Genomic DNA, 121,896 nt, shown 5'->3' on the forward strand with positions numbered 1-121,896 from the left:
CAAATTCCTTGTGTCAATGTAGGAGAATTTTTTTTAATACAATCGAAATGAGCAATTTAACCAAAAACATGAATACGACAAGGTTGGACTACCGTGGTGGCGGTGCACTGGCAAAATGACGTCCCGTTCACCTACTAAAACATCTGACCTAAGCTTCCACCCTTGGCTTGACAACCTCAGAGATAACTATCTTGTGCCGCCGTAGCGAATGGCTTCACAATCTGGGAAATTCAGGGGTGAAAATGAAAAAAGGACGACGTTGCGTGGGTGGGGGTGGGCAGCGGACAACGTACGACGGCGTACAGACTCTAAATTAAAGTATGGTAAGACCATGAATAGATATGCATATGTCAAGCGAGGAACGACTTACAGTTACCAAGCGCCCATCAGACTGCAAACTTCCCGATCACCCCAATGCTTCTGGGAGGTAGCATCGTCATAGATTCCGATGTTTTCAGGCAACACGTCATCCATTGACTTATTAACATACACTTTCACTTCTTATAGGAGCAAGCAAGTGCAGATAGTGGAATGTACAATACGCCAGTATGCGTAGCACAAAAAAAAAAGACAAGCCCAACATTTGGCTTAATTAATTAGAGTGATATATAGAAAATGATGTCATATACAAATTCTAGATATCTCACCGTCATTCTCCATCTAATTGGTACACAATTTTTTTTTTTTGCAAAGCCAGAAGAAGCTAATTCTCTCAGTTGAAGCTACTGCAATCACAATACAAGAAAACTGCAAGTCTTGATCCAGAGAAAAAAAAAATCATATCCACTGGAATCTGGTCCAGAAGAAAAAAAAAAGAAAACGACATCTTCAGTTCTTGATCAAGAGAAAAATTGCATTTCAGTCAATCAGAGATTTGCACGCCCGACATCCAAGAAGAAAATAGATAGGGTAGAATATAGGATGCATAGTTCATCCTATACATGAACTGGATGTATCGTTCAAATCCAGATCTTGAACATGGTAAGAACAAAAGGAAAATCAAAATGCTATTTATTTGTAGAAAGAGAAGAATAGTTTGTAGCTCTTTTTTACTGGAAGTATGACGCAGGCATTTTTTGTAACAAAGCACAAAGCTGTCTGGTTTATTCTTGGTGGTAACATGTAAAAATCAAAAAGCTATTTATAGCCACCAACACTCTACTCTGGCCCATCTTTTTTGAGTCTACACATCTCAACACAAAAACCACAAGGATGGCTTGTAGTGCCCTAAAAAAATAACAGAAAAAAAGTCTTGCACTGCTTTAACTGAACCGAGAATGAATTGAACCATAATGCTCCGAAATAACGCACATTTATCTTAATTTTAGTTTCAACAATTCAATTTGCCAAACCCACCTTCTGAGGGATGCCACAAACTCCCGCCTTGTCATATGCTTCATCTCCTCCGGCTCCTTCTCAGAGTTATCTACCTGAAAAATATAAATAAACATATATGGACTTTAAGTACAACTTCAGTAAGCTACAATATGTGGTTATCATTCACCAGTGACCAATGGCAATAAGATATTGTTAAGTTAAAAATGTTTCTTTTAGAAACAATGGACAACCTAGATCTGGAAGAGTATATACATGCTTACTGGAAAATTTGTCTTCGTGATCGGGCCTCAGTACTTGAGAGCAGCCAAATCATAAGCACCTATACATGCATATCATATCAATGTTAATTACAAGATGAAAACAATAATTAGAGAACAATGACTCCCGTCTAAATAAACAAAGAATTTTCATTAATTATTTGGGTCGGAATATTGCTTACCTAGATGAACTGCATAGAGTAAATCAACACCAACCAACCGATCCGGAAATACAATAAGCAAGTAAGCAACATTGAGGTGAAAAGATCAATATATAGCAAACGGACGGGGCTTGTCTGCTCCTCTGTGTCTTACAGGATAAAGACATAGACAAATGCTTGGCTATAGCAGGATAGAAGATGAGGGATGACACGATTACTACCTTCTAATGAGATTTCTGGAAAGCTGAAGGTTGGATCTCAAACATGTTTGTGCACGAAACCTCATAATACTCAATTCCCTGAACTTAACGCTGCTTCATAATTGCTAATACAGGGCATGGTGCTGGAATCTGCAATTTAACGCTTAAAGGTAATTAGAACGTTCAGTTCAGCAATACCATGAGCATGCAAGGCTACTACCTCAATAATGTTTTTTCTACTACTGTTGTTCCTAGTATGTCCTTTGGTTATGCTGGTGACCTATGTGGTAGTAGATTCTGTTTAAATTGCTGCAAAAACCGTCCGTGTAAACACTATATATGGTTTCGATAAGAAAACTGGATGAAACCCTTTGATAAAAAAAGGTTATTTCAGGACGGAGGGAGCATAAAAAAAGATCTTTATAACAATAATAATAATAATAATAATAATAATAATAATTATTATTATTATTATTTACTTTTAAATTTGGATAGTTTTCGCAACAATTATATCTATTTGCACAAATATCTCGAGGGTTTTCAATCGCTAATACTCCTACATAAAGCCCGATAAGAAAATTCGCAATAAAAGAATCGGTACTCTCTCCGATACATAATAAGTGTCTCATATTTATTACTCCCTCCGTCCCATATCAAGTGAAACTTTTGATTACATGTATCTAGACGCCTTTTAATCATAGATACATTCATATTTGTGCAAATTTGAGTCACTTGATATGGAACGGAGGAAGTACAAAGTTAGCACAAAGTTATACTAAACACATACACTTATTATGGATCGGAGAGAGTAGTTAGTAGTTTTTCTTATAGTTAGTAAAGAACAGTTAGATATTTATAACAAGAAAGAAAAAACGGAGATTCTAAGTGGGGCACGTGCCCCGTTGGTCTTCCAGTACGGCGCGTGTCCTGTCGTCTGATCTTTTTTCTTCCCCGCTCTCTGTCGATGCTCTTGGGATCGCCTCTGCCTCTCTCTCTCCGATCTTCTTTCCTCCCGATGGTATTCCATCTCTCTCTCTCCCTCTGCGCTTCTCCTCCCCAAATCCCGACCACCGCGGCGGTCCAAAATCACGGCAACAGAGCAGACTGCGGCAGCAACGCGGAGTAGGGCACAGTGGGGGATAGGGAACAGGGCCAGAGGAGGCTGCGGCGGCAGTGCATGCGCGGCGGCGTCGAAGGGCGCGGCGGCGTCGAAGGGCGCGGGGCCGTAGCAGGGTGTGGCGGCGAAGAAGGGCGCGGGGCCGGAGCAGGGTGCGGCGGAGGCGAAGGGCGCGGGGCCGAAGCAGGGCGCAGCAGCGGTGAAGGGCGCGGGGGCGGTGCATGGCGCAGCGGCGCGGCCGGAGCAGGCCGCGGCGGCGGAAGGCACATGTGCATGCGCCGGCATGACTGGAAACGGGTACTGCCACCATACTTGCAGCACGTCGAGTCCGTCGTCAACGACATGGACCTCCCCTGCTGGACTTCCTGTGGAAAACGGACACCATCCTAGTGCACGCAAGGTGTTTGACATTTTGTCGCACCCATAAGAGCTTGCATATCATTGTAGGTTGAGATCTCTAGTTGGTTTTCGTAGTCTTCAGATTATGAGGCCTTTCAGATTATTTTATACATATAGATGTATACCATTGTTGCATGTTTATGAGTTTTGTGAGGTCATAATGTACTTGATCAGTTTGCCATCGTGGCAAAAGGTCATGACCGTCATGATTGTAGGAACTCCTGTAGTAGAAAATTCTTTTTTGTACTTCCAATTCATATCCGTGAATGTGTTTCTCGTGTTGAAAAAGTTATCTTCAAAAGTTATGTGTCGAAACAATTGCAAAAGAAGTTACCCCTAGTGATCGGATTATTTGATCTTAATTGACATGTTGTATACCGTTGCTCACTTGCCGTATTTTTTTAGCCTAATGTCCATTTTATTTTATCCTAATGTCATGTAATACTATCTAGTTGCCATGATGTTTGGTCCTAGTTGCCATGATGTCGTATCATAGTTGCCATGATGTTGTGTACTAACAACCATGCATGTCGTGTACAACCTACTTGTCGGGTTGTCTGGTCCTAGCTGTCATGTTTTTTGATCATAATTGTCATGTCGTGCACTACTAAATATCATGTTGTGTATTGCCTAGTTTTCATGTTGTCGATCCTAATCTTGCATAGCTTATTTGACCATATTTGTCACGTGTTTTGTCATTACTCAATTGCCACATTTTTACCCTAAGTGACCAATTTATTTGATCCTAGTTGTCATGTTGTCTGGTCATAATTGCCATGATGTTGGGTCATATTTGCCATGTCATGCACTATTAACTTGTGTATTGCCTAGCTGTCATATTGTAGATCCTAGTTGCCATATTGTCTGGGCATAATTGCCATAATGTTGGGTTACAATTGCCATGGTTTTTTAGCCTACCCAACTTTGACCCTATTTGTCATGTGTTTTACCGTTGCTCAAATTGCCAAAATTTGTACCCTAAGTGACCAGCTTATTTTATACCAGTTGCTATGTTGTCTGATCTTAATTTACATGATGCTGAATCATACTTGCCATGCCGTGCACTAGTAACTTGTTTTGTACTACATTGTTGCGATGTTATCTAGTCATAATTGCCATGATGTTGGATCATAGTTATCATGCCAACTTGTCTTGTACTACCTAGTTGCCATGTTCTCTGGTCATAATTGCCATGTTGTTTGGTCATAACTACCATGATGTGGATCATAATTGTCATGGCTTTTTACATTTAGTGACCAGATTATTTGATCATATTTGTAATGTGTTTTACCATTGCTATATTGCCACATTTTTTACTCTTAGTGACCAGCTTATTTGATCCTAGTTGACATGTGTTTTATCATTGCTCAACACATCTGTTATCCTAAGTGACCAGCTTACCTAATCCTATTTTGACATGCGTTTACCATTGCTCAATTGTCACATTTTTACTATTTGTGGCCACCTTATTTGACCATAATTGTGTAGATCATCTTTAAGGGAGTGGTTTTTAACGAAGAAAGTGTGAGAAATGAATGTGATCCGATGCCTTTTTAGAGATGAGATGTGGACTGGTAGTAATGTACTCCCTCCTTCCAACAAAGGATGTCTCAACTTTGACTAAATTTGAATGCATCTATATACTAAGTCATGTTTAGATACATCCAAAATTTGACAAACTTGAGACATCTTTTGTTGGACGGAGAGAGTAATGGATTTTTTTTCGCATCAGTGTAAATTTATGTCGAATATAAGTTTTTTTAGGGGGTGTTGAATATAAGTTGGACAGCTGGGTCCTAGGATGTTTTTCTAACGGGCTTACATGATATGCACACTGTGAGAATCGAACGATCGTAGGAAGAATCGACCGAGCTGCGTACTGCTGCCTGCTGGGCTGTTCGCCTGTGCGTATTGCTGGGCTTTTGCGCTACTGTCAGGTGCGAGCCGGGCTGCTGGGCACCTGCGCGTGCGAGAAATCCAGGCGCCCCTGCGCGTGCGAATAAAGCCGGCCACCTCGCGAGGGCGCCGTACGCATGCATACGTGGGGCACGCGGCTGTGTAGCACTGTCCAAGAAAAAAAACTAGTTTAGTAATCAGTAATCATTTTTGAATGTGAAAATAAATCTTCGTCTATTTTACTTTCTTCGAAATTTCTAATTGTTTGAATTGTGTAGTCTCCCATTATGGATATTGGTAACCGGCTTAAAGCAATTTGATAATAATTTATTCATCACGATCATAAGTAGATAGTTCATATTCTTTCGTCATTGATAAACAACTTGTCGGACATTACTCAACACAATTACCACAAAATATATAAACTTTGAAATCAACACTATAATTAAGCAATTATTTCCTTTTAACAACCTTTTCACATCTCCAATCCACAATGGAGAGATCTATCAAACATACATGAACACAAACTTCACAAGCAAAACCAATTAAGCAATTGTGCCTCGAAAAGTCTTTCCCACGACAACCTCCTCTCGATGAAGCAACGCACTGACCATCACCGGCCATGGGTAAATCATGAAGTTATGCAAAAAGAACGATTGATATGTATTGCTAATTGATTTATTAATCCTCATAAATGTCGTTGAATTGCAAAAAGTATTTGAAGATCTGGATGTGCTTAATGTGGCTTATACTCCCTCCGTTCCTTTAAGATTGGCTCTTAGGTTTTTTAGTCTATTTCAGTTTAAGTGGCATTGAGAGTTTTTTAGTCAAACTGCCCCTCCGCACATGCAGCAACAGTTATTATTCCTGGAAACCAAAGCAACGGCCTCTTATCTCTCTTTCCAAGTGCCTCCTTCCTCTTCCTCTGCGGCTGGACCAGCTGAAAGCTACTTGGAGGAAGAGCCGGAGATAGGAGGCCAGGCGCGCTCGCGGTCGCGCGGGCGGGAAGTCCAGCTTCCGTACGTAATCTGCATGCAGCATGTCCCAAGCGACACCACTGGTGCATGCACTGTACTAATTAATTGCAGCAAGGATCAAAACAATCCGGATTAGTTTCCTTGGTATGCGTTTTGATAGCTAAGATGCCAATCTTAAAGGAACGGAAGGAGTATATCAAAAGAAAACTTTGGGCTAGGGACGTGATCCGCGGAGCTGGGCAGCGGCGGCGAGCAAACTTTAGGGTTAGGCGGAGAAGAAAGTGGGACGCTTAGATGGAGAGAGAGAGAGAGGTCGCTTTTGGTGACATTCGAGTGTAAATTCAGAACAAGAGGCAACTTGACACAACACGCAAGTGATACTAGCCGTCGGTAACATGATCGGACGGACGGCGTGCAATCCAGAATCGCCGTGAGGCTTCAATTTTGTTCGGCCATAGAGATTGACGTCTTGTTGCTCTTGGACCTGACAAATTCTTCCGATCATTTCTTCAAAATAAAAATGACTAGATATACAAAAAAACAAAAATAAATGGTACAGTAAATTCCTTTCGAAAATAGATATTCAAGGATAGATAGAATTGGAAATTCGTATTCGGTGGGCTCGATTCACTGTTCGGATGTCGCTGACCTGCTGAAGTTAACCGCTAGAATTAGCACCGAATTCCGAATCGTTTTCCCGCATACTTGCCCGCCCGCCACGCCACGCGATTCCGACCCCATCCCGCACACCAGTAGCGGTTGGGGAATTTTCCGGAGGGGCGAGCGCGCAAGGGGGGGGCCTAGCGGTAGACGGCGAGCGGCGGTCGACAGCCGCAGGCGGCGCGTAGAGGTCGACGGCGGCAGGGCGGCGCGCGGAGGACGGCGGCCGCTGGCTGGCGTCGCAGGTAAGAGCTACCTCCCGCTCGCCCTTCTCCAGACCCTCCGGCCGTTCTCCAGCCACCTTGCCCTCCCCCCATCCCCACCTCCCCCGCGTCTCCTCCCTCTCCGGTGCTGGTCGAGCTGGACCAAGCACCGCCTGCACCCATGGCGTGTGCTCCCAGTAGCCCCTTTCCCTTCCAAACCTCATGGAACATATACTAATTGGAGCAGAAACCCTAGATTTACTGCAAGTTCTTTCATCCACGAACTTTAGAGCTAATCTCTGTTTTTGTAACTAGCTCGTTCTTCAAGCTGTCCAGTACAAAACCGCTGCCGCTGAATGTTTTCCAATTTGATTCCATCCAGCTATATAATTAGCTCTGCATACCTTAAAAAAAAAAGGAGCTCTGCATAGGTTCTCATGTGTGACTGTACATACCTGCTACACATTGTTAACCCTATTTATTCATTTTCAGTTATCTGAAAGATGCCCCACTCTGGGTGTGATCCATTCGATGGTGGTTTATGCTGTTCATTTTGTGAAAACAAACATTATAGCAAGAGAGTAGATTTCTGTTTTTGCTCTCTTAGTGCCCGTTTGATTGATTCTGATGTCTGCCCATCGACCATGTAGCTTCTGCCAGTGGGCTAGAACATTGTATATACGATTATGGAAAATGGAATGGGAATGAATGGAGTAAAATATTGTAATATGAAATATTGAGCAGGGTCAATTGATTGAGGTTTTATAGTAGTGTTTTAGTATTTATTTGAGGACTACGTGCATTGCATAAATCAGTGCATCACCCTTTTTCTTTAAGAAACTTTGGATAAACCTTACTGTACCATTTTCTGTATATCTAGTTTGTTTCAATCTAGTCAAGTCACTGATATTGATGCTCTTTTTCACAAACTTCCTTCCTTTTTAATCATGTTATTGATGTTAAATCTGTAATGTTGATTGGCTTAATATATAGTTTCTGCCTCCTTTTCATGCTCCATTTTATTTGGATATGCATAATGTGGTTCTGTGAGGCTTTAGGTTTGTTTCTTTTGCCGAGTTTGGTTTCATAAGATCCTGATTTTCTTGTTGAAGGAATGTCCTCAGTCAGCACTTCTCAGCCCCCAGCGCCGTCAGAGGCAGAATCTACAACAGCTAATGGTATTGCAACACCTCATGATCCAGGTGATAATAAGCATATTGATTTGTCTCTCTACAGTGAATACCTTATTTGTATTTTGTAGCCTTTCTCATGTGCCAATTTGATCTTCATGAATTTGTAGGGTCTGATTCTGCTGGACCGGCAAGAAGTAGACTTTCATTGCAGTTGGATCAGCGGTCTTTACATTTTTCTGTTAATGCTTGGGTAAATGTCGTAAATGGACATGCATTTTTTGTCAGCAGTTACTGTATCACATGGAACTTTGTATAGTTGAAACCAATCCTTTCTGAAGATTAGTCTTGTCTCAGTTGGTGCATGACTTTGGAGTGCAAGATCCATCTCAATTTGCTACTGCCGCAGATAACTATGTTTAGGCTTAGTTGAATGGAGTGTCAAACAACAGCTAAACTGTGGAAGTGATATCAGTCAGACCAACTGCTAGTCCAAGGATATTTTAATTTAGCCTACCCTGCAAGCTGGCATTCATCAGAATACCTTCATCTGAACCCCTCTTTTGCCTAATGGAGTTTACCTTCAAAATTCCTCATAAGTAAATGGATGGGCAGGATTCATTGATCATATTATTATTATTACAACAGTAAGCAATCAGTGAGGCAGTTTTTTCCTCTGTTGATAACTGCAAATAGTTTAGCTAGTAAATAGTTGCATTATCTTTTTCATACGCATTTTTTTTTTGCCAACAGGTTCTTATTGTTGCGTTGATTGGCATCCTTCCATTGGCAACCCGACAACTGCAATACAAGGGATATCATTTGTCACTTCTTGGCACAACCTGTACCACAGGATATTCTTTATTTGCTCTTTATGGGGTGAGTCGGTAACATGAAACTGAGAACTGTAATTGCTATTTTATCCTTCCCATTTTGGACATCTTGCAGAAATTAATTACCATTTCCCTTACCTGTCAGCTACCCAGAGCAGGAAACACGCAGGCTGTTCAGGTCAGGCGTCACCATGTAACTTCATCGAAGGATTTTATACCATTCATGTACTGCCTTATGTTTGTTACGTCTAAACTACACTTTAAGCGTAAGCAAATGAAATATTTATCTGCATTTATTTATCTTCTGCATCAAATTTTCATATCACTGCCCATATATCTTGGTTTCTTTATGCATGATGAGATGCTCTTTTCTGCAGTTGTTTTGGTACCGGTAATATGTTGGGCACTCGGACATGTGGCAAGATTTCTACGATGCCATTTCAGTAATTCTTCTCTGTACAGGTAAATAAAATTGTCAGATTTGTAGCAACAAAATGTATTGCGCCTATGCATATACAATTCATGCTGTTCATATAAGTTGTTGTCTTGGCTTCTTTTGTTTTTACTTCATCTATCTGGGCTTGCACCCCTGTAAATCTATCATAATGGTGCTCTCCATAGTCTTTTCATGCCATGACGAACAATACAGTTGAGATAACCCTATTCCATGCATTATAAAACACAAAACAAAAATGATTGTGAGATTTTTCGGTCCAGTCTCCCTCATAAACTGGATCAGTTATTTTTTTTGCTTAATGAACAGCCATAGCTCTGGTGGGTTACCTGAAAATGGAAACAGAAATGAGTTATTGAGTTATTCGTATGGAATTTGCATGGTAACACGCTGATAAAAACACAGATGAATCATTTCCGTGAACTGAATGATGCTAGCAGCTTGCAATACTTCTTTTGTTGAACATGGTGGTAAATGGATTATTAACAATTGTGTTGTTAATTTTTAGGGCATACCTGGAGCCACTTTGCACATGGGTTGAGACAAACACAAATGCAGTCAACTTTCTGTGTGCTAATGCAGAGATTTTGTTGGGCTTTCTTTTGATCTTATCTCTGTTCTCGTCAGTAGACCCTGGCCTTGTCGATTTCTCATTTCCCCTCGTCCACCTAACTTCAAATTCTTACTGTTCTTTAACTTGTGCAGGAAAAAACGTAATGCTATGCAAACATTCATGTACTGGCAGGTTAGTTTCTAGTAAACATTGATTTTCTTCTCCGAGTGATCTACCTCTTGTTTACTATTAACTGAAATGTAAACTTTCTCATGTATTATACTGTGTGGTGTAAAACTATCATCACAATAATAGGAGTGGCCCATCCTCTTCATGGCTGACCCTGATTGACATATAAGTTTTGACCATAACAAGTGCTCACTGAATTTGACAACAAATTAGAAATGTATGACATAACACTTAGTTTTTGTAGTGCATTCCTATAGACCTGCATAACACCAATATTGGTAATACCGTATACATGGTAGCTTGGTATGGTACTGCCATACTGACCTGGACCGCAAGAGGGGCAGTGGCACCATGGCGGCAGATGTGCCTCAGGGACAGGGAGGACCCAAGGAAGGAGATTGCGGATTAGATTTGTTTATTTCTCGTTGGTTATTCCTTATGGCCAAGTCCTTCTATATAGGAGTCCCGCAAAAAATATATTAAATAGGAAGCGGCTGATTACACGAATTCCCAACAACAGGAAACTATTCGATCAATGGGGCCATTCCATTTTTCTTTACGAAATGCAGGAAATCCTGTCCATTTGAGGTTCTTGAAAAAGAGAAGGAAACTATTCGGTCAATTGTTAATTGAGAGGAAATAACTAAAATAGGATAAGGTATTTCCCTAGCTCTACTTGGTGCCTAAGGCATGTCTCTTTTCCCATGCTCCTGGAGCCATGGCTTGGTGCAGCCCATGTAGGGTACATGTATGACAAATATAATCCAGTGTTGGTGTGATGCGCACACCAATTTATGGATTGATGGCTTTCAGTAATCTCAAGAGACCACCAAAGCAAATGCTCCAGTAGCTGAACCAAGCCACCAACTAACTAAACACTACCGTATTACATTTTCATTTGGAAAAGTATCTAGGCAATGATTTCAGACTCTTTTTTTTCAAAAAGGAGGGAATACCCCCGGCCTCTGCATCCAGTCATTTTTATTTCATACTATAGACACTATTACTGGTATGTATTAATAGAGTATAATGTCTAAGCATATTCTGATCTCACTCTGGTTATCTGGCATTGCAGTTGCTGAAGCTCATGTATCACTCTCCTTTCACTGCTGGTTATCACAGAGCTATCTGGCTTAAAATGGGCCGAACAGTTAACCCCTACATCCACAGTTACACCCCTTTTCTTCATGACCTGATAAACTCTGGCATGAGATGGTGGTTCAGGTAGGATGGTTATGGCTCTGGTACCATCATTTAAAAGAACATAAATATTTTTGGTGATGTTTTACAGTTAACCCAATGATACTCTTTTTTTAGCAAGGGGAGCTTTTGTGAGTGACCTGTTATAACTCTTTTGTGTGACATAGAGCTGATGATAATTTTTAGTTAGTGATCAGTAACTCCTGGAACTTTGCCCGTGATTGGAGAACTTAGTCAAGATCTTCAGACTGACCTGTTTGCCATGAAGTGGAAATTGGCAAGCGATTGTCTATTGTGTAACAGAATTCTGTGTTCATCTCTTGTGGAACGGAAAGTTTCATCTACACTATGCAAATCCCTTTTAGTTTTTACGAGAGTACAACATACAACACTCCGCCTTCCATTATAAGAAATACTCTGTCCGTTCATAAATATAAGTTATAGTTTTGTCCCAAGTCAAACATCTTCAAGTTTGACCAAACTTGTAGAAAAAATTACTAAGATCCTCAATATCAAATGAGTATACCATGAATATATATATATATATATATATATATATATATATATATATATATATATATATAATGGCAGATGGAAAATGCATTTTGGCCCGTACGTTCCTTTGCCTGTACTATCACATCGTCCATAATGCTTTGAGATTTGAAAAAAAGTGCTCAAGGGAGGCACCAGTAGCATAGACGAGTCAACTTGTTGTAGGTGCAGCGCATGTGCGTCAGTCCATCTGTCCCATCTTGCCCCCCACGGCCCCACCCCGCCCCACCCCACCCCTCCCATCTCTCTTTCTCTCCTGCTCTCTCTCCCCCTGGTGCCTCTATCTTCTCTCTCCATCTCTTCGATGGCAGCTCTCTCCTGTCCCCATCTCTCTACTGGCCGCATCCCGACGAGGTCCAGCTCGGGGGTGAGCTCGCAAACCTGCTCCGCGTGCACAAGTCGAAGAGGAGGTGTGTGGTGTTCCGCGGCGTGGGTCAACTGAACGGAGGGAAGGTCGTGGGCATGGGAGCAGGTGGCCGGAGGCGACGTTCTGCGATGTGGAGACAAGCCACTAGCTCGGCGAGGTCAAGGGACAGGGGAGCAGGTGGCCACGCGCCGTCGTGTCTGCCTCGTACCGCCTCTCGTCGGAGCACGTGTTCCCCGCAGCATACAACGATGGCGGGGCCGTCGTGCAGTGGAGGGCCTCCGGTGCGCGCGGGAGACAACCTCGCGCCTCAAGCAACGCCGGCGGGAGCTTCTTCTCGTGTGCAGTGAGCGTGCGGGAGTTGGGCTCGACGTCCGCGGCGATCATTTTGTCGAACAGGATGCATGCAAGTCCGTGTCGAAGGCGTCGCCGCTGCATGTGTCGGGACGGTGCTTCATCAAAGCCCAACCTGCACCTGTCCGCTCTTTCTGTGGGTGTGACGGGATGGAACGGCGAGCACCAGTGGCTAATCGTCAACAAAACTTCATTCTCTTGATTCCATGCGGAGCGTATTCGGCTTGGCGTTTGTTATCTTTCTCTCAATTGATTTCTAGATTTCCTCAACAATTGATTGTGTGCAGTGAGCGTGCGGGAGTTGGGCTCGGCGGGCACGGCGGTCATTTCGTCGAACAAGATGCGTGCAAGTCCTGGTCCTCAACGGGTCCGGAATCTGCGCATCATGGTTCATGGACGTGGCCGACGAGAACATGCATGCCCCGCCTCGCATCCTCCCCCTCCGTCGCTATCGACTGGGTGAAGCTCAACATCTAGTGCTACCTCGGCATTGCCTTCGATAGTGTACAAGGGGTAGGGGAAGCACGGACGCGATGCGTGGAGGACGCGTTCGTGGCAGCGCTCAAGATCGACGCCAGCAACAACACCTTAAGAGACCACCTCCTGCTGCGCGTCGGCGGCTCGCCATCTCAATTCTCAAGCGACAGCGACATGGAGAGCGCGCATCGAGGTCCTTGTCAACACAGTGATGCTGGAGGCACCGTCCGACCGTCGCAGGCTTCCTCTAGGCCGGCGCGAGCCGCCACCGCCGCCTCCTCCCTAAAAACATAAAACCGGTAACCGCATCTACCGGAGCTCCTTCCGCAGACAAGAAGGATGAGCTCCTTGGCGCAGATTGAGGTCATGGAACTCCTCACGTCCAGGTCGGTGCAGATCCAAGCCATGGCCGGACCTCGTCTCGTCCAACTCCTCGACGACGACAACGAGCAGCACGTGGACACCGACGGGCTGCTGTTGCACAGACGATGTGCGCCACCCGCTCACCCCGCGTCCTCTTCTCCATCCGCATCGGCGAGCTCGTCCACGGTGGTGCTCCAAGATGGGACATGGGAGAGAGGTGCGGGAAAGAGACATAGGTGAGAGAGAAAGGAAGAGAGAGAAAGAGAGACGTGCGCCTTGCAGTGGTGTCAGTACAGTAGGGATGCCATGAGCTCATCTGTGTTTCCGAATCTTGAAGCATTATGGACGGCCTGATAGTACAGGCCAAGGAACGTACAGGCCAAAAATCCACTCTCAATGGCAGATTTAATAAAACTATTTTGAAGTTCTAAATGTTGGTAGATTTTTCTATAAGTTTGGTCAAACATGAAGAAGTTTGACTTAGTAGAAAATTAGAACATCTGATATTCAGAAACGGAGGCAGTAAAGTCGCGTTGAATAATTAGGTATTTTCGATGAATATTTAATTCAGAAAATAATAGTATAAATAATGTACTCCCTCAGTCCAACAAAAAATATCTTAAGTTTGTCAAAATTTGGATGTATATAGACAAGACTTAGTGTATAAATGTATTCAAATTTAGTCAAGTTCAGACATCCTTTGTTGGACGGAGGAATATCATATTATATCATGCAAACTTGACAAACTAAATAGCAATGCACAACGATAAAATTCGTCTATTCCACATCATGAATAATATGACTATTGATCATAATCAACAACAAAGAGTAGATTACCTACGGTACAGTGCTCTCCTCCTGAGTTGGTTGTTCCTTGTTGATGAGCTTGTTGAAGTTGGTGACGAGACCAGCAGCGTCGATGTTGATGCCAACTGCAGCAGCTGCCTTGGCAACCTCCTAAACAGCTGCCAGTGCCTGTGCTTGCACTCCCCAAAAACGTTATCGACCGTCTCTCGGGCAGGATCTCAAAGGTTGGGTTCCGGAGGCCTGCACTCCTGGTGAGCTGAGCATGCAATCGATGGTATGGAGTATCAGAGGGCGGCGAACAATGAGCTTGGATCATATGCGCGACGGCTAGGGTTTGTGACGTTTTTGTTCGGAGGCTGAGGTCGTCTTATTATATAGGCACACAAGTGGACGTCGGTTTTGTTTAGGAAACCAAAACCGACTCCGCAATTATCGGGATTGATTTGTTACGCGTTCGCAACAGATTCCGACTGCCAGAGATAAGCAATGACTTGAACCGACCGACTCAAACTCGATCCACGAAACGCTCGCGCCGTCGTGAGGGCGAGCGAAGGAGGAGCGCGCGTGGGGATGTTCCCTTACTCACCTTGCTACTAGGTGGGATACCAACATTCCTTATATATTGGTCTCAACCCCCCCCCCCCCTCCCTCTAAAGTAGCAAGGTGGAACTATGCCACTTCTTCATCCCACTACATGAATGGGTTTTTGAGAATTTTCAGGAATTTAATTTAGTTTGGGCCTTGGGCCTTGGACTTTGTCGTAAATTCCAACAACTAGCAGGTTTGGCTTTGGGAGAAATTGGTGTGGGCTATCAAGTGCGTGAGAGATAACGAACAAAGCGAGACTAATGCCGGAAAGAATGGTTCGAATAGTCAAGACCGCTAAGGGCACGTATTATAAAACAATGCATTCTTAGATTTCTACGTTACTTTATGAAATATATATTTATTGATGGCAATAAATATATTTTATGAAATAGGCTACTCGTTCGAACCATAAAAATTGTCGCCCACTTAGTATAAATTTTGTAATAAGTTATAAGTTAATGCAAAATGGGTGATACTTCTTATGGCTCGGAGGAAGTACCTCTTATATTTGGTAAATAACGGTCCTCTAAAAGTTTGGAGTGATTACAATCTAATATAACAAAGAAATGTGTTGCTAAGGGATAACAATGCGTATAATGGAGAAAACATGTTATCTTGAACTCTTAAAGATTATTTTTTGACGCAAAAGAAAGATGTCTCTCATGTTTATGTTTCAAGTGACTTTTTAATTCAAAACAGGTGCCCTGGCACTTGGAAACATTCGGGTTTTTTTTGAGAAACACAGTATAAATGCAGACGTCACAACACGCGCGTACACTCACCCCTATGAACACACACATGCACACACTATCCTTATAAGCACTTTCAAAAGACTGAACCCGGCAGATCTTGAGAGATTGACGAAGTCACCGCTGGCGCCTCGCTGTTGACAGATACGTCACCTAACACTGAAAAAATAGGACCGGTTAAATCCTGAATTAATGCATGAAAATTTGACACCCATGTAAGTCTAGCGAACCTGCATGTTCCACCAGCATAAACCGTCCGCCTGTCAGACGGACACCGCGCTTGACCGGAATGGTTCGTTGACAAGTAGTGTCCGTGACTTGGTAGTGGAGCCAGACGACGGCCGACATATTCCTTTTCAATTTTCATGCTAGGACTTTGGTTGGATTAAAAATGCTCGGTCCTGACGTGGACCCTGTTTATTTTTGGACCGGCCAAACTTTTTTCTGTCATTTCGTCAAAACAAAAAATATTATCAGTCGTTAGGTGGAAATAACAAGTTGTTCGGCCGGCTAGCCAGGTGAGTCAAAATAGCTACATTTGTGGCAAAAGGAAAAGGAAACTACACTTTCTGTTCGTTAGGTGTTTAGATATGCACTGGTTGTTGCTCATGATTGTCGCTGATCATGAACAAGAAGAACATATGTGCACTTAACGCGTTTAATACCTCGGTCTCAAGCACACGTGTCCCTCTGATCAGTCTAATGCTAGCACTACAAGTTTCCTGAGATGATTCCTCGCAAAAAGAAAACCCGTAATGCATGATTGTCTCGCCTACTCACTACTCGGTTCCCGCTGAAGACTTCCATCGGGTACGCCACAGGCTTGCCTGGCTCAAGAGAACCACTCGGAAGGAAAGTTAAGGAAACATCCGCGCACAAAACGACGCACTGTTACTTCGATCTGTCGCTGAACTCTTTTTTTCTCTGTCGCTGAACCCTTAATCAGAAACCAGACGACGACTAACAACTTTGCGAGGAAGTACGTAACAACAGGAAAGCACCCAAAGTCCCAAACTACATCACGATTGCATCAACAATGGGGGGACATGCCAATATGGCATCGTCACCGGCGGCCGTGCTCGGCGTCCGATTCCTCATCAAGCCGCAGCACCTCGAACAGCCTTTCGAGGTTCTCGTGCGCCGATCCCCCAGGCGCCGTGGCCGCCTCTGCCCGCGCCTTCCACTTGGCCGCGTTGCGCTTCATCTCCTCGCCCTTCTTGCTTCCTTCCCCCATGAGCTCCTCGACGTGCGCCGCGACCTGCTCCCTTCTCAGCTGCTCGTCCAGCCGCAGCCCGATGCCCCACTCCTCCTCCCCGCACACGTACCGGCTGTTGATGTACTGGTCCGCGAACCCGGGCGCGCACACCATCGGCACCCCGGCCCAGATGCTCTCCGTGGTTGAGTTCCACCCGCTGTGCGTCAGGAATCCCCCCACGGCGGGGTGCCGCAGCACCTGCTCCTGCGCGCACCACTCGACGATGAGCCGCCGGTTTTCGGTTTCTTCGAGGAAATCGGACGGCAGGGCTTCCATGCCGCGGTCGCCGGCCACGAGCCCCGGGCGCACGACCCAGAGGAACGGGCGTTGGGTGCCCGCGAGCCCCCACGCGAACTCCGCTAGCTGGGAGAGCGACAGCACGGCCAGGCTCCCGAAGCTGACGTAGAGGACGGACCCGGCCTGGCGCGCGTCCAGCCACGCCATGCAGGACGCGTCCTCCTCCCAGAGGCTGAGCCCGGCCGAGGGGCCGGGGTTGACGCGGAGGTGCATGGCGGCGGCCAGGGGCCCGATGGTGTAGACGCGCGGGAACTCGTCCCGGAGGGCGTCGAGGACGTCCGGCTCGAGCTCGTCGAACGTGTTGAGGATGAGGCCCTGCGCCTTGGCGCAGCTGTTGGCTTCTTCCTCCTCCACGCGCAGGGCGAAGCTTGTCGGGTCGACCGTCCGGACGAAGCTGGAGATGTCGCCCAGCCGCACCGGCGGCATCCCCGTGATCCAGTCGATCGGCGTGTCCAGGTACCCGTTCGTCAGGTAGCTCTCGTCTGCACATCCCAAGAAACACACAGAAACTCAACATTTCAATCTTGATATACGACTTGTGACGTGCAAAAGAACTTGACGGACCTTTGAGGGGCGTGTAGCCGCGCTGGCGGAGCTGGCGGAGGCGGAGCGTGCAGAGGAAGCCGCAGGCGCTGGTGCCCCAGAGCACGAAGGAGGGGACGGCGAGCTCCTCGGCGACGCCCAGCGCGAAGCTGACGAGGCCGCTGAGCACGACGCAGGTGACGCGCGGCACGAGCCGGCGCGCCAGGGCCACGAGCGGCGCGCGGCAGCTCCTGCGGAGCGACAGGTAGAGCCGGACCGTCTTGTCGGGCGCGCGCCGGTCGGCGTTCTCCAGCCCGTCGGGCACGGACTCGAACCGGAACCCTTCGCGCCCGCGGAGCGCCGACCGCCGGAGCAGGCGCTCGTGGTTGTGCTCCGTGTTGACGAAGGTCACGCGCACCCCGCGGGAGTGCAGCAGCTCGCCCAGCTTCAGCGTCGGGTTGATGTGGCCCGAGCACGGGAACGGGAACAGCATCGCGTGCGGCGCCGCCGCCCTCTTGATCTCCTCCATGGCTTACTAGTTGGCTAGCTCGATCCTAAGCTCTACTACTAGCTTTGGTAGCTCCTGCTCACTACTCGATCGCTTCCCGGTGATCGACACCTGCAGCGACGTACAAAGGCAGCATTCAAATAGGCAGGCCAGGCCAGAGAAGAGAGGGCGCGTACGTCGCGGCTATCGAAGTGGATATGTGTGTGATGTTACCTTAGATTTGGTCACGCCTGATATATTCACGGTCTACTTGACAAGATCGTGTGCTCCGGAACCAAATCTCCCCGGCGACTGCTTGGAAGATCTTCGCGCCCGCCCGCCCGCGCCACACGTGACCAAATAAAGCTGGTAAGTCGGGCCGGGCCGCCGGACAAGCTTCTGCTCCCCCTCTCCTCCATATTTTTAATCTAGCTTTTACATTCATCTGGAGTACAAGACTACTACTACAGTAGTTGATCGTATCCTTTGGAGGCCTGCACAAGTGATCGCCTGACTGCCGGCTTTGGCGTGGCATGGCTGGCCGCGGAATTAAGAAACGTTTTCCTTCCCCCGTTTCTTCCCGTCCTAAAGATTCACCGGATCCATGTAGCCTCTGCAATCGAGGCGCGCGTCAGCGGCGACTTATTTTCAGCTGTTGTTTACTACTCCACGGCAGACGGAGCCAGCAGGTTTGCATGCAGGAAACGATGACTGCGAGACCATAGTTTTTCCATTTCATATGACTCGACTGAAGCATTTGTCTATTCGAGGATCGTCAGGAATGGACGGGTCGACAGGACCGCGGGGAAAGGGCCATGCCGGCCTTTCCTTTTATATACGCAAGCTACTGTATGTGCTTCGGATGGCGATCACGGCAATTGGGAAGCGCTACTTTATCCCGTGCAAATCTTCGCAGGATCGAATCTGTTGTTCGCTTGTGGGATGCAGGGGCATTCTTGTTCCCATCCCTTGGAGTATTATATATTTTGATGTGTACGCAATCATGTAAAAAGTAGCAGCTCAGTAGCAGTATATATCCATGCCATGTCGAAGATCGAAAGTTGTGTTCCCAGTTGGCCGTGGCATAATTTTGTTGAACGCTAGGATATGTCATCGATGCCTTTTTCTCTTTCTGCCGGAATCGAGTCCTAGTTTGGAATAAACAAAAGTAGGTGTCTGTTTAATTCAAACGAATCTGCAGTTTTCCTATGTTTATTTTTTTTTGTAGGATTTGAACCCCTAAGGATCCAAAATTGCGGGCTAGGAATTCTTGTGGCAGGGGGTATCCCAGAAAAGGAAATACTCCTGATATGCAAACCAAAGTTAAAAGGGGAGCTGGGAGTTATGAATATGAAACTATTCAATATTAACTTGATGTGTAAAAAGCTTGAAACAGAACCTGGAGGGGGGGGGGGGGGGGGCTTATCTTTAATGTGACCAGTAAACCATCTATTCTTTTTGCTGTAAAGACCTGCTTTGAGTTAGGGAGTTGTTTTTGCAATGCAGGGTGATTGTCATTGGGGCATCTGTGGCTATCTTGGCATCTAGGATATGGTTGGATGAGCCATCACAGGATGAACTTAGGTGTCTAGGAGATAAACTAATGGGGGTAGGGTTGAATGACCAACATGACATGTCTAGAAATGGTCCAAAAGTGCAAGTTCACTGTTAAATCCATGTACTCCCTCCGTCCAATAAAAGATGTCTCAAATTTGTCCAAATTTGAATGTATCTACACATGATTTAGTGTATAGATGCATTCAAATTTAGTCAAAGTTGAGACATTCTTTGTTGGATGGAAGAATATGATATGCTCACTAGTGCTGGCCCCAATAGATCCTTTAATCATCTCTGGAAAGCTAGGGTTCCTTTGAAAATTAGGATCTGGTTGTAGTTGATTTGGCATAATGCGATAGCTACCAAACACAACATGAAATGCAGTAATTGGAAAGGTGATACCACCCGCAGGTTCTGTCATGTATTTGAAACAATCCACCGGTCACTGGCAAAGCTATGTAGGGGCCAAACTGGACAATGGCTCGCCCAGGTTTTTTTGCCAAAAATAAATAAATTTAGGTACTACGCATCATGGCCCAGCCCACCAGAACGCCCAGGCCTAATGCCTCCCACAGCCCACACCTGGTTCTTTCTTGACGCGCTACAGGAGACAGAGAGAGACTGCGGGACTGAAGCTGTGAAGCCATGGAGATTTGTAGTATAAACTCCTTTGTTGGAGGGAGGGATTGAACAGCAGACATATATTTGTTGGGCTATTTGTAAACTCCGCAATATGTGCATGCTTTGAACATAAGCTGATTCGATCTCCAGCTGAAATTGTTTGTTATGCATGTGCCTTCTTGAAATATTGGGCAGGGCTCCAGCGAGGCGAGGATGGGGAGATGTTGCGATCAGGTGTTGTGCTCTTGCAGGAGGAAGCACTGGCACGTTATCCAGAGCAAGCCAAGAGGGATGTGGTGCGAATCCAAGACAAGACAAGTTCTGGGGATGTCGACAACAGATATGCACGCAAGCTGACACAATTTTTGGAGAACTAAGTGTGGCTTGACTTCACTGTTTCCCGCCTTTTTCACTCTTTTCTGAACTTGCGTGCGTTCTTGTTAGCCTGTGACGACAAGTTTGTGTTGAACTACGTGGGGGGTGGACATTGTCATTCCGTTATCTTGATAATGGAATTTGATCATATGATCGTTTGAAAAAAAATTGCGGGCTATGATTTCAAGATAATTTTTACAAGATTCAAATCTTACGAATTTTTTCTGTGTGTAGCATTTGCTTCACATGAATTGAGAGATTTCTAAGAATTGTGTCCAAATTGATCTAATTTCAAAGGATTCGAAAATTAGGTGAGACGTCATGCAAAATTCCATCCCAATCCTCTACTATTCATATTTTATGATTTCAAAATATTGTAAACCAAATAAACCCTGCACTACATTTTCATAGGAAATTTAACAGTCTCCTATGTGATACTTTGACCATCGGTTATTAAAAATATAGTACTACCTCCGATCCAAAATAAGTGTCGCAGTTTTGAACTAAGCTTAGTTCAAAACTATTTCAACCTGCGACATTTATTTTAGATGGGAGGGAGTATAATACTGCCTGAAACAAAACGAATTAGGCAACGTATGCAGTGAAAACCTTCATTCGGTGCAAACTTTCGTCTTAGGCCATCGGATCTACGATGTGTGGTCCACTTGCGAGGTGGGAATCAAAGATAAGACATCATAAGATAAGTGTAGGGGGTTATGTGGAAAACATGTTTAAGTGGGTGTTATGATTCCCAACTTTGATCTGCACCGCACATTTAAGATTCGATAGTCCACGTGGAAAGTTTGCAAGTTTGCACCAAATGAATATTTAAACTGGATACATCACAACTAATTATGCCTATTATGGAAATATATTTTAAGACATCTTAATTTAGAAGTACAAATTTTGATGTTTCTAGTGATTTTAATTTTTGGTCCGTAATGATATTCGATCATAAATAAAAGTTTAACCAACACAGATCCTAAGGCTCAGTTTATAGTTGTTGTGCTAAACTTATTTTACAATTTAACCATGAAAAATAGCTAACAAAGCGGGGGGAAATAGTTAGCCAAATGATAAAATAGACAAAATCTGGTAGAAATGCAATATATTCATAATCCACCACTATCAAACATAACAGAAAATAATAGGTATAGTCTTAAAAAAAGATCAAGTATTTGAAGGGGAAGAGCGTAATACTTATAGTTATAAAATATAATAAATTGTTATAGCATTTTTAAGACAAATTTGTGCATATGAGTTCATCACATCCAATGAAACACTTTAAAGTTTATCGGTGGTCAATTCTAGAAGCTTGACAAAAGTTGTATACAATACATCATGTTTTTGAAGGCTGGAGAGAGTAACTAAGAATTTCCCAATAGCATATCTGAAACTGGACAAAGTCAGTGGCATGCGAATGTAATTTTCCATGTTTTTTTTTTGCCAACTGGACCATTCATCTTAGGGCGTGTATAATGAGGTGACGACAACTTTTTCTTAACGATGCTATGTAGGATGATTGTCGAAGTGAAAGATAGAGGGGCGAACAAAGACATGAACCTTCTTTTAGCTACAAGATTATTTCTTCAGTAACATGACAAGTCAAATTTTTCATTGTACTAGATTTCACATTTTCTTAATAATTATTTAATTGATTTTATTTGTCTAAACGTTGACTATAAGATATGATACAGAAAGATGCCATATTGTACAACATGTTCAGCTGCCTTTTTTTAAGTGACGTGGAACACATAAGAGCATGCATCAGCCATTGATGTGGAGCATTTACAAAATATATAATACGATTATTATTGTCAGGAGGATATAAATTATGCTACTCCCCCTTTGCCATAATAAGTGTCATATTCAAGACACTTATTGTGCAACTTTGTACTAAAATCAAAACACTTATTTGAATTGGAGGGAGTAACCATTAGCGAAAGTTACGCTACAACTAGTGGTCGGTACATTATTTCGTCAGATGGTACTACCTAATATGTAGGTCACATCAATTTTGAAACATAGAAATCAAAGTTAAATTAGTACACTTGCATAAAGGTACCAAGTTATGCAAATGATGTGTACACAATATGACATACCACACTCGTGCCTAGTTATTTACTCTGCCGTCGTGCACTGAAGTCCAAAGTCGTCACATGTTCAAGGACTTAATCAGTGTTTTTAGTTTTGAAAGGAGGTCTTAATTAGTGTTTGCTCTTTTTTTTTTGTTACACGAGGCTCTCAAAAATTTCTACCAATTAGTAATTACTCTCTATTCCAAAACAGATGATATCTTAGGTATTGGCACGATCTTCAACAAACAACTTTGACTATTGTCGGTCAAAAGAACATCTCTGACCAATATTGTTTGGACGTATATGTTTGTACAGTGATGAAAAATATATGATTGAAGTATTATTCATTGCAAATATAATGATATTATTATTTTCACATTATACCATCCAAATAAGTTTTCTCATATCTGTAACCAAAGTGAGAGAAGTTCGACTCCATAGACTAGGAATTCATGTATTTGGAGCCGACGTACTGGAGTATATGCTTGTTGTTCTTAAAGGTATTTCACGGAGGCAAAATATATTTATGTAACTAAAAATCGTGATGATTTGTCTCGCTCGGGTACATACTGTTTGACGTAAACTGTTTTCGTATTCACTCCGTCCAGCAAAAAATGTCTCAAGTTTGTCAAAATTTGAATGTATTTGTACATGACTTAATGTATAGATGCATTCAAATTTAGTCAAAGTCGAGACAATACCGTAAATCTTCGAATATCTTCACTGAAATTTTCGCTGGATCATGTAAAAATAGCACCTTGCTCAGGCTTCCAAAATGCGTTAGCTTCGCCGGCCATTCCCGGGAAAGTTTTAATTTCTGAAGCCTTTTGTCCCCTGAAGCTGCGCTAACTCCTTTGGTTGAATCCCCGCAAAAAAAGAAAAAGAAAAAAAACTCCTTTGGTTGAAACCGTGACTTTTGTCAAATTCAATGGAATCGATGGAGCAGGGGAAACTCCTTTTGTTTAAAGCTATGTGTGCATCTCACATTCCCACGGGCCACGGCCGGCCGGCCGGCCGAACCGGCCGAACAATACCTTTCCCGCCTAACCACTGGCAAACTTAACGCTCGTCCGAATTCGAGGAACAAGCGCCCGCCCGCCTAGGCGCCTAGTGGAGTGCGACCATTTTCGCCACCGTCACGTCGTTGCCACAAAGATTTATAAAAGGCTAAAGCAGCTCGCTCAGGTCAAACTCAAAAGAAGTTTAGCTCGATTCGAAAGGTCACCACCATGCTTGCGGCCGGTAATATTCTCGATTTTGCAATAAATAAATGAATATATATCGTTGTTTGGCTCTTAGAGACCTTATCTAGCCAGTTTTTTAAAAGGTAACCTAGACCTGTTTTTGCAATTGGCTCGATAGCTCTAGGCTTCGGCATCAAGTCTCCATTATACTCCCTCCATTTTACAAAGGTTGGCGTATTTTGTTTTGTTAAGACAAAACTTTGACCAATGAAAACTCTATTTATATGTGTTTTTTCATGCATGAAATTTATATCGCTGGATTCGTCTTTAAAAGTTCTTACTAATGATCATGATTTCATATCATATAACTTACGTACTCTCTCCGTCCAACAAAGAATGTCTTAACTTTGACCAAATTTGAATGCATCTATACACTAAGTCATGTCTAGATACAGCCAAATTTTGACAAACTTAATACATCTTTTGTTGGACGGAGGGAGTATTAATAAAGTAATTCTTGGTCAAAAGCTTGTCTTAACGAAACGAAATACGCCAACCTTTGTGAAATGGAGGGAGTATACCTTAGGCGGCGCTCCGATTACAACATATAATGCCAATGGTAAGGAATGCAAAATATAGGAGTAGTTTCTAAAAAAAGGAGTAGATAAAAATCATAGAAATAAGATAGGAAACCAGATGGAAAATAGAGGATTGCAAACAGAGGAATCAAAATTAGGACTGTCTGACCGTTTAAATTTCTTATTTTTGCTTTGAAACAGGCAAAAAGGAAATTTACTCTACTTTTCCTACGATCAATTCTTATGAACCAAATGCATGAATAGTATATTAGTATTGTCAAAGGAAAAAAAAATCTGATATTTTCCCTCCATTTTCCGTGAAATGAGCAACTCTAACAAATCTTGTATACCAGAGAACTGAACTACGTGAATTCGGTTGAGCTGTACTACGCGAGTTCGCTTGAAGAACTCTGAAGTTCAGTACCGTTTGCGTCGGGTAGAACAGATACTGAAAACCTAAACTGCAAATTTAAAAATTTAACAGAGAACGTTTCGCGCGTCAAATCTCTTAACAAAACACACGAGTTCATACAAAGAAACTTCATAAGTTAATGCCGTGGCCTACTCGTTGACGCAATATACTTGCATCAAACTCTCCCGGTCCCACTTCGCCTTCTTATCCTTGTCCTCCTCTAACATGCGGATGGCGGTGGAGAAGTCGACAGCGTACTCGGCGCCGCGGCGTTCGTCCTCTTCCTCCGCGGTCTTGATGGATTCGGCGAGCGCCTTGTTGTAGATAGCGTCCTCGTCCTCCTCGACGGCCAACGGAGTGGGCGAGATGCCATGGAGGCAGCGGCAGAACTAGAGAGGGAGCTCTCCGCCACGTCCTTCCGGCACCGGAAGATGGATCGGGAGCTCGCCGCCTGGCGGATTTAGGCTGCGACTTTCGCTTGCCGGGCTAGGTTTGTGGTACATGGCGGTGGAGGGCTTCGGATTGTGGTCGCTGGAGAAGGAGAGCACTACGGAGGGGAGAAAAAGGGGTTTCTGTGCGGAGAGGGGCCGGCGGCGCGGTTCCGATTTGGTACCGTACAGTCCCCTCTCAGCCATAGATATATGTTGTTCGGAGGCCCGGTACCCCGAACTCATTTTTTTTGGTATCTGTGATGGACGGAAATTTGACCCAAATCCGAAAAATGAGTTCGGTTCGCTGGTATACATGCTAGAGATGCTCGCCTTTAGTATAGTGCAGTATAGTGCGGCAGGATCGTAACTGATCCTAATTAGTACCTCCGATCCATATTAATTGTCTTAAATGTGTCAAATATGAATATATCTACGTTAAAAAACGTCTAGATACATGTAAGGATAATTAATATGGATTGAAGGTAGTACTTTATGCTAGAAATTTCTGCTAGAGATGCCATATTGAGCTATATTCACCGACCAGATCACTCGATAAATTCATAACTCAAGGGCATGGACGGCTCATTGCCTGGATGGGGGTCATGGACCCCTAAAAATGCAAAACAAAGTAAAAAATTTACTCCGTAGGAGTTACACTTAACCCAGGTGCACTGGAAGGTTAGCGGCAGCCATATGATAAGGAGTACTCCGTAGCATATTCCGAACAGCTTTAGCGTATGTGCTCTTCTAATATTCGAAACAGAGGTTTCAGAACAAGCAAAACACTTTTTCGTTTCTTAAACAAAGCTGTCCCGTATCTTTAACTATGATCTGCCTTCGGAGTTCGGACGGAAGACACTATTTCTTGAGTGTCTATTGCTCAACCGGTTTATCTATCTATACCAACACATTAAATTGTAATTGGTGGTGATAGTACAGGCGCCCTCGCCGTACGTCACTTCATCAAATTACAGATATGCCACTGCGCACGATCAAAAATCAGACCTTGACCGACATCGATCCTGCAAGCCTCTTGACACCCTTTCCCGACTTGCCCCAACCACCCCCCCCCCCCCAACTGCCACATCTCCCTCCCTCTTCCTCCGCCCCACCACCTCCTCATCGTCTTCGCCGCTGCCTCATCTCCCACATTGGCCACCAGACTGAGCTCTCGCCATATCGCCCCTCGCCGGCCTGTTCTGGCGCCACCTCCTCCCGCTGACCGGTGCCTCTCCTCCGGCACACCGCACTCATGCCACTCGCCGCCTGCTGTCGTCCATTCTCTGTTTCCTTCAACGAGCTCGTTTAGTTCTGTTCTTTTCTCTAGATCGGAGCTAATTGCACATTTCACTCATCTTTGGCAGGGTTATTGCGGAGAACACCTACTCGATGACTTTTTTTGCGAAACACCTACTCGACGTCTAATCCGTTGCGCAAAGGTCCTAATCCACGTTTGGCCTCGTTAACTAGCTTTCTGACCGGTGGGGCCCATTAGTCAGAGACAAGCATTTGCTCACCATGCAGCACGTCCATTGCTTTTGTAGCGCCGCCGCTCGCACCTGCTGTTGCTCGCCTGCGGGTCGAGGAAGTGGCTTCGAGGGTCGCGGAGTCAAGCGGAGGAGGTCGCAGGCGCAGAGGTGGGCCATGGGGCGCCGGTCGGCGGCGGTGCCATCCCGACCCGCTGTTACACCTTGGGCTTCGAGGCGGCCGTGGGTGAGGCGGCGGCGGCGGTCAGAATCAGTGGGGCGCACGGCGATGCAGCACTCCGGTGATGGGAGGGGTGGCGGGGACGGTGCCTGCGAGCTCCATGGCAGCGGCCGGAATCGGGGCAGGCTGCCTTTGACTTGGGGGTGGGGACCGACGCAACTGCAGCTTGGCCAGAGGGAACGCCGAATCACCGGCGGGGACAACCAGGGGGCCGGCGGAGTCCTCCGGTGCGGTGGGCATGTGGACGACGGCCTCCATCACGGTGGCGGCGGCCGGAATTTCGGCGGCGGGCGGCGGGAGCAGTGGGTTGACCAAAGAAAAATGGTGAAAGTACCATCATGTCTCTGACGATTGGGTCCCAGTGGTCAGAAAGCTAGTAAACGAGGCCAAACGAGGATTAAGACCTTTGCGCAACGGATTAGACGTCGAGTGGGTGTTTCCCACAAAAAAGTCATCGAGTAGGTGTTCTCCGCAACAACCCTTCCAAAGATGAGTGGAATGTGCTATTTCCTCCTCTAGATCGGAAAAAAGCAGTCCCACCTACGCACACGCGATGCGCCTCCTCCACCCTCCTGGATCAGATCGCATCCATCTCCAAACCAACCTCCCCTCCACGATTCAAAAACGCATCCATCACCATTCACCAAACCAACCTCTTCAATCTAGCTCCTCGATACCAAAATGGTAAAGGGCTAGAGGGGTCTTGCTGGGCATTAATGGCAGCGGTTTTCAAAGGAAAATCAAGAGGATGATAAACGAAAAATTTATGGGTGGAATCGGTTCGTCAATCAGTGGGGATTAGTTTCCCACTTTATTTCAAAGAGAAACGACCGATTTGGTGGGATTCAAACATGTGGTGCCATGTTTGCAGCTGTGTCAGAGTGCCTTCTCTGTTCGTGGTCGTACGCCAAGAGGAAGACGAAGAGAAGCCTCGCGTTGGGTTGCGCTGCCCTCGGCCAGGAGATGGGCCATGCATGGAGTGTCAGAGTGTCGCACCAGTGGCACCGGGGGTACCACCGTTGCGCGACGCGTGGGTCGCACCACTGGGTTCCCGGGAGGACCTCATCCCGGGCAGCAGCTAATAGGCTGCCCGGCAAGCCGCCGGCCCGGAAGGGCTAGCCTGGCTTCGGGGAATATTCCCGCCTGGCCGCCTCCTGGGAAGTCACTTGCCGGGAGGAGGGGTTCCCGGGCGCAGGCTCCCGTCGTGAGGGCGGGGCCGAGCAAGCAGAGCATAGTAAGGAGTACTTAGCCAAAGGGAGAGAGTACCCGGGAACTCAGCCGGCAACCTGTAAACACTTGGTTTTGCGATAATACAAGCTCAGACAAGCAGGACATAGAGTTTTACACCTCCGGGTGGCCCGAACCTGGGTAAAAACATGCGTACATGTGTTCCTAACTTGCATGCATTCTGGGTGCACCTCTTTGCAGGTCACGTACGCCATCGGCCACGCCGGCGATCGCCGGAGCGATCCCTGACGCCCCCGCCGAACCTAAAAGGGGGTGTGCCAGCACGCCCCCGGTGTCGGAGCCCCGTGCAACGACATCTGGCGCGCCAGGTAGGGGGTGCGAGAGGAGAGCTCGCCGGTGACCGCCGGTGGTAGTGTCTGCATCGACGTCGGCCTCGTCTTCTCCACCGACAGAGCTGGCCACCATGCCCCCCAAGCGGGCTGGTGACCTTCGGATCGACCCGCGTGAGGCGGTCGCACGACGCGCGACCCGCGTCCCTGAGTCCTCACGAGTGCAGCAGTCACGGCTGCCTCTCCCGCCTCCTCGGCCGTCAGCCGACAACCGGGTGAGGGGGCCGGCGGCCCCCAGCGCTGGGGCCAGAATAATTAAATGACACTTTTGCAGAAAAGCCCCTGTAATTTCAAATGATCATATCTTTTAATCTGTTTGGCCAAATTTAATGATCCACACCTTTTTGGAATCCTTAAGAAATGTAGAATCTTTTGGCACTGACCATTTTCAAATTTGAATTTTTGAATCACATTCAAATTACAGAATAGATTTTAATATCATTTAAATCATAACTAATTATTTAGAAGTCCTTTTTAAATGAAACCAGTGCCCAAAAATTTGTTTTATTATCCTCTGTCCATTGGGACAGAGAAATAAATATTTTTAATTAATTTGTTTGGCTGATGCCAATGAAACCTCATTTTAGGGTTTAAACCCCAACCTTTGCTATTTGTTTAAAACTCAAATTAGATGTGCCTGATTATCAATGCTTTGGACTAGTAGATCACCCAAATAAAATCAAGCCACTCATGACACATGTTTTGCATCGCATCATAGCATACATTCTTTTGTCATGTTTGAATTGTGTGTTTATGTGTCGGAGCCCCATGCAACGACACAGTGATATGGAGTGGGCAGTTACCAGAGGATAGTCTCATGGCTGATAAACACATTGTACTCGTTCTAGACATATGTGTTCATGAAACGTCAAACTTTAAAATCGGTATCTTAATACATTTCTCATTTTTCCGTAGAAACACACGGGTCTTTTGCTAGTAAGTTTTTATTTCTCTGTGGTCAATTATAGTCATCGGATCTTATCTTCTTACAGGAACCTTAATATTGAATCACCCAATTATTAAAATCGACTTAAAAATAATTAATTTGTACTCGTCTTAAAAATATCAGAACCATTTCTTTCTACATATTGGTCCCACCTGTCAGGTGACACGTCGGGCAAACCTGACCCCGACCCAATAGCCCGTTAAACCTGCGTAACTCATCATTTCGGTGATAGACAATATGTATATATAGGCAAAAGAATCAATACGACTGACCACCACAGTGTACGACAAGGGTTGGACGGCGTAAATGTTATCAAAATCTTGAAATTTGTCCCACAACACCATCACAATAGTATAAGATGATCCAACGGTACGATCGGAAAAACATGATTGGATGTGTCGGAGGCAAAAAAAAACAAGGAATTTCAATTCGTTAGTGGACATATATTGCTCTGAGCTATTGTTTTTTTTTAGCGCGGCCACTTACGGTCATATTTTTTTCAATGGCACCGGTTGATCCTCAGATACTATTGTGATGGTGATGTGGTATAAATTTCAAGATTTTTGGAAACTATTCCACCGTCCAACCCTTATCCTACACTGGGGTGGTCAGTTGTACTAAAACCACCATAATTAGCGTAAGTATGTGCGTCTACAATATAATTACTGTTGTTGTAGTAAAATAAAACCCTTATATGGGCCGGGCCATAAATCCTATGAGGCGACGACTAAGTCAACTTTTCTCAGCACGAGTCAACGCGCCAACGTGGCGTGGTCAATCCTACGTGGCAAGAGAAGACAAGTTAATAAGTCAAACCTCTCATGCCATGCTCAAAGGGAGAATTGAGCTTGAGTAGGGGCAAGAAAGGTGTGACGAGGGGACCCTTAGTCCATGGTGGACCATGGACCAAGCCCCACTTTTCCCACTTGGTGCACACAAAATCTATAGACCAAGAAGCTACTTTTACCATTTTGTCCCACTTTTCTCTCTCCCTTAAGGGTAGCCATGGTCTTTTGTCATGGACCCCTAGGCTATAAATACCTCCCCATGGGGGCATGTACCATTCACTCTCAACTTGAATAAAATCAAGGGGAGAGGGCTAGAGAGCCTCTTTGAGAGGAGTTCTAGTTTAGAGATCTCGGGAAGCCTCGTTCGGCCCGAGCCCGAAGGAGAGGGAATCGGGTTAGAGTCCTAAGGGTATCTCGGCCTCGCTACTTGGGAAGCCTCGTTCGGCCCAAGTACGAGGCGGCCCCTTTCGACTTCTCGCTAAGTGATTCGGGGAGCCTCGATCGAACCGAAACACCTTGGCTAACGATTTCCTCGAAGCCTCTCCTAACATATGACTAACCTATCCAAAAAATATCAACGTGTCAACTTGTCCAAGTGTACGGCGACCTTCGCTATAAGGCTGACGTACACGACCTACTTTTAGGCACTTGTGCCATCAAGTTTTGGCACCCCTTACTCTAATTGTTGTCGAGAACAACAACAGTGGCGCCGAACGTGGGGAACCCTCGCCGCAATTGAAGATTTAATGGCCCCGACGAAGCCTACTTCATCGGGTCCCCAACTTGCCGCGAAGTCTACACGGTTGCAAACAAAGAAAGCAAGTGCCTCGGGGGCTCCCGAGGAAGAAGGAATCCTCACCAATCCGAACGTCGCTGCAAGTATGGCCGCTACGACGGAAGTGGTGGTCGCCTCTTCGCTCCTGGCCGTCCCAGAAGGAACCGCGGTGCTCGAAACCGTCGTAGGCGGTGTCGGGGGGATGACCCCGGGTAGGGTCATGACGACACAACTCTAGCCGAGATAACGGAGGCAAAGCCAGCATAGTAACTTATGCCGGCATCATAAAGTTAAACTAACGATAAGCCGGCATAGTTTTCTTATCTTGTAAGTTTGCAGGATAAGGACGAACCCCTCGACCTCGGCGGTGCCGAGATCCTTCAACGGTCTTATCCTGACCACGCGGTGCAAAGTAAAGCAGCCACATCATCGTCTCAGAAAAGCAGTCAATGCCTGCGTACCGGTGCCAGGTGACCACGCTAAAGAGGCACCGAAAGGGAATCTACGACGGAAGCCGGCAGAGGATAGCTGTACCCGTTGCAGGCTGGCAGGAAAAAGTAAATTTGTCTTGTCGCCTGCGATATTGCCTGGAGGGAACCGAGCCGCGTGCCCGGCGGGGCCAAAGGAAGGTGACGTTGGACTCGGCCCGCATGTCAGTGTGACATTCCTGGCCCATAAATAGAGCACTACACCTCCCTAGAGAGGAGATTGAGCACTTAGACATTTTAGGGTTTCCCCTTCTCCTTCTTCTTCGTCAAGAATACAGCTCAAGGAGCACCATTGTAGAGCTTTCCTATCTCGGCTAATACAACAAAGCAGAAGTAGGAGTCTTACCTCGGCAAGAGGGCTTCGATTCTGGGTAAATCTGTGTGCTCTTGTGTGAACCGTGCGTGTTCTTCTTCACGTCCTCCCTCCTTCGGATCCTCCTTCGTCCATCGGCCCCAAGTTAAACCATCATATGGCATCTGCCGTGACACCACCACGACAATTGGCGCCCACCGTGGGGCCAGCAGCGGCGCTGGCTGGAGTTTTCATCCGGACCGGAAGCTTCCTCGTCACCGGAGAACGCGTGGTCTCCGGTTTGGTCCAGAGATTCGGTTCTCTGGCTTCATCGACAACAACGCGGGCTACTTCAACAACGCTCCGCTTCCCTGTGCAGGCCGCTTCATCAACTTCGGCATGCACGAGGTCTATGTTGCTACTGACAGCCCTTACAGGTACCCAGAGCAAGTGGTGATGGCTAAAGACCCTCCTGCCCTCCGCACGGCTCGCGGCCGGCATGTCGACTGCCCGCTGACCGTGTAGAGGTCATGGTGACGGCTCATGGCGCTGACGCTAGAAGGGACGCTGCGGGAAGTGGCGCAGTCCCAACCAAATCTGGCAGAACGGCGAAGCTGCCCCTGGAGAAGCCGGAGAATATCGCTGCTCAAGCAGGCACGTCGGCCCTGCCGCCGAAGCCGACCCAGCTCCAGGCTTCCATCGAGCGGTTAACTATGGCGGTAGCATCAAACGCTAACCCAGCCCAGCTGCAGGCGGAGTTAGAGTTGGAAAGACAGAAGCTGCTAAAGGAGGCAGTCGACGTCGGCAGCGCTCGACAACAGCTCGAAATCTCGCTTCGTGAGTATAACAGAGCTCATGGTCTTAGTTCTACTTCGTTTACTAACCCTAGCAGAGTCAGGGAGGTGCGCAACCGTGGCAAGAACTTGAATGCCGAGATGGCAAGAGATGGCAGGGGTGTGCCAGCTGTGTCGGCAAGTTTTGCCTCGGCACTTAAGCTGAAGTACAATACCCCAACCAAAAATCTCAGGGCTGCCGAGGCTGCGGCTGAAGAGTTGCCGAATCTTACGGGAGAGGCACTTCGGCAGCAGCAGCTGGGCGTAAAAGAGCTGCTACAAACAGCAAATGAGCAGAATGAGGCATACATGAGAGTGCACGGTAAACCCGATGCATCGCAGGTCATTCATTCGGCCGCAGACGCTGGTGGCCGAGTTAACAAACAAGCGTCCTCACCTGGTGGCAAACGGGACAAAAGCGTTAACTCTGGCCGGGATAAGCAGTTGGAACGCTATGGCCCGGCGCTGGCCGATAAACAAATAGTCAGAAGGGTTGGTGACAGCTAAAGTGGTCTGCGTCCCGGCGGCAACCGCTGAGATCAGCAGGAGCGTTACTCATATGATCGTGGGCACCGACCTCAGGATCCGGCACCCAAGACTGCTGCGGGACAGCACGGTGTCGGGCGCAACCCCATGTATCGAGGTGAAGATCGCCGTTATGACCGTTACGATGACGGATACTCGCCATGTCTGACGAGGGTTATATCAGGCGAGAGCGCGACAATCTCGATCCGCTCGGAGGCCGAATTGGGAACATGCAGGTTTCGCCCCTGGATGCTCAACACCGGCTTGATAGAATTTATCTATCCGAACTTCTGGAGGAGCAAGGCCCTCTGGGACCGCGTTGTTTCTCGTATCGGATCATGAGGGAAAGACCAACCCCGGGTTTCCAGCTGCCCAGGGGCACAAGAACGTATGACGACATCACTAAGCCGGAAGATTGGCTGGAAGACTATGTCATGGCAGTAAGCGTGGCAGGTGCAATCGCAGATGGGCAGTGCATTACGTACCCCAGATGCTTGTAGGACTGGCAAGGATATGGCTAAACAACTTGCCGGAGAGCAGCATCAACTGCTGGATTGATTTTGAGGAAGCCTTTGTCAGCAACTTTACCAGCACTTACAAGAGGCCGAACCGCCCTCAACAGTTGTCCATGTGTAAGCAAAGAGACAACGAAATCGACCGGGATTACCTGACAAGATGGAACAATCTCCGCAACTCCTGTGAGGGGATAGTGGAATCGCAAGCCATAGCGTGGTTCGCCCAAGGATGTCGGCACGACAGCATGCTATGGCAGAGACTGCAAAGAGAGATCCCGACCACTCTATCTGAAATGATCAGGATCGCCGACACGTATGCACTTGGCGATCCGACTCAGCCATCGCTGATGCCGGCGGAACCACTAAGGGAGCAGCCGACATACAATCCTGCAGGGATTTTCTGGAGGAATGATCATCAAGATCACCGCAACAAAAGAAGGGATGACAGGAAAGATTACCGATACGGGCCAGCCCATGTCGCTGCAGTTCAGGCCTACATGATGCCGGTTCCAACCAGCGTCAAAAAACAGGAAATCAGCAATGGGTCAACAAGGGGGAGCAAAAGAACCCCTGGCAGGATAAGCCGAAGTATACTTTTGAGGTGATGTTGGATCAGCCGTGTCGTTTTCACATGACTAACCCCAACAAGCCGGCAAACCACACAACGCGGCAATGCAGCTGGATGCAACGAGCCGAGAACGGCGAGGCAAGCCCTCGACACTCACCGACGTAGTGGCAAGGATCGGCGAGCTGCCTACGGTTGCCGCCCCCGCAGGGGATACGGAACTTGGCATGCCTCGTTCGATGGGCTTCGCGCTACCTTCCGTAAAACCGGTAGTGACCCTGCCCTCGGAACCTACAAGAGGAAATAATGTGGCGTCAGGAGGATCCGCGCTAGAAAACCAAGGAGTCCTGGCCTACGACCCCTCCAACCCGGGACTGCCTTCGCTGGCGCTCGCCGCGACCACCAATGGAGCTCCTTGGTATCATCCTTATTGGGGGCTTCCGCTGCAAGGCGCTCTCCAAGTCACGCATGCTCAGCACCAACCTCGCTTTATGAGCGCCCCGCAAGCGCCCCTTGCTCCCCCCGTTGGGGTCGAGCAAGGTGGCAACAAGCTACCGCCTCAAGCTGCGCCTCGTGGGGAACGAGACCCCAACGTGCATGGGAACGAGCAAGTGGCGGAGTCCGGAGCTCGTGCCGGCGGCGAAAGGAATTCCCGTCGACGCACCGACCCCCCAAGGAAACGCCGAGATCATTCTCCCAGCGACCCTTCTAGCGACGAAAGCGACTCCAACGGAGGAGGACCTCATCGCCGAAGGAACCGTAAAGACCGACTGACTTGTAACCCACTCACGTGGGAAATCCAAGACGCACCTTTTCCGCCAAGGTTCAAGCCGCCTACAATACGGCCGTACGACGAGGAGTCAAATCCCCTTCAATTCTATCTGCTCGCGCTCACCGGGATGGCGCAAACTTGGTTTTATAACCTGACGGAAGAACTCCGTGCACTCGTGGGAGCGCCTCCAAGAGGTCTTCATCGCCAACTTTCAAGGAAACTTCAAAGAACCCGTGCAGGCTCACGAGCTATACGCCGTGAAACAAAAGCCGGGGGAATCCCTCCGAAGCTTCTTCCATCGCTTCACGAAGGTACGAAACCAAATCACCAACCCACCGTCGACCACCGTGATCAAAGCATGCATGCAAGGCCTTCTCCAAGAGAAGTGAACCGGGCCCTGAGTCGCAATCCCCCAAGGACGACCGAGGAGCTTTATCAAATCTTGCAAGAATACGCCCAGGGTGAAGACGGGGACATTGCCAAAAAGGACGCGCGGCGCACCGCTCCCGAAGGAACTCCCTTGTCCGACAAACCCCCTGCGCCTGCTTCATCTTCCAAGAAGAAGAGGAGGTGGGGAAAAAAGGCCCCCAACGACCAAGCCCGAAAAATCTTCGCCGTCGAAGGACAAGTATCGTCCCAAAAGACTTGGCAACCCAAGAAGCCACCTCGTCCCGCCGAGGGAAGAACTGGAAGATGCCTCATCCATAACTCGGCAAGCCACAGCACCAAAGAGTGAAACACTCTCATCGCCGCTCGCGAAGAGTTCCAGGCACGAATGCAGACCCGGCGCAAGGATGAGAAAACAGCCGAGGCTCCACGCCCCGAAAACGTCCTCGTTGCTGACCTAGTACCTAAGGAGGATAACCTCCCGTTTCAGGAACCCGGGCATCACGTCGGAGTGATACTTGGCGGCTCCGCCACAGGCTGGGGATCGAAGCGGCAACGCATGGAGTATGCTCGTGAAGTCAACGTCCTGGGAACCTTCACCCGACACCACCACCAAAGTAGGCGAGCGTCCCGGTCGCCTTCACCGAAGAAGACGCCAAGGGGATACGCTTCCCACACGACGACGCCCTCTTCGTGGCAGCGATCGTCGCCAATTGTGAGCCCAAGAAGATTCTTGTGGATGGCGGAAGCTCCACCAACATCCTATATCTGAGCACGTTGAAGAAGCTGATGGAACCACAAGGGGATACAAGAACGGCTCGTTGTAGCCATCCCTTTATCCTCTCACCGGCTTCGTGCCAGGGAAGTCCATTCGGCCGCTTGGACAAATTGAGTTCCTCACGACCTTCAGAGACGCCACGAATCATCGAACCGAGCTCGTGCGCTTTGACGTGGTGGATATGGAGGCCTCCTTCAACACCATCCTCGGGAGGACGACGCTAAACCGTCTCTGCGTCGCCATCCACCACAACTTATTGTGTATGAAGATCCCAGGCCCAAAAGGCATGATAGCGGTCCGCGGCGAGCAATCTTCCTATCGGAAGATACTCTACCGCCATGAGACCAAGTGCACCGAAAAGGAAGAATCATCCAAGAGTATCAACATGCTTTCGAATGCAGGAGCATCCGAAACCGATCACCCAGAGCGCTACATCCCTAAGGCCCTCCCCGAAGGAGAACTCAAGGAGGTACGCGTCTCCCAAGAAGACACCACGTGCACTGTGAAGATCGGAGCCGACCTCCCGAGTAAACTCGAGGAAGAACTCGTCAACCTACTTCGAAAGAATTCCGATCTCTTCGCTTGGTCACCTTCCGACATGGGAGGAGTCCCGCGTGACTTCATGGAGCATCGCCTCGCCGTGAGGCCCGAAAAAGCTCCCGTAAAGCAAAAGCTTCGGAAACTCTCCACCGAGCGAAGCGAGGTCATCAAGCAAGAAATCGCCAAACTCTCCGACGCCGGGCTAATCCGAGAAGTTTGACACCCTGAATGATTAGCCAATCCACTTTTGATGAAGAAAGCCAACGGCAAGTGGCAAATGTGTGTCGACTTTACCGACCTGAACAAGGCGTGCCCCAAGGACGACTACCCGCTCCCTCGGATCGACCAACTACTCGACTCCACGGCGGGATGCGAAAGGTTGAGTTTCTTGGACGCCTATTCAGGATATCCCCAAGTCCACATGGCCAAGGAAGACGAGGAAAAAACCAGCTTCATCACTCACATCGGCACCTTCTTCTATCGCAGAATGCCCTTTGGTTTGAGGAACGCCGGCACAACTTTCCAACGCCTTGTCAGCCTCATCCCCAAGGACCAATTGGGGAGGAACGCCGAAGTATACGTTGATGACGCCGTCATCAAAAGTAAAATTGCGAAGACCCATCCCAAGGACCTGCAAGAAACCTTCGACAATATCCGCAAGTACGGCGTGAAGCTCAATCCAGAGAAGTGCGTATTTGGAGTTCGAGGAGGAAAACTCTTAGGCTTCCTTTGTCTCCCAACGGGGGATCGAGGCCAACCTGGAAAAAATCCGGGCCATCCTAGAGATGGAACCTCATCGCTCCGTCAAAGATGTGCAATGTCTAGCGGCAACAATGGCGGCCCTAGGACGATTCGTCGCCTGGTCAACCGAAAAGGGTCTTCCTTTCTTCAAAGCCTTGAGGAGCCTCGACAACTTTGAGTGGACCGACGAAGCTCAAAGGGCCTTCGAAGAGCTCAAGACCTATTTGTTGACCCCTCACTTCTCACGAGCCCAAAGTAGGGAGAGCCTTTGCTCCTGTACCTTGCCGCGACCCCGGTCGCCGTAAGTGCAGCACTCGTGAAGGAAGAAGATGGGTCACAACGCCCGGTATACTACGTGAGCGAAGCTTTGGGAGGAGCAAAGGGTCGATACACCCAGATCGAGAAAATCGCATACGCCCTCCTCATGGCCTCTCGAAAGCTCCGTCATTACTTCATGGGCCACACCATCATGGTGCCAACTACCTTCCCACTCAAAGAAGTCTTCGGCAACAAGGAGGCCACCGGAAGATTCGCCAAATGGGCAACGGAATTGGCTCATTTCTCGTTGGAACTCACGGCGAGAACGGCCGTAAAATCCCAAGTCCTGTCTGACTTCGTGGCCGAGTGGCATGCTTCACTAGTCCCGCCTAAAGAAATCACATCCAAGACCGAGCTCCCCGAACCACATTGGATAATGAGGTTCGAGGGCTCTAAGCACCTCGACGGTGCAGGGACTGGAGTTATACTCATCAGCCCCGAAGGAAAGATCTTGGAGTACGCCGCCCATCTTGACTTCAGTGCCACCAACAATATGGCAGAATATGAGGCGCTACTTCTCGAACTTCAATTAGCCAAGGCCATGGGAGTCCGACACCTTCTCATCCAAGGAGACTCCCAACAGGTGATAAACCAAATGGACAAGTCATATCAATGCCTTAATGAAAGGATAAAGAAATACATCGAAGAAGTTCGCAAGATCGACCGGTATTTCCTGGGCATGGAGGCGCGACGCATTCCACGAGAAGAAAATCACCTGGCCAACTGGTTACCCGAACGGCCGGTTCTAAGGAACCACTGCCACCCGGTGCATTCTTCGAAGTAATTCGCGCCCCATCCATAAAGGAAGAATCCGACGCCCTTGACGAGGCTTCAAATACCAGCATGGTCATCGACACTCCACCCTCTTGGATGAAACCAATTATCCGCGCCTTGAAAGACAAGGTGGACGAAGAAGTGGAAGGCCCAAGCGCCAAAACCCTGCTAGCAAAAGCCAAGATGTACGTCCTCCTCGACGGCATTCTATACAAGAAAGGAGCGGGTGCATTGCTTAAATGCATAACTCTTGACCGAGGAGCCCAGCTCCTCCTGGAAATCCATTCAGGAATATGCGGCCACCATCTTGCGCCAAGAGCCACCGCGGCAAAAGCTTTACATCAGAGATTCTATTGGCCCAGCATGGTGCAAGACGCAATCACCATATTGTGGAAATGCGAAGCTTGTCAGAAAATGGCTAAGTCAATCCATGCGCTCGTGACTTCCCTAAAGAATATCCCAATAACAGGCCATTTGCACGCTGGGGAATGGACCTTCTCGGGCCTTTCCCCGCATGCAACGGGGGTTGCAAGACCTCGTGGTGACGATTAATTACTTCTCCAAATGGATAGAAGCAGCGCCGCTTGGCAAAATCACGTCACAGGCCGTCCAGAATTTTTTCTGGGAAAACATCATATCCCGATACGGCGTCCCACGAGAGCTAACCGTGGACAACGGCAAACAGTTCGACTATGCAGAATTCATCAAATTATGTGAATGCCTTGAGATCAAACTGCACTTCGCATCCGTAGCCTACCCCAAGAGCGACGGCGCATGCGAAAGGGCAAATGGACTAATCCTCCAAGGCCTCCACCGAAGGATAGAGCACACGGTTAGCAAAGCAAGAGGAGCGTGGGGAGATGAGTTCGCTAGCGTGGTTCGAGGCATACACACCTCCGTAAGCCGTTCCACAAGCCGAACACCATTCTCTTTGGTGTATGGCGCCGAAGCAGTTCTTCCCGCCGAGGTTGAGTTCCGCTCACCTCGGGTCGAAAGGCTCCAGGAAGCCACTCCACTTGCCTTCATAAAAAATGAAGAGCATCACAAGACGGCAATCGATCTTGTGAAAGAAGCTCGTGACAAAGCCCTCATGAGGCACACCATTTATGAGCAAAGTGCCGCACGCTTCTACAACACAAGGGTGCGGGAACGAGCCTTCTCCCAAGGAGATCTCATGCTAAAAAAGAACGTCGACCCAAAACTCCTACGCAAACTCGACCCTAAATGGGAAGGACCGTACCGCATCGCCGCAGTATTGAGAAATGGTGCATACCACCTCGAGAATATGAAGGGGCAAAACCTTGTCCATGCCTGGAACGGAGACAAACTCCGGCGCTTCTACGCCTAAGGAGGAACTTCAAGGGCGATCCTTGCCGCTCCCAAAAAGGAGACTATCAGCGCCCAACCGGCCTTTTTTTCCCTACGAAACTTCGAGAGATCGTAAGCGCTAACGAGGCCACGTCTACATAAGGCTTGTAAGTGCCCATCGGGACCTACCTTAAGACAAGAAAGTAAGGATCAATAAAAGCAAGTCCTTGAGGAAAAATTAAGAGTGACACGAGACACTCACACGACTCATCGTCGAAAAAGAGCCGCTGTCCCCGTGCCGCTCACCGAGGAACGCGAAAAGGCCTCCGTTGGCCCGAGCATCCTCTAAAAATGTCCATGGACATAGGTCACCACTAAGCGACTCGTTCCTTGGTGGATCCTAGCGTGCCTCGAGGCCATCCACCAAGTAGAACTAAGTCCCTCGAGGGCCGGAAGCTCCTTAAAACGCATTTAAGGGGAACCACAAATAAGCAAGTTATGCATGAGTTTACTTACCTCGGAGAACCATGCTACCCGTATGCGAGACGTCGCGCACGGGTTTGCATGATAGTAACCGGGTTAAGGCTCCATAATAATCACGGGAAAGCATAGCTTCCTGAAGTCTGAAGAGGGAAAATTCCGCATGAAATTTCCCGAACGACAGGTCGAAATGTCCAAATCATTACCGGCATATCGATAGCGACCCTCACAAGGGTACTAGGATCCATGGCTTGTAACCATGGCCTAAGGCACCGAAGCCAAGTCGTATCCCAACGGCGACATCATTGATGACACAAAAGTGTAATCATAGCAAACAATTTTGCGAGCTGTATAAACTGGGGAAATATAGGGCTTCACAAGAAGGAAATATAGTACTCCGAGAAACACATGTTGAGCCAAGTTAACATTTCCGATAATGTCGACTATATGGTGAAACATGAGAAATACATGCTGAGCTAAGTTAACATTTCCAATAATGTTGACTACAAAGTAAAGCATGAAACACAACAAAAAAGCTTCTTACAACCTCTACGACCAAAAGCCTAAACATGCTAGCCATGAGGCTAAGTCAAGTGGAGATATGCAACATCGCATAAGTAAGCAGCTGAGGTACATCACCACCTCCGAGGGCGACGAGGCTCACACCTCACCATCACCCTCCTGAACTGCGGGCTCTAGGCAACGCACGAAGCGTCGAGCCCGAGCGCGAAGAGGAGCACCCTGGTCAGCCAGAACCTTCTTCGCCCCGTGAGACATCTCACCCTCAAGCCCTCTCATCCCGGCACCGCCATCCAGGACTGCCGCAACCACCAACAAAACAAGGTCGAGCACCCGTACTCAGGAGGCACTTCTTCACAGTAGGCTCGATGAGCTCCACCTGGGAAGAAAGCACCCTGCTCGCCTCATCCACCGTGCGACACGGAGGAAGGTCCGGCTGGGAAACGCTCCTCAAGCAAATCATCGTCTCCCGAATCTCGGTGGCCTGAGCAAGTAAAAGTGAAACCACCTCAAGACGATGATCTGGAGGAGGGCGAGCACGAGGAGCGAGCATCGGGCCGTCACTCGCTGTAGCCAACTCCACCTTGAGGGAAGCAGCCTCCGCTCGAGCATGCTCCCTATCAAGGTTGGCCACCACCAAGTTCTCCTCAACTCGACGAGTCTTCGCAACCTCGTCCGCCTGACGCTCCTCAGCGAGCCGAGCCCTGGTCTCCATGGCCGCAAGCTCCGCCAAAACGCGGGAAAGCTCGGCCTCCACGGCCTCGCGCCGCACCCTCTCCTAAGCCAACTCGCTCAAGGCAAGGTAGACTTGGACATCTCCACGTCCAAAGCGGCGGAAAGCGCCACCACCTCAGTCTTCAGGGTAGGAAGGGCACCCACGGCCTCGACCAAACCCCTCACCTACAAAGAAGACGGAGTTAGCTCAAAAGCAAAACCGAAGGACCAAGGGAGACATATCGCGGATGCTCACCAGCTCCACTGTCACGAGAGGGTCTCTCACCCCACCCTCGGTCGTCGGAAGCTCTCCGTCCCTCGCCTGAGTCGGGGGCTCGCCCTCGGGAACCTCGGGAGCCGCGGCCCTCGCACCTGAAAACAAACCAAGAAAACCATGTCAGAATCTTCAAAGAAGAGCGACACAGCCAAAGAGAAAAGCACTCACCCGAGGTAAGAGCATCCTCCTCGGGACGCTCGCGAACAACGGAGAACACCGGGACGCCCGCACCACTAGCTCCAGCCGACAACTCCACCACCGAGTCGCTCCGCAGCCGAAGCCCCATCTCGTGAGTGAAAGCCTCAACCTCGTGGCTAGAAGGAGGAAGCACGTGCTCAAGTCCAATCTTTCCTTTCATGTGCAGGTCCAAGGTCACCCTCAAAGGGGACCTCGACTCACCCACGACGGGATCCGCCGTATCCACTGGGGCGTAGTCGTAAGAAGGAGAAGGAGTCGGGGGAGCCTTCCTCTTGCATCCACTCGACGGACGACGTATCTTGGGGACCGGCGCAACAGGCACCGCCAGGCCCAACATCGCCGTCCCCATCTTCACCCTCCCGCAAGTGTCCCACAACTTGGACCCTACCGCCAGCATCGACGGTGTCGCCAAGCGGGCGTAGTGATCGCCCCCTCGAAGGAGGCGCCCAAACTTCAGATCCTGTCGCATTGGCACCATCTTCCCGAAGCACTTGGCGATGATGTTGTGACATCCTCCGCCGCTGATCTTGGTCTCATAGCCACGGTGCTTCGGCTCGCCGTACGGACCTATCAGCTGCGAGGCTCACAGCGCCGCCCTCTCCTCGGAAAATGTCGCTGAAAAGAGACAAGCCAAAGTAAGTACCATCGCAAGGGAAAAGCAACCAAGGCCCGAAAGGAAAAAGGGAGCGGCACTCACGCGTGGTGACGGACTGCGGAGGGCGGAAAAACCGAGGAATCCCAAGCTCAGACCTCGGGCGGCTCCTCATCAAGAAGCGCCCCGCCATCACCATCTTCTCCATGAGGTCGCGAAAGCTCCTCTCGGCGGACACCTCCTTGATCTTGGTCACCTTCCAAAGGTCGGTCGACCGAAGCTCGCCTGGGTGAGGCACCTCCTTGAGGCCTCCAGCCCCCGAGTGTCGAGGAAGATCACCTGTGTGTCGAAAATGCGTCTTCGAAGCCCGAAGGAAAAACCACTAGGACTACCACTTGTCAAACAACTTCACCGTGCTCCTCCCCGGCATGAGCAGAAAGTCGTATCCAAAGCCGGAACGAAGCCACAGGTTCACCGAACCAAAGGCGCTCAGGGTAAAGCCGTCAGGAGTGAGCGACTCCCTCACCTCCATGGTGAAGTAGAACAGCAACAACTTCATTGAAGGCTCCTCGTGAAGCGCCATCTCGCACAGGCAGCGGAACACGTTCAACTTCACGACCGCCGAAGGGTAAAGCTGGGCCAGCTCAATGCCATACGTCTCAAAGAACTCTAGCAGGAAGGGGTGGACGGGAACACACAAGCCGGCATGGAACCAAGCCGTAAACACCACGATGCACCCTGAACGCCACTTGTGGTCGAGCTTGAACTCCTCCCCATCAGGCAAGATACCATCCCCCTTGGGGAAGTATCCCGCCTCCTCCAGCTGAACAAGGTCCTCGGGACTCGCCGAAGACGGGAGAAGGAAGTCATGAGCACAACCGCCCTCCATCGGAACCGTCGGGACCACCGGAGGATCCCCACGCGGACGAAAGGCGACCTTCTTCTTCCTCGACGGCTGGCTCCCCGCTCGCTCCACCGCGGACCCCTTGGAAGGCCCCATCTCGGTTGTGAGCTCGGCATCGGGTCCCGCCATCTCGCCTAAAAGAACAAAAATTTGACAATGGTTAGAAGGAATATGGGAAAATCTCAAAGAGACTAGCAAGCAAAACAGAAAAAAAAATGGCAGCCAAGCTCCCTGGGCCGCTCAATCCGCGCGGGTGCAGGAAAGAAGCCAAGCCTCACGGGCCGACGCCCTCGGCCTGCCTGCGCGCGCAAGAAAGAGGTAGGGGAGCCCCAGCGCCACCGGCCTCCGGCCCGCTCGATCTTACTGTCAAAAAAAAGAAGGACCGAGCCGGCTGCGGCCCACGCTCGTAGGGTGCCCTGCCGCGCGCACCGAGCAACTGTGCCGCGCACGTCCGGCCGCCGTGCCCCGCGCGTCCGCGCCGCAGACACCCCTGCCGTGCACACTGAGCCGCTGTGCCGCGCGCGTCCAGCCGCGGTGCCGCGCGCGCCATGCTGCTGTGTCGCCCAGCCAGGCATGCCAAGCCACATTGCCGCGTGTACACCGTGAACTCCCACTACGCGCACTCATGCCGCTCTACGCCAGGCAAGCCTCGCGCCGCGCTCACGTCCTCACCGCCATGCCGCTAGTACGCCCCGGAGGTGATCGACGGAATGCCCGAAGGACCTACAAAGCTCAAACTCACTGTAACCAACATGGTGTTGCCCCTCTCACCTTCACACGAGCAGGTATGGCTCGGCCGACGATGAGGGTCTCCCGGGAAGACTTGAATGCAACGCCTACACCTCGCACCAAGCGGCCTCGCACGCACGCCTCGTCCCCACGAAGCTTTGACGACGACGAGCTTCCGCGGTGGCTCCTTAGCTGCCAAAACCACCTCCGTCGCGTTCAAGAGATGGCTAATGCCCCGGCAAGGTGCCCTAGAACACCCAAGTCCTGAAGAAATTTCGGGCGCTGCCGAACGAGGCTTCGATGCCAGAAAGATCAAACAAGACCGGTGTGGAGCTCCCCCATGAACCCATGGTTCCATTTTATAGGCCTCAAGGGCACCCTTGGCGTCCGCGCCGGCCAACCCGAGGTCGACACCTCACCGTCCTTGGTCACAGTGCAACAAGACAAGGGAGGGGGAAGAATGGGCAAGGGGAGCATCAACTTTCCCCAAAAGGGGGCTGGCCTAGCCAAAGGAGGGCGCCTCCCCCACGGGCCGACGTCCCGGCCGCGTCGGCGTCACCTCCGGTGACGACCGGGCGCCTGCTAAAGGCGAAAGGGAGGCAACGGTCCCTCCCTCCTGTACCAAGGAGGAAGACGACCTCCCATCCGTCCGATATAGGGATGAGGAGCCCTCCCGGCCGTCCATCTTCATAACACAGGGCGAACCGGTACCAGGCTCGGCTGGGCCACGGCCCAAAAAAGGCCCAAAATCAGCCCAAGTTAAAAAAAGAAGAAAAAGGGAAGAGGAATACTGCTCACCCAAAGGCGCCGGCCCAAGCGCTGGCCCAGTTCGCGCCAGCGCGTGTGCGGCCGGCTGGGTTCGGGAAAATTGCAAAGAACCCCAGAAACTTGGGAAAATTGCAGTCAAGTCCTCGGAAATTTTAGGGAGACCCTCGGGGTCCCTGATTTGGCAAAATAGTCCTTTGGGACACCGGTTTTCTCGCAGAGAGGCTCCTAGGGTCCCGATTTTTGCTAAAATACCCCTCGAAATCTGATTTCTGCAAAGAAGATCGCCGAAGGCATAGAATTTCCCCGGAACATCTCAAAGGCTCCTCTTTTGCAGGAAAGCCACCAAAGTACCTCAGCCTCTCACCAAGGAAGAACTCAGGAGTCTCTCACGATGGTTGACCCGAAGGCATTCACAATGCCTCCCGCTCAAGGGGGCTATTGTTGTAGTACAATAAACCCTTATATGCGCCGGGCCGTAAATCCTACGAGACGACGACTAAGTTAACTTTTCTCAGCACGAGTTAAGGCGCCAACGTGACGTGGTTAATCCTACATGACAAGGAAAGACAAGTCAACAAGTCAAGCCTCTCATGCCATGGTCAAAATGAGAATTGAGCTTGAGTAGGGGTAAGAAAGGTGTGAGGAGGGGACCCTTAGTCCATGGTGCACCATGAACCAAGTCCCACTTTTCTCACTTGGTGCACACAAAAGTTATGAACCAAGAAATTACTTTTACCATTTTCTCCCACTTTTCTCTCTCCTTCAAGGGTAGCCATGGTTTTTTGTCATGGACCGCTAGGCTATAAATACCTCCCCATGGAGGCATGTACCATTCACTCTCAACTTGAATAAAATCAAGGGAAGAGGGCTAGACAGCCTCTTTGAGAGGAGCTCTAGTTTCTAGATCTCGGGAAGCCTCGTTCGGCCCGAGCCCGAAGGAGAGGGAATCGGGTTAGAGTTCTAAGGGTATCTCGGCCTCGCTAATTGGGAAGCCTCGTTCGGCCCAAGTACGAGGCGGCCCCTTTCGACTTCTCGCTAAGTGATTCGGGGAACCTCGATCGACCCGAAACACATTGGCTAACGATTTCCTCGAAGCCTCTCCTAACATAGGACTAGGTCGTACCCGCAGGGTTGACCGAACCTATCCAAAAAATATCGACGCGTCAACTTGTCCAAGTGTACGGCAACCCTCGCTATAAGGCCGGCGTACACGCCGTACTTTTACGCACTTGTGCCATCGAGTTTTGACACCATTTACTTTAATTGTTGTCGAGAACAACAAGTTTTGACACCATTTACTCTAATTGTTGTCGAGAACAAGTGTCTTCCCAAAAGCTAAAGCACCATGTTTGTGCCTGCAATGAGCGGATGATTTGTGTAATTAAAACTGACTCTAGATATTAGTTAGCACTTGCGACGGTGCAACGTGGTAAAAAAAAAGTAGATTTTTAGCTGAATTTTACCCGACTCTAGAATTTGACACTTCACAAAAAAAATTGGTTCTTTTTTATTATTAGTTACTCAGAAACACAATTAAGAGCCAAATTTACGTTGACCAAACAACAATTTGGGAATGACCTAATAACAATTTGTGGATGACCTAATAACAATGATAGCATTTGCAAGGACCAGATGGGAGATAGCCACTGCGTGTATCTAAACATTTTTGAATATAGATTATAGATACATTTATATTTGAACAAATTTTAGTAAACTTAATATGAAACGGAGGGAGCAGTATTTATTGAAGATCAGGAAGTATACTAAAACGGGAACACGACGTGAAGCAAGAAGGCTACCAGCGGCTTGAATCAATCAGTACAACGTATACGCATAATATACGTACAAACATATTGCGAGCTAAAAAAAATTCCGAACTCTGTATTTATCGGTTGTTTTATAGTATTAGCATGAGGCAAGTTTCACGAAACGAAACCAAAAGCATACTGAAGTAACGTGTATTTGTACATTTATAAGGGTACATAAAATCCTTTCCGAGCCTTCGAACACAAGGCTAGACCAAACTTTTCCCCGACGTACAGGTGCGCTCTACACCAGCACGGAGCACCCAGACTTGGCCGGGTCGTAAACGGCGGGGAGCAGGTACTTCCGGCCATTAACGCCGACCGCGTTGTAGCTGCCTCCGGTGGTCTCGTCGAGCATCACCTTCCCTGCGTACCCGGGGTACGCGCCGGTCCCGAACACCCCCGCGCACGCCGTGCAGGCCTCGAGCGCCGCGTCCTTGTCGCCCTGGTAGAACCCGTCGCCGAACGGGTTGGTCACGGCGCCGGCCACAACGCTGGCGAGCGTCGCCACGATGCCGTCCGCGCCGACGTCCCCGTTGGGCGGCTCCAGCGGCGTGTTGTCATCCGTGACCGGCCCGTACGCCGGTCTCGCGAACGGCCACGCGCACTGCCCCGGGCACGCGCGCTCGGCGTCGCCCACCCACGCGTAGGCGTATGACGATGCCGATGCCGATGCCGGCCCGGCGCCGTGGAGGCCGCAGCGCGCTCTGCAGAAGCCCTCGACTGCCACGTCCCGGTCCGTGAGCACGAGCACCAGGGCGCCGGCGCCGGCTTCCTTGGCGCGCGCTCCGGCCGCCGCCGCGGCGAGCTGGGAGATCTGGGCCAGAGTCAGCGACTTGCCAAGGGAGTACCGCTCGTCGGTGGCCTGGTTGGCCAGAAGGACGCGCGTCGCCGTGGTATTGGGCTTGGACAGGTAGGATGCGTCGATGGTGCGCCACCATTGCGCGGCTGAGGGTGCGGCGGCGTTAGGGGTGGACGACGGCGGCGGCGTCAGGGAGAGGATGAAGTCGACGACGATGGCTCTCTGCGCCGGCTTGAATCGGCCGTACCAGACAATGGACACGTGGATATCGCCTCGGAGGACGGAGCCTCCGTGGTACGAGAGCTCGTCGCCGACTGGAGTGATCTGCAGCAGCGGCTCGGGCAGGCGTCGTGCGCCAAGAGAGAGCCGTGTCAAGCTCAGCAGGACTACTAGCGTTGCCGTTAGGATCGCCTGCGCGCCCGTCATGTTACAAGAAGCCATTTTTACTGAACTGGCTAGAGTACACAAAGCAGGCAAGCAGCGGGCGGTCTCAAGACTCAAGATCCAGAGGCTCAGAGGTCACGAGTGCTGTGACTGAATTGTGAGCAGCTGTGTTGCCACTCGTGCGGTATTTATATGCAGTTGTTGAAACGAGGCTGCATAACGTGCATCGTGAAACTCCGTGCATGTGCCCGGGACAGCTCGATCGGTCAAATTTTGATCGAGCTCTTGATCCACTGTTTGCCCCGCCACGCATGTTCAGTTGCCTGCACCGTGACTCCATTCCCATGAGTGGAGCTGTGGAGTGTTTGTTCAGTGAAGTCAACGAGGATGGTCGGCCGCCCAGGGTTCGCCATCCGAAGCACACGCACACGCACACGCACACGCAGGATCGTATGGGAAATACACCTCCAGTCAACTGAAGAATGAGACGGTACGTGCACGTTGTCAACTTGAAACGTAAGTTGACAGTGTAAGTAAAGCTCGATCCGGATCGAGCAGCTGGTGTACGTACACGAAAGACGAAACTCGCAATTCGCGGCTTGTAATCCTCTGGATCGAATTAATCCACGGAGGGCCGCGCGAAAGAAATCCGGCGTCAGCCCGAGGAGGGTCGCGGCCGGGACAGCGTCTCCCTCCCCCTCCCGAAACAGCGTTCGTCGACCAGGATATCGCGCGGTTCAGCGGCCAGCGCAGAGCCGTGGCATGTATGCATCATGCACGCGGGGCATGACGGGAAGCAAAGGGCGCCGGCAGGCCGGGCGGTGCCACTGCATGCTCCCCCGGCGCGGAGCATGCAAGCGGGAGCGGCAAACCTGCCGACTGCCGTGTCCGTGCACCGCCTGGCACAATAGAAAAAACGCGGTGCACGTGCAAGCGCCAGCTTGTTCGAGGATGCGCTGCCTGTGGCCGTTTTATTTTTTTGCGGGTACTCAACAAGGACGATTTGCCTTGGCCCGCCCCTCAGTACCTCCTACGATGGGACTCAGAAATGGAGAAGTGGTAACGGTGCTGTTTTTCGTTTTCTTTTTCATTCTCTTTACAGAAAGGATGCGTTGCCGTACGATCATCATATACTCCGTCCACACGATCCTAAATTTTTGACTCAAATTTGTCCAAATATGAATATATCTATTTTTAAAAAACGTCTACGTACATGTAATTCTCGACAACAATTTAGAATCGGAGAGAGTACTATATATGATACGGAGTACGAGTAGAATAGAAAGCGTACAAGCAAGGTCATTTTTCTTTTCGGTTTTCCTATATCAAAGGTGTCCGATTTTTAGTTAGAGATAAGTTGATCTGTTGGATATGATTTGTGTTTTAAGATTCAAAATGGATGATAAAAAAGGATAAAATAAAGATCTAGATATTAATCCAACCGTTCTGATTCGTCAATTTAGATTTAAACCTTTTGCTTAAAAACTGACAACTTTTCTTTTTTCTTTTTACCTTCTTGAGTGCCGGCTATTTGCAGCCATGGACTCATGGTCTATGCTTCCGTCGGATGAAGACAAGGAGAGCATGCTGCAATTGTTAGAATAGAGCTTAGGGATGGTGTTTGTACGAGAGCTGGCAGAAACGCATGAACTGAGGCTAAAATTTCAACAAGCACGGTTCGGACGAGCTAAGAGCATCTCCAACAGTATGCCCATATTTTGAATACCCAAATTCATTATGGGTTCATGGTTAAGGAAAAGGTATCTAAATTGGCTCCGACTTTTCCAGCAAACCCAGATCATAACGGTCCCATCTGTCATTGAGCTAAGCTTCCTCTTCCCCAAATCAGTCCCAAATCGATCCCACATCAAGCACAAAATTGACCCCCAATCGTGGAGCAACGGCGAGGAGGAGCTAGGCGGAGGAGGCAGTGGCGGTGCATCGTGACGAGGAGGAGGCCGTGGCGGCGCGTCATAGCGAGGAAGCAGTGACGCCGCGGGCAGAGCTCGGACCGGAGCCGCTGCACCTCGCCGGGCTGATCGAGGGGCGTCCTGGGGGACGTGCAAGTAGGAAGATGGCGGCAGGGAGGTGAGTGGCAGCGAGGTAAAGTGGCCGGAGGCGCAACAGGTGAGGAGGGGCGCGCGGGGCGCCGGCCGCCTGGGGTGCGAGCCCTAGCCGCCGCTGCAGGGCCCTACGCGGGGAGGGGAGGGGAGCACGGAGGGGCGGGGAGGAGCAAGAGGCAGTGCGGGAGGCCTCAGGAAGGCGGACAGAGGCCGCGACGGGGCCAGCAACGTCGCGCGAGACGGCCGCGGCCGCGGCCGGCGTCTTGCTCGAGCTCGGCGGCATCCGGCGGGGTTTGGGGAGCGCGCGCGAGGGCGGTGAGGAGTGCGCGGGTGGTCGGGAGGTGGTGGCGGCGGTCCAGGCGCAGTGGGGAGGGGGCCGGCGACCTGCAGCTCGCCGGAGGCGAGGGATTTCCGGCGGCGGGCGACGGGAGCAGAAGGGACAGGAGAGAAAAACGTGAAAAATCATGGTAGTTGGTTCCCGCCGGTGGATTTGTGGATTTGGGTCTTTTGGATACTCTGGTCTAGAATACCCATATTTGAGTATTGGGGGGTAAAACATGGATAGCTATTAAAAAAAATTGGGTATTTAACAAATATGGATATACTGCTGGAACTGTTTTTGATCAAAATATCCATATTGACAGTTTTTGGATATTTTTCCCAAATATGAGTCCGGAACATGCATACGGCCACACCCACCGCCTGCGAGATGCGAGTACGAGCCCGGCGCTGATCCGCCCGTGATCGGGTGGTCCTCAGGATCAGCGAGCCAGCCTCAAGTCCTGAACCGGTACGTGGCAACTTGCTACAATCGTGAAGCGACCTACTCCATAGTAGGAAGTACGAACAGTCGGACACCCGCCGACCCACACCCGCTGACAGAATTCGGCGGAGAGATGCTGGCTCAGAACCCCAGATCAGATGAGACGATATACGAAGGTCGCCGCCCTTCGGCCCGCGTCCGGCTGGTTTTTGCCGTGCAGGCCAACTACACGTGACCCATGCTAGCACCTAGCTGCCGTCGACGGTCGATCGGCACTGCCCGGGTCCCGTCGTGCTCATACATACGTACTAGACGTCGCCGCTAGCCAAGCAGCGTTACGGGCACAGCACCTGTTGTTAATCAATAGACCCTTCAACACCCTTCCATGTCCTTGGTCTGGACGCACTTTTTTTTTCTTGCGCACACTTGGTCTGCTGGACGCACTGCACACCGCTGCTGGACGTGAACCGTGCTTGATTAATGATTATACTCTTCCTGTAACGCACTGCTTGCCGGAAATCCGGAACAGTAATCAAGAAACTGAAATGGAACGGAAGGAGGGGAACACCCGGGTCCAGACGATCAAACGATCTCTTCCCCTGCGCGAACTTGAATAGTGGTCGCTTTCGGCTCGATGGCCACGTACTCATGATGGAATCTCGGGATGCTTGCCTGCGTGCATGCACAGGCTGGTGTAGCGCCATCTCAATGGCGACGTGTGTGTCCCTTCAACCGGCTGGGGCGTGCACCATCTTTGTTGTTGTTTTCAGCTGCAAACGAAGGGAGGAGAGGCTCCTGCTCCCTCGCCACCGGTGCCTGGCGCCGACACGTCCGCCTGTGTGGTGATGTAGTATTTTGGCCAAGTTGCTTGCTTTGTCGACAATCTGTCCATCCCTGCAGGTTGTGTGGCTAGGCAGGTGGGCCACTCATGATTCTTGCTAGCACTTGTGGCCTTGTGGGGCTCGTTCTACTACCAATCATCACAATGGCTAGCTATATTGAACTAGTGGTACTGTTATTCTGTAGCACTAGCTGCAGCAACAAAAGCTGAATTGAGTATTGCTTCAGTTTAGTCGCTAAGGTAAATTAAGGTCCTGAATATCTAAAGTGTCGTATCAATCCCAATCCTATCATCCACGCTCCGATTCTTTACATGAAACAGTGACACCAATAGTTCCCTTGAACCGAGTCAGAGCAGGGGGTCACCCATCCAGATAATATAAATGGAAAATTCAGCAACGTACGGGCCATTCTGCCCATTCATCAATGGAAAATGGCAACTGTTCAGCACTGCATCCCCCAAAGAGATTATGTCACGTTTAATTCCATCTCATTCTCACGGGGAGGACGGATAGGGGCATCGATCCAGCGGCTGGTCCATCACGATAGGACGAGCGGATCGCGATTGCCCATGAGTACATCCATCCTTGCACGTACCGCACGAATGCATGCATGTATGAGCGACATATCCGTCAATTTCCGGCAACAACTTTTTCCTTTCTCCAGTCCAAAGTTCCAACGGACCTCTCGATTCCAGGAGATGGAAAGCCAGTTTCTGCGCTCGTGGGAGGCCACCGTCTCTCATCTCCGAAGATATCATCATCATCATGAGGACACCCCCTCCAACTATATGTGGCCCGGCCTACTTGGTTGACTTTCACTTATGCGCATGCTGTAGTTAAAAGATTGGCAGGCTCTACCAGCATCTTCGGCAGTAGCCACTGAAACAGGTCTCTAAACTGCATTTAGGGACTCTCTAAATTTTAGGGTCTAAAAAAAAGCAAGTGTCTTCATCAATGGCCCCTGTTCCACAGCCCCTAAATTTTTTTTATGACATGTGGGATCTTTTCGTCAGTGACTAGTCATTTTTTCCCTTTCTATTTCTTCCCCTTCTTCCTCCCAATATCATGGACTGGGCAAGCCGGGCATCGCAGAGGGTGGGGGGGCAGCTCGCCGATCTCCACGATGCACTGGGCGCGCTGGGCAGCGGGCCATGGCCGCGGCCGCCACAGAAGGGGCAAGCCTTCGTGCCTGCTTCAACGCCGCCATGGATTCGCGTGAATGGGCTTCCAGCGGAGGGGCGACGCGGAGCGGCTCTGCGGCGCGAAGGGCCAGAGCAGCGCCATAGAGGGGCGGCTCGACGGCGCGGAGGGGCGGCCCGGTGGCGGTGACGTAGAGGAGGGGTCGCGGACGAGCAAGCAGGCGGCGGGATGTGGCGCGGCCGCGGCTTGGCGGCGGGGGAGCAGTGGGGCGTGCGAGGCGGCAGAGGTAGAAGGAGCAGCGTGCAGGCTGACGTGGAGATGGAGGGCTCGAGGGGTGTTTTTAGTAGACTCCCTGCTTTAGAAACTCAAATAGGGTTATTGCTGAAAAACGTTTTTTTGGCTCGGGTCCCTAGAAATGGGATAGGGATCTTGTTTAAGATGTCTATCGAAGATGTTTTAATCCTAATCCACTGCCTCATGCTCATGCTCGCTTAGCTGCACTGATTGGCATCCTACGTGTCCTAATTCAAAGTAACAGTACAGTACTATCTTTGTTAATTTTGGAGAGGCTTTGATAGTGTGTGACATGTGTAAGAACTAAGAAAGGATAAAACTTATTCTTCACTCCTCAGTTAGCATAAATTGGTTTGTGGGACATATTTCATATTTGTGTTGGATGCCACAACCCACAAGGTCATCTATGTTTAATTGATACTTCCTCCGATCCATAATAAGTGTTGATGATTTAGTGCAACTTTGTACTAGAGTTGTACTAAGTCAACGACGCTTATTTTGGATCAGATGGAATATGATTTTTCAAACCTCCATTGTGTATCTAAGCTTTGCATTTATGTCCAATTATACTCGTCTCCAAGTCACCATGTACGTAACGTAAAGTTAAAAGTTGCACTAATTTTATCAAAGTTGAACACCCTGTTTATATTCGTAGGTGACTGAAGTGTTATACTTGCTCTGTCCAACAAAAAATGTCTCAACTTTGACTAAATTTAAATGCATCTATACATTAAGTAATGTCTAGATACATCCAAATTTTAACAAACTTGAAACATTTTTGTTGGACGGAAGGAGTATAATGTCGTCCTTTTTCCTACGACTGTAGGCTTTTTGGGAAATTGGTCGCACTAGATTCAGTGTGATGTTAAAGATCCAGCTAAACTTTTCCGTGAACTAGTTCAGTGAGTGATTTGATATGAATTTTTGAAGTGTCCCACAACCGAGAGATAGCAAAAATGATCGGGTGAACTCAGAAGGCCTGCAAATGTACTTAAAAATGGAGTATAACAGTGTATCGGTGATTCACTGCAAAACAGAGTGTAAATGCCTGATTGGTAGGAGTCATATTGCATATTGCTTGATGGACCAAAGGACTAGTAATGGATAACTGCTATGCTATTGTTGACCGTAATGTTCAAAGTCAACTTTGTTAGCCACTACTAGATGGGATCGAACCAATAATTAAAATTGCCTCTATATCTCACTCATAAACATTAAAAATTAAAAAATTACGAAATACACATTGTGGGAACAATAGACACTACATAAAATTGCTCACAATTGATTTAATTAAGAACGACATAAGTATAAAATGAACTAATTTTAGTAAATAAACATTGCAACTGGTAAGCAAAATTAGAGAGTAATTAGGAGACAACGAGTACATTTAAGAATCTATAGGTAATAGGTATATGAGGATTAAAGAAGAGTACCATTTGTATACGCATTGATATAAAGTGTAATTTTACTATACAAGTCAAAATCTAATCGACAATTAATCTGATTATATGCAAGTTTATGTAACAATTTTTTCCCGTTTTTCAACGTAGGTGACACAATCAAATACTACTACCGCCTTAAATTCTAGCTGTGTATCTGTATAACACCTTCTTTCAACAAAGGAAACGGTTGTTTGGGGAAAACAAGGGAACAGCGTGTACAATAAGATGATTGAAGCACATTATTCTCATTTCGCACCGGGTTCCCCTATATAAACAGCTCTGCACTTGCGTATGCTCCTCACACACACAGACACACACAAAACGCACCATACGAAACATGCGCACCCAAAACCTCGTTCCAAAATCTAAACCCCATCTCCTTCCCCAAATGGCCAAGGAAAGCCTCCTCCTCCTGCTAGTACTAATGGCGCTGGCCACAAACATGGCAGTGGCATCAGTGACGACCAGGAAGCTCATGTTCCTAGTCCAGCCCCAGCCGAACCTCCTGACATACCACAACGGCGCCGTGCTGAGCGGGGACATCCCCGTCTCCATCCTCTGGTACGGCCGCTTCACGGCGGCGCAGAAGGCCATCGTCTCCGACTTCCTCCTCTCCCTCTCCGCCTCGCCCGGCGCATCATCATCATCATCGACCCCCGCGACGCCTTCCGTCTCCCAGTGGTGGAGCAGCATCCACCAGCTGTACCTCTCCAAGGCGGCGGCAGCGGCGTCCGTCGGCAAGAACAAGAACAACGGAGAGCACGCGTCCAAGATCAGCGCGCGGGTGGTCCTGTCCGGCCAGGTGAGCGACGAGGCGTGCTCGCAGGGGAAGAGCCTGAAGCTGTCCCAGCTCCCGGGGCTCGCGGCCATGGCGCGGCCGGCCAAGGGCGGCATCGCGCTGGTGCTCACGGCGCAGGACGTGGCCGTGGAGGGGTTCTGCGCGAGCCGGTGCGCGCGGCACGGGGCGCTCTCGGACGCCGGCACGGGCACGGCCACGGCCACGGCGTACGCGTGGGTGGGCAACGCGGCGACGCAGTGCCCCGGGCAGTGCGCGTGGCCGTTCCACCAGCCGGCGTACGGGCCGCAGGGGCCCCCTCTGGCGCCGCCGAACGGCGACGTGGGCATGGACGGGCTGGTGATCAACCTGGCCAGCATGGTGGCCGGGGCCGTGACCAACCCGTTCGGCGACGGGTTCTACCAGGGCGAGAAAGGCGCCGCGCTCGAGGCGTGCACGGCGTGCGCGGGGGTGTACGGCAAGGGCGCGTACCCCGGGTACGCCGGCCGGCTGCTGGTGGACGCGGCCACGGGCGCTAGCTACAACGCCAACGGCGCGCACGGGAGGAAGCACCTGCTCCCCGCGCTGTTCGACCCTGCCACGTCCGCTTGCGCCACGCTGGTGTAGAACTACTAGTGATAAAGTGAGTCCGTCTCTCGTCACTCTCTGTACTGCACATCTATTCTAGCCCTGTGTCGCTGAACCAAGAGTGTACCGTGTATCCGTGTACATGCTGCTGCTAGCATATAGGAGTACTGGTATGTCTGTATGTGTAAATAGTTGTGTATGATGAACTCGAGTTGTGTTCGGAGGATCTTCGCGTGCTAAATAAAAAGGAATTGTAAATTAAACTCGTGCTCTGCACGGAGTAATTGGCCGCAAGGTAACTTCGAACTTGCGCAAGAAGCTTATCATCATGGATCCCCATTGATTGGGAGTATCGATGGGGGAGCGTCCGACGTGTCAGTATTCCATGGTGCCGTACTGGGCAGCAGGGGGCGCGTTTGTGGCGGTGCCGACACGTAACTCCGTAAGGTGCCACTGGATGGTTACGTGGCACCGCACGCGTTTGTGAGTTAAAGTGGCTCGTGCCTATCCATTTCTTTGATTTTCCTGTGTGCTTTTTAGGCGGCTATCAAGGCTTAGCCAGAAAGCACTTACATTTGAGACGGGTGCGTTTGCTTTTACAACCAAAACTAACCTTACAATTTTTTGGCATGAGATTTGGCTGTCGTTTGGATGTGCTCCAAAAATTTGGCTCGCCAAGCCGATCTGGGGCGCGCCCGTGCTTTTCCACGTGAAGCGTCGGCGACTTGAGGGCGAGAAAACGCTTCGCCAAATAATTGGAAACTTCCATGCCCCCTATTTGTTTCGATCTGGTGGGGCCCAGCCTGTTTTATCGTGGGGTAAATAACGAAGAATACGGTTTCCGTTTTCATGTATATCTTCTCTTGGTTTCCTTCAGGACCTGGACCAGCTGAAATGACTGTGCATTGCAGCGAAACAACAAAATGATACATTCAAAACATGCATCGAAACCTTTCTTTGCTTTTCTTTAACGATCTCTCAATATTCCTTTAAAAAAAGATTTCTTGGGAAGACTGTGTCTCTATACTCTAGTCTCTCAAAATAGAACAATACACTTTATTCTGAAAATTATGTAACATCACCCGATCAAAGAAGTTTTGACACGGAATCACTTAATTTTTTTAGTTCTCTCCAACATCTCACTTCAGCCGTTAAAACAAAAGAGTTAGAAACGGCAACAAATTTATGTTTTGGCAGCTTGATGTTCGTTTATGAGTATAGACATTTGATTATTTTGTTGAGTATGCATATTCTGATGTTTCTTGTTTTCTGAAGGAGCTTATCAATATTAGATTAAATCAATCCTAATTAATAAACTGGCAGTGCACGTCTAATTTTTTTCCAATTATTTGATCGAGTTGTTCGGCGGATCTGGCTTGTGGTCAGTTCAGATGACTTGACATCGTTGGCCTCTCGGCTATCTGACTGCTCGTAGTCCTGTCTCTACGTGGCGGCTGGAGTCCGTCTTATATGGCCGGCAAGTATTAAATGTGGCAACTCGCCCGCGGATATCCGACCCAAGTGGGTAGGATATGGGTCAACGTTTACGCCCATGGGTATACCCGATGGCTCGCGCGATTAGTCATGGGTAGGTTATGGGTATAGGTTTATACCCATGGATACCCGATGGCTCGCCCAGTTAATATTTTAATTAAATAAGTATTATTTTTATTATATAATATGTGGACTCTTTGATGCAATAAGAATTAACGGATGAAACCTGCTGTAAAAAATAAATAAAGACCAAGTGCAAAATTGGCCCAGTAGCCCTGACTCGATGACTCATCAACTTGTCATGTTTGGCCATCTCTCTTGCTCAGTCTGGCTCACAGAAGAACGGCATTGAGGCGCCTTCTCCTATCTCCCATTCTACACTCGGCTATCATCTCTCGTTCTCTCTACTATGTCCTAGGCGCCGCCACCATTCTCTCTCGCAGTTTGTCTCATCAGGTTTTTCTAACAATTCGCCATCTCCTCGTGTAATTTAGCCCTAGGAGGAGACGACCATGGCTGGGAAACGGAAGATGGGACCAGCCGTGTGGCCGCGCCTGGGACACAGAGGGGACGACCGTGGATTCGATTCCTTGCCCGATGGGTTCCTGATCAGGTCTCATCTTCTGACTCCCTAGTGTTCCGGTGGAGCGATCTTTTTCTCGTCAGATTCGGAGCTGTTGCCCGACTCTCTTAACGATCCCGTTGACGATAGATTCCCTCGCGGAGTTCTAGTCCAATTCGGTGCAGGTAACGGGCCAGCCGGCTTAGTAGGCCTAATATATATGCAATCTTGGGGGCCCACATTTTTTTGAAAAGTTTGACCGACGACGGCGAAAGGAACGGTCCGTATTTTTTAGATAGGTATAGATAAACACACCGATCGCTGTACTCGGCAGATGTAAAGTATCTCCACGTTATCTCCTTTCAAGTGAACCGATGCTTTGCTCTAGGAAAAAACGAATCGGGGCATCAAAGAGAAAGTTCAGCAACTTCTAGATCTACCTCGAGAATATAGAAATAGTTCATGCTAAAGTTTTCCAATGATAATTGTACGTAGCATTATTCTTAAATGTTTGAGTTCAGTTTACTGCAAATCAAAATGTAAGAACAGAAAGCTTGCCAAAAAAACAATTGGTCATGTAATGGTTGCAATCCAAACAACATCCATTTACCAAATATTTGGTCATGTCCTTATTTTGGTCATGCCAAAAGTTGCCAAAAATTTGGTGGGGCTGATTGGGGCTCAAACCAAACACCCTCTATATCGCCATCTGTCCATCACGCCGACAGGAAACACACAGACGAGTCATGGGGACATTTGGTTTCCAGCCAACGTGCGACTTACCAATTTTTTGGCATGCCCGTGACTTTTGGCAGGCATTTGGATCGAAGCCAAAGATTTGGCGAGCCCAACCACGTCCAGGTGTGCCCGTTGCTTCTTCGCCAATCCCTGGGCGAGCGGACGGCGCGGTTTTCGGGGCTGTTTGGTTTGAGCCCACAAATGCTATACCAAAAATTTGGTTGAGGTTTTGCTTGCCCATGGGTTGGCCAACATTGGCTAGAAAAATGAACTAGAGTTGGCAATTGAGTGTTGGCTTGCCAAATAATTGGCCTTCATCCAAACAAGAATCAAATTTTGGTCAATGACCAAAAAATTGGTAGTGCAATGTTTGGCCACCATCCAAACAGACCCTATACTCCTTGTACTCCTGCTAGGAGATGAGAAAGAATCAGGAGAAGACGGAGAAACAAGTCGAAGAGAAGCCCGGAGAACGGAGATGGAGGAGAGATGGATTGATCTGTTGCAGACTTGTGCATCTCAGACAGTTCCGTGCCTGTGTGTGTGTATTTTTTTCGCGAAAGGATCTTGCCAAGTTGGCAAGTTGCCATGGAGGGCGAGTTCCTCTGGGCGGAGCAAGGCGAAAACTATTTTTGGATAGGATCAAAATGTCCTCGTAACTTAGCCATGGAACCAAGCAGGCTCCAACAAAATCAAATTTATTAAACTGTAGAGAAGGGTTGGACGACGGTCAAGCACGTCGGGCATTGAGTTGGATTCGAGTCTCTCTTACTCCTGGATGGTATCCAATTCAGTCGAAGAGTGGTCGCTCGGTCTCTCTTCGGACTAACGATTCCAACGAAAAGCTATTACTTCGATTATCATGCTTGCTTCTTGAGAGATTTGGAAAGAGCGCAACGCTCGTCTCTTCCGTAAGGTTGCTGCCTTGTCTTCGACCATCTTTGATCGCTTGGGCAACTTCTAGGGCCACCTTGGGTAAATTTTGCCGGAAGATAGGCTTTTTGTTTCTTTTGGTTGCCAAGTTTTTTGGGGCATCCGTTGCTTTGGACCTATTTGTTCTCACTCTTTCTCTACTAGTGAAATGAGCTAAATCTTTTGCCTACGTTTTAAATTCTTTTTATTAAACGGACTTCATGTTGTATGTCATAGAATTTTGAGTTAGTCCATGATGGGCGTTACTTTACACAAGAACTGAATGTGTTTTGTTGTTTTGCTCTATAAAAACATTTGCAATAGTTTACTCACATTTTTGAATACCCAAACAAAATATGAAAAAAAAGAACACTTAGGTAATTAAGAATTACAAAACTTTTATATCTTACGCAAAACAGGGTAATTTTTTTTTCACTCCCTCCGTTTCATATTAATTGTCACCGTTTTGGTCAGATTTGGTCTAGACACTCATGTATCTAGACACATTATCTAACTAGATAATGCCCCGCGCGTTGCTGTGGAATTATGTAGCGACAATAAAAAGGAAATACATTGTAAAATGCTAAATATAATTCCTGGAAATATAATTTTATTTATTGAAAACCGTGATTTGAAATTTGCTATTTGTTGTCATTTGGAAGGATGGCCGTGACATGTCTTTTTCCATTTTTGATGTATTGAATTGTGAAGAAATGCAGTTCAGATGGAAGAATACCTGTGATGTCTGCATATGAAGCTCCGTCTTGTACACCTAAAAATTTTCCCCACCCCGTCCCGTGTCGCTCCCGCGAGCGGCCGCGGGGCGAAACCCTAGCCGCCGCCGCTCGGGCCCCTCTTCACCTCCATCTCGCCGCCGCTGCCGTCGGCCTCCTCTGCCGCGGTGGCGGCGGGCCCCACTCCCCGAAGGGCAGTGGGGGTTCTCTGCGGCGGAGGCGCCCTCGGGCGGACGGGAGCGCGGAGGTCGGGGCGGCGCCCCCGGGTGGCTTGATGGTGGCGTCCCCGGCGGCACGGGCTCCGGAAGGAGGAGGCGACGGCGGGATTGGGCGCTGGCGTGCGTGCTGGCCAGGCGCGGCGGCAGAAGCGGGGATCCGGTGGTGGCCAGAGCTCCGGCCGCGGGGATTCGGCGGTGACCGGCGCGGTGGTCGCGCCGCTTCTGTTGCTGGCCGTCGGTGGCGAGATCGTTGCTGGCGGCCAGCCTGGTCGGCCTTGATGGCGGACGCCGGGGGTTTCCGGGGAGGCGTCTTTGGCTGCTGATCTGGTGCAGTCGGGGCGTCTGCCTGCCCCGTGCGACGTGAGGCGTCGGCGTGCGGGCCTTTGGCCGGCGTGGTTGTCGTGGTGGATGCCGGGACGGCGGTTCCGAGAAGTGGCCATGGTTTTCCGAGCAGTGGATCTAGTGTGCTGGGCGCGGATTTTGCTTTGGCAAGCGATGGCGGAGTAGGAAGTCGAGGTGGCGGCCTCGGAAGGGGGTGAAGGCAGTCTGCTGCGCGGGGCATAGTTGGGTTCAAGACGCCGGGGCGGCAGCCCCAGGCAGCGACGGTCCTCGGTTTGTCTGAAGCGTTGGAAACGCCGGGCTCTTGAGGCGCGCCTCACCTCCTCCTGTGTCAGGGCGGCCCATATCTGCTCTTCCCATAGCGGTTTCGGTTTCTCACCCCGTCGGCGGGCGGCGGTGCGTGCGGTGTGGTGGTGCGGTGCTCTGTCGATGCTTCTTTCATGCTCCTTGAAGCCTGTCGAGGTCCTATCGCCCCTCCTTGGTGGGTCATGCCGGATCTGGGTTGCTTAGTGGAGAGCGTTGTGATTTTTGATGTGGCGGGGTTCTTCTTCAGTTGCTCCGTTGGCGGGTTGGCGTGTAGGTGGTGCGTTTGTCTTTCGATTTAGTCTTTCCGTTGATTGTTAGGGGCTTCGTTCCCTTTGTATCTGGTTTTTTTCCGGTTTTCCCTAATTAACTGGGCGATTCTATTTCTTTTATAATGAAATGCAGGAACTCCCTGCCCCTTTGAGGTGTCCTAAAAAAAACCTCCGTCTTGGCTCACTTCTTTCAAAGTTACATGCACCGGTTGTTTCAAAGTACTGAGTTTTTGGATCGTCTCATTGTACATCTTGAGAGCCTCACTTTGTGGATGAATAGAAGGTGGGGGTATATACTCTAGATTGCTTGTTTGCATACTGGAAAAAAATTATATATGATCAAGAGAGCAGTTGTAAGGAAGTGAAATAGAATTGTATGCTGGAATGAATACCTTGGTTTCGCTCCATGTTTTACAGACTGCTTTTTTTGGGGATGCACATTTGCATTAACTAGTAGACGAAGCCAAATCGCTCGCCACCAAAGACATTACACCAGCATGGGTACCTTCAACATGCATGAAAGCACCTGGAGGTAAGGACCTGCCAATCGAGGCCAGGCCATGGGCCACAGAGTTACAAGTCCTACTACAGGAAATAACTTTGACAGAGATAAAATGCCTAGAAAAGAGTAGCTTAGTTTCTTCAATGATCATAGCTGCAACCGACAAGTTGGGAGTAGTAGAGAGCAGAGCTTCTTTCAGCGTTCTAGAATCAGTTTCCAGAATCGCACGATGGATCCCTTTGGAGATAGCCAACTCAATTCCCCGGATTGCAGCCACAGCTTCTGCGTGGAATGGGTTCAGCAAACTAGGCAAATTACCAGCCCCGGTCGCCACTACAGTGCCATCGCTCTCCCGCAAAATCGCACCCCACCCACTGCTACCGAGATCCTCCAGGAAAGATCCATCACCATCATCCGGTCTTTGCCAAGTACTTGTTTGCTTAAAGCCCCTCTCATGCTGTTTGGAAGTGACTTGCAGGAACAGGTTACTTTGTTGTTTAATGATGTGAGCAAGATCACCAGCCAGCCTCGGAGGATCTCCATCTCGGACTTTGTTTCTTTCTAGCCACCAATTCCACATGGTATTTGCCACCAGGGCCTGCAGCTTCTCTTCTAGCCCCAGAATAACATCAAAAACTTCAGCGGCAGAGTATTTGTTGGCAAGTCTCTGCCTCAGTTCCTCCAGTCCCACTCCTTGCCATATTTTCTTCACATTCTTGCACTTGAACAGCAGGTGCCCAATGTCCTCATCTTGATTCTTGCAAAAAAGGCAATTGGTCTCCACATCCATCCCCCTTCGTCGAAGATTTCTCCTGACCGCTAAAGTGTTATGAGCGAGTCGCCGGAGAAAGTGCTTGATCTTGTTCGGCACTGGAATTTTCCATAGTTTGAGCCAATTAATTTCTCCCCCCCTGCGCACTTGAAGGGCCATCCCTGCCCCTGTTATTTCTAATCTCCTCGGAGACCACATGGGCATGATATGCAGATTTCACCGAAAATAGTCCTTTCTCATCCAGGTGCCAAGCTATGGAGTCACTAAACGCCGGATGCACCGGGATCTTCAGAATCATCTCAGCATCCTCCACCCAAAAACTTTGCTTGATTAGGTCGTGATTCCATACACCACTAAAAGGGTCCAGTTGGTCAGATACCAGCTGCAGCTCGCTGCTACTTCGCAGAGTCATAGGTTTCTTGGTAGAACTACAAGGAAGCCACGGATCTTCCCAGATCTTAATAGAATTCCCATCTCCTACATGCCAAATAATCCCCAATTTAAGAGTATCAACACCTTTCAAGATGCTCCTCCACGTATAAGAAATACCCGGTGAAGGCTTGGCCTCCAATAGGCATGTGTTAGGGAAGTATCGAGCCTTAAGAATTCTGGAGCATAGGGGTCCCGGATTTTGCAGCAGCCTCCACCCCTGTCTAGCGAGCATGCCCATGTTGAAAGAGTAAATGTCTCTGAATCCGAGCCCTCCTGCTTTCTTTCTTCTGATTAATTTCCTCCAACTCATCCAGTGCATTGAGTTATCTTTATCCTGGTGATTCCACCAATAGCGGCCAATCATGGTGGAAATTTGCTCGCAAATGCCCTTGGTGATATCAAAGCAACTCATCGTATAGGTCGGGATGTATTTTTTACTTTGGTATGAAGGAATGCAGTCCCATTGTTGTTGATATATAGATGGTTTCCATACTATTTAAAAAATAAGAATGGTACATTACCACACCTTTTCGATGGACGGTACTAAAAGTTTTATTACAGGAGTTCTTGAGCATTGAAGTGGTTAACATACAGACCTTAAGATAACTTCAAGTAAATCACAAAACTGGGAAGACGTTACTAAAAATATTATTACAGGAGTTGTTGAGCATTGAATTGTCACTAGCTTATTTGGCCGGGTCTTCTGCCTGAAGTGGTAATTACCATACAGATCTTAAGATAACTTGAAGTAAATGGCAAAAAATGTTGAGGTTCTATTCACTCGTATAGATCCATATACATGCATTGGACCAACATGCAACAATACTAATAGGAGGTCTGATGGATCACAATTAAAGGTGGTCAATTGAAAGATCGGTATGGTCGCCTAGAGGGGGGGTGTTGAATAGGAGACTAACAAATTTTAACTTTTTTTTTCTTGAAAGATACAAACACTTAATCTTAGGGCTTTCTAGATTCTCTAAAGTAAATGCAACCCTAGAATGAAATGCAATAGCCGAAGCAACAATAGATAGCAATAATGTAAAGGGGAAATGATACCACACGTGGAGACGAAGATTTCACCGGAGTTCCACCTATTGGGATCGGTGTACGTCTCCGTTTGGAGGAGTGCTCTACCACAAAGGTAGAGACGCCACAAAGGCTCACTCTATTCTCCAACTCACCACACCACAAAGGTCTGATGAGCTCTCACAACACCACAAACCCTTCCTTGAGGGCGAACGCCGAACCTTTACAAACTTGACCGGGGCAAACTCTACAACTCAATTGGAGGCTCCCAATCCAAGCCCCGGGCTCCTCACACCCCAAGGGAGAGTTTGAGGTGACCGCTTCCATCTAGAGTTCCCAACAACCCAAGAGAAACGAAATCCACAAAGAAAACAAGAGGAATCAACATTTTGACTTGGTGAAACCCTAGAACAAGATCTTCTCCTCCAATCCTCAAAGAATCAAGAGTTATGAGTGGCTAGGAAGGGAGATCTTGAAGATTTAAGCTTGAGGTGTTCTTGAGGTGAGTGGGGCTGTGCTTGGCTGCTTGCTCGGTCACCTAGCTCGTTGGGGACGAAGGGGTATATAAGTGGGTTCCCAAAAATTGCCGTAGGCCGGAACTTCCGGCCGAATATTCACCGGAAGTTCCGCAAATTCCCCGGGACTAACAGAGAGCACCCGGAGGTTCGAGCGGAAGTTCACCCGGAACTTCCGCCACCTGGAAACCTGTGATGCCAGAAACACCCTCAGAAAAAAGTTTTCTTCTCACACCTTTTTGGGTAGGCTTTTTAGTGGGTGCAAATTGGTGTAGATGTGTACGTGAAATTTATTCACCCGTTACCTTCCCTTGTGGATCCCCTCTTAATAGTACGGATGTCCTACGACTCAAATCAACCGAAAAAGCCGCTAAACACCACTACGCTTATTTCCTTTTTGAGGATCCACAATTCATCTTGTGTCCTTTATAAAACCTGAAATGCTTACACAAGATTAGATAACAAAACTCGTTGTCATCACCACCAAAACTATTTACGAGAGAAATGCCCTTTCATCAATGCAGTGACCAGTAATTTTCACTCGAGCAACATTATAACTAATTTTCAGTAGAAGGCTGTGCAGCTGTGACTTCTGATGTTGCTTCCCTGCATGGTCGATTATGCCCCGCATGTTTTGAAGGAAAAAAAATTCAATAAGGAAAAACTATTATGTACTGCAGTTACATACTTGCAGTGCCAACAAATTAGAAATGGAGAATTCAATTTTTCCTATATTTGGTTTGAGATATGAGAACATGGATGTACTCATGCTTATGCCTTTTGACATCCTGAAGTCGCTCTGTTCCATCTGTAAGCTGCACCTCATTTTCACTGCACCATGTAAACAATTGGTTAATTTATCAAGCAAACTGTCACAGACTATGACTAAATATGATGTGATGTGGTTCTATGATTGATGTAGTAAACAAAAAAGAATGGGTTGCGATATAAGTACCTGCAGTAAGAAAGTATCATGACTGACGTGCTTCGGAAGTTTGCAACTTCAGATATATCCAAGTCAACATATATTTTAGTTGCAGATGTTGAACATGCCGTTAGATTACCTAAAAATTCCGATGTAGTAACCCCAGCGAAAATCCCAACTACGATGCCTTCTTGTGATTTTGTAAGCACCGCTTCTTCATCAAATGTTTCACAGAAAAAATATTTGTTAACACCAGTGTCCAGGTCCAATAGAAATTGAAGGCATATCCAGTTTGGAGTTCACGCTCTAATGGATGAGCTTCATGTTGTTCGATAATTTGGAGACCGCATTTTGATATACGAGCATGTCAGGAGGAGATAAAAATAAGTAAAGCAACAGTCTTACAGACAGAATATTAGATGTATGAATGCATAGAACACATTCTGGCAAGTACAAAATTGTCAATTGTACTACTACTACTACTTCGGGCTGGAGTAGCAGCCGTGGAATACCATGCTTGAAATATGAGACCTATGGGATCAACAGTAGTAAGAGAAACATACTCTAGGTTTCGGATTCTGACTATCCTCAGCTTACGTGATGATGTCTGGCTTGCATAATCAAATGGTCCCACATGGTTAATGACACCTATCACATCTGGAGAAAGAAATATAGATACAAAATTATTTGATGTGTTAAGAGTACTCATGTGGTAATATTATAGTGGCCAGCTAAAAAAGGAAGAGTACTCATGTGGTAATATTATAGTGGCCAGCTAAAAAAGGAAAGAGAGGCAAGTGTTACCTTGTAGAGGTTTGCCGTTGACGCACTGAACGTTCTTATGTAGATGTTCTTGCTCTATTCCTAAGCTGTGCACGCCGGCGCCGAGAATTGGAAGAATCAGACCGATTTGTTTCAGGGGTGACAATAGGCTGTGACTGACGGCAGGGCCGAGCGCGTCCGCGTCTGCATGTGACTGGATCCCTCGAAGCATTCTCAGCAAATCATACACACGCAAAAGCAAACAATTTTCTTTTTGTTTGTAGATTACCTTCAAAAGGACGCAACTACAGGTGAACACGTTGAAGAACATAATCGACAGGAGCTAATAATGCATATGCTCATCCAATATAATCAGATGGTACAACAGTAACCGTAGCAAAAGTAACAACAAAATTAGAGGTGAGAGCCATGTGTACCGATGCAAGCAGGTTGTGATGGACGGTGTGCGGCATGTACTGATGACAGCCTCCTCCTCACAGCTAGCAACACCGAGAAATGAAGCAAACCCTGGGTCAGCAAAACATCAAACAGGTTGTAGGGATATGTCAATATCAGAGATTGAGAAACATGAGCTTGAGAAGCAAGAACCTGGGTTTTTTTTATTAGAAAAAAGGGAAACCAAAGAGCAGGAGAGGTCGCCTACTTGGGCGAAGGCCGGTGCCAGAGAGTGCGACTCGAGAAGGTGGCATGGAGAGGGATTTAAGCGGCAAAGAAGGTGAGCAATCAGGTTGATTAATGGCTGGATAAGTGGGACGGTTTTTGAAGAATTAGTGGCTGCATTTGTGCTCGGTAAAAATTGGTCGCGGCGGCAGCAAGGAACAGACGCTCGGGAGGGCAGGCAGCGAGTTGATTGCAGGCAGGGAGCTCGCGGGGGGGTGGGGCAGGAGACGGGGGGACCCAACCAGGAATGGGGGCGCGGCTGGGAGGGCAGCGGCACGAGTCCATCGCAGGGGAAGGCGCAGGGGCAGGGGAGGGCAGCAGCGGGAGCCCATCGCAGGGGAAGGCGCAGGAGCAGGGGAGCGGCGCATGGGAGGCGAAGCAGTAGCGGGAATCGGGATTTCGATTCTTCCCGCAGGTGGGTGTTGTGCGTGGCATGGGCCTGGGCCTGAACCGGATGCGGTTGGCTGGGCCACGAGAACTGGAGCCTATGAGCATGAGCGGAAACGTGGCAACTTGCTGAATGATCTCGCTCAAAAAAAAAACTTGCTGAATGATGACGTGGATAGGCTACATGTCAAGCTTGCTAAATTAACTACACTTAGTGGGTTTCAACTTTATAAAGTTTGTAGATATGTAGGTTTGACAAGTACTCCTTCCAATCCTAAATTCCTTGTCATGGTTTTAGTACAAATAGTCATCTGTCTCCTTCATCAAACTCAGCCTACTCTGCTAGCTGGCCGCTGCTGGTCTCCTCTCTGTTGCCACCTTCTCTAGAAGCTTTGGGACATACAAATTTTTACTTTGAACCAAAGAGTCCACATAGAAAAATAAAATCTATGGATTAAAATCTATACCAATATATTAAATTGGAGTTGGTGGTGACGATACGTCCGTCGCCGTACGTCCTCCACTCTTGTCCATCGGTACGCCAAACTCTTCGTGATTCGATCTAACTCCTCTCCTCGCCAAAACTCTTCCCTATCCCTATCCCGATCCAACTCCTCACCTCCTCCTCAGCACAGGCCTCCCTCCTTGCACCCGATCCGCCTCCTCGCCGATCTCTCTTCCTCGCACACCCGCCCCTGTCGGATCGCCCGCGCTCCTCCACGCAAGTAACGCGTCACCATTCTCCCGCCAGGAATGCACCCACCGTCGTCAAGGGCCCCGTCTCCTTCACGCCGCAAATCTCGGCCAAGAACCTCATGTGCGGGCTCCCTGCTGCTCGTGCTCGACGAAGTCGCACGAGCCACACGCAGCTAGCCTGCCGACATGCTAATAGATTGTTTTGTTGGATGGACGGATTTCACCTCCATTGCTTACCGCATTCTAATCCATCTACTGTTGGGGGGAAACAAATCTCTAGCCATCGTGGACACAATCAACATCTCACCGGGGAGATTAGATCTCCAAGGTGAGCTCTAAAAACACGACTTCATCTTTCTACACCTTATGTTGCTCACTGCTTATGATGCCCCATAAGCCCATCGTGTGTAAGGCGCTTCATAAAATTCTCAAGGCTGCTTGTGAGGCCAGGAGTAGCACACTATTGGCTGCCTCTTTATGTATAATACAATTCTCTTCCCTAAAAAAAAATACAATTCTCTCTCAAAAGGATTTTTGATATGTTATGTTTGCCTTGTTTAGCAAACTTAAACTATGGTAGAACTGCATTCTTTTTTGCAGCTTTATTAGGTGAACGGGTGCAATGTGTATGTTCATGTTCCTTAAGAAGGTGATTGGCATGTACGACTGTTAATTTGATGTAACATTACAGTTTGATTTTACATATATGGATTAACTACCTGAAATATGGCAACCAGCCTGAAGCAAGCTCTATATTCCTCCACTTTGATGATTCAATCAGTCATCTGTACATTGTCTCAATATTAGGTTTGGGGTAGAAGAATAAAAGCATGTTATACTAATCTGTCATACTTCTGAGTATGGATGAGTTCACCGAATCTTGTTAACTAATTGGTGTTGTTGTTTTTCTATGATTTGATTTTCTTTCCGCAGCAACGCACCGCGTTCTTGCTAGTCCTAATAAAATTCTACGAAAATCCTTCTTCGATCCAAAGGAGGCTCTTATCTGCCAACACTTTGTCAGACCGTACTGTCGTGTCGAGGTGTGGATTCCAGCAAACAAAACAAGTCGCGTCCAAATCAATGGCAGCGGCGCATTCGCTCTGTGAAGCAATATTTCGAATGTTCAGATCTATAGTTTCCCTTTTTGGATTATTTCCACTACATACATGATCCAATCCTAAAGCGTACATACCTGGGAACGGCTCAAATCAAAAACCGCGAAGCGAAAACTGACGCATGCACGCGCGGGTCATGGGTTCATTCAACTCCTTTGACGCACCGAAGCCACTCCGAGACACCTCCATCACGTCGTCGTCTTTATGTCCCATACGCTCCCGGCTGCTATTTAAGCAACCTTGAGGCACAACGGATCGAACACAAACTCGCAAGCACACGTCACATCGTCACTCGCAGTTCAACCAGAGCTCGTTGATCTGGCCATGGACGAGCGCAAGAGGTCGTCATCGCCATTGCTCTTCCTCGTCCTCCTCTTCGCCGTGCTTCACCTGCCAGGGGCGCCGCGGTGCGCCACGGCGGCGTCCAACCCGCGCATGCTGTTCCTGGTGAAGCCGGACCCGATCGTCCTCCGCGACCACGGCGGCGAGCTGCTCACGGGGAACGTCACCGTCAACATCCTCTACTACGGCCGCTTCGCCCCCGCGCAGCGTGCCATCGTCGCCGACTTCGTCCGGTCGCTCTCGGCCGCCGACGTCCCCCACCCGCGCGTCGCCAATGTCGCCCCGTCCGTCGCGTCCTGGTGGCGCGCCACCTCGCTGTACCGCGGCGGCGGCGCGCGCATCCGGCTCGGCCGGCAGCAGCAGCTTATGACCCTCGACGAAAAGCAACGATCCCTTTCGCCGGAGAATTTCACGGCGATGGCGAGGCGCGCGGGGCACCACCGGGGCGGGGCCATCACGGCCGTGCTCACCGCGGCCAACGTCCGCGTGTCCTCCTTCTGCGCGTCGCGGTGCGGCGTCCACGACCACGCCAAGGCAGGCGCGCACGGGAAGACCCGGTTCGCGTTCCTGTGGGCCGGCAACCCGGCCCAGCAGTGCCCGGGCCAGTGCGCGTGGCCGTTCCACCGGGCGCCCGCCCAGACCGCCGGGGCGCCACCGCTCGTGCCGCCCAACGGCGACGTCGGCGTGGACGGGCTGGTCATCAGCCTCGCTGCGCTGCTCGCCGGAACGGTGACCAACCCGTACGGCGACGGGTACTACCAGGGAGAGCGTGAGGCGCCGCTGGAGGCGGCCACGGCGTGCGCCGGCATCTTCGGGAGCGGCGCGTATCCCGGCTACCCCGGAAAGCTGCTCAAGGACCGGGCCACCGGCGCGAGCTACAACGCCGTCGGGCTGGGCGGGAGGAAGTACCTGCTCCCGGCGCTGTGGGACCCGACGACGTCGCAGTGCAGGACGCTAGGGTAGAATAGATGCTGTACGCTTGCGCGTGAGACGAAGCGGGCATGCAGGATGGATGGTCTCTACAGTCTACAGTAGCTAGTACCAGCACTCTGGCTGCATGAGAGGACGAAAAGTAAATGCCTCATTTGTTTTCTGCTCCTTAATTCTTATTGTTCACTTGTCGCGTGTACTTGCTGTACGAGTTTGTTCTCGCAGCAGCAGTTGTTGTATCGTAGAGTATGCCAGTTTTAATGAATTTGCATCCATGTTCTTTTTCTGTGTGTGAAATACTGGATGCTTTCGCTTCTAATCGGGTCTGAACACGAGAAGCTGCATGCTTAAGAAACAATGGAACAACATTGAGCATGCTGACTGTGATCTTTGCCCCGCAACCGAAACTGTCGATCATATTCTCCTGAGATGCCGAGCAGCTCATCATCTTTGAACAGAATTGGGCTTTAATTGACCAAGCGACCATTAAAAAAAAATTTGACCAAGCGATCAGTGCAGCATCTGCTAATTTGGACGACATTTTGGGAAACACAACGGCTCTATACATTTTATTATTCCCTCTATTCCTAAATTCTTGTCTTAAAGTTTTCAAAATCTGGATATATCTATTTTTATAAAGCGTCTAGATACATAGATACATGTAATATTTCGACAAGAATTTAGAAATGAACGTAGTACTATTTTATTTTACTTTTTTTTAACCGTAAGGAAGAAATGTTTCTTTACCAGTCCAGTTCAATGGAAGCATCGGAAAAGCCTTCAGCCGAAGAGTGAAGCATATTCCAATCTTTCAATCTGGCCCAAATGCTCGTGCACGGCCCAACACGTGCAACCATTTCCGCGTTTCGCTGCTTTCGCAACACCTCTTCTCCAGCGACAGTGCGACACTTGCAGCAGTGCTTCCCCAAAGTCCCCACCTCCTCTCACCGACCCAAGCGAAGCAGAGCTCCCCGTCCGCGATCCCCCGCCGCCGCAGCGCCGAAGGCAGCTATGTCCAACCCCGAATCGAGCCCCCAAGCCGCCGCATCCACCTCGCCTACCTCCCACGCCGGTCACACCCACACCCCGCTCTGCCGTTCCTGCGGCGCCCCCGCCGCGGCGCCCACTCCCGTGCCCTGGTCCGCCGACTCCTCGCCGCCCGCGTACCGCCCCATCCGCATGCCGGCCATCAACGCGCCCACCAACACGGCAGCCATCGTCCTCTCCCCTGTGCCGCAGCCCCTCCCGGTGCCGCCCGCCTCACCGCCGTTCGCCTTCCAGGCCCCCGCCAAGCGCATCGCGTCCCCCGATGACATCGCCCGCTTCCACGCCTCCCTCCACGGCCGCCACTTCCTCGGATTCGTCGCCGCGCTCTCGGCCTCCGTCCATGGCCGCAAGCTTTCCGACCCGCTCCCCTGCCCTCCCTCCCCCGCCGTCTCCGCGCTCCTCGACCTCATCTCCGCGCTCTCCGCCCTTGTCGCGTCCACCCCGCCGTCGCCGCACAACTCCCGCTACGGCAACCCCGCGTTTCGCCTCTGGCACGAGAAGCTCTCGGACTCCGTCAATGAGCTGATCGCTCCGATTACAGCCACCGCCGCGTCCTCCTCGGACCTCGCTGGCGCCGAGGTCGAGCTCGCGCCGTACCTTCTCGACTCCTTCGGAAACGGCTCCCGCATCGACTACGGCACGGGGCACGAGACCAACTTCGCCGCCTTCCTCTATTGCCTGGCACGGCTCGGTCTCATCAACGAGCCTGATTACCCCGCCGTGGTGCTACGCGTGTTTGCTGCCTACCTCGACCTCATGCGCACGCTGCAGGACACCTACCTGCTGGAACCTGCAGGCTCCCACGGTGTGTGGGGGCTCGATGATTACCATTTCCTGCCCTTTGTGTTCGGGGCTGCACAGCTGATCGATCATAAGTACATGAAGCCCAAATCGATCCACAACCCAGATATCTTGGAGAACTTCTCAAAGGAGTACATGTACCTGGCGTGCGTCATGTACGTAAAAAAGGTGAAGAAGGGGCCCTTTGCGGAGCACTCGCCAATGTTAGATGATATCAGTGGCGTGCCGAACTGGAAGAAGGTGAACAGTGGGCTGCTCAAGATGTACAAGGCTGAAGTGCTTGAGAAGGTGCCGATCATGCAGCATTTCCTCTTTGGTTCGCTCATCAAATGGTATGTATCACAACCTTTCTTTAATTTATGGTGTAATTCTATCATGGAAAAGGACAAGAGAGAAGTTAGGGCTTTAGTTTTCTTTCCCAAGTAGGCTTGAAATTAACATAATGATTTTGAGGGGGGAACTAGTTTTAATAAGGAACCTGTAGCCTTAGAAGCAAGACAATTTTGGGCTGAGGTACAACTACAACATGACATCATGAGCCAACTATTCCTACAAAATATCAACTGTAATGAGTCCAAAATGTTTGCGTCCTTATGCATGTTTTGAGTGATGTGGTATAAGTAGGAGCGAAGTACAACTGACAGTGTTAAAAAAAACTAGCTAAATGAACTGAGTTGCTACGGGATTAAAGAAGTGTTGCATGAGTTCCTTAAATGCGCTTGGTGCCCTCATATTCCCAAAATTTGTGCTAAATTAATAGTGATGTTAAAATATACATTAATCCAATCAAAAGATCATGGTATCCATATCTGCAACATAGAATGGGTGGCAACTATGGTGATTTTCTAGCAATCTGGGGAATAGTCTGAGTGGAGTGAACGGATGGCCACCAACCCATATCTTTCTTTATAGGAGTAAAGATAATGAAAAAGAAATACAAACTCAACAATTTGCAAGGCATTGTTTGAGTATGAGTTTAGGTTGATTATTTTTGTTCTGCACATGTGATGTAATGTGTAGGTTATGTTAGAAGAAAGAGCATGTTGAGATATTTCCAAATTGTTTTATTTTGTTAAAGTTGGAACAAAGTTCTGTTGATCCAATGCCGTTTTGATTTTTGATCTGTATCCGAAGGCGTGTTTGAGGAATTACTCTAAATCAGTGATCATGCAAACGTATGAAATTTCATTCTCAGACTATCCATGAAACAGAATGGATGCCATTGTTTTTCTTGCTAAACTTTCTTTGAATGCATTGACTGTTGGAAGTAGAGTGTCCTTTAAGTTGATGTAAGTATGTTTAAGCAGCCATACTTGTTACTTTTGTTATGCTAATAGTTGACAAAAAAGGTAGTTTTGATTTCCCCTTGTCTTGAGAAAATTTCTCTTGGCATTTGGATGCTTAATGCATCGTTCTAGACTATTTCTGTTGGGAAGAACAGTATGATTTTACCTGGGGTTATAAAAACGTGCTATGAAGATGCCTTCAAGTCGTTAGTATGTCCTCAAGAAACTATGCTTGGTTGGTAGCCCATTTGCCAATGCCAAAACTTGCCAATAGTTGGCAAAAAGTAGGCAACCTGAGAGGATACGCCAATGAATTGGCCAAAATACAATCACCAGCCAAAGATTTGGCCTTACATAAGAATTGGTTTGGGCAATTGGGGATGTAAACCAAGCATGCCTAAGCCATTGCAATATAAAACTAAGCCTCACTGCAAGTATCTTTCAGAGCATGGAAGGAAGAGGAGACCAGCTAGCTATCGATCCACAGATGAGTCTATAAAACTAAGCCTCACTGCAAGTATCTTTCAGAGCATGGAAGGAAGAGGAGACCAGCTAGCTATCGATCCACAGATGAGTCTCAATTAGTGCGACAAACTAATAAATTATTTTATTCCGTGCATACCTGGCATCAAATTTCTGTATGCGATGGTTTTTACTTGTTTAGAGTTCATGTGCTCAAAATTGTTCCTCCGCGTGTAGGCTTACTGAAATACTTCTCTCTATCAGTCTTTCAGTTGATGGTATAGTTGAGCTGTGTCTGTAATTTTCTCCACATCCATTGATTTTGTATGCAATACAAGGTTTCCTGATTTTCTTTGGAAGATGAATTGTGAAATCCTAAGTTGCACAGTATGGATATACAGGAAAATAGCATTATCCAGAAACAGCCATAAGGGGATGCACGAGTATATCAATATTTTGGAAAAAAAATGCAGCATCTAACAAAGACAAAATGATACTCCCTCCGTCCCAAAATAAGTGGCGTGAAATTGTTTAGATTCTTATACAAATCCACGTCACTTATTTTGGGACGGAGGGAGTACTTTTTTAGATGAGAGTACTGCGTTGTTGCTTCCTTTTCATTGATCAATAAGTCCTCTCAGTGGTTGGTTACCGGTGCGGGTCATGCCACTGTCTCCAGATGCCATCCCTCCTGACGTCCCTAGCATCCCAGCAAAACAGCAACAGAAAGCAACAACAACAGCAGCAAGCCAGCAACTCAGCAAGATCAAGAGGGGAGGGGACTCAGGGGAGATGAGGACATGATGTCACCTTGTTTGCGGTGTGGGCGCCTGATGACTTCGAAGAAGATGGATGGCATGCCACCGGACATGGAGGATATGGTAGTCGATGCAATGTGGTCACGGTTGCCGGGCCCCCCTTCGTATCGTGCAGGGCGTCGGGATTGGGCGCCAGAGCGAGCGATGCGTGCCTGCCTCATGCCTCTTTAAGTCTAGGTTTCCTGATGTTGGGCCTTACATGGGCTTTAAATACATGGGTTATTGGAAACGTACTGAGAAGTATCCCAGCTGTATCCTATTTTACTTATTTATGTTAAAATAAAAGGGGATATTCGGTGATACGGTACACACGCATCCCCATATCCCATGCATTATGCATTGTGATACTGTCGAACCTGGAGTGTCTGTGCTTCTAAGGTTAAAGGTAGCGCTTATGAACCGCCTCAGTTAGATAGTCGGATGACAGGGTTACACCGATACAACACTAAGATTGTGTATTATGTTTTGCTATGTGGTTTGCAACATATTTTATGTGAACACAGCGAAAAGTGACACTTGGAACAAAACTGCTTAGCTTTACACCTTGTTGGTAAATCGACACCCTGGACAGTCACAAGTTCACAAGTCACTATACTGGAGCCACAGAAGATAGTTCATGTTGTATGTAATATTGAGCATCAGTAAGTATAATGCTAGAACTTTTTTTGTGCCAATTAAATGTCTCAAAATTTTCTTCTGAACCATAATTGCAATGAATCCTTCATTTGAGATGGGTTCACGTTACTTGGGTGTGGTAGAGAGTTCTTGTGCTGTTTTTATAATACAGTAGAAATCTCTTAAATGTTGCAAGTACAAAACTTCTGTGGGCACATCTAGGTAAGGGCCATCCTTTTACCTCCACAGCAAGTTTTTGTTGCCTCCTACTTGATCAGTGGAGTTGTGCTTGTACCCTTCATACTGCATCATATTTTATTTTATTTTGTCACCGCATCATAAATTAATGTGTCGGCAAACATTTTGGATCATGTGATGTAATGTGACATCTGGTCTGTGTTCCGTTTTTCTTCAGGGAGGATTAAACTTCAAAATCTCTGCTTTGCGGCAAATCTCCAGCTACAGCGACCCTCGCCGTGCAAGTAACCAAGTACTCCCTAGGTGATGCAAAGACTGATGTATAGCGATGCTGCTCCGTGTCAGTAGAAGACAGATCTATAGATATTCACTTTCCACCTACAGGGAAATGGGCTCCTGGTTAGGAGATGTATGATTTCTACAGTGTTCCAGTGTAGTGTTTCATCAGACTGCTATGTTGCTTGAATTCTGGGACCTGTCGCTGTCCACCTTCCGTTTCTTGAGGATTCCCTTGAGGACAAGCTAGGAGTACTAATAAATACATGACTGCAGTGAAACAATTTCCTGTTGCATTTTTGGTGACTGCTTATGCCAAAGGTAACCGAGCTACCTGTAAAGCTGTGCTTACCTAATGCTTTTAGTCAGTTTGACTGTGGAAGCACACTGGTCAATCTAAATCCTAACCACCAGCAGTTCGTAATTGTTTGTCTCATCCGGAAGTCTGGTGGCAGATGCAATGGGTTGATTCCTTTCGCATGTGGCTTACTGTAGATAATTGCGGTGACATCAAGCGGCAGGGTTGTGCCGTTGTGCCTGCTCGGGAGGTGGAGGCGGTGAGCTCCATCACAGCCGCCGCCGCAGGGATCCGCCGGCAGCGAGGGGAACCGAGCCGCTGCGTCGTAGTTTAATATTTTTTTTTGTCTGTCTATTCAATTTTCATCTATCTGTTCGAATTATGTCTGAATATACAAATGCAGTTTGAATTCTGACTACCCAGTTCGAATTCGGTTTGTCGACCTGTCCGAATTCTAGCGCCAACTGTTATTTTTAATTTACAGATCGGTGTCGTAAATTTTGCTTTAGCGCAACTCTAGCGTGGCGACGCATTTCGGCCCGCGCGGTCCGTTCAAGTCGAAACGGACAAAACGCGCGCCTGGCGGAGCGAAGCATTTCCGCCCCGGTCCGCTTTTTCAGTCTGTGGGGACACATTTCGGCCGCAAATATGTGCCGGGCGTTTCCACGGACGAGAAACAGAGCGCCGCGCGGTCCGGTTGGTCTGCGCAGTCTTTTATTAAAAGGGGATCCCGTCGTCCCCATTTCCCCGTCCCCATTCACTCGCCCCCACTCACCACTGCCCAAACCCCCAAACCCTAGAGCTTCCATGGCCCCCAAGCACTACTGGCCGCCGGCGAGGAACAACCACGAGGTTGGCTCCTCGTCGGGAGCTCGCTCGATGCTGGCATCAACTCGGGCGCCCTTCCACATTACCCCGGCCAGGGCACGGGACGGGATGGACGTCCCCGTGTCCTGGCTAGACGTGCATTTGCCGGCACGGCTGGCACCTCAACTCGGCTAGGGTTCCGATGCCGCCAGTGCCGGCCTCCGACAGGGCGCGCCACGACGATATCCGGCGTCGTCGGGCCGCACTGCCCGCCAACGTGCGCCGCCCCCCTGCCTTTGCCCCCGGACTCTCCGAACTAGGACCTCTGGTTCCAAACGGAGCACGACGACCGATGGCAGAATTACTTCTTTGTGGTGGCGGAGGCGGGTCCGCCAGCGGAGGAGGAGGAGAACGAGGCTCCGGCGTTGCTGGAGCCAAAGGAGGAGGAGGCGGACGACGAGAAGGCGCAGTACCTCACCACCTTTGAGGCCTCAAAGGAGGAGGCGTTGCTCGAGCCACTCACCGCCGACGAGGAAGCCGAGCAACCACGAGCGACGGAGGAGGCCTCAATGCTCGACGAACTCCGGATGTAGCCAGACCTCGGCGCCGCCCTCTACGTCTCGGTGCGCGAGGCCGGCGTAGATGCGCCGGTGCCACTAGTGACGGCACCCTTGGTGGAGGTCAAGGAGGAGCCGGGGGAGCCATGGTCGGGCAGGACCGGATTACCTCCTCGTCGGTCGAGTGCTGGAGCCCGCCATGTCCGAAGATCATTTGCTTGGATCCGGACTCCGAGTAGATGATCTATTAGTTTTTATTATTATATGTAGTACTTTTAATATCATGTAGTAGTACTTTCATCTGTATTAGTACAAAATTTGTACTAATCTAGTACAAAATGGACGACACTTTTTATGCATAGGAGGAAGTACTATATATGAAATGGCTACCTTTTGTATGTCTTTTTTTTTGCATATGAAATGGGCCGCCTCACTAGACGCACAACCCAACCAAAACGGACGAAGGCCGGACTTGGGCTTTTTTTTCTGTCCGGCCCGCGACCCAAACGGATCAAAACGGTTCGTTTAGGTAAACCGAATGTTTCCCTAAAACAAGGGTAAACCGAATATGCATTTTACAGATCGTTCATGTACAAGTCCGTAGACACGTAACGAGAGCAGGAAACCCTAGTCGTTGCTGCCGTCGCCGCGGAAGCATCAATCTTCAGCAGTTCCCCTCGTCTCTCACGGCCGATCTGGCGTTGAGAGACGAGGGGAACCACAGATCAATGTCTGGCATCCAGTTTGTTACCTTCTTTTGTTAGGTTTGTGTGTTCTTCTCGCTGACGTCTTGGCGATGGAGACATCGTCTTCTAGAAGATTGCTGTCCCGGCTCCTTCCTCGTCCGGCTATAGGCGGTGCAACCTATGTCAGAGCATCTTCAATAGTAGCCCTTATATCAAGGCCCCTAAATGTTGTTTAGGGGCTTTCCCTAAATTTTTGAGCCCTTGTTTCAATTTCCATCTTCAGCAGGAGCCTCTATATTCTAGCACCTATTTAATTTTTCCATTACATTGACACATGTGGGCCATCTATGAGTGGAACATTTTTCTTTTTCTTCTTTCTTCTGTCTTCTTCCCCGAGATATGAGAGGTAGATGCGCTTTTCTTCCCCATGGAGGCCGACGAGCGCTGCCAATGGCGGAGGAGGCTGCGCGGCCAAAGGAGGAGAGGGGTGGCGGGAGGAACAGATGGTCGCGCAGCGGGGGCGAGGGGATGGGGGCGCGGCCGGGGCAAGGCGATGGGGGCGGCGACCAGAGGAGGAGATGGGGGCAGAGCGAGGCTAGCGACGGCGGTGCGGCCAGGCAATGCAGTGAGGCGGCGGACGGCGACATGGCTCCGTAGCCCGCCGGCAGCCGTTGGCGGTGGAGGCGGCGCGGCCAAGGGTACCGCAGCACTGCAGAGGCGAGGCGCGGCGGCGGTCGGTGGGGGCAGCGAGGCGTGGCGGATCGGCCGCCGGCGAGGCGTGGGACGGCGGGGGGGCGGCCGGTAGTGTGGCATGGACAGAGAGAGGAGTGAGGGATGGTGACGTGGCATGGAAAGGGAGGAATAGGGGCCTCCCTTCGGAGCCCCTGGGAATGAGGGCTTGAGGGGTAGATTTAGGGGCCTTTCTATTTTAGGAGCTTTAATAGAGGCCCTGCTGAAGATGTTTTTTTGGCTTCGGCCCCTAAAAACGGAGTAGGAGCCTTGTTTAGGGGCCCTGCTGAAAATGCTCTTATGGAGTCAGTGGTTCTCACGACACGTTTTTCGTGTTTTTGGTCTTTTTCTTTGTTTGATTCATCGACAAAGAAGAAGTTTTACAGCTTGTATTGCAAGAGGTATGACCCCGGCCATGGTGTGTTCAATGATTTTAGGTTCTCGCCGTTTGAGGTTGGCCTCATGCGATTTTTTAAAACCTATAAAGTTACTTCAGCTTATGTAAGCATAGTATTATGCAATTTTGTCAACTGAAGCATCAAGATGCGAAGGTTGGCTCAAGAAAAGTTTACTTCGAAGGACTACAATGAGTTTTTAGTTTTGTTGAGTGTGTTTGTGTTTGTCCGTGTATCTATTTTTTTACTCTTTTCATACCAAAATAAGTGACGCGGACTACAATGAGTTTTTAGTTTTATTGAGTGTGCTTGTGTTTGTCCGTGTATCTATTTTTTTACTCTTTTCTTACCAAAATAAGTAAAGCGAATTATATAATAATATATACAAATCTTCGTGTTTCACGAATCAACGCCACATAGTTGGTCTCAAAAAGTTCATGTACGAGATCTGCGATGCTGTGAACTGGCAACCCCGGACATGCAGACCACGCGACCATTGGTGCCACCGATCCGTCCTGTCCAGCTTCAACTGACAGGCCGGGCCCAGAGTCTGACAGGGAATGAAAAGATCCGACACGGCCCGACGGCCCGACCCAACACAACAGCTTTCGTTCCTCCGCCTCCACGACGCCGCTCCTCCACCTGTCCGTCCCTTCCCCCTCCGTCCCCGGGAACTCTCCTCTCCTCCCCGTCCCGTACCTGATCTCCGCCGCCGCCGCCCAATTCGGCACCACCACCACCCCACCGGTCTCGCCAATTCCTCCCCCGCCGCTGAATCGCGCGCCGCGAGGGCCGATCTCGCTGGTTCTTGCTTCCTGCGAGGTGCGTGCTTCTGTTGGAATTACTAATTAGGCTACTGTTTATTGGCTTTCCTCCTCCTCCCCCCGAGGTTATTCATGCTCGGGTTTAGCTCCGGTTCACTGATTGCTTCCATGGGTTTGAGCTTCGGAGGGAACTTAGTTAATGGTCTCGGATCGAGTTGGGATGGGAGGTCGGGTTGTTTTTGTCCGTAGGGTTTCGTGTGCCACGGCGGGAGATTGGTTGATCCCGTCGAGCTGAGGTGCTCTGCAGCCCTGATGCAGGATTTAGTCCGATCGCCCGTTTGTTCCGGGTCCGTTCTGTTTTCTAGTGTTGAAATGACATGTTTAAACCCGTCAGTTTGTCAGTGTAGACCTAAGTCTCATGAATCGTCAGCATGGGCGTAGGGTTTTATCGATCCATTTCTAGATTTGAACTGATCGGTAAAGTCTACCCAGTCAGTGCTGTCATCCGAGTGTGGTTTACTATAGGTTCCAATTTATGTGTTTCCATTCTCCAGAAAAAAGAAAAAGTCGATATCTTTTTGGTATCATTTTGATCTTATTTAGTATTAGATAATGCAGAAGAATTTCTTATGCCTACTACAATCGCAAAAGGACAAAGGATTGTTTATGAGGACTTCCCCTCGAAATAATTCCGCAAAAGCTTGTGTCTCGTCTTCCGTGCTGTGACTCACAACTTGATATGTACTCAGCTGCAATTTCTTGTGATCCGTTTGCAGGTCAAGTGAGGATAAATCAAGTAAACTGCGAGTGCTACCGCAAACTGTTCGGTGTGCGTTATCGGTATGGCTTGCCAATCAATCCACATAAATTTGGCAGTCGGTTTGCTTTAACCCCGGTGTCTGAACAATTGGTTGAAACGACCTTGCTTATGCGTGCACAGTCTGCAATTGTAAGCACAATGGAGTCCTGAAAACACAGATTTGGTGCACATGCTTGCCAGCAATATGAACAATGATAATGATAATGTTATAGACTTGATATCGGATAGTGATGATGATTTTGATTTTGACTCTGACGACCCAACTTCTACAAGTGTCACATCTGTCAGGAATGGTGAAGGGCAACCAATCAGGCTTCAGGATGAAGATTTGGCAAGGACAATGTTGAGCACTCCATCTTCTTCTAGGCCTCTAAAAAATAGCAATGGCCAGTACAGAACTCTGCCACCTTCATTTGCAAATGGTATTGAACCTCTAAAAAATAGCAATGGCCAGTACAGAACTCTGCCACCTTCATTTGCAAATGGTATTGATATCAAGAAAGCCCGTTATACTCGAGGTTCTGGAGACAGAACTTATCCACATTCAAGTTCATATGTGGGGTCACCGTATGATTCTGCAAGGGCCACTCTCACTTCCAACAGAATTGCCAGTGTAGTGAAGGAGCTCAATGGTTCAGCACTGGATGCAAATGACAATGACAAGATGATTCTTCCATCATCTTTTTCTAATGGAAGCACAGCAAAATCTATAAACCCAAATGTTGCAAGTGATAGCCGCAGACTTCCATCACGTTTTGCCAATGGAAATTCACAAAAAATGGTTGAAAACATGATGGAATCAAATGATGCTAAGCAAATTGGCCAGCCTTCATCTTCAAAGTTCCCAACCCAAAATTTGTCTTTGAGTAACGCCCAGAAGGTTATCACGGATGATGATGATGATGGTTTGTATATAGCCTCAAATGATTATAGTTCAATATGCAAGTATTGGAACCACTGTGGGTTTTCTATAAGTTGATTAATGTTTTCCCTGTTCAAAATTGCCAGATGATATCTATGTATATGGTGGTACAAGCTCAAATAGGGTGTTGCCTTCCTCTTTTGGAGGCAATAATTCTGCTAATAATACTGATCTTGTTAATGGCAATGGTATGCAAGCTCGTCCAAACCTAGAAAGTAGGTTTTTGGATTCTGAGGAGAGAGCAGTATATCAAGAGGCTCTTCAGGTATGCATCTTTGATCCATTGAAACATACATTATATGCATGCTATCCTGGCTAATCGTGTGACACTTCGTGCAGAGGCAATTTTCTAATGCTAGGCTTGTTCCTTTTGTATATGTTTTGGTTTGGTGGGCTTGTTGGCGCTCTAGTCCTTGTTGACTGAAAGTTAGTCCATTCAATGATCCATTGTATCTGGTCTGAAAAAAGATTTATTGTGTTTAACAATTTCTACCACTCCTATCTACCGGAATACTGAGTTTCTCAGTTTGCTCCTCAAATAATTTCCTGATCTGAACTTGCAAATACAGTTCAGCTTCCTCAACAATTTTATCCTTTTGAACATATCATGCTATTGTTATGTAAATACAGTGCTACGTATTTATTAAGTTTATCAAAATAACTTGTAATACATTACCATTGCATTTATTACAGATATTCAATACTGCCTGAATATTTCATTGGATTCAAAATACATGTGCAACTTTTGGCTTTTGAATGAAGCATATACATTTGCATATTCTTGTTTCTCAGCCAGTAGGAATTATATGTTCAGTGATCAGGCTAATTTGTTTTAGCTATGGCCCAGTTTGGTTCTAGACTGAGTAACGTTGCTTTACACAATCTGTTTTGCAGAATATTAGTCTGGATAAAAAGGAAGATGATCTGCCGGAGGGTTACCTCTCAGTATCTCTGCTTAAGCACCAGGTAAATTATTTCTTATATGTATATGTATTTCAGTATATATCAGTTTTATTTATTCTGACACCATGTCCCTTTCATGCCTTTTCTGCTCGAAAGAAAATGGCGTTAGCTTGGATGGTTTCAAAAGAGAATAGCTCCCACTGTGCAGGTGGAATTCTTGCAGATGATCAGGTTATTTATGATTTTTTAACTTCTCCACAAGTGATTAGTTCTTAACATATTGCCGTCCTTAAAGGTTCTCTTGTAACAGGGTCTTGGGAAGACAGTGTCTACAATTGCCCTCATACAAAAACAGAGGATTCCACAGTCTAAATTCATGTCTGCTGATTCTGATGCTTTGAAATCTGAAGCACTGAACCTTGATGAGGATGATGAGACAGTGACTGTTGTTGACAAGGGGGAGCAGATTCTGAACAATGAACCCAAGGAGCTAGGCGCTAGTTTATCATCAACAGCAGCTAGTATTAGTGGTGTTAAACCATGTATTAGTGAAATAGAGGTTCCAGATAGAATGGCTGAAAGCAAAGTTGAATGCAAAAAGAAGACTAAAACAGGCACATCATCTGCATCATCTATGCATTCCATGACGAGGCCAGCTGCGGGTACTTTAGTAGTATGCCCCGCTAGTGTTCTTAAGCAGTGGGCCAATGAATTAACAGACAAGGTTGGCGAAAGTGCCAAGTTGTCTGTTTTAGTCTACCATGGTGGTGCAAGAACCAAAAATCCAAGTGAGCTGGCGAAATATGATGTTGTTGTCACCACATACACAATTGTGGCGAATGAAGTGCCTAAACAGAATGCTGATGATGACCCAGATCAAAAGAATGCTGAAGAATCTTCTGCTGGTAATAAAACAAAACCATCAAGCAAGTCGAAGAAAAGGAAAAAGAAACTTAAGGATTCAGATATTGACCTCAACAGTGGCCCAGTTGCGAGGGTAAGGTGGTTTAGAGTTGTTCTTGACGAAGCTCAGACGATAAAGAACTTCCGAACGCAAGTGGCTAAAGCCTGTTGTGGACTAAGAGCGAAAAGAAGATGGTGCTTATCAGGAACACCCATACAGAATGCAATTGATGAGCTGTACAGCTATTTCCGTTTTTTGAAATATGATCCATATTCTACATATAGCTCATTCTGTACGATGATTAAGCACCCGATTGCCAGAGATGCAGTTCATGGGTATAAGAAACTTCAAACTGTGTTGAGGATAGTTCTCCTGCGCCGCACAAAAGGTGATAGCAAAATGTGTATTTTACTGCATCTATCTATAGCTGCATATACCCATACAAGAGGGATGGAAGGGTTACATGTGGCTCCATGGAGCACTCAGTTTGTGTTCAGTATAATACTTATTTCTTTCTATTTCGTTAGAAAGGACTTCCATAAGGTTTTGTGTTGTTTAACTTTATTGTAAGATCTTTAAGCACACATGCATGACTCTTTTCCATTTTGCTTAATATCTATGCTGTTCATCTCATGTTACCCTTTTTTACATGTAGAAACTAAGATAAACGGAGAACCTATCATAAATTTACCTCCAAAAACAATTAATCTGAATAAGGTAGATTTCACAAAGGAGGAGCGGGCTTTCTACTCGACCTTGGAAGAACGTTCTCAGCAACAGTTCAAGGTTAGTTAATTTTTCATGTTTCATTTCCTGTATATTGCCCATATTTTGTGGATGGCCTTGGTGTTAACCTGGCGGGCTATTTGTCTAGTTTTATAGAGTATATGTCTTTATCTTTATCTTTCTTTACTATCTCTTAATTTACAGTTGGTGGTGATGGTACGTCCTCCCCCACAAATTCCAAAAATTAGGGCCCCAAATCTAACCTAATCTCCCAGATTCCAAAAACTAGGGTCCCTCGAATCTAATACTCCCTCCAACCTATATTACTTGTCTCACCTTTGCCCAAATATGGATGTATCTATGTTTAAAAAGCGTCTAGATACATGTAATATTTCGACAAGTAATATGGGTCGGAGGGAGTACAATTAGCTCCAGATTTTCCAAGAATTAAGGCCCAATAAAGAGAAATAAAAAGATCCAAAAGGAGGACACATTCCTTACATGAAAAATCATTTGTTAGGTTTTTTTTTAAAAATATAGTGAACTATGCAGCCACGGGCGGGCACTTAACATATATATTGGGTCACTGCAGAATATTGTAGTTCTGATCTGGAGTTGTATTATTGGAGATGCTTGTTGTCATTGGCTCATTGCTTATTTAAGCAGATTCCCTACCAGCTGTCTTTCCTACTCCTTTCCTCATAACTCCCTTGCAATATCATGTTTGAAGAGTAATTTTGTGGCGTTTTGCATCTAAAGAAGTAAATCGGATGGTAGTTTCTTTCTGAGAATTGGGTATTCTTTTGATCAACAAAGTCTTAACATTCGCATCCCTTCTGGAAACTGGAAATCTTGAAGTGTAAATTCTCACTGCTGTTGTGCTGTTTGTCCATTTCAGGAATACGCAGCTGCTGGAACGCTCAATCAAAACTACGCCAACATCCTTTTGCTGTTATTGCGCCTTAGGCAGGCCTGTGATCATCCTCTTCTTGTGAAGGGGCATCAGTCAGTATTTAAAGGGGATGGTTCGATAGAGAGAGCAAGGCAACTTCCCAAGGATTTGGTAATAGATTTGCTTGCAAAGCTGGAAGTATCATCCCTTTGTGCTGTATGCCGTGTAAGTAATCGAATATCTTGCCACTCTATATTGAAGTTTGCATGTGCCCTCTTTTCTGTTATTTGAGTGTGATCATGTGAACCCTAGATGGGCCTTGTAACCGGAGCTGTATGTGTTAGTGATCTTTGGCCCTAATGAACAATTAACCAACATGTGAGGGGTTACTTCCGAAAGTCATCATTCATGTGATCCATGTCCCTGTGAATCTAGTCCATCTGACCTTCATGGATCAGCCCATCTGGGAAGTTATCATGATTGGCCTCAAGCATGGTTCACATTGATTCATTTACCCTTACCTTAATTCATGCTCTTGAAATAAGGTCTTCTCATATCATGGACTTGTTACTAGGGACATGAACCAATAATAAGAATGGTAGATAGCTGAACACATGAACTGCCCAAACCCTGCATATCTATTATGCGGGATAACACAAAGTTGGGCCTTGCTTAACGTGGGAGTTCTGGAGCAAGGGCTGAAATGCTGAGCCCAACTGAACGCCTGGGCCAGGTTCCACCCATTTTGCCAAAACCTTTTCTCCTGTTCAGGGCTTGTAACAATGTAATAACTGGTCTAATTCATGTTTGAAGTGTTTGTTATTTTGCACATTCTAATTCTAATGACTGTACTCTTGTAACCTGCGCTTTTTGCAGGATACACCTGAGGATGCCGTTGTTGCAATGTGTGGTCATATTTTCTGCTATCAATGTATACATGAGCGGATAACAACTGATGAAAACATGTGCCCCACTCCTAATTGCAGAACCACATTAAGTACTGAATCAGTATTTTCATCAGGGACATTAAGGATTTGTATCGCTGGCAACACCTGTACTTATGCAACAGCAAGTTCATCAGCAGATGATGAGCTATCTTCAATCAGTCAAAGCAGTTACATGTCCTCAAAGATACGAGCTACCGTTGATGAACTGAATACGATCATTAACACACATGCCATAACAGACAGTGATACTAGTGAATCAAATCCAAGCCAAGTAGCCCCAGTGAAAGCCATTGTCTTCTCCCAGTGGACTGGCATGCTGGATCAGCTGGAGCTTTCACTGAATAACAATCTTATACGGTACAGGAGATTAGATGGAACAATGTCTCTCAATCTAAGAGATAGAGCAGTGAAGGATTTTAACACTGACCCAGAGGTCATTTTTTTCCTACCTTGTTTATTTTATTCTAGACAATCATTGACACTGTTCTAATAAGAAGCTCTTTCTTTCGTCAGGTCAGAGTTATGATTATGTCGTTGAAAGCAGGTAATCTTGGTCTCAACATGGTTGCTGCTTGCCATGTAATTCTCCTTGACGTATGGTGGAATCCTTATGCCGAGGACCAGGCAATTGATAGAGCACACAGAATTGGGCAGACCCGTGCTGTCACTGTCTCTCGTTTAACCATTAAAGACACGGTGGAAGATCGTATTTTAGCTCTGCAGGTAATAATCTGTCTAATCTATGGAAGAAATTTTAACCAAAATATTTATTACTCCCTCCGATCCATAAAAAGTGCCGCCCACTTAGTACAAAATTTGTACTAACATAGTACTAAATGTTGCTCACGTTTTTGGCAATGTTGTATTACAAACTTCCAGTAGGATGACATAAGTTTTTTTGAAGCTGGTATAGAAATGATCTTGCCATGGAATCACCATTACTTAATACTTCCCACTTGTTTTGCTGGTCTGACCAAGTTCCTGCCTTTGTTACCAGGAGGAAAAGAGAGCCATGGTCAACTCAGCTTTTGGCGAGGACAAATCTGGTGGCCATGCCACTCGGCTCACTGTAGAGGACCTGAGGTATCTGTTTAGAATCTGAATTGGGAGGAGGATTCCTTGTTGGACTGCTAGCTCTGCGAGCGATGACAGTGTGTACCGCCCTGCCGCGGATCCAATTTTGCCATTCTCTGGACGTCCGAAGGCCAGCTGGCTGGCTAGCATGTGTAGCGTAACTCTGGACCTCAAGGGAGAATTCTGCTGTGCTCTGTTTATCTGTGATCCATAGGAGATCCATATATATGTACATGTGTAGTTTTTTACTAAATGGCCCTAATTGTGGTTAATTACAGATCAGGGCTCTGTCAGTGAGAACTTGCATTTCCGACCCCTCACCTCGGCGCCAATCCTATGGGCTATAGGGTGCCACGAATACATTTGGAGGCGCCACCCTGCGCGTCGCCTACCCGTCTCCTTGGCCCCGAGAGACGAGGGTAATGGCCTGGACACTTATTGGTGCGGGTGGGTGTTTTTTGGGTCAACAAGCAACAAGCACAACATTTGGCGTCCGCGTAGCCGTTTGGGGGGCCGCCGGCGGAATTTTTTTTAGGGTTCCGACGTGATCCAGCCACGCCCCCCAATACCAACTTCCCAAAAATTGAATTTCCAGGCACGGCCCGTTGGCACCGGCGGTGTCGGGATGCCGCCGATGCTGAGGGTCCAGTGCGCCGGCAGCCGGTGGTCGGACGGTGCCGGATACTCGTGCTCGTGGAGGGCCTCGGCCTCCTCGAGCGTGAGCGTGGCCCGACGCCATGTCTCGTCGCCGGAAGGCATGGCGAGAGGGAGGGTTTAAGGGCGAGAGGGAGGAGAGGATGCGCCGAGAGGAGGAATGCCGAGTACCGCCGGTGGTCGCCCCTTTTTATATCGCGGGAATGCGAACCGGCGGGTGCGTGAACACGGCGATAAACATGGCCGCATGGCAACCGGCGGGCTACCGCCATTAAATCCACTCGGGAGCCGAGAAGAGGCTGGTGAGAAACCGGTGGGACGATTAATTGGTCACTGACAAGGCGTGCCTGCCGCAATAACGCGTTGCGCCGACGCCCCCGCTCCCTCCCTCCCGCGTGGGCTGAGTTCAGCCGGGGGGCGCCGGCTAACTTTTTAGGTCGCGTTGGATAAAAAAATAAATTGGGGAGGCCGCCTGGGTCTGAATTTTCGCGCCAGCAACATCCAAACCCGTTTAGGGGGCCTTTAGGGGGACGCGGCTGGAGTTGCTCTTGATGCCGAACGTATGCAGTACTTCCATAGCGTTTCCCTGCCCACCCCAGAGGTGTCGTCTGCTCTGGCGGGCAGATACATCTTGCGGCAAAGCATGCAGCAGCATTTAAAATTGAAGGGCGTGATTGGGCGTGTGCACACGTTTTCTAATGTGTTTTTTCAGGAGTATTTTCTCCGGTCCGGCCGGGCGGCCGGCCACCTGATGGACCAACAGGCTCAGCAGGGAACGAAAAGGCCGCACTTCGCATGTGGTCATGTGGAACGGTGGAGGGCGGCACGTAGAGCACCTAAGCTGTGTCGTCCCCAAGGCCAAAGGCCTGCTCACAAAAAAAAAAGAAAAGAAAAAGAGGACACCATCACTGCCATCACTACGTGCCTCTTCAAGTCACTTGACTACCTCGTCGAGTCATCAAGTGGGTAGCTCCAATCTCGCGCTGCTCTTTTCCTCGTGGCAAATGTAGAGGGGGTAGGGCATAGAGGTACCACGAGAAGCTAACTGTAGCCGTCGATACTAGTTGTTCTCCAGAAGCTCAAGTTCCCTAAAGCTCAAAGGAAGGACAACGATTTGGTTTGTTGCCTCAAGCTGCGGTCAACCGGTTGCGCAGCGGCTTGAGGTTAATTTTCTAGTCCGGTTCTGGTTTTTTCTCCGGTTAATTCCAAGTTTCACCCAAAAAACATGGTTTGTTTGGACCGGCCTATATGCCAAACGTTACGTACCTATTCCTTCCTGTGGTCCACTTAGTATAAAATTTATACTAACTTATTATAAAATGGGCGACATTTTTTATGGGTCGGAGGGAGTGCTACGTAGCATATGTACCGAACATTTTTTCTGTACACTAGAGACCAAGCCGCATCAGCGGAGCGCTCCCTCGTTCATTTGTATTAGTTTTCATCCCGTTTTGTGTGAGAAACGGGAGAACTGTTGCATGCATGCAAGTAAAACAAGAAAGCTGCTGTCTCATCGGAGATTTTTCTATGTTCCAAAAATTCAAAATGTCGTGTCTCCCGAACAACACAACCGATTAACGATCCGTTTACAGCATTGGGTTCATTGGGACGAGGAATTCAAAACTAGATTCTTTATGGACATATATCGACATTTACTTTTTTTCTAGCTCAAAGTTACCATGAATAATACACGAGTTACCATAACCATTCATAAGTAGTTATCTGCTATAAATTATTGATGCTAACCTTGGTAGAGGTAGCTTGACATCCAGATTGATGCAAAATGAAAAAAAATCTACCACCTTTACTTCCTAGAGTTTCATATGCAGAACTTCTTTACAGTAGCCAAGCAGCTTGAACATGAGAAAAGCTCCTTGCGGTATGTGGCCTGCATCATAGACCGGCAACTTCTTGTTACTTGATTGTAGATGATCGCGAAAAACCATCATAGGGCATCAGCACACCCTAGTCCTGGAAAAGCTAGGGACCTTGATGTATAATATGAATCCAATGTCCAAGGAAAAACACTAGGACATTAAAGAGGTTCTAAACAAAATCTTGGAAAATTGGGTTCATGCGTTAGGTTCCATGAATTCTGCGTGTACCATAGAAGAACGCATGGGTGAACTTCTTATAGCGGTGCTCAACCGTACCACCACAAGCCACGTGGTGCGGACCTTTAGGCCAACGGTCTACTTATCAAGATCGCTATTTGTGAAGTGATCGTCTTGTAGTTCTAGCTTCTAGATCATAGCATCCGCCTTTTCCATTTACTTCTTCCCATATCCTTCAATACCAGTCGCGGAGGACTCCACCAGCAACACGCAACTTGATAGACATGAAAAGAAGCCCTAGCCTTGTATCCTATTCAGGAAGTAGCAGATGAGGTGTAAATAGCGAGATGTGCAGAGAGCCGCTCGGTCATTTAGGGGAAAGGGGGGGCTTGATAACAGATGGTAGAAAAATTGATTGGAGATGGATGAATACTCAACTCACTTGCGTCTCTTAGAGTGACGGGAGGAACAGAACTCTAGATCGGTGGATCCACAATTAAACCCATGTGTGGATAGTGCAAGTACTTGTGCGAAAACCAGTTAAAGCAGTAGCAAAAAAATATTTCACAAACTCTGATGCTCAATCAAGAGGGAGTATTCACAAGAAGCCAAGATAGTACACATTAAATGATTGCACATAAATAAATGCGTTACCTTGAGTTAGTAGCTGGTAATTCTTTTTCAAATGTTCCAATCCATAGTTGGTTAAAATGTTCGCTCATTGCTGAATTTAGTTCTATAGATTTTTATTCTTCATATCTCCCTCTTCGATTTGGGCAGGGTGCATGGTGAAGGATGTCTAGCTAGGTAGGGCCAAACAATTGCGATGAGAGAGGAGATAGTAACATTTGGAAGGAGGCGAATGCATGCAAAAATATTGGAAAGAGAGGAAATCAACAAGTTTTTACTAGGAGGTGATGTTGTTTTAGGTGGTTGTAGGTGCAGGAGAAAGTGAAGATATAGACTTTATGTGAAAGTCGAAAAAACCAAGCTCAGGGAAGGATAGTGCATGGGAACAGATGGACACTTAGTATGAAGCTGATAGGGTTAGGTTTTTCTTTTCATATGATTGAGGGAGGGACATGTCCGAATGCTCCTCATGTAATTCTCAACCATGACCACAAAGTTATTGTCAATGGGACCTCTTTCGGGAAGTAAGCAATATAACAATCTATCATGTTTTGGTGAGAAAATAAGATCGGATCTGTTAAAGAGCACGTCATACACATGTTAGTCTTTCAACACGAACAACCTAAGGTTTAGAAACGACATCTCCAATAAGTATTCATAAATTTTCTTCAAAAAAAAGTTATTCATATATACATGAAAAAACACGGAGTTGATCGAGGTTCGTGCCTATTTTTTTATCAGATATTCAAATTACTGACGGTAAAATCCCGTTACTTCTATCTCCTCCTATATTTTTATTCTGGTAACCAGTGCATGTACAATTGTAGAGAAGATTGTCTTCTCTTATGCGTTCCACGTCATTTAATGAAGGCAATAAATCATGATATGACACTAGGAGATCATATCTCGCATTTCACGTTATTTAATGAAGGCAATAAAAATGACATACAATAGGATATCTCCTAATGTCACATCTTGCGTTTCAATGAATACAATAAATCATGATATACGATAGGATATCTTCTAGTGCCATATCTCACTAATAATGTTTAAATGCAAAATTTTGATTTAAAAAATGTTCAGAAAAAATATAATCTAGCACGTAAAGAGGGAAAATGTTACTCCCTCCGATCCATAATAAATGTCACTGATTTAGTACAATAGAAACCATTTCTTAGTTAAGGAAAGACTCATGTCTTTTTTTTATTTTCTATTTTTAATAAAAGAATTACCCTACTCCAGAAAAACTAAGATAAGCAAGAGAAAGGCTGACATCACGAGTACATGCCCTCCAGAACTCGGCACCCTCCGCCTTTTTCCTTGGCGAATTGGGGAAGGAAAGACACACGCCCGCATAAAAGGAGAACAACTTTCCAGGCCCTCTCGCCGACCAGACCAATTCACTCCTCTACTGTCTCCCTTCCCTTCGCGGCCCTCCCCTCCTCCCCACACCGCCGAGGCTCCCACAGATCCAAAGAACGCAGCCTCTCCCTCCTGCAGTCCTCTCCTCATCCTCCAGGTCGACCTGGTAAGACTCCCGACCATCTCATCCTCGCGAAAAACTACACAGTCTCCGACCCCTTTTCTAGTTTTCATTCCCATGCCGAATCCTCCTGGGGTGGAAAAGGACGGGTCCTCTTTCTTATTCTTATTCTCTGTTCTTCTTCGAAAAGGCTGAAGCTTTTGTGTTCTTTCTCGCAAGTATGCAGTCCCATGCCTTTCGCTGCCTTCGGGGAGCGGAGTAGTATATAGATAGGCGCCAATTAGCGCGCAGTCCACCCCTCTTTCTCGAATTCTTCGTCTCTGCAGAGAATTGCTTTAGATCTGCGGCGTCCTCTTTCCTGGTACTCTCTGGTTGGGGCCTGTGAGGGAGTGAGGTGACGTTTAACAAAGTTAATTCCTCCCTGGCTTTTGGTTGGTGCTCACATCTTGCTCTCCGTTTGGTTCGTGGATAGGTTTCCTGATTTGGTTTTTTTGCTCCCAGTAACCAAGCCGCTTTGCTCCAAGGGTGTGCTATTTTTAGCATCTGTGTGCGATGTTCTAGGCAGGCCTCTTCTCTGCCATATCTATCCTGTTCCTTGGAGGCTTGGACTGATGAAAGAAAGTTCATGATTCCCCCTCTAGTTACAGCATCTCGCGGTTCTAGTTCATTTCTTGGGGCCATATTTTGTGTTGTGGTTCCAGTAACTTTGGTTGCAGCTTGCTATGCGTACAACGACTTTTAGTACGAACCTGTTACGACCAGATACAATCAGACAGTGGACCGTAGTAATAAGATATGCCAGTTTGGGGAAGCTTACAACCACACTGCTTACAACTGGCTTCTTTACGGTGATCTTCCAGTCTTTGCAAATTATTTTTCTCAAAATAAAGTTTGAGAATTGGAAATTTGACTACCACCTTGTTCCTGGAAGAGAAGAAAGTAGTTCTGACCTCCGAGCACGATCTTTGTAGGGGAAAGTACTTTCATTTTGTTCATACGAGTTACCATGAAAGTATGAATATGCTACAAATCTCCAACTGTATGCTCTTAAGTACATTTTATCAGAGAGTAATTTATCATTGTTCTTGAAACAGGTGGATCATATAACTTGTAAGGTCATTCCCGGAGGGATGGGAGAGTGCAATGAGTACAGATGTTGGGAGGAGCTGCTACCAGATGCCCTGGGCCTCATCTTTCGCAACCTCTCCCTTCAGGAGGTTCTTACTGTGGTTCCCCGGGTTTGCAAATCCTGGAGCCGGGTGGTCTCAGGGCCCTACTGCTGGCAGGAGATCAACATCCAGGATTGGTGCGAGCAGCATAAGAAGCCTGAAGAGCTCACTCGCATGGTTCATATGCTCATCGCTCGCAGCAGTGGTTCACTCCGTCGCTTAAGCGTGTCTGTGCTTCCCAACGACTCAGTGTTCACCTTCATTGCAGACCAGTAAGTAGTGTTCTTTTGCCAAAATCATTTCTATGTTGCATGATTCTTTCCTAATGAGATTTGATAGCTTGGGATGGGAGCAGTATGGCTAATGTTGGCAAATCAGTAGGCAATTTGCATGTCATGGGACAACTTCATATTTGATAATATCGTTGCACAAGGCATGAGGGGCGTCCGTGCAAAATACTCCCTCCGATCCATAATAAGTGTCGAGGAGTTAGTACAAATTCCGTATAACTTGTAATATAGGTTGTCACAAGCTGCAGTGGCAGGTGACATATCATACCTATTCACTTGTGCTGTAGGAGCTGGATTACTGATGCATTTTTATCTGCTAATGAGACCTAGCATACATAATACATCTGTTTTATTGCACCGCCAATCAACCATATCCTATTATTGATTCCAAAATTAATTGCTTGAACTATTTATTCATTTGTACACGATAAGCTCCAGCCTATGAGCACTGCGTTCCATCATTCCAAACAATTGTGCATATGTTTTAGTTATTATGCTTATAATACAAATGGAGTACCAGGGCTATAGGCGTTGTTATAAGCTTCTAGCACAACTGTGCTCCTCTGTTGGTTGAGTTCAATCTGTTTTTGTTTACTGTGACGAATGTTAAAGACACAGTACCATAACCTGCACATGTGTGCAGAAGAACATGCCCAAAATGGTATTACCAACCAGCCCCCATCCTACGCTGCCCCAGTGCCATGAACCTAAACTCAGTTCATATTTGCAGTTATGATATAATTGTGCATGTTTTGTCCTTTTTAAAATATTTCTTTGACATTCCACTCATGAACCCCTAAAGAATACAGGGTATGCATCATATCACTTATTTTGTTCAAACTGACTAACCCTACAACTGTGTTTGCTTTTGCAAGTGCACGGTCACTTAAGACCTTAGAGCTTCCAAGGAGCGAGATCAGTGACTGTGTAGTTGAAGGTGTTGCACAAAGATTGTCCAACGTTACATTCTTGGATGTAAGTAGCTGTAATAAGATTGGTGCCCGTGCTCTGGAGGCATTTGGCAAGAATTGCAGATCCCTTGTCGGACTTCGGCGGGTCATGCACCCGACAGATGTTGATGGCAAGGTCTGCCAACATGATGAGGCCCGTGCTATTGCTTGCAATATGCCAAAGCTCCGCCATCTTGAAATAGGTTACATGCTCATTGAGACGAAGGCTGTTGTTGAGATTGCCTCTCAGTGCCATGATCTCAAATTCTTAGATCTGCGTGGCTGCTGGGGCGTGGATGATAAATTGCTAGAAGAGAGGTATCCTGGGCTGAAAGTCCTAGGTCCGCGTGTTGATGACATCTACGAGAACAGCTTCTGGGAAGAGTGCTCAGACGACTCCGATGATGATTCCATCTATTCATGGGAGTTCATGGATGATGAATATTATGCCATTGGAAGTGACGACGAGGCTATATGGGACGACGGTCAGGGCCCTGAAGGATTAGAAGTCAGGTTCTGGGGGGGTGAATTCAGTGAATATGGCACTGGTTTTGATTGGCCGTCATCTCCATGAAAGCTGCATTAACAACTTTTTCAGACGAGTGCTATTTGTTCCTGCTGTCGTGGTGACATCTTATATGTTCCGACTTTAAAGCACCTTTGTTCCATGTTATGTGTTTGTAATCGTGTTACCTGTAGCTTGCAGATATTTGAAGTGAATTATCTGGATATATAAACTTTGGTGCTTACATAAAGCAAATCAATGTGATGACTGGTGAGGAAAACACCTCTACTGCATGCAATTTGTCTGAGGTTTGGAATAAGTAAATTATTCAATTTAACTGTGTGAGCTGGCTTCAGCCAAGTGCCATCCCATCTTTGACAAGATGTGGAAAAGATGTTACTATTGCGATCCCCATAACAAGCAGTGAGACAACCAACTTTTTAGTAGCCAGGCGCTGGTGGCATGTAGATCCTAGATTTTGTCCTAAAACCTTGTGACGAAGCAGTGTCTTCTTGTCAGATGGATTGGGAATCATGGCTTACTTGGCAAGTCACTTGTCTCTTACAAGGCAAGCTATAGACCTGACCTTGCCATGCAGCACCCTGCTTCTCTGCGGTTTTGTCTGTGGCTTCGCAACTTGGGGCAATGTGCACGCTTCTCTTGGACGTCCCAGAACCACCCCCCCCCCCCCCCTTTTAGTACGAAAATACTAGTATATGATCTATGTATCACGTCGATGGTATATTTTCTACTTGAAATATTACATCATGCTAAAAACGAATTTTAATTTCCCTGAATAGTTAAAAATCAGAAGAATGCTTTCCTTTTTGAAAACAAAAGTTAGCAATATATCTTTCACTTGAAATAAATGTCCATGTTTGTTCCAACGGGGAGCTCATTTTTCCATTACTTTCACATAACGGAAACAACCATAGACGGAGACAAGTCTCACGCAAGGGGGCCGTGGCCTGGGTCTTGAGATTTTTTTGCTTTGATAAATTACAATCATTTTAAGCTTGGCCTGGGGCTTCTCTTCTTAATTACCCTCTCTTTACTCTCATACACTATAATGGCCCCATGCAAAGCAATTTTCTGGCTCCGCCACTCCAAACAACAGTCCGGTGAAAAGTAGGAGGGAAAGAGAGGATAGCGGGTTGAGCAGTACCAGGAAAACCCCCTCTCCTGCCCTGCAATCGGTGAACAAGACTGTGGGACAAAAATCTAGTACCAACAAAACGTCCATCTAGCCTTCACTATAAGAAAATCTTCAGCTGGATCTTCATGGGCAAATTTCCCGGCAGATTTGAAGGGCTATTATAGCCGATTAGCTAGTATTTCATGTGCCAGCCATTAGAGAACAAGTAGGAATCCAACAGTTCGATTTACAAAAAATCTACTTTTTGTTCCCTAATCACACATTAGAAATCTACGTTTTGTTACAAATGTTTTAAATGAAGTACGGACCAAGTTAAATCTTCATTGATTTGAACTCAAGTGTGGTCTTAGTTACAACAAGACTACACCCAACAAATCCTAGTTGAAACAATATACACTCAATGAGTCATGAGTGCTATGCACACAAGGAGAATCGGTCATGGCGAGGCAAGCGTGTGCATGCCTGCGCGCCTGCGCGGGCCAGTCCGCTAGGGAGTGGCTTAAATGGCTGGAGACTAATGCTTCAATATTTTGTTTATTCGTTAGCACAATTTACTTTGGACATTGTTGCTTCTTCTGAAAATAAATCATCTTGAAATCTTCCCCAAAACCCTATGTAAAAAATATGAAAAATAATAATTGATATATTGCTGAAACTTCTTAAAAACCCAATGAAAAAAAATACATATAATGGCTATCATCTCTTGAAAACCCATACAAGAAAACCTCTTAAAGGAAAAAAAAAGGCATAACAGAGTTCTAGAGAACGATAAATATGCCCTATCTCCTTTTTAACAAAAAATGGAAGATATTACATACCATTTTATGTTGATATTACCTCATTAAAAACCATTTTATGAAAACCAAAGAAAACTCATGAGAGAAAAGGAGTACAATATGATGACGTGCAATACAATATTATCACATGATTTAGTTTGCAGACGTTTATCTCCCCACTATGTTGTAGCTGCTATTTATATAACATGTTTGCATCTATGCAACCCAAACAATATTATCTTCGTAGATAATGATAGGTGATTTGATCGTTCTGCGAAGCCATACACATTTATGGGATGCTTTATATAAGTCAATTACTTCCATCAGATGGTTGCCCACACCGTATAGCAACACAAAGCCAGTTTGGCATCTGGCACTGTGAGCATCAGACAAGCAGCCAACAACTGTCTATTCGATCATGTCACAATCTTGGTTTCCTAAATTTGAAATATAGACAACGCCTTGGGGTTAATGAAATACTAGCTTGACTACTGCCAGCTAGTGTTTAGTTGGAGTAAAATTGTGTCTTGCTAGTAAATTTATTACAATTGTGATATCCCGTCGGTTGTAATTTTCAAGATACATTAATGCTCCAATAGCACTAAGATATGCCAACTCAGTTCCCAATAATTTCTTCCCCTAATTTGAATGGATATTCCTTTATGTCTAGCAAGAGATCGAATCACCTTGAGAGTTTTGGATGTATAATATTTCTCCATGTTAAACTTCTCCAAGATTTCCTAGATATATGCAGCTTGGTGCAGCAATATTCATGAGTGGAGGTCCTCAAGCTGTAAACATAAGCAAATTTTGGTTTTACCTAAATCCTTCAACACAAATTCTGTTTTTAGAAGAAAAAGAGCTTCCTCTGACTTGGGTCCGAAACTGACTCGAACTCTTTCTCTTTTTTTTTCGTTTTTTTTTTTCTTTCTTTCCTTTTTTTTCTTTCCTTTCTTTTTTTTTTTTTTTGACAACTTTCCGAACAACTTGATCTCTAAACAAAATTCGATCTATTATGAAAACTTTCCAAAAGCACTCTTGATTGGACTCGGACTCGAACTTGCGGCTGAAAACTATAACTTGCCGACTCAATGTAGAACTCGATGTAGGACACGGTGTAGGACTCGACGAGGGACTCGGTGTAGGACTCGAAGAGGGACTCGGTGTAGGACTCGATGAGGGACTCGGTGTAGGACTCAAAGAGGGACTCGGTGTAGGACTCGAAGAGAGACTCGGTGGAAGATATGGTGGCGGCGGGAGATTATGGCGGTGGTGTGGCAGGAAGTTTGGCGGCGGAAGATTGATGAAGGAAACCTGCGTCACACGAAGAACAAGAAAACCAAAAGCAAGTTCGATCTAGTAGAAAAAATCTGAAAAACGATCCAATCTAATCCAGCAACTCGACACGATTAATGCAGCAAAGATTCAACAATGCAAATACTAAAGTGAAAATTGCAAGGCTCAGATTGGTTCTAGGACAAGGTAACTAATTCTAATTTTTGTTTGGCTTTTTTTTTGGACGATAGGTAAAAACAGATCTAAACTAGGGATAAACTGGAAAAATCTCACCGAGCAACCTTAAGCTCTGATACCACGTGATGCGGGTGCGGGTGGCCCGATCTTTCGATGAGATTGATAACTCTCGATTTGGGTAGGAGGTGACGTTGATGATCCGACTACGGCCTAGCAGGCAGCGCCTTAGCAATCGATACACCAACTCCAGAGGGTTATTGATCACGCGGGGGCACGATCAACCTGACCACTAAGGTCTTTGTTCCTGCAAGCAATCGAAGAACAAGCAAGAACAAGATAAATAGCGGATGCAATCTAAAATTGCGAATATACTATATCAAACCAATGTCTCAACGAGACGATAAGTTGGGGTTCCGAAAGCGGTAAAACAGGTGGTCTAAGCGACACACGCGATTACACGAAGTAGTAGCGATGGCTAACTTTTAACTAAACAAAACCCAAGGCTCCATAGGAGGGCTCATGGGGTATAAATAGGAGGAGGAAGAGATATTTTCGTCCACCTTGAGTAAGGAGGCCGAAATCCAACTCTATCTCTAACTTTCCTAACAAACTACAACTCTTTAGGAAACAGAAAAACAGATCCGTCAGCTTGTTTTGTCCGTCACGGTCAGCACGAGTCCAATCTCTTGATGGGGCCAGATCCGTTGGAAAGGTCTTGTAATTACCTTTCCAACAAGTACTTGTTTGCTTGATTTGGACTCCGGATGCGGCCTGGGTGATTAAAACAAATTCGGATCTCCTGACAGCTCGGACCCGAATCGGATTCAACTTTAATTCGTGATATCTTTCTCTAGCAAGCTCCGAATCATGTGCCGTTTGATTTGTTGGAAAGTAGACTTGATAGGCTTCACTTTGAATCTCCCTTTGCAGGCTATCACACTTCATCTTCACTTTGGACTTGTAAAGTTCAATAAGATGCCTACATAATAAGATTACACAAGATAGTAGCTCCGCCTCTTTGCAAGTAACATATTGAAAACATTTTGTAATTGAATTCACCTGATTATAATTGTTATTAGATACACCAACAATTAGGGTTCTAATGGTTGTATCCATGGTTAGCATGTCCATATCAGATCAACATGTATGTAAAATTATCATTACTAGAGTGAACCTTTTGTATAAGGAACTCACCTGGTCGGTCGTACCATATTCTTCTCGACTGGTTTAGACTGTATAGAGATTTATTAAGCTTCACATGCATGTTGCATTTTGTGTTAATCACTTTGTGAAAAATTTGGGCTTTTCGGTCGGGCCGTCTAGGTCGGGCCATCCATGCTCAAGTCTAATTACCCCAACAAATAGTTGGTAAACTACAAGTATGTAGTAAATTAATATCTTGAAATACCTTAATTCTTTTAACTAGGGATTCAACCAAACCTATTTTGGAGTGGACGTATGGAACAAGTCTTGAACTTCAGTCACTAAGGGCATACAGTAGTCATTCAAAGCACATGAGGAGAATTCGGTGGCATTGTCCATCTGAATTGTTTTATTTTGATATTCAGAATAATGAGACTTTAATTTAATAATTTGACTCATTATTTTGGCAAATGTAGGGTTATGTATGGAAACAAGGGACACATGAGACATCTCGTAGATGAGTCTATTAAACAAGGAAATATCTAATGGTCTAGACAATAATTGGATGGGACCTCATGTGACTCCTTGAATGCGTTGAAGGAATTGGCCAATAATTGGATGGGACCACATATAAAAGACCCCGATCGAAGCGCACTGAGTAGCTAGCACACTTCATCACCTATGGAGAGGAGCGCTCGTAGACGCAGTCGCGGCCGACCACCTCTCCGCCGCGTCCGGTTGTTGCCTCGCCGATGCCGTCGCAACATGCATGTTGTCTCATCGGCTTCTTCCTCGTCGTCGTCGATGACCACTCGATTCGGAAGCTCAACGACCATGCCGAGTTCTGATCGAACTCCAACAACATCAGCTTGTCGTCTTTTTCGTAAGAATCCCCATCTGCTCGTCGTTTTTTCGTAAGATTAGAGAGGTATTCCAAGTAAAAAAGGTCGATGGACATGTCTTTTTCATTTCCTCAACTACCATCTCCACCTCCCTTTCTTTTCCTCTTTGACCTTTTTTTTCCTTTGCCTTCCTTTCTTCTTCCACATCTTGCTTTTCTTCTTCTTCAACGTGAATCTCTTCTTCCTCTTTTCGTCTTCCACAACTTGCTTCTCTTCTTCCACGGATCTGCTTGTTCTTGTTCTTCTTCTTCCTCCTTCGTCTTTTCAAATGATCTCCTCTTCTCCATCACCTCAGCTACTCCGCGGCGCTGGCGATCGACATCTCTATCTGTACACAATCTTGTATGCAATGCACTGAAATGTATTTGATCTTGTAATGAGTGCAATGAAATGTATTCGATCTTGTATGCAAAGCAATGGATAGTGTGTTCGATTTATTTGCATGTATGGATTCGAAACTAGTGCGATTAAATATTAATGCATCATGTATTCTATCGATCTTGTATATGCAGTACTGCAATGGAATGTATTAGTCGATCTTGTATGGAAAGCAATGGAAAGTGTTCGGACCGTCGTTCAATATGAATTTTTCATTGCTGTAATTTGTTTATGTGCGATATAAATCACAAATTAGAATTCTCGCAGACTAAACAAACGTCAGCGGTCTAGTTTTTTTAATCCTAAGGGCATCATTACTGGCACATGTCACATAAAAAAGCGTCAGCCTAAAAGCATATCTGACGCGTTGTGGGTGCCGATGTGTCAGAGGAGGGAATGGCAGGCGCTAATGTCGGTCCCCGAGAAACTCCTCTCTGACGAGTGCGACATACGGAGCGTCAGAAGGTTTTCGATTTCTCTGACGCATCTCGACGTGTCAGAAGTTTCAAAGTCATCGCTGACACATGATTGCTGACACGTCCGAAATGCGTCATTATAGAGGGTCGGAAACTAGTTCTGTAGTAGTGTGGGTTGGTTCCATTTCAAGGTAACTGGGTCTTAAAATAGGCTCCTCATGTGTGTATAATGTGCTATGTGCCCGTGAAATCCTAAGATTGCGGGAATTAAACGTTATTAAATGATGACCAATATAACTGCTAATTACTTTTCGCATCATTCCAATGTTGGGATGACAAACATGATAATGCCACTAAAAAATTATTCCACATATGATGGGCGTCACAAGCTTATCACAGACGTCACATTACCTCCGTTTGCAGCAAGATTCACACTTTTCATCTTACGGAAACACCCCCAACTAGGAGCCAATCGACGATCGCTGGTCGCTGCAAGATTGGTACACTCGGTATGGGCGTATGGCCAAGGGGTTCCTCGGCTGGGGTAGCGAGGTGGGCTAGGATAGGACCCCGGCGGGCCCGGCCTCGAAAATGATTGGTGTCACGATGACGGTCCATGGCACGGTGGTCGCGCTAGGACCAAACCGACCGATGAGATGGATGAAGGGACGGTGGCGGCTTCCTTCCGGTGCAGGAATCGAAGGATGGAAGAAACGATCGGAAGGCAGGTAGCTTTGCCGATCGAAGGCAGTTAAAGCTTTGCCGTTTCTCACCTTTGTGTGTTTCATCTTGTGTTCTTGGCGCCCTTGGTAGGGTGGTGAGCTATCTCGTAAAACACAATGAGCAAATGAATACGGAGTAACCGTGAACGAGGAAAGGGTACGAGAAGTAGGTGTATGTTCGATTCGGGACTCGGCAGACAGCGCTTCCGAACAGAACAGGTGCTTTTCGATGAAAAAGTAGACACAGGCGGGACGCAGATTTTCAGCTTACTAAACCGCCGGCAATTGCTTAATTAGCAATACATTTCTTTTGACGTGTTCCGTAGACGTAGTGACGGTGAATAGGATGGCTGACAATTCCACAAAATTCTCCTTGTGTGAGTAAAAACCCGTAAGCTTTTGAACTTTCTGTGCAGACTTCCCTAAAAGAAAAAATTCCAAGGTTGTCTCCGGCTCTCCGCATTGCTCAAAAGTATTACCACAACACTTTGCTTTTTGCTAAACCACAGTATGAAACTAAAATAAGTAGTGAATGGTGAAACAAATTACAATATAATCCAATTCAAGGAAAATGCTGTATATAACTTGAGAATATGCTTTCCCCATAATTTCAAAGCACATAATGCTGCTGCCTGTAGTACCTTAAACATTGTCAACATAACACAAACCCATCACAATATCAAACTGTCAAATAGCGCAACACAAAGCTAAGGATTTGTATTCTCTGCACTGGCTTTAAGGTCAAAGTCTCGTGCCAAGTGCAGGCAAACTCCATGAGAGCCTTCACTTCAATAGAAAGGCCTCCGTGGCCGGCGGAACCTGGGAACTCTCCTGCATTAACCAAAAACAGAGCATTTTTAGACAGTGATTATGCCCGCCAGATTTCAGAGGCCCAAGAGGCGAGGGTACTAAGTAAACAAAATTCCTTTTTTAGAAACAAGTAGACAAAACTGAACTTACCCATAACCACCATAAGGATTGAAAAACGGGGCTCCATATGGCCTCATGTAGGGGTGACCACCATATGGGTTATAGCCACGTCCCCCTCGGGGCTGCTTCAACCCAGGAACATTAGTCCGCTTCGGCGCTACCTGATGAGCATATGAGATGGTTGGAAGGTCAGTGCACCATGTATGTTATTGCTGAAAGCAAGGAAGTGAGTTCTAGTTTGACGAGAGGGTGAATTCACAAGTCACCTTGATTTGCCGACCATGCAGCTCTGACTCACTCAGCTTGACAGCTTCCTGAATAGCTTCAGCTTCAACAAATTCAACATAAGCAAAACCTTTAGGTTGCCCAAACTTGTCAGTCAGGATAGTCACTCTGTTGACCGTTCCGCAGGAATTAAAATGCTGCTGCACTTCTTCCGGAGTACATGCATAGTCAACCTGCAGTTGTGATAGTACAAACATGAAAACATAGTGAGTGGGCATATAATGTCACATCACCCATTAAAACAAGCAAACTAACAGTAACAACATTGTATCTCAGTTTCTGGAACCTTGAAATATTTTTCACTAAAACTATACAGTAGATATAACTCTACTGTCTAGGGTTGAGATAAAATTTTATCAAACATCTCCAAATTTGTCTGGTAACGTCACTTCAATTAAGAAACTAAAATTCTAACTTGACTTTGCTAAATTGTGAACTGAAACACTTTGGTCCATCTGTTAAGTTTCCTGACATGAAGTGCTCTGGCCCTAGACATGATTAAATTATTCCACTAAGCTCCACCAAGCTCACTGAAGTGTGTGTGTCTCTTAGCCTCTTAGGTGACTGCAAAGTTGCATAACCAACAATACATCTGCTTTGTGTTAGCATATACTGAACAATCCCTAAACATAATCAACATACTAGAAACATCTATTAATGCTACATGAACTTCAGTGCTGACAATATAACAAAATAATCATAAAGAATATAAGCATAGTTCAAAATCAGTGTGTAGATAAATAAGCAAATGGAAGCCCAGCTGTTATACAAGTAAAACTGAAGCATACTAGATACACAGAACACATGATACTGAACCTATAAAACAAAACAGGTAATACATATATAAAATAATGCGATACCCAGCACCATATTGATTTTTTAGAATAAAGAAACTCTGCAAGGTTTAATGGTCTACCCGATACAGTTTTTTCAAGCAACCTATGTGCTCCTGGGCACCACTATGAATTTCTGATAAAAATTGGACAACTTTATCTTTTTCTATGCAGTCTTTTGCATGATCAAGGTCTGCATGTAGGCTGAATCTTGCAAATGCTCTTAACTTTTGCTGAAAGTACATATCCTCTTGTATATATATGCAGAATCTTGCATTTGATGCCACAGAACGGATTCGTATTTTCAAAAATTTCAATGTGCACCAAGGAGAAAATATTTGTCAACAATATCTCAATAATAAAAATATCCATCTACATGTGTTCAAACTTCAAACTGACATGCATTCAACACTCATATGTAATAATCACGGATATGAATATCGTTGATAGGATGATATCATCTATTCACAGACATACTCCTAAACAGCAGCACTCTGGTGAAAGTTCACCATGAGCACCTAAGAAAGATAGTTCAAGAAAGCATGAAAAAATAATAATTTAAATTTGGCTGAAAGACTGACCAATGGATAAAACATTAGTAAAAGAATGAATTGAGAGAAGAGAACGATGCCAAAACACAACTAATTTCCACAGGGACAAAAGAAGGCCACATATTATAGAAAATGAAACTCTCCAACAGGCAGAACATATCATTCTTCAATAGACACGACATAAAATATGAGGTGCACTTACATGTCATGCCTATGCACCCCAGCCACTGATTCTCATCTACCAATGGATATTGATACCATGCCACATCAGTCCAGGTATGAGTCTCAAGCGCCAGGTTGAGTATATGCAGCAGTTCTCTACTGTCATTTCGGGGGGGAATTATCCTATACATTGTATCTTTTCTTTCCTTTTTTTCTTTTTCTATTTCTTTTACTTTTTTCAAATATTTTTTCTTTTCTTTTTTCAAGGATTCTTCTCTCTTTTTCTTCCCCCCGTTAAGCTAACACTAGAACTTGCACTGAGAGTCAGCCAGATGCCAAATCTTTGATTTCAAAGACTTGATGATAGCAGACTACCCTGCGTCCAATGCCATTGCTTAATCAATGCACCAGAAAATAAAATAAGATAAAATACATAGATAGATAAAGATAAAAGGAGAAATTGTGTTTTCTAGCAGTTCGTACAAAGTAACACAATTGTTATGCATGTCCAAAGTTGTGGCATAGTTCAACCAATTTGGGGGACCAAGATACCCTGCTAGTTGGAACTATGACACTATCTATTGAGAATAAGAACACAAGAATCAAAGTTCAGACAACTATGTGGAAACATTAAAAACCTAATATAGAAGACTCCTAAGTCTAAACAGAATGTGATCAAGTCAAGTAAATCAAGTAGCTAACTTCAACACCAACTTCTGTATATATAGTTTCACAAGCATAACCATATTATCATGTAAAAAGGTATATATACAGTTTCACATGCGTAACCATATTATCATGTAAAAAGAAAATATGAATCAGTTCGTGCATCATATAAATTCAGACAACAAATATGTGGAATACTTACATTTCCAACAAACACTGACCGCGAATCCATCTCTTCTTTTGCTTCAGATGTGGTTGCATTAGGATCTCCACCTACAAGGGAAAAATATCTCAATGTGTTGCAAAGATGTAGGAATATAAAAATCACAACATACAGCTTGTAACCAAGCCTAAACAAATGCACTCCAAGGTTTATCCAACACAGAAATATGAATATGTTACATTTAAATATGCTAGCATAGGGGCTGGTATGAAATATCTATTTATACAAGGCTTTGTAATACAACGGAGTGGATTTAGTGTTCTTAAATACTTCAATACTTCTTCCAGGTTAATACTCTAGTCCACAAACCTCCATCCATAATATGCTTAACACAACAGAACTACCATTACACGGTAAATTAAGAGGATTATGAATGAATGAGTGAAGCAATAGATCGTGCTACATTCATTCAAGGGAAGCAGAACTTCTAAACTCAGCATGTATGTACTGCTAAGTTCAATCCTTCATTAGGCCACAACAAGTGGCAAACCTAACACTAGCGAGTACTGGGATGCAACATATGCGGCAGCATCCCACTTGCATCCCTTCTGCACAAACTACAGTCAAACTACCGACATGCACGTTATTATACCTAATATGCCATAGGTTACCCAAACCAATGGGCAAAGAAAACAGGCAAGCCTAGTGTCCCGGATCTCAAATTCCACGACCGCCTACCCTGGATGCCGGTCTTAATATTGTGACGGACGATAGCGTACGCGGAGACGGCACTCCACTAACCTTGCATCTCCTTGGCGACCTTGGCTTGCATCTCGCGGAGGGCGGCGGCCTCCTCTTCCATCTCCTTGAGACGGCGCTTCATCTCGTCAAGCTCGTGCAGCTGCAAACGGAAGAGGGTCAGTACCAGCGTTAGGGTTTGGGGTACGGGAGAGCGGGGAGGAGGAAGTCGCTGCGGCGACGGCGGCGGCGAACCTTGGCGGCGTCATCACCGGCGGCGCCCATGTCGACGTCCTCGCCGTCGACGGGGATCTCCTGGCCGTACACCTCGTGCTCTTCGTCCTCCATGGCCACCGCGTGCTAGTCTCGAACCTTCTCGCCTCGGCCTAACCTAGCACGGAAGGGTGATCTGTTCTGGGGACTCTGGATTCGGGACTGGGTTGGGCAGAACCGCGGGCTTTAATACGCTGGGTGGAACTGGAACATGTAAGAAGCGGACAAGGATTGGGCCGAAGGATGTGGTTTGGGCAATTGGGCTATGGCCCCAAGTTCATGGCCCTTTCAGAGTTTGGATTATTGCCCATTTGGAAAATCATAGGACTGCTACATGTTTCTCTGAAACCCAAAAGGCCTTAAAAAAAAGAAACCCCCACTAAAAAACTACTGTATGTCTCTCAGCTCAAAGAAAACTGTGTTTGTAAGAAAAGAAGGCAATACTTGGAAAGTACAAAATACTCAAGTTTTCATGTTGATCCTCAAAAACATAAATCCTTGCCAAGCAAACATATTAGCAACCCCAACGTTGCCATTTGCCAAACCTGGCAAAAAAAATGGTTAGTTTATCTTCATTTGTCATTTTCAAGCAAACATTATAAAACATTTTGCCGTTACCATTGCCAATCTTCAAAGGAACCTAATCCTTTTGTCATGACAATCTTCTAACACTAAGTCCACTCCATTGTATTTAAAAGCCATGTGTAATTTTTCAAGCATCCCTACGCCAAACACGATTCATTCCTAGAATTAAGAGCCTTAATTAACCAGAATTAGTAGGCTGAGGGTTCAAAATCCAGGAATTAGCAGTCTAGAAGTTAATTCGAACTTTGTCCACATAGTTAGTGTTAAAACAGATTTTTCTCGAAAGTACCGCAATTACGTGGGGATGCATTCGCGTCCAAGTGTCTATGGAAGTTAGCCCAAATGTTTAAGGATGTGTTTGTTTGGACTTTTAGTAGCAACTTCTACGGATTTTGGTTATAAAAGCTGGAGCCCAAACAAACAACCAATGTTAGGCCTGACTTCTAGGATCATCTTCGTTCTCCCAAACAGATCCAAATCCCATCTATGGATTCCTGATCGTACATCAACAGCACGAATCATAAAGCTGCGGCCGCCACGATCTTCTCCGTTCTGGAAGCGTCCAGGCTTCACCAGCGATCTCCAGAACGTTCTAAACCTCTGACCCATCCCCTTCCCCAAGAAAGCCCTCTTACAAGGACCCCCTCCATTCCGCACCGCCACACCAGCGCCCCTTGTTCAAGAACTCCAAACCGCAAGAATTAAAGATCGCAGGGAGAAGGGAGGAGAGAGAGAGAGATCCATCGCTTCCGCCGTCGCTTGCAGGGGTACCACGCTAGCCAGCCTCCTCAAGAAGCTGCTTGCCGAGCCGTCCGCATCCGGTGCGCCCGTGGCCTACTACGCGCTCCGCCCGGCTGCTGCCACCGCCGCCCGTACAACACCCAGGGCGCGGAGGTCCGCCGCTACGACGACGACGAGTCCAGCGACGACAGCGGCCGCGAGTACGAGGATGCCGACGCCGGTGGCCGCCGTCGCACCCGCTTCTTCTCTCAAGGTAAGAAGTCGCCCTTGCGTTCTCGTTTAGAGTTGCGGAGGCAAATCGGGGTGCTTACCACCTTTTAACGTTTTTACTTATATCCGGATCAGACATGCTCGACCCGCCAAGCATGGACCAGCTGCTGTCTCTGATGGAAGACAGGCCCGCGCCGTCTGGGTGGACCAAACTCTCCTCCTCTACGGCAGCGCCACGGCGGGGATGGTGGGTGGCGAAGGAAGACGACGACGTGGGTAGCTGAAGGTGCTGATGCCGGGGCTGGGGAAGGAGCACGTGAAGGTCTGGTGTCAGGATTCTGAAACTCTGAATCCTGCAAGCGTCGACTGAAGCTGAAGCTTCAGTGAAGCGTACCGGTTCAGTTAAGGGGAATCAACGGCTGACGGTGAACATGGCCACAAAAGGAGATCCAACGGTTCTCAGTTTTCTTCTCCGTTTTACTTTACCTCTTCAGTGTTGACTATTACTGTAATCGAATTTTCACTGAAACTGAGCTGCGGGATGGTTGTTATTACCCCGAGCTCTCGCCACCTTTGTTCTAATAAGAAAAGCTCTAAAGTATATTTCTTAGATGTAGCTTAGAACCCTAGATCCTCCCATAGCGATTTCCTCTCAATTTGCCCAGATCCATCCAATTTATCCCCAAAATTATCGTGATTTCGTTGGTCTGGACTTCGGGTCCTGACAAAGGTATCAGAGCCTCAACTTTCTTCGGCCTTTGGCGGCATTGGCGGCGGTAGATCCGGCAGTGTTGGCGGCGGTAGACTGGTGACGTCAGTAACTGTTGCTCTTCTTCGTCATGACAAAAGCAAGGACCAGATCTCAGGATGGAGATACCATGGATTATCGGAAGGAAATTCTCGAGATTCGCGAAGAACTGCAAGATCTAAAAGGGATGCGAGGTGAATTGGGAGAGATAAAGGAGATGCTTCGAGCTTTGGGTAAGCAAAAAGATCCACATGACGAACCCCTTCATTCTATTGTCCTAACTGCGCAGACTGGTATGGGTACTAGCATAGCGCAAGGTGTAGTTACTACTGAAATTCCTTTGGGGCTTGAGAATCGTAGAACTGATCAAGAGGATGGATGGTCTCTGCATAGTGCACAAGATGGTCCTCTAGGCACTCCGAGCAGGCCGTTGTCCCATCCGAACCAGCCACACCATACTATCTCAAACCCACCCAATTCCAACCCTTTCCCACAAAATCCTAATCCTTTTCCCTACAGTCCCAATCCAATCCCACAAAATCAACCAGCCCACCACCAGATACCTCACCAACACTCCATTCCCAACCCCAACCCAAACACTCAGCCACATTACCAGATCTTTCAACCCAACCCACCACCCCACTCCAACACCCCCAAGCACATTTCCCAGAACATTATTATGGTAACATTCCTCACCAGCCATACTACCCAAACCACTATCCTCCACCAAAAAGACCATATTTCCCAAATCAGACAGTTCATGTGTATGATACACAGCGACATATGTACCCGAATCATGCTCCCACGGGCCAACAAGGTTATGCCGAAGCAGTAATCAGAGGACCACGTTTGGAAATCCCTCTGTTTTCGGGAAAAGATTGCATAAATTGGCTCGAGACCTGTGAAAGATTTTTTGAGGTTTCAGGCACACCTTGAGAACAATGGGTCAATCTAGCTATCACTCATTTTCAGGGAAGAGCGATGACTTGGCTTGAGAATTTTAACATTCCCTGGCAAACCATGAATTGGTATCAGTTATGTGATATTATCAGGTGGCGTTTTTCTACTGAAAATGCACATGAAGCAGTGGAATTACTCGAGAATATCAAACAAGACACACAATCAATCAATTCTTATATTGACAAATTTGAGCAATGTGTTCAGTTAGTGTGAAGAGATCATGCATATCTCAAGGAAAATTTCCTCATGAGCTGTTTCATCAGTGGATTGAAAGAGGAGTGTTGTAGTAAAATAAAGCATTTATATGGGCCGGGCCGTAAATCCTACGTGGCGATGACTAGGTCAACATTTCCCAACGTGAGCAAGGCGCCAACGTAGCGTAGTCAATCCTACATGGTAAAAGAAGACAAGTCAACAAGTCAAGCCTCTCATGCCATGGTCAAAGGGAGAAATGAGTTTGAGTATGGGGCAAGAAAAGTGTGGAGAGGGGACCCTTGGTCCATGGTGGACCATGGACCAACCCCTACTTTTCCCACTTGGTGCACACAAAAGCTATGGACCAAGGAGTTACTTTTACCATTTTGCCTCGCTTTTCTCTCTACCTCAAAGGTAACCATGGTCTTTTGTCATGGACCCCTAAGCTATAAATACCCCCCCATGGGGGCATGTACCATTCACTCTCAACTTGAATAAAGTCAAGGGGAGAGGGCTATAGAGCCTCTTTGAGAGGAGCTCTAGTTTCGGGATCTCGGGAAGCCTCGTTCGGCCCGAGCCCGAAGGAGAGGGAATCTGGTTAGAATCCTAAGGGTATCTCGACCTCGCTACTTGGGAAGCCTCGCTCGGCCCAAGTACGAGGCGGCCCCTTTCGACCTCTCGGTAAGTGATTTGGGGAGCCTCGATTGACCCGAAACACTTTGGCTAACGATTTCCTCGAAGCCTCTCCTAACATAGGACTAGGTCGCACCCGCAGGGTCGACCAAACCTATTCAAAAAATATTGACGTGTCAACTTGTCAAAGTGTACGGCGACCTTCGCTATAAGGCCGGCGTACACGATCTACTTTTATGCACTTGTGCCATCGAGCTTTGGCACCCCTTACTCTAATTGTTGTCAAGAACAATAACAAGGAGATTAAACGTGTTGTCATTACTCACAAACCTCACAACATGCTTGAGTCTTATTGGTATGCCAGAATTGAAGAGAAATCTGTCATGGCTAGAATACAGGCACAGAAGAAATAATACCATCAGAATCAATATATCAAAAATGCAGTTACCCAGCAAGGTGCTAGACAAGGACAGGACAGACCCGGTGGCAGGCCTGAAAAAGAAGAAAAGAAATGTTATTACTGCAAAGTACCTTGGACCTATCAACACAAGTGTAAAGTTGGTAGGACAGTTCATATTTTGCAAGATGTTGAATTTGAGTCTGATACAGAGGAGGCAGAACAACCTCAACAAGCTGATATAGCAGAACAACCACACCCCGAGGAACCAGCACCTGCACCTGCTATAGAAGCTCCACCTCCTCCTGACGCAGTACTACACATCTCTGCTCAAGCTGTTAATGGGACAGCAGGCCCATCTACATTCTGCCTATTCACCTATATTGGGGGCAAAAGGCAGTGGCACTAGTTGATAGTGGTAGCACTACTACTTTTATGGACCAGACATTTGCTATTAACAGTGGATGCAAATTTCAACAAACACAAGCCCAGAAAGTTAATGTTGCTGGAGGTGGCCACTTAATCACTGATTCTGCTGTGGATTATACTGATTACCAGATTCAGGGCACATGGTTCAGAAATCCATTCAACCTTCTGCCACTTAAGAGCTATGACATCATATTGGGTTGTGATTGGATTTATGACCATAGTCCATTTGGGTTGGACTTAGTTAAGAGGTTGATGGCTATTACCAAGAAAAACAAGCTTATTACATTCAGAGATCCTATCACTCCAGCTACTATTGACCCCATTCCAGTGGCCAAATTACAAAAACTCATGTCCAAGTGTTTCATGGGTTGTGTTGTCCAAATTTGCCAACTTCAACATATTCAGGAATCTCCATCACAACCCATCACTGCACCTGATATTCAACAGCTGCTGCCCACATTTAGGGCTGTCTTTTCTGTTAGGACTGGTCTACCACCTAGCAGAACTTGTGACCATGCTATTCCTCTGATCCAAGGTGCTGAACCTCCAAATCTCAGACCCTACAGAGTGCCTCATTATCAGAAATCTGCCATGGAGGAAATCATAAATGACATGTTGCAAAATGATGAGATTAGACAGAGCCTCAGCCCATATTCTTCTCCTGAAGTAATGGTGCGGAAAAGAGATGGAGGATGGCGACTTTGTGTGGATTATAGACAGTTGAACAAATTGACGATCAAAAACAAATTTCCCATGCCTATCATTGATGATATCCTAGATGAACTACATGGAGTCACAGTTTTCTCCAAGCTAGATCTGAGATCAGGATACCACCAAATCAGAATGAATGCTACAGATATTGCAAAAACAGCATTCAAAACCCACATGGGGCACTATGAATATTTAGTAATGCCTTTTGGGCTTACTAATGCTCCTGCCACATTCCAGGCCCTTATGAATGAGATTTTCGCTCCACTTCTCAGGACATTTGTGTTAGTATTCTTCGATGATATTCTCATCTACACCAAATCCAGACCTGAACACATTGAACACTTACAAGAAGTACTTCGCCTCCTTGAGACACACCAACTGATTGTTAAGCAAAGTAAGTGCGTTTTTGCTGCTGGCAGCATTGAGTATCTGGGACATGTCATTTCTGGAGCAGGACTTGCTACAAAAACACAAACCATAGCAGATATTCTCAAATGGCCAACACCTAAAACTGTCAGGAAACTCAGAGGTTTTTTGGGACTTACTGGTTATTACAGGTGCTTTGTGAAATATTATGGCAAAATATGTCGGCCTCTCCATGATGTTCTAAAGAAAGGGGCATTTAAATGGACAGACCTACAGGAAAATGCTTTTAATCAGGTCAAGACTATCATGACAACATGTCCTGTGTTGGCACTTCCTAACTTCACAAAGCCTTTTACCATCGAGGCTGATGCCTGTGGAACCGGAATTGGTGGGGTACTAATGCAAGAAAACATGCCACTGGCATTCTATAGTAAAGCCCTGGGTCCTAAAGCTGATGCCCAGCCAGTTTATGAGAAAGAAGCTATTGCCATTTTAGAAGCTCTCAAGAAATGGAGACACTATATTCTGGGCAATAGACTGATCACTAAAACTGATCAACACAGTCTGAAATACATGACAACCTAGAGACTTACTGAGGGGATTCAACACAGATTATTGCTGAAACTCTTAGAGTTTGACTATACCATTGAATACAAGAAGGGCAAGGAAAATGTTGTTGCAGATGCCCTCTCTAGAAGGGATGCAGACCCAGACACAGAGTATCTTGACAGTATTACTGTTTTTCAACCAACCTGGTTGGAGGAAATCAAACAAAGCTATGTGGCTGATCCTCTCTATGATTAACTAGTTCAAAAAATCAATACCAATACTGATCCCTCATTCTCTTACAGCCTTAATACTGGTATTCTCAGATATAAAACAAGAATCTATGTGGGTTCAGTCATAGACTTAAGGCAGAAATTGTTGGATAGTTATCATTCTTCAACTATGGGAGGTCATTCAGGCAGAAGAGCAACTTACCAGCGTATTAAAAGAGGATTCTACTGATCAGGTATGAAACAACATATTGTGGAACTTGTCTCTACCTTACCTGTTTGTCAACTCAGCAAAGGAGAGCATGTTCCATCTCCTGGTCTTCTTGATCCTATATCGGTTCCAAATACACCTTGGTCCTGCATTGTTATGGATTTTATTGAGGCCCTTCCCAAGGCTCATGGTAAAGATGTGATCTTAGTTGTAGTGGATAGATTCACAAAATATGCTCACTTCATTCCACTCTCTCATCCATACACTGTTGCTCAAGTAGTACAGTTGTTCATGGATAATGTTGTCAAACTGCATGGAGTTCCTTCCGCTATTATCACTGATAGAGATAGGATATTTACCAGCAACTTGTTCAAGGAAATATTCAAACAGATGCATGTTAGGCTGGATTTCACTACAACTTATCACCCACAATCAGATGGGCAGACGGAGAGAGTTAACCAGTGCCTCGAATCATACCTCCGAAACATGGTTTTCTTAAATCCCAAGGATTGGATTAAATGGTTACCTATGGATGAGTGGTGGTACAACACTTCATACCACACAGCACATAAAACATCACCATTTCAAGCCCTCTATGGCTATACTCCTCCTCATATTGGTGAAGTTCATCTGCCAAATACACTTTCTGCTGAAGCTCAGACAACTCTCGCTGACAGAGAAGAAGCCAGGCAGAAGTTGAAAGCTGAACTCCATAAAGCTCAGAATCGCACAAAGCAGTATGCGGATCGTCACAGAACCGATCGATCTTTTGAGCTGGGCGACATGGTTTATCTCAGAATGCAGCCATATAGACAGAATGCTTTTGGTCTACAAGGATCTCTGAAACTTAGATCCAAGTACTATGGTCCCTTCCGAGTCATGGAGAAAATTGGTCGTAGGGCTTACAAATTATTACTGCCAGACACGGCTGATACCCACCCTGTCTTCCATGTCAGTCAGCTCAAGAAACATCTCGGCAGGAAAACTATTCCTCTGCCCAATCTACCTCTGGTTGACACTGCAGGCAATATCAAGACTACGCCATTGGCTATTCTGGAGCGCAGGATTGTTTCTCGCAACAATGTTGCCGTCGTTCAGTGGTTAATTCAGTGGCACAACTTGCCACCCAGTGATGCTACATGGGAAGATGCAAGTTTCATATCCAGGACTTTTCCTGGGTTTGAACCTTGAGGACAAGGTTCCTCTAGGGAGGGCGGGGGGGGGGGGGGGGGGCCTGAAGCTGAAACTTCAGTAAAGCGTACCGGTTCAGTTAAGGGGAATCAACGGCTGACGATGAAGGCCACAAAAGAAGATCCGGGTCTCATTTTTCTTCTCTGTTTTACTTTACCTTTTCAGTATTGATTGTTACTGTAATCGAGTTTTCACTGAAACTGAGCTGCAGGATGGTTGTTATTACCCCGAGCTCTTGCCACCTTTGGTCTAATAAGAAAAACTCTAAAGTATATTCCTCAGCCGCTTAGAACCCTAGATCGTCCCATAGCGATTTCCTCTCAATTTGCCCAGATCCATCCAATTTATCCCCAAAATTATGGTGATTTCGCTGGTCGGGACTTCAGGTCCTGACATCTGGGAGGAGCAGGACTGCCTGGTGATCAAGGGCGAGGGCGAGAAGTAGCCCGGGGAGGGCGACGACGGCGACGCCTGGGTGCCGAGGTACAGCCGCCGCATCGAGGTGGCCACGGACGCGTTCAAGATGGACCAGATCAAGGCCGAGATGAAGAACGGCGTGCTCTGGGTGACCATTCCCAGGGTCAAGGAGGAGGAGCGCAAGGACGTGTTCCAGGTGAAGGTCGAGTAGGGCAGAGACGAATCAGTAGACCAGTAGTTGTAGTGCTAATGGCGGTGCCGGTGCGAGCGTGATGGAGGCCTTCTTGATGTTGATGTCTGGTGTCTTTGTGCCCCTGTTTTGCTTCCTGATTCTTAGTTTCTGATCGAGTGGTGGTGGAATTGGTCATGAACTCGTACTTTGTTGATTCCCAAATCCCAATTCGAATTGAGGAACTGGTTCTGATGGTGAATGGGTTGCATTCCCTATTTCGTTTCCGTTTCCTGATCATGGATGTGCCGTGGGCATTGCTCCTTTGCTTGTGAAATTTTGAGTGGATGTTCCGGCTTCTCTGAAGAGCAGTACTGTCTTGTTTTTCCTTCTTGAAGAGAACAATACTACTCCAGTTTCTGGTCCTACAGTATTTTAAGCACGATTACAGACACCATCCATTGATTTTGCTGGGTACAACAGGTCATTCGTTCATATGATCTTGGTGTCATTCTGATTAGAATTTCAACTAAACAAGGACGAACAAAGAGGATTGCCATTTTTCATTTTACTTAATTAAGAGTAAGTTATTTTTTAGAAATACAAGGATCGTTCCCCGGTTTCATTTCAATAAACGAACCCACCAACACCATTCGCTTCAGTTTGAATCCAAATACAAAACTAAAAAACATCCCCGGGCTCAGCAGCAGAATTACAGGATTTGTGGACGAGTAAATCTCACTTGCAAGTTGCAACCACATAATTGTCGACGAGTGTTAATAAAATTTAATTTCCACGAGGTATTTAACCAGATTCAAAGTCATGTATCAAACCAATATATAGGGTTGAGATGCAAAAGTCAAAAGAGATGATTGTAATTAAGGGCTTAAGGCCACATCAGGTCAGAATGACATAGACAGACCTACTGTAATTGCTGTGCCTAAACTGAACTTCTGTTGCTTCAGGAGCAATGAAGTGGATTATGATAATCCAGTTTTTTCAACTAGTATGTCTATTTTTCTCGTTTGCTAATAAATTTTTTCTGATTTTATTTTTCACATCAAATTAAAAATAAGTTCACCACAGACTGAATCTAAGTACGGTAAAAATCTGATTTAAACAGTCTAGCCTCTCACGGTGAAACGAACATGTAGGTCAAAATGGAATTTACTACTCCGTGATTAATTAAGGAACTCCATGTTTGTGCAAGGTGTGCCAGAGCACCGGAGTAAAACACATTTCCTCGAAGCTCTTAAACCTTTCACTGAAAGAAGGGATGATTCCACGAGGAACTCATCAAGAAAAAAGAACCATTTCAGGTAATTCTTTTCTTCTCTTTATTGATCTACTTACAAGAGGAAGTAAATTACCCAAGCTTACATCTGCAGCTAAACCTAAAACCCTGCACAGCTGTGCTCTCAACATCAAACATGCTAATGCTGCCGTCTACAATGGCAACTTTATCCTGCAAAAAGACAGCTAGGTAGGAGTATGTGCCAACGAATCGTTGGACCGTGGTGTCATTTGAGCTGAATGTGTCAGCAATTCCTCTTACTCTCCTTATTGGTCCTCTTACAGAAGGTGGTTAATTACCTGAGCTTACAAACCGAAAATACATCTAAAGCACTACATGCCTGCTCTAGATCCATCTTTGATGCATTGTCAACTTATCCTGTGTAAGAGGGATGGGAAATGCACCAATGAATCATTGGACCATGGTGTCATCTAAGCTGAAACTCTGATGTTGTGTAATTATACCAGTAAGTATGCACCTTCCTTTGCTCTATGTACCTGGGAATAGTGGTTAGGGGTGGCAAATACGGTTAACTGCATGATCGTGATTAGATGCTAACAATAGAATCACCAGTTGACTGACACAGGCAATCAGGAAGAGGGTTCTCATAAAATGCCTCTTCTGACCTAAACCTGTCACTGCCTTTTGTTCCTGATACAGGACCCTTCCGTTTCCGGGGAGAACCTTGCCTGAAGAACAGAGCAAGAACATCATAAGAAAGATGGACCCACAACAAAGATCTTTTAGCTCCCATGGGAAGTTCCAATACCTTTTCCGGTGTATTTCTGTTATCCTTTGCGATAGCCTTTCCCCTTCATCGAGTAATCCACTGTCAACTTTGTCAAACAAACGAACTAATGCTTTCCTGAATCATAGAAAGAACATGATGAGACTGAGAAGGAAAGAGTGAGACAATTTTATAGACGAGTGCTCATTGGGTGTCACCTGTCAGGACTGACTGTCTTTTTGTGGCCATGAAAACGCCGATGACCCGCAACAGCCCGTGCCATGTTCCCAGAATACGATGGAATAAACACATCACTCTCCACTGAAACGATGTAGTCCAAAGCTGCCATTTGAGAAGCATATTGGCTGAATGGTCGCAGTTCTTCAGCTGACGCAAGTTTTTCCTGCAAATGGAGAAGACAAACATATGTTGACTGTTCAAAGCGATAGAAAAACAAAATAGCAGTGTCCATACCTTGTTCATCAGAATAGGGAATCGTGATTGCAGATCGACCATATGAGATTCACCTCCATATATTTCCCCTGCGGCTATGTAAACTGGGGTGCTTGATGGATATCCTAGGGCAGAAAGAAATATACCAACTTCCTTTGGTGTCAGAGGACAGTGACCATGGGATCTTTGTTCTAAAGGATCAATTTCTTTCACCTTCCAGTAGGTTGTGTTTTGTCTGCAGGAATAGAAGATGAATTCAGTCACATAATACTACTATCAAGTTGTCATTAGCATGCAAGGAAGACAGTGTAATGAGTACTACATAGTTTTTTCTTGCCTGATCATTGACAGCTCCTCTGATTCGGTCTGTGACAGGCCGTACGTACACCCGCTAAAAGCAAGCATATCCTTCTCATAGCGTAAATGCAACGCAATATATGGTCCAAATGATTTCATCCTTTCCACCAGCAGCTGCACAGTTGGTAAATCTTGTCAATACATCCCCTCAAACTTTAGGATTATATTGTATATGTAATCATCGGGATGGAGCATATTAGAGAAGGTTTTACATTGCCTAAAGCTTCAATTGGGGGAGCAAATCTGAGTGCCTGGAAAAAGGCCCGGCACCGAAGCTTTTGAATCTCAGGAGGGAGCAAGTTGTTTGCAAGGCGAGAATCTGACTTAGCAGCTCGAATAACCTGATACAAGTCTTTGTTCAGAATAATACTTCCAAATAATTGCATCTAGTAAGTAGCAACTACTGCTTACAAATAATTAGTAGGCAAGTGCAAAAGGGCAGTGGATCCAAACCTGACGGTGCTCCCACAATGGAGAAATCTCGTCCTGGTAATAATCTACTCCAGACCAACTCTTGAAGTGCCTAACAGATTTTGGTGCTTTTGCCAATTCCTTGGGCAGTTTTTTCTCAACTTTCACATCATTTGCCAAAGAACGAATAAAGTGTTCTTCATCAAAGACATCTGAAAAGTTGCTGATGTTGGAAAGTGAAAAATGGTCCTGTCAGTTTTGATCAGTTAAGGGAATGGCTCAGGCAAAAACTATGTAGTGTTCACCTTGTATCAAGCCAAAATGATTTCTTATCAAGCTCTGGAATTATGAGTGTAGCATTGAGTATACGTGCAACTGCTACCATATCACTGATCTGCCATAAGAATAAGAACAAATCAGCGAAGAAGAAAGTGCGTGGCATCTTGCATTTAAAGTAAATCTTCCCATGATTAATTTTAGCATGATGGAACATGTATACACTCCATACAAGACAAAGCATTTAAGAATCGAGAACATGAAGACATGCTTCCTCTTTTCTATCTCGCTCAAGTTGCATCACACTCTTGTCATGATTATTCCTAAGAATAGGAAAAAAATCAACTTGCAAAAAGTTATGTAGTGTACTCTCAATTCAAGTCCTCGCCTAAACAAAAACAGCAAATCCTGTTGACTCATCCAAATCAAGAGAACTGACAGGCATTATGCATGCTCAAAGAGAATGTAATCACTTTTGGTATCTCCTAACAAACAAGTGCCCTTCTTTATCAAGTATAGATCTTTCTTGGACGCCATAAATGAAATACAGGATGGTGCCTGAAGTGATTGCACACATGTGAAGATAGGTGGATAGCACAGTTGCATAATCATCAGTTATCACAACAAACAAAATGACTACTCAATGACACACCAGAACAGAAAATTCTGAAGAGGGCTGAGATAGCAACCAACCACCAACCATATTCAGGACTTTATCCTGAATTTAGTCGAGCAATTTGTGTCTCTTCCGCCAATAACTCGGTTAGGCAATAGCGAGCATATCTCTAAATCGGGGTGGGGGGGAGTAGTACAAAAGTCCAGCACTACAGGGGATTGAAGCGCCAAAACACTGCACGTAGAAACTGACTGTCCACACTAGCACCAGAACCACCACAACACATTAATTTCAGCACTAAAACACCGCCCACAAAAATGATGATAAAATGCTTCGGGATGGAACTCTGACTGAACACCCCCCACATGCACTCACACTAGTTCCACCACGCAGATCAAGACATCAAATGCAAACTAGACAATTATTCGTATGCCACGGTCAACTCTGATCGAACACCCCACATGCAATGCAAGCACACTAGTTTCACCACGCAAGTCAACAGATCTAATGCAAACCAGACAGTTATCCATATGAGCCGTACATAAGCACCACCAGATCGCCCTAACTTGGGGAATTTTTTTACCAGGACGAACAGTCACTTACCCCGGCTCGCATCTGGTTGAGCCCGCCATTGGTGTGTACAAGTAGGTATCCCCTCGACGCCCCTGGACCTGAAAAACAAGATGGTCAAAATTAGAATGACACAAGAGAATGTGGGTCAAACGGCACGATTCTACTGCTAGATGAAGTGCCAATGCGCCTACGTCTGTACTCCGGTGACGGCGTGGCGCAGGGCACGAACCGGCGCGATGGCGCCGGCAACCACAGCCTCTTCTTCGCCGCCCCATCGTTCGCGCCGTCCAGCTGTCAAATCTAGAGATTAATCCCCATGTCATGGACTCCATAAAATATGTCGGCGAGAGATGCGCCATCCGCAGAGAACCACCTTTCGCGCCTGCGGCGAGGCGAGCTGCGGCGGCGCGAACTCCTGCTCCCAGCGCAGCTCCTCGGACTCGCGCGGCTGCTGCGGCATAGAGAGGGCCGCGGCGGCGATCCGTTAGCACACCCCGAGAGTGAGTTCAATCTGAGAGGGTCGTAAGTCGTAACGAACCCCGGACGCGCACATACCTTGGCCAGGCGATAGGGCGCACCGGAGGAGGCGGAGGCCGAGGAGGCGTGGAGGGCGACGGCGAGCAGCGCAGCCGCGGCGGTGACGGCCCCGGCGCCGGCGAGGGAGAGCAGCCACCACCGAAGCGACGACCGCCGCCCTGCTGGCCTCCCCTTGCGCCGCAGCTTCATCTCATCCGCCTTGCCACAACAACAACAGAAAATCTCGCCCCGTCCCTTCCCGTTTCCGCGACGGCGACGGCGACGCTTTGCTTGGCGCTGCCGCGAAGTCGGCGCGCGTGGTTTTCGTTTCCGCAGGCGGGCGCTTTACCTTTTCCTCTCCTGGGCTTTGCTAGGGCGGGCGTGTTTGCGTGTTGAGCCGTGGATGCCTGCCGCGGTCAGGAGTGAGTAGGGCGGAGGAAAGGGCCAAAGGGGAAGGGGGCGGAGGAGCGGGGGTTTTATTCGACGGGGCAGAGGAGGAGGAGTGAGCGAGCAGGGTACGGAGTGATTCAACGGTTGTTTAAGGCGATCAGGCTCTTTATTGGTGTTTTTTCGGCGTGGTTTAAATGGGACTAATAACTTTGGCCAAAGGGCTGGTGACAGCAGGAAGTAGCAAGAGTACAAAGTCTAAGTAGTATTTTCACGGTGCATAGTAATTTATACGTGGTGTCATTTATTAGATTGTAAACTTATCATCT

General features: G+C 47.1%; 11 protein-coding genes, 1 long non-coding RNA gene and 1 pseudogene across 16 annotated transcripts; 8 read left to right on the forward strand and 5 right to left on the reverse strand.

The window, feature by feature from the left end:
• The first annotated feature begins 7,087 nt into the window (after nucleotides 1-7,087).
• LOC100841408 lies at nucleotides 7,088-11,943 on the forward strand. Its single transcript, XM_003564024.4, has 9 exons — nucleotides 7,088-7,250; nucleotides 8,321-8,410; nucleotides 8,509-8,591; nucleotides 9,092-9,217; nucleotides 9,317-9,437; nucleotides 9,549-9,633; nucleotides 10,134-10,247; nucleotides 10,331-10,370; nucleotides 11,443-11,943. Exons 2-9 carry the CDS (start codon nucleotides 8,323-8,325, stop codon nucleotides 11,593-11,595), a joined length of 810 nt encoding a protein of 269 aa, XP_003564072.1. The 5' UTR covers nucleotides 7,088-7,250; nucleotides 8,321-8,322; the 3' UTR covers nucleotides 11,596-11,943.
• Nucleotides 11,944-16,465: 4,522 nt separating this feature from the next.
• On the reverse strand, nucleotides 16,466-19,422 carry LOC100843314 (7-deoxyloganetin glucosyltransferase). Its single transcript, XM_010229544.2, has 3 exons — nucleotides 18,617-19,422; nucleotides 17,938-18,514; nucleotides 16,466-17,855 (listed from the first exon to the last, which is right to left on the reverse strand). Exons 2-3 carry the CDS (start codon nucleotides 18,422-18,424, stop codon nucleotides 16,885-16,887), a joined length of 1,458 nt encoding a protein of 485 aa, XP_010227846.1. The 5' UTR covers nucleotides 18,425-18,514; nucleotides 18,617-19,422; the 3' UTR covers nucleotides 16,466-16,884.
• A 13,415-nt stretch (nucleotides 19,423-32,837) lies between these two features.
• Nucleotides 32,838-42,686, reverse strand: LOC112270205. The gene is made up of 4 exons (XM_024458078.1): nucleotides 42,406-42,686; nucleotides 42,217-42,332; nucleotides 42,055-42,146; nucleotides 32,838-32,937 (listed from the first exon to the last, which is right to left on the reverse strand). Exons 1-4 carry the CDS (start codon nucleotides 42,593-42,595, stop codon nucleotides 32,838-32,840), a joined length of 498 nt encoding a protein of 165 aa, XP_024313846.1. The 5' UTR covers nucleotides 42,596-42,686.
• Nucleotides 42,687-47,289: 4,603 nt separating this feature from the next.
• On the reverse strand, nucleotides 47,290-48,572 carry LOC100843924 (protein EXORDIUM-like 1). Its single transcript, XM_003560859.4, has one exon. It carries the CDS (start codon nucleotides 48,474-48,476, stop codon nucleotides 47,478-47,480), a length of 999 nt encoding a protein of 332 aa, XP_003560907.1. The 5' UTR covers nucleotides 48,477-48,572; the 3' UTR covers nucleotides 47,290-47,477.
• Nucleotides 48,573-55,246: 6,674 nt separating this feature from the next.
• LOC100841712 (protein EXORDIUM) lies at nucleotides 55,247-56,610 on the forward strand. Its single transcript, XM_003564025.4, has one exon. The coding sequence runs from the start codon at nucleotides 55,301-55,303 to the stop codon at nucleotides 56,363-56,365; it is 1,065 nt and encodes a 354-aa protein (XP_003564073.1). The 5' UTR covers nucleotides 55,247-55,300; the 3' UTR covers nucleotides 56,366-56,610.
• Nucleotides 56,611-60,779: 4,169 nt separating this feature from the next.
• On the forward strand, nucleotides 60,780-62,305 carry LOC112270024. The gene is made up of 2 exons (XR_002962322.1): nucleotides 60,780-61,906; nucleotides 62,032-62,305. It is a non-coding gene; the product is annotated as an uncharacterized LOC112270024 (long non-coding RNA).
• A 7,686-nt stretch (nucleotides 62,306-69,991) lies between these two features.
• LOC100844224 (protein EXORDIUM-like 2) lies at nucleotides 69,992-71,275 on the forward strand. The gene has a single exon (XM_014897801.2). The coding sequence runs from the start codon at nucleotides 70,042-70,044 to the stop codon at nucleotides 71,020-71,022; it is 981 nt and encodes a 326-aa protein (XP_014753287.1). The 5' UTR covers nucleotides 69,992-70,041; the 3' UTR covers nucleotides 71,023-71,275.
• A 600-nt stretch (nucleotides 71,276-71,875) lies between these two features.
• Nucleotides 71,876-76,916, forward strand: LOC100842015 (serine/threonine-protein phosphatase 2A activator). Its single transcript, XM_003564026.4, has 2 exons — nucleotides 71,876-73,169; nucleotides 76,434-76,916. Exons 1-2 carry the CDS (start codon nucleotides 72,001-72,003, stop codon nucleotides 76,441-76,443), a joined length of 1,179 nt encoding a protein of 392 aa, XP_003564074.1. The 5' UTR covers nucleotides 71,876-72,000; the 3' UTR covers nucleotides 76,444-76,916.
• A 3,676-nt stretch (nucleotides 76,917-80,592) lies between these two features.
• On the forward strand, nucleotides 80,593-88,213 carry LOC100844834 (helicase-like transcription factor CHR28). Its single transcript, XM_003560861.4, has 11 exons — nucleotides 80,593-80,786; nucleotides 81,505-82,453; nucleotides 82,557-82,735; nucleotides 83,365-83,436; nucleotides 83,530-83,604; nucleotides 83,684-84,665; nucleotides 84,933-85,063; nucleotides 85,902-86,120; nucleotides 86,772-87,275; nucleotides 87,356-87,565; nucleotides 87,840-88,213. The coding sequence occupies exons 2-11, from the start codon at nucleotides 81,718-81,720 to the stop codon at nucleotides 87,942-87,944; spliced, it is 3,213 nt and encodes a 1,070-aa protein (XP_003560909.1). The 5' UTR covers nucleotides 80,593-80,786; nucleotides 81,505-81,717; the 3' UTR covers nucleotides 87,945-88,213.
• Nucleotides 88,214-92,623: 4,410 nt separating this feature from the next.
• Nucleotides 92,624-95,949, forward strand: LOC100842317 (F-box protein FBW2). 4 transcript variants are annotated; one of them, XM_003564027.3, is made up of 3 exons: nucleotides 92,624-92,782; nucleotides 93,832-94,178; nucleotides 95,072-95,949. In XM_003564027.3, the coding sequence occupies exons 2-3, from the start codon at nucleotides 93,868-93,870 to the stop codon at nucleotides 95,718-95,720; spliced, it is 960 nt and encodes a 319-aa protein (XP_003564075.1). In that variant the 5' UTR covers nucleotides 92,624-92,782; nucleotides 93,832-93,867; the 3' UTR covers nucleotides 95,721-95,949. The 4 variants fall into 4 exon arrangements, with proteins under 4 accessions (XP_003564075.1, XP_010227849.1, XP_010227848.1 ...); XM_010229547.3 differs by lacking the exon at nucleotides 92,624-92,782 and adding an exon at nucleotides 92,840-93,131; XM_010229546.3 differs by lacking the exon at nucleotides 92,624-92,782 and adding an exon at nucleotides 93,150-93,168.
• A 7,160-nt stretch (nucleotides 95,950-103,109) lies between these two features.
• On the reverse strand, nucleotides 103,110-107,396 carry LOC100843138 (polyadenylate-binding protein 2). The gene is made up of 6 exons (XM_003564030.4): nucleotides 107,201-107,396; nucleotides 107,009-107,108; nucleotides 106,247-106,317; nucleotides 103,814-104,005; nucleotides 103,578-103,708; nucleotides 103,110-103,448 (listed from the first exon to the last, which is right to left on the reverse strand). The coding sequence occupies exons 1-6, from the start codon at nucleotides 107,291-107,293 to the stop codon at nucleotides 103,406-103,408; spliced, it is 630 nt and encodes a 209-aa protein (XP_003564078.1). The 5' UTR covers nucleotides 107,294-107,396; the 3' UTR covers nucleotides 103,110-103,405.
• A 1,011-nt stretch (nucleotides 107,397-108,407) lies between these two features.
• Nucleotides 108,408-116,244, forward strand: LOC100845143 (annotated as a pseudogene).
• Nucleotides 116,245-117,253: 1,009 nt separating this feature from the next.
• On the reverse strand, nucleotides 117,254-121,662 carry LOC100842628 (O-fucosyltransferase 7). Of its 2 annotated transcripts, none has more exons than XM_014901930.2 (12): nucleotides 121,220-121,662; nucleotides 121,038-121,112; nucleotides 120,856-120,955; nucleotides 120,695-120,762; nucleotides 119,505-119,593; nucleotides 119,242-119,422; nucleotides 119,001-119,129; nucleotides 118,769-118,902; nucleotides 118,453-118,666; nucleotides 118,197-118,381; nucleotides 118,021-118,116; nucleotides 117,254-117,940 (listed from the first exon to the last, which is right to left on the reverse strand). In XM_014901930.2, exons 1-12 carry the CDS (start codon nucleotides 121,388-121,390, stop codon nucleotides 117,799-117,801), a joined length of 1,584 nt encoding a protein of 527 aa, XP_014757416.1. In that variant the 5' UTR covers nucleotides 121,391-121,662; the 3' UTR covers nucleotides 117,254-117,798. The 2 variants fall into 2 exon arrangements, with proteins under 2 accessions (XP_014757416.1, XP_003564076.1); XM_003564028.4 differs by having other exon boundaries at nucleotides 121,038-121,115.
• Nucleotides 121,663-121,896: the final 234 nt, after the last annotated feature.

Source organism: Brachypodium distachyon, chromosome 1 (assembly GCF_000005505.3).
Source record: "Brachypodium distachyon strain Bd21 chromosome 1, Brachypodium_distachyon_v3.0, whole genome shotgun sequence".
NCBI classification, from domain to species: domain Eukaryota; kingdom Viridiplantae; phylum Streptophyta; class Magnoliopsida; order Poales; family Poaceae; genus Brachypodium; species Brachypodium distachyon.

Bases quoted from the DNA above. Each gene is read 5' to 3' on its own strand.
- LOC100843138 (XM_003564030.4), bottom strand. From the start codon at position 107,293: ATGGAGGACGAAGAGCACGAGGTGTACGGCCAGGAGATCCCCGTCGAC. The intron at 104,006-106,246 runs GTAAGTATTCCA...TCACAACTGCAG, and splicing joins GGTCAGTGTTTGTTGGAAAT to GTTGACTATGCATGTACTCC. The intron at 103,449-103,577 runs GTAAGTTCAGTT...TGGTTAATGCAG, and splicing joins AATCCTTATGGTGGTTATGG to GAGAGTTCCCAGGTTCCGCC.
- LOC100841408 (XM_003564024.4), top strand. From the start codon at position 8,323: ATGTCCTCAGTCAGCACTTCTCAGCCCCCAGCGCCGTCAGAGGCAGAA. The intron at 8,411-8,508 runs GTGATAATAAGC...ATGAATTTGTAG, and splicing joins TGCAACACCTCATGATCCAG to GGTCTGATTCTGCTGGACCG. The intron at 10,248-10,330 runs GTCAGTAGACCC...TAACTTGTGCAG, and splicing joins TTGATCTTATCTCTGTTCTC to GAAAAAACGTAATGCTATGC.
- LOC100843924 (XM_003560859.4), bottom strand. From the start codon at position 48,476: ATGGCTTCTTGTAACATGACGGGCGCGCAGGCGATCCTAACGGCAACG.
- LOC112270205 (XM_024458078.1), bottom strand. From the start codon at position 42,595: ATGAAAGGAAAGATTGGACTTGAGCACGTGCTTCCTCCTTCTAGCCAC. The intron at 42,147-42,216 runs GTGAGCATCCGC...TCTTCTTTGTAG, and splicing joins CTCTCGTGACAGTGGAGCTG to GTGAGGGGTTTGGTCGAGGC. The intron at 32,938-42,054 runs GTCTACCTTGCC...CTCCGCCTGCAG, and splicing joins TTGGACGTGGAGATGTCCAA to CTGGGCTGGGTTAGCGTTTG.
- LOC100842015 (XM_003564026.4), top strand. From the start codon at position 72,001: ATGTCCAACCCCGAATCGAGCCCCCAAGCCGCCGCATCCACCTCGCCT.
- LOC100844834 (XM_003560861.4), top strand. From the start codon at position 81,718: ATGCTTGCCAGCAATATGAACAATGATAATGATAATGTTATAGACTTG. The intron at 83,605-83,683 runs GTTATTTATGAT...CTCTTGTAACAG, and splicing joins GAATTCTTGCAGATGATCAG to GGTCTTGGGAAGACAGTGTC. The intron at 87,276-87,355 runs GTCATTTTTTTC...TTCTTTCGTCAG, and splicing joins ATTTTAACACTGACCCAGAG to GTCAGAGTTATGATTATGTC.
- LOC100844224 (XM_014897801.2), top strand. From the start codon at position 70,042: ATGGACGAGCGCAAGAGGTCGTCATCGCCATTGCTCTTCCTCGTCCTC.
- LOC100843314 (XM_010229544.2), bottom strand. From the start codon at position 18,424: ATGGAGGAGATCAAGAGGGCGGCGGCGCCGCACGCGATGCTGTTCCCG. The intron at 17,856-17,937 runs GTCCGTCAAGTT...TGGGATGTGCAG, and splicing joins CGGCTACACGCCCCTCAAAG to ACGAGAGCTACCTGACGAAC.
- LOC100842317 (XM_010229545.3), top strand. From the start codon at position 93,460: ATGCGTACAACGACTTTTAGTACGAACCTGTTACGACCAGATACAATC. The intron at 93,586-93,831 runs GTGATCTTCCAG...TTCTTGAAACAG, and splicing joins TTACAACTGGCTTCTTTACG to GTGGATCATATAACTTGTAA. The intron at 94,179-95,071 runs GTAAGTAGTGTT...TGCTTTTGCAAG, and splicing joins TTCACCTTCATTGCAGACCA to TGCACGGTCACTTAAGACCT.
- LOC100842628 (XM_003564028.4), bottom strand. From the start codon at position 121,390: ATGAAGCTGCGGCGCAAGGGGAGGCCAGCAGGGCGGCGGTCGTCGCTT. The intron at 120,763-120,855 runs GTAGGCGCATTG...CTTGTTTTTCAG, and splicing joins GCCGTCACCGGAGTACAGAC to GTCCAGGGGCGTCGAGGGGA. The intron at 118,117-118,196 runs GTGACACCCAAT...TCTATGATTCAG, and splicing joins AAGACAGTCAGTCCTGACAG to GAAAGCATTAGTTCGTTTGT.
- LOC100841712 (XM_003564025.4), top strand. From the start codon at position 55,301: ATGCGCACCCAAAACCTCGTTCCAAAATCTAAACCCCATCTCCTTCCC.